Source organism: Coloeus monedula (assembly GCF_965178545.1).
Source record: "Coloeus monedula genome assembly, chromosome: 13".
NCBI classification, from domain to species: Eukaryota; Metazoa; Chordata; class Aves; order Passeriformes; family Corvidae; genus Coloeus; species Coloeus monedula.
In genome coordinates this window covers 4,875,429-5,000,414 of record NC_138793.1, presented here as the reverse complement: position 1 = coordinate 5,000,414, position 124,986 = coordinate 4,875,429, and the positions used below count along the sequence as shown (strand labels likewise).

The 124,986-nt window shown below is 41.4% G+C and overlaps 6 protein-coding genes across 12 annotated transcripts; 4 read left to right on the top strand and 2 right to left on the bottom strand.

The window, feature by feature from the left end:
• Window positions 1–9,010: 9,010 nt before the first annotated feature.
• On the top strand, window positions 9,011–14,290 carry PDCD5 (programmed cell death 5). Its single transcript, XM_082289919.1, has 6 exons — window positions 9,011–9,103; window positions 10,830–10,870; window positions 12,018–12,079; window positions 12,515–12,606; window positions 12,837–12,908; window positions 13,284–14,290. Exons 1-6 carry the CDS (start codon window positions 9,038–9,040, stop codon window positions 13,329–13,331), a joined length of 381 nt encoding a protein of 126 aa, XP_082146045.1. The 5' UTR covers window positions 9,011–9,037; the 3' UTR covers window positions 13,332–14,290.
• Window positions 14,291–14,735: 445 nt separating this feature from the next.
• ANKRD27 (ankyrin repeat domain 27) lies at window positions 14,736–70,049 on the bottom strand. 7 transcript variants are annotated; one of them, XM_082289911.1, is made up of 29 exons: window positions 69,923–70,049; window positions 47,524–47,654; window positions 46,455–46,565; window positions 45,674–45,830; window positions 43,988–44,142; window positions 43,628–43,687; window positions 43,481–43,534; window positions 43,329–43,394; window positions 43,173–43,249; window positions 42,687–42,808; window positions 41,715–41,793; window positions 40,776–40,908; window positions 36,113–36,205; window positions 35,183–35,310; window positions 34,665–34,747; window positions 33,794–33,909; window positions 32,956–33,048; window positions 32,388–32,585; window positions 31,985–32,044; window positions 31,754–31,873; window positions 28,175–28,219; window positions 25,149–25,271; window positions 23,236–23,433; window positions 22,144–22,263; window positions 21,480–21,641; window positions 20,506–20,614; window positions 18,980–19,061; window positions 18,381–18,453; window positions 14,736–16,599 (listed from the first exon to the last, which is right to left on the bottom strand). In XM_082289911.1, the coding sequence occupies exons 2-29, from the start codon at window positions 47,623–47,625 to the stop codon at window positions 16,330–16,332; spliced, it is 3,189 nt and encodes a 1,062-aa protein (XP_082146037.1). In that variant the 5' UTR covers window positions 47,626–47,654; window positions 69,923–70,049; the 3' UTR covers window positions 14,736–16,329. The 7 variants fall into 7 exon arrangements, with proteins under 7 accessions (XP_082146037.1, XP_082146041.1, XP_082146038.1 ...); XM_082289915.1 differs by having other exon boundaries at window positions 25,149–25,253; XM_082289912.1 differs by lacking the exon at window positions 69,923–70,049 and adding an exon at window positions 57,801–57,827.
• Window positions 57,999–62,349, top strand: RGS9BP (regulator of G protein signaling 9 binding protein). Its single transcript, XM_082289997.1, has one exon. It carries the CDS (start codon window positions 58,390–58,392, stop codon window positions 59,101–59,103), a length of 714 nt encoding a protein of 237 aa, XP_082146123.1. The 5' UTR covers window positions 57,999–58,389; the 3' UTR covers window positions 59,104–62,349.
• NUDT19 (nudix hydrolase 19) lies at window positions 69,957–75,573 on the top strand. Its single transcript, XM_082289918.1, has 3 exons — window positions 69,957–70,761; window positions 72,554–72,761; window positions 74,384–75,573. Exons 1-3 carry the CDS (start codon window positions 70,078–70,080, stop codon window positions 74,608–74,610), a joined length of 1,119 nt encoding a protein of 372 aa, XP_082146044.1. The 5' UTR covers window positions 69,957–70,077; the 3' UTR covers window positions 74,611–75,573.
• A 3,709-nt stretch (window positions 75,574–79,282) lies between these two features.
• On the top strand, window positions 79,283–102,862 carry TDRD12 (tudor domain containing 12; the record flags this gene model as incomplete). The annotated part of the gene is made up of 31 exons (XM_082290105.1): window positions 79,283–79,303; window positions 81,546–81,704; window positions 82,005–82,141; window positions 83,208–83,327; window positions 83,937–83,992; window positions 84,774–84,859; window positions 85,792–85,981; window positions 86,169–86,245; window positions 86,539–86,597; window positions 87,323–87,383; window positions 88,079–88,183; window positions 88,578–88,763; window positions 89,208–89,361; window positions 90,177–90,304; window positions 90,852–91,040; window positions 91,787–91,915; window positions 93,408–93,525; window positions 94,253–94,386; window positions 94,477–94,697; window positions 94,907–95,006; window positions 96,221–96,408; window positions 96,726–96,933; window positions 97,464–97,556; window positions 98,478–98,647; window positions 99,685–99,747; window positions 99,837–99,946; window positions 100,973–101,027; window positions 101,503–101,616; window positions 101,697–101,850; window positions 101,942–102,008; window positions 102,777–102,862. 31 exons carry the CDS (start codon window positions 79,283–79,285, stop codon window positions 102,860–102,862), a joined length of 3,738 nt encoding a protein of 1,245 aa, XP_082146231.1.
• A 7,610-nt stretch (window positions 102,863–110,472) lies between these two features.
• CLEC3A (C-type lectin domain family 3 member A) lies at window positions 110,473–116,108 on the bottom strand (the record flags this gene model as incomplete). The annotated part of the gene is made up of 3 exons (XM_082290248.1): window positions 110,473–110,864; window positions 113,539–113,619; window positions 115,994–116,108. The coding sequence occupies 3 exons, from the start codon at window positions 116,106–116,108 to the stop codon at window positions 110,473–110,475; spliced, it is 588 nt and encodes a 195-aa protein (XP_082146374.1).
• Window positions 116,109–124,986: the final 8,878 nt, after the last annotated feature.

Below are 124,986 nucleotides of genomic sequence, written 5' to 3'. Positions count from 1 at the left end.
CTCAGCTTGTACTTGAATGCTGTCACTGACCTAAAGTCGCATCTTTGATCACAATTAATCGGTTCCCTAATACCTCCCGATTTGTGAAGGTAAAAAAATTCTTGTTGAAATGTAGCTTAACTAAAGAATGTTTCTGGTGAAAACCAGAAAGAAATATAATCCAACATTTACTTGCCTGTTTGGATTTTTGGAGTAAAACTAAAAACCCAGTAAAACTAAATTTCACCATGACTACAAAAATCAAGGATGTTGTAGCACAAGTTACTAGATTATGGAATTCCTCTTCAAAACAGATCAGTGCTTTCAAGAATAAAGTCAAACAATACGAAATCGGAATTGGCTATGTTTACGTAGTACATGAATCATTTAAGATTAGGAATCATTCTGAGATTAAAGAAGAGCAAAATAATAAAATATACTCCATATTAGTGACATTACTCAAATTTCATGAGACTGAATAATGTTTACATTTCTTATAAAACTGTGTGTTTCCCTTATATGTCCCACCCAAGACTGTGAAAAAGTTCATAAACATTAAATTGTACCTTCCTGTAAGCCTTTTAGAGAAACTGGTTGCTTTTGGGGGGAATTAGCAGTCCAGGATCAAGTAGGAAGCCTATGGAAGGCTGAGTAGAAAGACTCAGAATGAAAAATCCAAGTGCTCTACTATTACCAACATGGAGTGACCTTCTCTATTTCATCCTGCAAGCAATTAAGGAGATACAAATCATCAGCTTCACAAATTAATATATTCTCTCCATTTATGCCTCCCATTGAAATGTCTGTACAAAAGCATGCTCCTATACGGGATGTTATCTTCAGTGCTTTTGTGGGGGTTCTTTTTTGGTCTTAAAATAGAAAATTTGTGAGTTCTGTGGATGTGTACAGAGCAAATGGCAATGAAGAATGGAATGGGATGGGAAGAACCCATGATTTTGTCACAAATATTTACATGGCTTCAAGATAAAAGGATTTTTTTCCAAGAGTTTCCTAACTACAAGGAATCTACAATTAGTATTTGGTCAGATTTTGATCAAACCATTTTGTGAGATCATTTTAGTGAGTTCTGTTTTCTACATCAAATAGGATTTCCCTCTAAAAACATACCAGGAACAGTATTATATTTCTCAAGGTCTTTCACTTCTGCATCAGAAGTTCAACAGATAAGTAATTTAAACACACATGTGGTTCTAACAGACTAAAGATGAACCTCATTTATGATTTCAAATGCAGAATTCAACCTACATTATTCTAATCAGCACGTAGAGAGGAAACTGGGAGACGGCACAAGGTTTTTTTAGAAAAAAATAGAGACTTTATACCATTTTTTGTTAAAAAAATAAAAGCATGTTGATTTTTATAGTTCACTGCCCTATAGTAATTGTAGACAAATACTTGAGACTCTCTAATCCTATTACCCACTCTGCAAATAAGTGGGAATCTAAATTGGTGCCCTGGATATTTGTATAGTCAGAATCCTTCTGACTGCAGCCCATCTGCAGAAATCCTGACCATGGTGGCTTTACAGTACAAGATCCCCAGGTCTTCTACTTCACAAGTTTGCTGAGATCTAGAATGTAATAAACTTCACACATCATTTGCTTCCTTTTCCTGACTGTTGAACAGCACTCTCTGAAGTTCCATCAGGGTTCTCTGAATGTTCCAGACCATTCTCCCATTTACAAAAACTCCCTTTATTTCTGTTCCCTCTAACTTTGAATTTGTCAAGATGCACCAATTCTTCCATTAAAGCAAGAAATTTTTTGTTGGTCCTGCCTTGAATTACTTGTGTGCATCTTTTATTACAGTAACTTGAAGTTTCCCTCTTTTCTCTCTGTAAAATCCAGGACTTACAACTCTCAGAATACACCTACATACCTGAGAATAAATCTCCTGCCCAGGCTCACAGGCTGCACAGATCCTTGCAAGCTTGGAGCGCAGGTGAGCATCGTTTCCAGAGATCTCACATGACAACAGATATCTCCTGGTCACACACAGCATCAAGTACAACCAACCTGCTGTTGGTTCACCTGTGTGACCAGGTGATGGCAAGGCCAAGACAAAAACATAATCTCTGCCAGGGTTATGAATTCATGTTTGGTAATTACTGAATTGTAAGTCTGTAACTTACTGATTTATATACAAACATGATTACTTACAGAAATATCATGACAAGCATTTGATGCAGAATTTGCAGATTACAAATTAGAGTTCCTCTGAAATATGAGCAGGAAATATTCTGAGGAGAATCTTGCCTTAACTTTATGGGACTGCAGTGTCAATATTGAGGCAGAAGAGAAGAACAAGGCATTCTTCTTGGTTTACATATACCTTGTAGATGAAGAGCAGGATGGCTTAGGGAAAAGTGGGACAGTCAACTTTGCTTTTGATCAAAAGGCAAATATGCCTGAAGCAGTGAGTGCTCTTGACTGCCACATACTCAATAGCTAGGTTTCCAGGAGAAGAAAGGGGCTGGAAATCCCCTAGGATCTTTTACTATAAATAACTTCAAATATATAACCATAACAGAATTAATTGACCCCTCTGGAGCAAGACATTGTATATGTCACCAGGTGCACCCAAGAGACATTCCTCTCAAGCACAAGTCTAAACCTTCAGGAAGGGCTCTGCTCTGCTGCATATCCAGACAAAGGAAGCTCTTCCTACACTGTTTACTCCTCACTCAGGATTCTACAAGTGTCTTGGCAAGCAGCTCTGCAGCATCCAGCCCAAAGTGACACAACAGCCCCCATGTGATTTTAGTTGGTTTGTACATTGTCACTTTTTATAACAGCACTTGTAGCTCCATTTTCTCAAATGCAAGTACAAGTGATAATCCTTTCCTGTACAATTTTGCAAATTAAACCTAAATTATTCAGAAGTACAGCTGCTGTTTTCTAATCCTTGCTAGTTCTTTGTGCAGCTTTCTCTCTATAAGTCACAATTTTTTCTTGGAATCTAGTGCTGAAATGAGTGCAAGAAACACCTTCTGTCATGCTAAATGCAGAATTCTTCCTCCAAAAGGGAAAAGCTAGTGACATTTTCAGTATCTTTCAGTATTTTATAACAATTACTTTCCAGTTTATTTCAACCAGCTGGAAGACCCTTTCTGCTGTTAAGCATAGTGTGCTATATACAAGTCCAAGAAGGTTAGAACAAATGTTTTTATTACAATAATGTACCTAAATGGACATACCTATGCAGTCAGAAACACCTCCTACATGACTTATAATCAAATTAAATCAGCTATACAGCCATATCAAGAAGTGACACCCGAGGTGTGTTGAAATCAGACAACACAGTCACGATCGGTTGTCACTGAATCCCACTCTAAAGGTATACTCTGTTTTCCTTGGCTGGTGCCTTACTGCTTACCAATAGAAATGCATTAATGATAATGTCAGTAAACAGTTTGAAAACCTTTACAGAAAAGCTGTTCTTAAACTCCTGAGTTTTCATGTGATAAAGTTTTTTTGACACAGGACTGACACAGAAAAGGTAATTTAACTTATTTTTTAAAAAATAATGATTTTTGCATGACTTTATCCTACTCGCTAAATACTCATTTTTCTCAGAACTATGTTCCACCCCCATAACTGCCTTAATAAAATGTCTATGTGAGAAGCAGACTGCTGTTTTCACATTCAACACATAAAACACAACAAATACATATGCCCAACACTAAATCTTAATAAACATTGTTCCATTTTTTTTCAATTATTTGTATATATGCAGTAAACATAAAGAATCCATTCATTCTTCCTTATCTTTCCTATTTACAAGCGTAATTCTCTATAACTTCAATATCTTTTGGTTTGGTCATCCCATTTCTCTGTGTGAAACCCAAACTATTTTTACCTCAGCAGAACTAATCAGAAGAACAATTTACATTGTCAGAATGTGCAGATTTGGCAAAGAAAACGTATCTGATTCCATTCTGCCTAGCTTCCAGCAGAAGCCACGCAGGCTTCTGGTGAGCTGCTCAGCATCTGGCCAAAAGGACTGCTGAGAAACCTGGTCTTCCAGCTTCCCCAGTTCTGGGAAACACATCATTGGACTGCAGCCCTATGGCTTGGGATGTGAAGGCTTCCAGGGTCTGGAGCAGACAACTGCTACAAAATCAGGGAGCCCACATCTGCCAAGGTCAGAAGCTCTGAAAAACACAGATGGACTGACCTAGATCCAGTGTCCAGTGTAACATTCCTCCATAGAGACTTTCTGGGTTTGAGAGGGGTTTGGTCCTAGGTAGAAGGAAGCAAACTTTGAAGTATCACACATGAGCACATTTAAGAGACAGGTGACAAGACGCTTCTATAGACAATCCTTTGAAAAGCACGTTTGTTTAAATAACTACAAGCACTGTGACAGTGCTGTGCACTGGTGTAGGGTTCATTTGAGGTGTCTTACACTGTACATCACAATTAGCAAGGGTGTCAGTCAGAACAGTTATTATAAGAAATATTCTGGTTTAGTCAGTAATAAGGAATCATATACTGCCAACAAGGGCAGAAACCACCTTTAAAGTAATTATCTTCATCTTTGAAAATTAAAGAAGCTCAACAGTGATATAAACCTAAACTAATATTCTGATTTATCTAACTTACACTTCGTCCTCTTACATGTTAAAAATACTCAAGTATATTAATGCTGGAGATCTGGAACCCAAAACTTATGGCTGCTGTAGAGGGGATACAGAGAAAATATTATTGTCTCTACAGCCCAAAGAATCAGTGAGGAATGATGCCTCTGTGAAGAATTAATCTTTCACATGATATGAATGTGTGGTGAGACAAGCTGAAGGCAGTCAGTGTACCTCTTGTTTAATTCTGTTGGAAATAACTGCAGATAAAGGACTGTTCAGGCAGCAGATTCCCTGCTTTCCTCATAATAGAGTTACAATATTCACTTTTGTCCTGCTCCCCTCCCCTGTCCTAGAACAGCTCATGGGGGTGTGGAACAGCCAAAGCTCTGCAGGGTCACCTCAGGCCTTCTCACCATGCCTTGACCTAAGCAAAGGCAAAAGACTAAAGTAAAACATGAACAAGAGCTACTTTTTAGCCCAGCCTCACCTTCCTCTCCCAGCTCTAGTCTTTTGATCACCTCCTTCTCTAGCTTTCTGTGAAATCTGCCCTCCATTTATTCCTGTCTTTCTTTCCATTTCAGTGAAACAGCACCCTAAAGGGGAGACAGACAGTGAGGTAAAGTGGGTAACTTCAATATTTTTAATGTGCATCTTTTATTCCATGGGCTCTTAAATAAATACTTAGAACCAATAGTGTTCCATACTATCTAAAGCAGGCATTTTTCCACAGGCTACAGCAAAATTTAATAGTTGGAATGCAATACTTAACAATAATAATAATAATAATAATAATTTAAAAAATCTAGTGCTTCTCATACTTGTGTCATTTCCAAAAATAAGTAAAAACCCAGCACTAGTTAATGTCTGTTACTAAAGCAAGAACATACTCACTACCAGGAGAGAACTGCTGGCTTAATGCATCTCTTTTCTGCACAGTAGTATCTTTAAACAGAGCCCTGCTTCAAATTTACGAAGTTCAAAGAATATGGAAGGGCTTATTTCAGGTTTTTTTTTTTTTCATTTTTTAAAAAGCAAAAAGTAATTCCAGTGGGTAACAAGGGTAAACTTCCACATCCAGATGTAGCAACAGTTATAAAACTCCTAAATGAACACTTCAATAAATGTGAGAATATCTGATTTTACTAAATAATACTACTGTCAACTGCAACAGCTTTCCTTTTAACTTAGAGAGATATTTCTAAATTTTTTACTCTCTATAATTCATAGTTCAGATATTTTTTTGGGAGCTGGGGAGCATGTATTTCAGAACAAGCAATGTTCAGCTGCAAGGAGAGCTAAGGAAGAAGGACAAACCTGATCTTCTCTTACAGGCAGTACTTAAACTGCTCAGCTGAATGCAATGGTCCTAAACTATCAATACAGTTGTCCCATTCAAGTTAATTCCTACTTTGAACCTGAAATATGGGCAAAAAGTCTTTAAGGGACAGTAAAACAATGCAGTCAACATTCCTCATTAACCAAACCAACAAATAAGTGACTAAGTGCTTAATCTTGTAGAAATTTAACAGTACAGTAAATATTATCAGAGGAAAGTATCACAATTCCAAAAGAAAAACAGGAAGCTGGTTTAAGCCACAGTCCACCCTCACTTCATATATGTGCTGATAATGCAGAGTTCCTGTTTTATTGGCTTTGCTGTGCTCCAGCTCATTACACACAGCTGCTTCCCATGGGCACAAGTACAATACACAGAAGGAGAAAGAACAACCCGAAGTATAAGATTTTAGCTGAAAAACTCAAAGGCTTTCATGCTCTACTTGATAAAGCTAAAGAAAAAACATTTAACACAGATGTTTTTAGAAAATTAAGGCATAAAAACATACATATAGCAATAAAAATCCCATTAATGGCTTCAGTCAGGTTAAAGTAACTATTGACACCATTTATAGTGATTAAAACCTTGGGGAAAAAAATCAGAAGCTTTTCTTGAGCCCTCTACTGTTTGAAATTGAGTCTCAAAGGGCTAGTGAAAGATCCTGCTTGTTGAAAGTGATCTCCTGGAGATTTTTACATATCTCAAGTAGTCCTGATAACTCTGCTGAATTCCTAATGTACACATAGTGCATTATTATTTGCAAACCAACTCATACTGAGCATCTTTGAAAGCTGATATTCCTAAAGAATTCAGAGTACAAGTGTAAAAAATTGAAAAATCAGTCTTTTTAAAACATCTCTTTTCTGTTTACCATCCTTCATCAATATAAATGGCACACAGAATTCTGTGGATATGTCAAATGCGTCTAGAACTTTCGGGAATCCACTATTTCTGCATCACAACTGAAGGTTCTGAACACTATAAACAACTCAACTGATTCTGAAAAAACCTTGGTCTATCCTTTCATACTTTCACATTATGAGCTGCCCTGTTTTCAGAGGAAATTATCTATACCCCTGAACAGCTGAGAAAGAAACCAGAGAGCTGACGAGCCACAAATGATATACAACCTAAAGCATTGTTGTCTCCAGATTTCTTTGATGAACCAAACTCTCCCTTTTTGCTCCCTGAGCCTCATATTGTAATTGACAATAACTACAACGACACCTTCTCGAAACACAAAAACTCATCAACTGCCAGCTCCCTGCTAATAAACTCATCCAAAACAACTTATTAAGACATAACCTTAAAGTGTGTGAGCAAACAATATGCAGTGAAACCCGCAACACAAATATCTGTAAAGCGAGATGAAGTATTAGGATTACTGCAGCTTTCTCTGAGCGAAGCCAAGCATATGGTAGTATAATGGAGCATGAATTTACAGCAGCAGAGATGTACGATAGAGATTAAACCTTCATCTGGGAGAACATACTGCACGGCAAAAAAAAAAAAACCAACAAAACAAAAAACCAACAAACCAACAGATTTTTTGTTTTGTTTTCTGGTTTAATGATGAGCACCGAATACTCTTGTGTAGAACGAGGGCTCCCTCTGCTGCCCCTGGGGAAGGACAAACCAAATCCTGCCTGCAGAGCCGCTAAAAAAGTGCTCCCGAAATAGCCCTGATTTTCAATTGGTCTGAACATGCTTCTCAGAATACGAGGATGGATGCAAGGTTTTCAGGCAGGACCGATAGGCTCCTATGATCCATCTGGAGGCTGCGACATGGAAAGATCCAAAGAAAATTAACTCCACTCCACTATTTTTGCCTGCATTCACTGCAAGAGTTGTTAAAGGAACTAGCACTTGACACATTTTGTTAGTTTTTAAAACTAGACCAGAAATATTTGATAATATATCTTTATTAGCCCTGCTTTAAGGGAGTTGTAGCTTATTCATCCTGATAGGACACCTTTTGGTGTTGTTTCTTCGGTAAAATTAAATCTTAAAATACGACTGGAAAACCTCCAGACTTTAATAAGAAAGTGTAACCGACCAACACTGAAGGCTGAAATTTGAGCTGTCGAAGTTACTTTTTTAACGTGATTGAAGCTATTAAATGAGCGTGACAGTAATACTCGCACTGCTATTATGACGCTATTAGAGTGACTTTGTATCCAGTCTGATGAAACCCAGTACCTTTGCCAGCTTTTGGGGGAAGTTTGGGGTTTTTTTTCTATTCGATTCCAGAGACAGGGCCATGGGTGAGGGGCAGGATGTCTTTTAATCCCAATTCCCGACTGTGGAAGAACTGGGGAGTAGGTGGGCTCAGCACAGGGAGGCACTTTTGGGGAGCCCCAGCCGAGCAGTGCTTGGGGCAGCGCCACTCCCTGCTGTACCCCTGGGAGATCGACCAAATCATGTCCCCAGGGCTGCTTTTTAGAGGAAATCGGAGGGCGCAGGCCACCAGTCCATGGTGATATTTGTACCAGTCACTGGCACAAAGGGACACGGCAAAGCCTCGGGGTTCCATGAGCTCAGCGGGACCGTGCCCGTCCCGCCGTACCCTCACACACAGAGCGCTCCTGGGCTGACCCCGCCCCACTCCGGCTCCTCACGCCAGCAGCTCCCAAAGGACGGGCAGCTCAGGAAAGACGAGGAGCTGCTGGAGAGGGTCCAGCAGAGATCACAAAGATGACGAGGGGTCTGGAGCATCTCTTTGATGAGGAGGGACTGTGAGACCTAGGCCTGGAGAAGAGTGAGAGGGGATCTCATCAATCCCTACCAGTACCTTCACGAGGATGGCGCAAGGCTTTGTTCAGTGGTGCCCAGCGGCAGGGCGACAAGCAACAGCGGTAAACCAAAACACAAATTCAACCCCAGTATGAGGAAGAACTTCTTTACACTGAGGGTGGCAGAGCTGCCCAGGGAGGAAGTCTCCCTGTGGAGTCTCCCTCTCTGGAGACATCCCAAGCCCACCCAGACGTGCCCCTGTGTCCCCTGCTCCGGTGAGGGGGTTCGGGGATCGGCGGTAGATTGGCCTCGCCTGGCGCGGGCGCGGCGGGACGGGGCAGCGCTCGGCGGTGGATTGGCAGCGCCTGGCGCGGGAGGCCTCAGCCATGGCGGACGAGGAGCTGGAGGCGCTGCGGCAGCGGCGGCTGGGCGAGATCAGGGCCGAGCACGGGGTGAGGGAAACGGGGGGATCAGGGCCGAGCACGGGGTGAGGGGAACGGCGAGATCAGGGCCGAGCACGGGGTGAGGGAAACGGGGGGATCAGGGCCGAGCACGGGGTGAGGGGAACGGGGGGATCAGGGCCGAGCACGGGGTGAGGGAAACGGGGGGATCAGGGCCGAGCACGGGGTGAGGGGAGCGGGGGGATCAGGGCCGGGCACGGGGTGAGGGGAGCGGGGGGATCAGGGCCGAGCACGGGGTGAGGGGAGCGGGGGGATCAGGGCCGGGCACGGGGTGAGGGGAGCGGGGGGATCAGGGCCGGGCACGGGGTGAGGGAAACGGGGGGATCAGGGCCGAGCGCGGGGTGAGGCAGCGCCCGACCCTCCGCCCGACCCGCTCTCGGCGCCCCTCGGGAACCGGAGGGGAAGAGGAGAGGCCTCTGCGTGACCGAGCCCGGGGGGAAGCGGGCAGAGGTCCGGCCGTGCCCGGAGCTTTGGCTGGAAACGGCACTGAGCAGCCCCGTCCCTTGCCGCCACCTGCCTCCGCTCCTCCTGCTGCTGCCCTGGGAGGCTCGGCACACGAGCGTTCCCTCGCCGACCCCTCACTATTCCATCGATTACCTTCCTAGCTTTTCCAGCCATCTCAGTTTTTAGAGCTGAATCACAAAATCACAGAGTTGTTAGGGCTGGAAGGAACCTCTGGAAATCATCCAGTCCAACCCCTCACCAGGGCAGGGTCACCTGAAGCAGGTGACGCAGGAACGCGTCCAGGTGGGTTTGGAATATCTCTAGAGATGGGGACTCCACGCTCTCCCTGGGCAGCTGCTCCAGTGCTCTGCCACTCTCCATGGAAAGTTCTTCCTCATGTTGAGGTGAAACTTGTGCTTTAATGGTCGTTGCTCCTTGTCCTGTTGCTGGGCACCACTGAAAAGAGATGGACACCATCCTCTGACACCCCTTGGAGATGTTTATATGGATTTATATGAAGTGTCAATTTCACGTTCTTGTGAAGGATCTTCTCTACCTCCGACTAGCCCCATTTCCTGTATGGTTTTTCTGTCCTGCTTTCACAGTTTTAAATGTTACCTGTAAAATCTGAGGTGTTGATTCCATATAAAGTTCAGGTTTTTTCCTTTTTTTGTTACTTGCTTCTGAATAGCCATCACTAATAGTGACTTTGAAGTTTGCCCCCTTTTATTTTTCATATGTACTAGTGTTTAATGCAGGAACCAACTCTTGTAGAACCCCTCTCATTAACTTTTCATTGGCTTCAGGAGTTAGACTTGATGATCCTCGTGGGTTCCTTCCAACTCAGAATATTCCATGATTCTATGATTCTGTGATTTCAGCTGCCATGCTGACAATGTGTTAAGTTTCATTTTACTTATCCTTAACTTACTCTAATGGGTTTATAATGCTTTTGTCAGTTTTCTGGGCTTTGGAGAAGTTCATTATCCCAGACATAAGGGGAAGGCCTCTTCCTGTCCAAAGCCACAGGAGTCTGTGGATAGACCCAGGAGCAGCACTCACCCCACTGTTGGCATTACTGTGTTGTGTGGAAAGCAGAGTGTGGCATATTTATTTGCTAGGGCAGCAGATTCCCATTTCCAGGATCTCATCCGTGGTCAGGCGGGTTTAGCAGGCAGGTTTAGCTTCCATTGACGCTGCTGGAATATTTTAACTTACTGTCCTGTGTGGAATGATTCTGGATTGTGATATGTACTCTGATCTCCTCCTTCAGGATCCTTCTGCTGATCCGTCGCAACAGGAAGCGAAACAGAGGTATAAATGAGACTACTGAATTTTGGTCTTGCATCCAATGATTTTTAATCATTTACTCTTTGGGTTTTTTTTAGTATTTAATTTCTTTGGAATGATGCCCCACATTTTTTTTGTTGCTGGGAAAACCACCAACAAAGGAATTGAAATGTCAAAGATTTCACAGAATCACAGAATTTGCTGCTGGTGTGGCTCCCATCTATACTGCCTGGAGCCTGCTGGGGTGGGAGGGCATGATGAGGAAGCAGCAGCAGCTCATTTTCACTTGGGACTTGCCTGAGTTCAGTAACCTTGTGACCTGTAGTGATACAATAGGGTGGTCTGGGGAAGCACCATCCCTCCCACTGTCACCTGCTTCTGGAAGGCAGAATCCTTGCCTCTTCAGATTGGTAGGAGTTTATGATCCAAATCTTGAAGGCTGGCAGAACTCCCAAACTGGTGCTTTTTGTTAGTGGTGAGTTTGGGGTTGGGTTGGGCTATTATTGCAGTGGGAAGAGCCTTTCCTAGTTGATTTGATTTTTCTGGGATATCTATTGCGGTTAAAAATCTGAAACAAAATGATTTGTGTTGGAGCTTAGTGTGGGAACACTGCTCAGTATTTGTGCTAAGGGAAAGACTGAAAACAAATGTTTGAAGAGCTGACTTTGCACAATCCAAGTTTGTATTGACTAAAGTTTCATAAACTAAAGCTCCAGTTTTGCAGATACTTATTGTCAAATATTGTAAATATATGGAGACTTGGTGAAAAATTCTAAACACATAATAAATGAGGTTTGGTTTGGTTTTGGAATTGCATGGCCAAGTCCTGGTGCCTGCTCTACCATGCACTGCCTTAGGGTGAATTCCACTTGGATAAATGCAGGATCTAAAGGGTAGCACAGCTGTTGTCTCTTCAAATATAATCATGAGCAGTGAGAAGGTGTAAGTATCAAACTGCACCTTCATTTCTTGGAAGATGTGTAATTTCAGCCTACACAGAGCTGCCCAGGACAGGACATGCTGTAAAAGATAGCATGTAAATGTAAGGTTTGCAGTGATTTCAAGAAGCCACTTTGATGAATCAAAAGTCTTCTGTAGTTTGCTGTTTTGTGCATGTTATTTTAGGTGTTTGAAATCCCACTTTCAATGTGTGGTTCACTTTTCCTTGCAGGGAAGCAGAGATAAGAAATACTATTTTAGCTCAAGTTCTTGATCAAGCAGCTCGTGCAAGATGTGAGTATCCAAGTAACTTTCTAATAAAAAGTACTGATCTAAGGGACTCCTCAAAAGGGTGTGTTGTACAGAGGCCAGACTAGAAAAATACTATTGTTGCTGAGAAAATAAAACTTGCAGCTTTTCAGATGGCGATATCAGAGCTTGAAAGGGAGAGGCTAATGGGTATCTGAATTATGTTAATGTTTTGGGGTTTTTTTAAATTAGTAGAAGGAATTATACTGAGAGTCAAAATGGTTTAATCAGGAGCAAATATTTAAAAGTAAAATAGAACTGTCTTGTACCTGGCATCAATGAAAATGCCTTTTTCAATTTATTTCACGACCCTGGCACAAAGAAGATGGTTTCATAGGGACATTTCTCACTTTTTAGTTACTAATGAAGGTATTTGAGAATGTTTTAAACCCAAATGAACAGAGCCTGTTTTTGTTGCAGTAAGCAATTTAGCACTTGTGAAACCAGACAAAGCAAAAGCAGTAGAGAATTATCTTATACAGATGGCAAGATTTGGACAGCTAGCTGGAAAGGTGAGTGTATTTCCTAATTCTTTCTCACATATATTTGTTTTTAAACCAAATTCACTCTAAAAAAAAAAAGATGTCTGTAATAGATGTAAATTAAATTAACTGTAAATAGCTTCTAAAGACTGATATAATTCCATCAAAGACCTTTTGTAAGAAGGGAAATTGTGATTCAGTTGTTTGATACTAAGCATCTCTCAGAGGGTGTTTATCCATGTTTTGTCTCACTTTCCTAGGTATCGGAACAAGGTTTGATAGAAATACTTGAAAAAGTGAGTCAGCAAACAGAAAAGAAAACAACAGTGAAGGTAAGTTTTCGTTCCTAAATGTAATGTTGTTCTAAAGTAGAGCAGCAGAATTGCACATATGGGACTAGTTCAGGGTGGAGCTTTGTATTTGCACCTCTTCCCCTGCCCTGGTGAGTGCTGGGATTCCGTCAGAGCAGTCCTACGGACAGGAACATGTGCAGCAGTTCCCTGGGGCCAGTGTGGTGTGTGACAGAGCCTGGCCCAGCTCTGTCCTGTCCCACTGGGCCAGGCAGGGCCTGGGGTGGGAGCTGAGGAATGGGGGTGGATGTTCTCCCCAGGCAGTGCCTTCATCACCACTGCATGGAGTGGGAAAGGTTTGTGCCAGCCCGGATTTACCATGACCCTTCAATTTTCACTTTATGTATTTCATTTTAGTTCAACAGAAGGAAAGTACTGGATTCTGATGAAGAGGATGATTATTAATACTACTGTAAGGCTGCCAAACACAAGCCTGGGAAAATGCTGTTAGCAGGCAGAATGCAAGATCTGAAAATGTTTACGCTTCTTGACTTTTTTTTTTATTATTATAAAAGGCCAACAAACTTGTAAAATAAATCTGAGAAGGGGGATTTTATAACTTAAATTTTTGTAGTATAAGAGGCCTGAGCAGTGTGGGGTTCCCCATGGCTTCATTAGCATGAATGTTTTGTTGCCCCTTAGTCACTGTAAGCTCTGCTTTCAGCCACTGCACACACTTAACTTGCTGCTATTGGAGATAAAACACAGGAGGAGCCAAGTGAGAAGCAGGGAACAGCCACTGAGAGTTTAAAGTCTTGCCTCCAGGCTCTGTCACAGAAGTGTTAGAAAGGAGATTCCCTGAGCCCCTGAAGGATGCCTGTCCAGTCATTCACTGTCTCTCAAGTCCTTACTGGAAATTTAAAAATGAAAGTATCAAAATAGTGTTTGGACCAGGGGGTTCCTATCCTGCAGTCTGTGTAAAGAAATGTTACCCTGTGAGTTCCTGAGCTCTCTCAAACAAAGCAAGTTAACTACTGTGTAATACACAGCACTGTTCAGACACTTGGTATTGTGTATTCTTACAACTACCTCCACTTTTATCAAATGGCTGGAGTGTTTCTTACCTGGAAAAAAAAAAAAAGACCATTTTCCTAAACTCTGCAACTCCTGCATGCATAAAGTAAAACTGAACATTTATTCAAGAATATGGTTATGGAAATCAGTAGGAAGCATACTGTAATGTGCTGATAAACACTCTCCCACCACAACCCCCTTATCTGACATAATTTAACAGGATCATGTACGATTCCAACTGCAGTGTTTTTGCAACAGAATAAACGTGTTTCAAGTGAGCACCAGTGGGTGTGTTTTTCATCTTGTCTGAATGGAGTTAAAAATATTAAACAGTTGTTATTTTTGTTTCATTTGGTCTAGACTGGGCATTTTGCTTCTCTGTGTATGTAGTTAGGATGTCTTAACTTTAGTAATACCCTGAGTGTGCCAAATTTCTTCAGACTAATCGTCCTTGTTGAGTTTGAAGCCAGTGCAGTGAACTGATTTTTCTCATCCATATAGTTGAGAAATCTGAAGAATAATTTAGTTAAATGCATGCTACAATTAAAACACAAGCAAAATTCTCACTTTGGAAATCAGATCTGTGGAAGTCTACTTTATCTTAAACTTTAATATCTGGGTTATTCTTGCTACAGGTGAGGACCAGTGACTTACTCTGGATCACCTTTATAGTGCCACAAGAAGGAAAAACCTGTTCTATCTCTTTCCTTTTGTGTCTTTTGACTTGTAATAGCTCAACATCCTTTTTTCTAAAATGTGAATATAGAGCTAGAAAAGGAGGTTATGTGAAAATGCTCAGTTTCACTAACAATTCTATTTTGTACACCTCTGTGGATAAATCTAAAACCACACAACTTAATAAAGTTATCTGTAAATATAGGAAGAAGGAAAGTTCGAGAGTAAACACAAGGTAAAGTCTTCAAATGCCTACAAAACCAAGCAAGGAAATCTGTGTAATGGACTCAATGCTTGGACAAAAGCACTCAAAGGAAACAGTATTTTCAAGAGTTCTTTTACTAGTTTTTTTCTTTCCATCATTTGGCACAAATCCAAGGCACATCAGAAAATCAGATGAACTCATAAATTATTAGAAAAATAAACACATTACCCTCAAATCCAAATGTCATTTGACATTTTACCTCTTAGATTAAAAAGCTATCTGAAAAACCCACCACTTTGTCTTCCAGCTTTGTATTCTGCCAGGCAGTTTACTAATACCACAGTTAAAGAATTATCTATACAAATAGTTCATGAAATAAAATGCAAGCTGGATGTGATGAGCCAAGAATAAAAAAATACTGCACTGCAAAACCTGGTTTGTGCTATTTACACCTTCTCCTCCCATAACCAAACAGTAGAAAATGAACTTCAAACCGAAGCAGCCACTTTGTAGTTCCCTGTGAGCTTTCAGTTCTTCAGTGAGCAGCCCTGGGAATGGGGTAGGATTTGGCCTATTCCAGCCAGTGCTCACTGATGTGAGAAGTACCTTTCATAATGGGAATTTCACCCTTTTAAGAGCAGTCCAGAGCAGGCTCCTAAGCAGTTTTGTCTGTGGATGTTGCCCAGGTTCAGAATCATGAGTACTTGTGCATTGTTGCATTACTTGCTTTAGAGAAGGGGAAAAACAATTTTGTGTGCCCTTGCACATGATTGCTTCTGCTTTTTTATTAGGCTGTGAACAGCAAGTCCAAAGTATAGCACTGTCAAAGGCTCTACTTTTTCCCCAGTATCTTGGCTCCCCTGTAAGAACTTGATCTTGCAGCTCCAGTACAGGGGAGCATTGCTAAGAGATTAGCTAGGATTACACCCCTTGACATTAATAATGCAGAGGTTATGGACTATTGTTTGCCCAGCTACTGAAATATACAGAAATATATATTATAATGGTTTGTAACATTACAATAAAAATAGAAAGATTTCAGTTACCTCTGGCAATAAATACCTTTTTATCCAATATATCTTTTTATATATATAAATATATTTAATTTTCTGAATGTAGTGATAAAAACTGAAAATGCAAAAATTATTCAAAGACTTTTAAAACAAAGTGGGCAGCTGAAAAATACAATACAGGGTTTCATTTGGTTTACTGTTACATAGAACTTTTTAGTAAGTGCTAAATAGAATAGGAAAGTAATTTTGCTGTCTTCATCTCATTACATCCCTGTTTGTGAGATCAAGAATGATCTGGCTGCGTGGTCACCTCCAACATGAACAGAGGAGTCAGTCTCCAAGGTGCCAGAACATTCCAGCTGTGCTGCAGAGCTGGCCTGTGTCTGCTCTGAACCCAGGTGCATCAATGTCACTGACATCTCTGACACAGTGAAGGGCTATTGAAATTCACACCATCAACTTCCTCAGCTTTGGGCTTCAAATCTGTGCTCCCCTGTCAGTGATCTGAAACGGAGTCATCACAGTCCTGTGGTTGTAGAATACCTGGGTCTGCAGGGCTGGATGAGCCACTGTCACTGCCCTCCTCTGCTGGCAGTGCCACATTGACCGTGTGTCTGCGCTGCATTAATTTACTCCTGTGAGGAGCTGTCGTCTCCTCATCTTCCACAAACTCACCACTGCACCCCGTGTCAGTCACTTGAACTGTGCTCTGGTCCAGCATTCCAACAGATTTTAATTTGCTTTTATCAAAGCTTTTAATAGCCATCTGTGAGGAGAGAGAAATGGTACGTTAAAAGCATTATCTACTTCCTTCATTAAAAGGAAAATTAATATGGTGTTTCTTGAACATTATTATCACATTAATTTCATGGTATTCTTTACACTGAGAACACAGCCAAGATTAAAAATAGCATACTCTGTAAGAGAGTAGTTATATTTAGGCTACATATGAGAAAACAAGAGGCCAACCTGCCCCAGGCTACACACACATCAGTACCAGACCTGAAAACAACAGACATTCCAAAACTTATTTTCACCTCACTGTGCTATCACCCCAACTCTTATAAATACCTTTTGTAATGCAAGTCTCAATGCACTTGAAATTAACAGCCATTTCTTTTACTATTAAGAAAAGTGGAAGTAGTAACAGACAGGGTCACCCAGGCACTGTTGAAGGCAAAGGCAGTACTCCCTGCTTCCAGAGGTTACCTGTCAGGGAAGAGACACCCACCCTCCTCACCCTGCTTAGTGCCTCCTTTTGGTCACTCCAACGATTCATATCTTCCATTTGCACACCTGCTCCTACTTTTCCTGTACAGAGTGGGTGGCTGTCCTTGATTACTGGCCACTCTGCAAATGTTAAAATGACCAGGAGAAATAAAGAGAATCCAAGCATGCTAATGACAGATCTTCTAAGACAAGGACTAAACGAGAAAGTAGCTTTTTTACTGAAATAATGGCAACAATCTTGAAAAAGCTGCAGACAGAGATTATGCACATTTAAATTCACTGACAATTCAGAGCTGTATGGACTCATTAATTTGCTCAGCCACAGCTGTATGAACTCACAACCACAGCACACAGTTGGAGTGCTCTGTTATCTGGGTCACATATTAGATTTCTGACACCTGTGTACTGAAGTGACATACTGCTTTCAGTGAGCCACAGTTATGAAATCTAAATCCTGAGTTTAAGTAGTGAAATATCATCATTTAGAAAAAATTAATAAAATCTTACAGCTTTATAGCATCAATTTAGTGTTCTCAAGGCTTCTGGCAAATACTCAGTCTCCTAAGGGCTCTAGGAAGAGTATCCCATTTTCTAGATGGACATAAGCAGCAGAGTCAGCATTACCAAGGCTGTCAGTCTAATGATGGGCAGCTGCTGGACTAACCTGGTAAAAACTCTTTTGTTTTGGACAGGTCAGTTTTTCTCTTGATTTAGTGTTTTGAAGTGACTCAGCAGAAGGTGCAATGAGAGTCAAAGCCACTGTAAAGGAGGCAGAAGGAGCACAAGTTCTGGGGGAAGGCAGCATCCAGCAGTTGGTGTGGGATGTCACTGTACCCCAAGCAGAGGTGAATCTATCAGTTATGTTTGTGTCACAGCTGACAATGCAACATGCAGTTTGCTGGCACCCTTGCCAACAGTCTCCTTTTACAAGCAGACTTAAAGCAAACCCTAAGTTCAAACTACTGAAAAAGGTCTCTCTTACCAAAGCAGCCCTGTTTGGCTACAGCCCCAAGAAGCTGCACAGTTTTTCAGTTCTAGGTTTTGCTGGACAGGACACAGAAAACAAGACAGAGATGAAGCCTGCAGTAAGAAGCTTAAGATGTTTAAAAGTAAGAATGAAGTGTTTAAGAGGTGTCATAGAAGCACCACTGAAGTTTGAACAACGATGAAATGAACAACTTGGCAAACAGGTCCCAACTTTTGTGATTCAACGACCACCACTAGTAAGCTTTCCTCTTACATGTACCCAGAGCAACAGCAGAGCAAACAAACATTTGCTGTAATGTAAGAATAATCCGAGCAAGTATTTCCACTTACCTGGTGCAGTAAGTGATAGTCAAAATTAGGGACACTTTTATCTCTTGTTATTGCTCTCCTTAAGTGTTTTTCTCTGAAGAAGATTTTAAAGAGATCAAAGAAATTAAATGTCTTGACATAAGCCTTTTATAAAAGCCTCTCTCAGAAGCTCCACAAGGTGGAACTATCTCACCAGAGACAGGCAGCTCCCTGACCACACCTTCCCAGAATTACAGTTTACTCGTATTCCCTGTATTTCACCATGGAATATCCATTAAGGTTTAAAAAGACAATAAGCAAAACCCAACCAGTGAGTGAACACCACTGCAGTATTTTTAAGCAGTCTGGCTGTGAAACACTTAAATGATGGTACACCAAGTATTAGTGCAATCCCAGTTTTAGATACACTTTCAAGCGCTCCCTCCCAACTCCAGTGAGCTTGTCGTGCCCAGAACATCTGCCTGGGGATGTGACTGTGCCAGCCCTGCAGGATTAACATCCCCTGTCACACCACCACATCATGTGTAACCACCACTGACCCACTTTGGGGCTTTATTAGCAGCTGGACTTCTCCTTTGCTTATGGGAAACAACATACTCTGAGCAAGCTTCCCTGCTTACTTGTTAAATCTGTTAATTGATTGGACCAGTTGAAGTTGTCTGCTTATGGGATCATCGGCTTCCTCACAGAGCTTGGAATGCACTGGGGGTTTAAAAGAACAGGCAGCTAAAATTACAACTGAGTCACACTTAGGAATTAAAAAAAAACCAGTTCAGATTTTAAATTTTACAGTAAAACTGTAACCGTGCTAACTTGAATTAGAGTGGTGATTTGTCTTTGGAAATTTTACAAATTTTTAAGTTGCAGGAGTAAACATTCATCCTCAGATGAGCACTGGCCAAGCTTCTGAAGAGACTGTAATTCTGGACTTTGAGACCCTGAATTCCAATTTTTACCAACCTGAATTAACACACCGATGCTAAACCACCTCTTCATTAGTGTTACTTACTCATATCTTCTATTGCTCTTTTAGAACTATTCATAATATTTGAAAGAACTATTCTCAATTTTAGGCATAAGCATGCTGTGATTAATTGCAGGTTTCTATTAACCATTCACAATCTTTCCAAGGGAAGGAGGCAAGAGTTACTTTGAAAACTCATGGATGCTGAAATGGGCACTTCTGCTCCTCATCTTCCCTAATTCCTGCTTTGCAGCCTCCCTGTTTTCTTTCTACAGTCCTGGTGGCAGCAGGTCCTTTGCTGAGCTGTGCAGCTCTGGGGGCACAGCTTTTGTTACATCCCTCACCCCAGGGTAGTGAACTTGAAAACTCACCTGAAAAACTTCTGAGCCAGCACAATGGGAGTAGTGGATAAGGCAGATCAGAAGCTGAGGAGGTCATTAAGCTACATCTCAGAGGCTACTTAAGCACATTAAGATAGGGACCATGTGTCAAATCCTTTAAGGAGTTAAATCATTCTGCATCATTTAATATAACATATAATGTTACTGCTATTAATAAAGGGGAAGGTCAGAGTTAATATTGCAAGATAAAAGGTATCAAAATGATGGTTACTCATCCTTCCCAAGGCACTGGGGCCCTGCTGCAGCCCAGCTGTGCTGTCACTGCACCTCCCAGCTGGCACTGTGCCACCTCCTGCCACTTGCTCAAAGTCTTCTGCAAAATGTGCTGGAAGGTTCAGTCACCTCTGTAGCTCTCACTTCCACCCCAAAATACGAGAGACAGTAACTAATGAAGAGTCGCTCTCTGACCAGTTTTAGGGCAATGTAAACGATGCCCAACAGTCATTTAAATCTGTTTTGCTTTGCTCTGAAATGCACAGCTATTATATGGTTAACTATATCATCTCAAATGTGGCATGTTTTTAAACTTTAAGTGGTTTTGTATGTAAAATTTATACATATACCCCAAAATAAGTGAAAACTAAGTCTGAAGCAATGCCACGAGTATAATACAAAGTCTGTTGCATTTACTTACAGTGTTTCAGGTGTTTAGGTGTTATCTATCATAAATACGAAAAATAATTGACTGTCTATGATAAATGTAAATCAATTACATAAAATACAGTAGCACATGAATTCCTAAATCCCTTTTTATTCATACCAGTGGAAACATGACAGGTACCTTTTCTCCTTATCTTGACAGTAACATGCTGCTCACTCTCCTTCTCTCCCTCTGCTGTTGTGGGGACACAGCTTGGTGCTGCTTCCAGCAACTTCATGATGCTTGAATTCTTGATTTTAAGAGTTTCCATTTTCACCATTATTAAAGAAAAAGAAAAACCACAGTACAATTTAGTATTTTAGTCTGTGCAGAGTGTGTTAACTAATGCTTCCACAAATCAATACAAAAATATCTCATAAAAAATACCTTTTAAATCATATAATTCTGAGTAGGGACAATAATCAGTGTTCCACAAGTCACACTGTAATGCAGTGATGATGCTGGAGTCTTGACCTCTTATTTTAAGCTGTATTATTTATGGTTAAGCTAATTTCAGTTTAAATGGTAACATACTAAGATTGATTCAGTACAGAATTTTGTGGTCATTGAACTACATCTCAAAGGCTATTTAAGCACAGTAAGATAGGGGCCATGTGTCAAATCCTTTAAAGAGTGAAATAATTCTGTATAATTTAATATTACATATAATACTATTGCTATTAAAAAGGGGGAAGGTCAGAATTATCCATTGCAAGACAAAAGGAATCAAAAGGCTTGAAGGGCAGAAGATGGTGGCTGGAACAAGGCACGTTGCTGCCAGTGCAACAGATTAGTGCAAGGTGTTCATTTGCCTACATCCAACAGTGCTTCTGCTCTCTCTGCCATTACAGAGATTTTAATGTTAATTTTATTTAGGTCTGTGCTTTCACTCTTTCCAGACTCATCCCTTTTGTCTAGGATAACTTATTTTAGAAACACAACCATTTTCACAGGCCGTAGGCATCACCTGCACACTGTACAACGAACAGGCATCTTAGTCTTTATATCCCACATAACTGCTGAATGCAGCTCAGTGTGTCACAGCCCGTTGTGACAGCAGCTGTGTTTGTTTGCTGTCCTGCCCTGTGCCCTGGCCAGGCTCGTGCAGCACTCACGGGCTCGGCGCAGTCCGCGGCGGTGCAGCTCCGCTCGTTGCGCAGGTGCCGCAGGGCCCCGTTCTGCAGCAGCAACGCCACCAGCGCCTCGTTCCTGCCCACCACGGCCTCGTGCAGGGCTGTGTTGCCCTTGGCATTGGAGAGGTTCACAGAGGCTCCGTGCTGCACAGCAAAGTGAAATCAGAGTCAGAAGGGCAGTACGGACCAGAGCGGTGCAGCAGCCCTGGAGCTGCGCGCGGACAGAGGCATCTGCACCAAGAGAGCAACAAGAACGCACCTGGGCACCATTCCCCCGCCTCAAAGCTACAAATTCATGGATCAGCTCATTTCATTTCTGCATATATCTATTATACATTCCAAGCTTAAGAGATATTTAAAAAAACTCCAACCCTATGTGATAGAATCCTAAGCAATAAAACCTAACACCTGCCACATAAAAGTTCCATAAAAACAGCTACGTGTACAATAGTAAGGTAATATTTATCAAATTAAAATCTGTGAAGGGATGGGATTGAAAAGAGTAAGTCAACAAAAACTCTTATTTTTTTCCCCAAGTAGTTTTGACAGAGAAATACTTAACTAAAAATACTGATCCTGAGGACTGGGTAAGTACAGATATCACATGAGAAACACCAGTTGAACATTCTGTCTTCAGTAATCTTACCTGCAACAACAGGGCAGCAGTCTCATAGTGACCATTCGAGCATGCATAAATTAAGGGAGTATTTCCATATATATCCTTTTTATTTTGTTTAGCATTGTAATCCATCAGACACTTTACCACCTATTGAAAGAAGTAACAGCTTTACTTTTACTATGAGACTAATTTTCATACTTCAACATTAACTTTTAAAAAGAAAAGCAACTGCAAGAAAGGCCAGAAAATAAAACTCAAGGTATGTGAAAAACAAATATAACCAGTAACGTAACAAAACATCAAAACCAAACCACCACAGCAGCAGCACCCTCTTCTAAACTCATCACAACACTTGGAAGGAGTTCTTTATACTGTAATTATCCCATGAACTAATCTTTATTAACCTACAGCTGTGAGTTGTATTCTTGGCTTTTCTTGCTTACCTAGTGCTTTATCTTCCCATCATTTTCACAATTCTCTTTTTTTCCCTCCTGCAGTCCTCAGCTCCTTATTTTTAAAACCTTGATTTTTCACTTTTCTGCATCTTCCCATTTGCCTCTCTGCCCCTGCTTTTTCATAATTATTTTCCCCTCTCAATTACTCTCCCTCCTGTATTGACACCCTCCCCTCATGGACTCATGCTTCTCCTTCACTCCTTTTGCTTCCCTGACTTGCAGTGAGGGACGAGTTATCTGCTACCTCAAAGCTCCGCTTGGCACACGATCCAATTAAATGAGTTGAAAATACAGTAACTATTTAATACTGTGGCTACTGAAGATACAAGACAGAAACATAACCTGGAGAAAAAGGTACAGAGGAACATACACAGAAGATTCAGCTACACAAGGGATTTTTCAAGCATTTGAAGTACGACAGAAGGGTTTTGCAGCACTTGCATTAAACCAGTATTTTAAGTAATTTATAAAGAAAAGGTGCCTACTGAAACAATTTCAGCTGGAAGTTCCCCTTTCCATCTGGAGACTTTAGACAGTGAAAACAAAAACCAAAACCGCCAAACTCATTTTCTCTGTTACTGCTTTAGTCTGGCTGATAATTTCCCCAAACAGCTTTCCACTGGTGGGCATGAGATAGAGAGCTGTGTGCAGAAGGCAGGGTTACCTGGGAGTGCCCCTTCTGGCAGGCCAGGTGGAGAGGAGCCGCGAGTTTGGCGTTCTTGGCACTGGCGCTGCCGCCGTGCTTCAGCAGCAGCGACGCCAGCTCGCAGTGCCCGTGCAGAGCAGCCACGTGCAGCGGGGTGAAACCATCCTGGTTTGAAACGTTCACCTCCAGGCCACTGGCACAGATCCTGGAAAATTTCTGTTGAGGAAAACACGTAATAAAACTATAAAAATAATCGTGTTTTGTTTTAACCAAAGAAACAGCCAAATACCTCTGTGAAGTTTATACAAAACAGGCAGATGGGCATTACAGTAACTTCTGCTACAGAGCCTAATCTGAGGCCTTCAGAAAAAATCAGTAAAGCAGAGCAGCTTGGTAGTATTTTTCAACAGAAAAAAGACTTTTATTATTCTCTCTTTTCTTCCAACACAATAACTTCATAGAGAGAAATTCCAGGCAAACTATTCATGATATTAAAAAGAGGCTAAAGCAGCACAGGTTGAGACAAATGCAAAACAAAGTTTTTATACAGCTGTTAGGATGCTCACACTGGACATGAGTCAGTGTTAATGAGTTACTTTCTTTTATACAGACATGTACACTCTTTGAGATGGACATTAAACACCTTTTAATGCTACATGAAGCTTTAGGTAATAAGGATACAAACGAAAATTAATTTAATTCATCTGGAAGCAACAGTGGCCCAGAGAACAGACTCCCCCTGGGGGACAATTTACACAGCAGTACAGAACATCCTCTTTCACTCCTCTTGCAAACTGTGGGTGCCTGACATTTACAATGGTGGACAAGCTTTAATTCTGTGTTTTCAGTGTGTGCCTGCCTAATACAGGGGGTAGGATTAATTAATAAGTTCCCTTCTCTTCACATTCAGCAGGCAAGTAAATTCCACAGCAGATGCCATTCCCTCCCCTGTTAGCAGTAAAACGAGCTTTAGGGGCTCTGGCATCTTTAGCACATGATCTCTGTCCTGAAGGCACAGGGACACCCCTTACCAGAGAACAAAGCACGGTTTCAATGTGATGCATTTAAGGACAACAGCACACTCTAAGCCTGCACAAAATAAACACACGGTGGCAGTAGGGAATTTAGAAGTTAAGCCATCTCACAGTGGTCTTAACCCCAAAGTAGCCAATAAACTGAAAATCTGTGCTTCGGTTTATTCTGCAATGACTTATCCAGCCACGTACACCTTCAGACACCTCCTGGAAGGCAAGTAATGGAATTTCTACTTCCAAAAAGCTGGGATTGTTCCTGGTTTTTAAAAAAAAAATAAGAGAGAGATAAAAAAAAGATAAAAAGTGTATTGTAAAGCCCTGTTCTATTCTACAGAGTGTGGTAAATTATGGGGAAGGAAATCTTTGCAACTAAAAAGAAAGTCTTTGTAAGTACAATCTCAGAAGAGACTTTAGATATGGCTTGTAGAAATGATGCCATGCAATTAAAAAAAAGACTTTATCAGCATTACATGGATTATGGGATTAGCAGGTATTCCTTGCTAAACTGATTACTAACAGGTAAGTAGATGTGCTGTGCCAGGTAGCAGTGTAAACAACAAAAGAGTACCAGAGCCTTGGAAAAGGCTGTTTATTCAAAGTTGTCCAAACCTTCCTGACAGCACTCCACATATCCTAAAGGCAAACTATGAAGCTTTCTCACTCCATTAGACATTGAACAAGTCCATGAACACTGTTCCCATATCCAAAATTTTCAACCATTCAATTAAAATAAGAGCTATTTCATAACATCAGATGAAGTGTGAAAATCTGTATATGGTTAATTGCTTTTTAGACAGAGAGACAGAGGTGCTGAGAAACATGAATGCTACTTCCCTGGAGCTGAAACTTACAGTACAAGAATAAAAATTATTCTTTTTACAAAAAGAATATTCCAACCTTTTGTGCTGGCCCACATTTTGAGCACTGGCACAATGGATGGCAGAATTCTGGTTTTGATGTACTGGCTGTGTCATCCTCATCTTCCAAGTCTTCTTCCATCCACTCCAAGAGGTAACGGACCTAGCATAAAAAGCAAGTCCTTTACAGAGTCCAAAGGTTCCATGTCCTAACAGATCTGTGTATGTAGACAAGTCAGATTTGACATACACTTGTGAGTCTCTCAGGGAGAGTACACAGCTACCTCCTGGCATCAGCTGCCCACAGGCTAAATTAAAAAATCAAGTGTTATTGTTGACAAAGCAGCTAGGAAGTTCTCCAAGTACAGTGAAATGAATTTTAAATGACTTCCTGCTGCCTAATCACAACGTCAGTGTTCACTCACTCTCAAACATTCCAAATCCTTTTAGCTCAGATTTGTGCCAGCTCATGAACTTTGTTTCATCTTTTGCTTTAAAGAACATAAGAAATGACAAGGATGACAACATTTAACTGATACCCAGAACTTTGCAGGGGCACTGACTTTCCTTAGGTCTGTCACTTCCCAGGAGTTGGACAGTTTCACTTTTCCCAAAATGTACAATGCCTCTTTTTTGAGAGAGAGGCCCTCCAGTGAAGTCTTAGGGCTCAGGGCATTCATGGGCAACCTGCAAACAGCGATGCTTAGGGCACGTAAATTTTACATTACATTTTGTGTAACTAAAAAAAAAAGGGTTTTAAGAAATACATTTTTATCTTGAAATTCATTAATCTACAGTTCACTAAAGACATCTTAGAATTAGCAGTGACTGTATTAACTCTCCATTACTACTGGACCAAGCCAAGAGCTCTACAGCTGCTAGTCCAAGGGAATGGGGACAGTGGGATGTCTGAGAGGTTCCTCCCACTCTGTTTACTCTCACACTTGTCACAGGTTCTGCTGCTCATCACTGAGCTCTGGGAAAACACCACATTCACGTTCCATCCGCTTAAACACATGCAGCTACAACAAATCCTAGGACAGCCAGTAAGGGCCCCCTGACTCTGAATGAGAACATAATTGAGACTGAAAAGGGATGTTTTTCACAGACAGTAATGCTTTCCCTGCAAATTCCACGTTGTTCTCAGGAGTAAAGGAAATTTTCTCTCAAGCCTGCCTGTTTATGGAAGGCCAGCTCAGCAAAGCTTTACTACTTGCTACATTTGTACATGTCTAAAATCAGCAGAACTGTCACTGCACTTCCCCCTTTCCCTGCAGACTCACCAAGACTCTCACAATCGACTTCCTCCTCCTCCTCCTGTGACAGCCCAGTACTGCTGCTCTCATTATTCAATGCACAGCTCCCAACATACTGATACCAGTGTCTCCCAAAAACCTGAACACACTACTCCTGTGCGTACCTCTTTTTAATAACAGTGCAGTAGACATTTTTCTTGGTTTAAAGGTTTTTTTTTTTTGTCAAAATATTCACTGTGCTTTCAAATAGACACATATTGAACCACCTCAGGAGATTATCCACAGTCTCATTTGCCAGGTAATTTATCACCTGAAAGGTTCTTTACACTGCTGAGTTACTTTGGAACACTCAGCCGAGCATTCTGTGTCTGTGTACCCTCATGCCAACCTTTCAGCTGCTCCACAACACTTATTTCAGACAAGAGATTTGCTTTGTTTTGTGGTGGATTTGCACATGTCCTTTCCACTGGACATGCTGAGCACAAGGAGAGCAGCAAATCCAGTAGCTACACTGAGACAATGCCAATCACATCATAATGTTTATTTATTTTTTTTTTAAATCTTCCAGTTTCACGGCACTTTTTTAAAGCCTCCTCTTGCAAAGCTCAGTTGGCTGTCACAGCAAAAATCTACAGCAGCCCTAATGACCTGGTTGCTGTGGCTGTTCCTATGGAGACAGACCTCAGGCTGTCAGAAAAAGGTCAGAATTATTAAATGGCTTTTTAATAGGCATGCAATCTGTAACCTCTGTCATCCAGTTGGACAATTCTCTTTTTATGAACAGCTTTACATGAACTTCAGTAATCAGGAAAGTAAAGCCACAAAAGATAAGGTGATTCTGTCATCTGAATGCACAGGCTGGATTTGTATAGGCTTTTCATTGCTGGTATCTATTGAGCAGTGCTAGATGCTAATTTTCCAGCAAGTTATATCACAATATTTAATTTTCTTGATGAAGTTTAGATTTTCACAAAGTGGGTGAAAAGTTAACTGTAATGCATGCACATTTACCACTGGCCAAGAAGATGGCAAATATCACTACTGTACATGTCAATGGTTCTTGAAATGACTTAAGGGCTGGCATAGAAATAATCACTTCTATTAAGTCACACTGTAAACTAAGATAATGATATGTACTCAATGACTGAACAGTTCTTTGCTCTATCAGCTGATAAATTATTTCTACCATCTCAGTGGAATAGAACATGAGAGAAACAGTATTAACCCAGCACGTATTTTGTGACATGGGGTTTCTATTTTTGACGACTGTGTGATGCTTCATTGGCATTTTAATTCCTGGTACAAACCAAACCCAAACAAGTTTTTCAGAACATGCACCCAGCAGAGGAAACCTGCATTCTCACACAGCTTTATGATTTTGTTCTGTGAACTACAAGACAATCAAGAAATCTACAGCCTTATACGCATTTCCAAAAGTAAAAACTTCTAAAGATTCCTGTGTCATCTTCAATTTTTCAGTGAAATGACATTGGAAGCATCTTATTTCTTAAGGACTAAAGGCAATAATAAATAAAAGTAGTCAAGACAGGTGGTATCACAAATTACAGAACCTCACCTCTGAAACTGTTATTATTATAGCCACCATCTATTTGAAGTGAAATCCAAACTACATATTGCTGTGTGCCCCACAAATAACATCTCTGTGCTGACTAGTGTCACCTAAATTTCCTCTTTATGTGAGATTATTACCCAAAGCATTTTCTACTTGGTATTATTTACAAATAATTTCCTCAACTTGAATGAGATAAAATGGAATTCAATAATATTCAACAGCCACGTTAACACTCACCATTTCCAAATCTCCATCAGCAACTGCTCTCAGGAGTTTTTCCACCTATGTATGAAGAAAATAATTTATTTGCTTTGTTAGTATCAGTATTAAGCAGAACACAGAATATCCTGTGTCCTTTGCTAACCTCCTAAGCTCATGCAGTAGGATTACTGCTGGCCCATTTCATATTCATTGACACAGTTTTAAAGGAAAAACCTTCCTCCTTTATGAAATAGAAAAGCTGTACAAGGCCTGTGGCCATTTGATGATCTCTGACTTGCTTGGTTAAACAGTACTTATCTAAATTGAGGATATGTGGCCCACCCATAAACAAAGCCATGTAAGCTGATATATATTATTATACTGCTCCAGCAGCAGCTGCCCTGTGCATGTCTGTGTGAACCTAACATTAAAAATCCCTACTCAAGGCAAATTTCTACCCTAATAAACACTAATACTGTTTGGACTTTTGCTGAGCTACTCTATGCTACCAGGAGCACAAAGGATGGCAGGTTTTATTGAGCTATTTGAGAAACATCAGTTTAAGATGGAAAAGATGCTTTCCAATTGTTCCCTTTACATCTGCGGATTGCTGATTTATTCCTATGCTAAAACCCAAACATTTACAAATCTAATTTGATTGTAAGTATGAAATTTGTTTTCTTACTGAAAATCTGGAAAGATAAACATATCAAAGGTATGCATTAGGAAAAGCACCAGCATTAGCCCAGTTAAGTGTAAGGTCAAGCCAGGTAATGCCTGGGCTCCCCTGCTGGGTGAAGGTGCTCTCCTGTTCACAAGCTCTGCAGGGGGAAAAGAGACACGTGAGGCAAGAAAAGGTGGAAGGTGCTCTGCAGAACACTGGTGCCATTCCCCTGAGCCCTCAGATTGCTTGTGAAAACAGGAGGAGGAGAGTAACTTGTCTCCTCACCTCTCCTCTAATTCTCTACTCTCACATGAAGGAGTCAAGATCCAACCTGATAGGAATGGGAAAGGTGCCAGCAAAAGGGCAGGGGGAGCCCATCAGTCCTCTAACGACTCACCTGGCCTCTACAGAGTGCTGAAGAGTCATTTAATAAGCTTTAGGAAAGTCTGTTTCAGCATTATAGCAAATTATTCCAGCACTGTGCCAGAATCACTGAAGATGCTGCTGTGTAAACACCCTTGTTTCAATAGTAAGGAACATCTTGCAAGTTGGAGATGTCATGGAGTGACAGCTACAGTCACGTTTCAGTCTTTTTCTAGAAATGACCACCTTGCTGAGTGTGACAGTGGTGTTCGGCAAGGCAAACAAGGAAGAATGAGACTGAAGTTTGTGTTTTATTGCTCTGATCTCTTCCTTCATGACTTTAGATGAAGAACAGGACACAAACAGCTGAAAGATCAGAGGGCAGATTAAACCTCTCCATTTTTATCTTCTCTTAGAAAAGCTGCTAAGTTTTGTTTTATTACTACCTTTCTAACACAGGATGAAAGTCTTTGAAGTCATGCACTGGTCACTCTGGGCAGAATCCAGGATTCTTTGATTTTTTTTTTCTTCCCCAACCTTGAATGTCTAAAAGTCAGCTGTCTAAATCTAAGCCAGGCATTTAAACTCCCTCCCTGGTAACTACAGGACAGAATGCAGTCAACAAGTAACACCTGAGTGCAACACAGGTCAAACTAAGCATGTCTGAGTTGAACTCCTCTCTGGAGTTAATTTCCCTTCACTGACTAAGGAGGGGAAATAGATGTTTAAAGTGAAGAAAACTGCCTTCCAGAAGCTGGGGGAGCTGAATCCCAATCTCTCTGCATATACAACTAAAATGGACTATATACACTAGGGAGGTCTATGGCTCCCCTGAACTTCCCCTAATCATAAAGGATAATGTCACTGGAGAATGTAAATGTCTTAATAATTTTTCAGGAGTCAGTCTTATGCCATACAAGATGCCCAACAGTAATAGCAAGCTCTGATAATTTCTTTCCAAAAATAACAAGTTCCTTACAGTACTAAAAACTGCCTCAGGCCCCAGCAGTGGTACAACATCTGTTATGCAGCTTATAGATAATTTATTAAGAGTACTTAGGGCAAAATGCCTGCTACATGCATTTCCCCATCTTTCCAGTTTGTTTTCTCACTCTTTCATGGAACAGAACCTTCCTTTAAAATAAATAGGAGAAACAAATCTACTACAATTCACCCACATGGCCAGTTTTTCAGCAGCTGAACAGAAATTGTGCATGGAGATTTTAGTTCCAACAGAGGAAGTCCCAAATTTACAGTACTGGTTCTTTCACTCTCTCCTTTCTAAGTCATAATAAACAAGCCAATATGAGTGGCTCATTTAAGAGTTTAATTCAGTATTGATTACAAATGTCTGACTGGATCCCCTTAATCCAAGGTGCAAACCTTGAAATCAGGAGAACTGACCATATCAGTTTTCCATTCCTTCCAGTGGCATTCCCTTCACGGAGTTCTCTCAGGATCAGGCTCTTGCCTCTTTGAGCAGGGAGCCCAGGTGAAACTTGGCAAACAGAAATGAACGAAAGCTGGATTACAGAGGTGGTCATTAACCCCAGGGACCTAAGGTGTAAGCAGTTTGAAATCTTTTTCCCTGGCTTGAACTAGTGTCTTAGCACTTGGGTGTGATAAATCTGTTTCTTGAAGGAAAAATAAATCCTCAGTCTACGAGGAGAACTTATTTAGAATGCTTGACTCTGTACAAACAGGGAGGTACAGCCCTAGACTGAGCCTCTCATAGAACAACTCAAGTGTGAACTCATATTGTCCAGTCGAAATGTACATCTTTGTGTTTCTTCAGTACTTTTAGGAAATTGAAACTTTTGGCAAGAGAAAAACCTTTTAATAGCAGGAAAAGAAAGAATTTTAATGTAGTGGTGATATTGAGAGAAACAAACATACTTAGGAGGTCAATTTGGGAAAAAAAATGAACAGACAGACTAGGAAAAATAAAGAGAAGCATCAGAATGAATGGTGATACAGCAATCTTAGGAAGGGTAACAAAGTATGGATCTGAGGTTCCACATGAAAAAATTCAGAGGATGTCATCTGGTGTGGACACAGCAAAATCAGCAAACACATACATGCAAGATATTTAATATATGCTCTGTACCTCTTCATTTGTTAGAAATTTGATTCCTATTGATTTGCCTATTTTGAAAGCTTGTCTTAACATTCCAGTTTGTTGTTTGCCAGCATGCCTGCACTAGTGTCTTTTTCCTGATAGATTTTGTAAGCTAACAATGGCATTTAATTCCTGGACAGGACAGCCAGGTCCTTGGGGCACTGACTGCCATTATAGTTTTTTAAACTTCAACAAATTCTCAAATTACATAGTTAACTTCAATAAATATGAACAACTACTTCAGAGATGGTATCAATTTTTCCCCAGAAATAACCAACAGAGCAGTGGATACCATACAAAAATAAGTGCTCAGGTACTGAGATGACAAGCCCCTGAGGACAGCAGCTATCATTTTCCAAGTAAGACAGAAGGCTATTCCTGAAGAAGCAGTTTAAAACACTGTGGCAAAATATCACTCTTCTAGCTTCCTTCACTTTGCTTACTGTCAAAACTTATACCTCAGTCTTACCTCTTTGTAACTGTTTTTTACTTCTTCCTGCCTTATATCAGTTGATGCTGATGACAGGCTTGAGACAGATGATCCTCTGCTGAAAGTTTCTGTTGAGTGCTGAGGAGACCTAAGAGGTGACTTACAATTGGAAAAAAAACATATGAAAATCAGTCAAGCAAAAAACCAGAAAAGGTTAAATATCAAATTAAGGAGGTTAAGCATAGGCACGAAACTCGCATGGGCTGTTACCTCAGAAGCACTCTGTCCTCTTTCAAACGTTAGGTAGTTTAATTCCATCAACGACAAAATCTGCATAAAAATATTAAAGAGAAGCAATGTAACTCACTTAAAGAGAATCAATGAACGTAAAGAGAATCAACTTACTTAAAGAGAATCAATATAACTCCACACAAATTAGCTGCCAACCTAATAATTAGTAACAGATTATGAGTGAGCAGATTAAAGTACCCATTTACAAGTTCATGTTCTATCCCACAGAGTGTATTCCCGTTGCTGGAGTTAAAATGTGACCCTTCTTCCTCAGAGTGAAACATATGTTCTCTTTAGTAGTGAAACCCTATTAGCAGTGAACATCTACATCTCTGTGGTGTTGCATCACAAAGAAAACAGGCTGGAAGATAAAGAGGAATACCTTGGAATTTAATGCACACTGTAGGGAAGTTTCTTTCATCCGGTTTTGAATTTCTGGGTTTGCGCCATTTTGCAAGAGCACTTCAATGATCCCTTGATAACCCCAGCGAGCAGCGATGTGCAGAGGGGTGTCCCCCTTCTCATTGCCTATATCCAGTCTGCAGGAATGCACATCATAGTACACTAAAGCCTTGACACACTGGAAAGAAAAGGAAAGCTATCAATAAATTATAGTGGTGTGTCTCAGTTCAGACAACAGGCACAATCCTAAAAGGTTTGTTTTTATTGCTGCTCATGTAACCCATTACCTAAAGAGCATGCTTTAGTGATTCAGTGTCATTAAATAAAGAGTTAAATAACTACATTTGCAAAGCACTATCTTTAATGTGAACTCACATTAAAAATTGCTATGAATTACCAAATAAATTCCTAATTTAGAGCATTAAACAATTTAGCCTTCAAATATTTTTATTTACTTTTTAAAATATGTAAGTTTAGTGCAAATTTGCATCAGTTTAATTCCATTCCATTAGAATGCCCATTTGGTTTGTTACAAAACAATTACTTACATCCTCATGACCATAAGTGCAGGCTAAATGAAGTGGAGTATTTCCATTATTGTCCTGAACATCAGTACTTGCCTTGTAGTGCAATAAGAGCAGCTTAAAAGAAAAACAAAAGTAGACATTTAAGTAACTAAAAAATTAATGTACAAACAATTATTGCTCTGCAGATTCCTTTAGGGTTCTGGCATGATGAAGCACTTCATGAGGCACTAGCTCTGCTTCCTGTTTTAGACACCACCCTCTCGGCACTGCAGAACTGTTTATGCCCTACCCTGCGAACCAAAAAGTCTCTTCTTAAATATTCAGAATTTTAATTGAAAAAAATGAATCCTCTACTGCAGCAAACACTGCAATATACTCACTACATCATCTGCCTTGCATTTCAAGAGCCTATGCAAGTGAAGACGCAGATTAATTTCAACAATGCTAATTGAAGAACTTCACATATACTAATTTCAAGTAGACAATAATTACTATAGTTACACAGTCTATCCTAAACACAGGGTGAAGCATTTAACTCAGTCCAATGACTGCAATGGTTTTTCTGTCTCAAGCAAGAGCAGAGATGCTCTCCATTTGTATTATGTATTGGACATTTGTGTTAATAAAGTGGATGAACTATTAGGCATGCATAGCTGCCAGCTGGTTATTACCAATGGCTGGAAACCTTGCAGTATAAGAAAAAATAAAATGTCTTGAAAACTACAGTGATGAAAGATCATCCATTCTGACAGCTTACACAGTTCTAGTAAAAGCTTCTCAGAAGATCTAAATGACAGTAACAGTAGAAGAGCTTAGTAAGAGCCATGTATTTATTATTTAGGTTAGATGTTGTGCTTACTGTAACATTTTGGTATCCCTTCTGACAGGCGAGGTGAAGGGGAGTTGAACCGTGGTAATCTGTAGCATTGACAATGGCTCCTTTGGCTACGAGTAAATCCACTAATGAAGTCTGACCTTGGAAAACAAGCATTCAGAGAAAGGAATAAACTTTGCACAGGAACATTGCTACTTTTCAAATTCAAACAGTGACTATAAATCAAGATACCCTACATCTCTGCATACTTTGTTTCCATGTACTGCATATTCACTGCCTTGATATTTGGGATTTTTGCTGCAGATTATTCAAGGTCAAGCCCCATAAATGAACCTCCAGCTAAAAGCAAGCTGTACTTGTATCCTATGAGTAACAAAAGAAAATATTTCGACTCAATATAATAACAAAAAAGGAAATTATAAATAAGAAACCACCCACTAAGAAAATAATACATCTTCTAATAAAAGGAAGATAAATTACATAATGAACATTACAATACAGATGTTACAAACCTACAATGCATAGCGAGCTGCAGGAGAAGGAAAAGAGTCATTTCTCACTCTGCCAGTCCTTTAAAACAAGACTGGTTTCTGATGACACATTTTTACTTTTTTCAGAGCTGAAGAAAGCACTGCTGTGGTGGCCACTATGGTAAAAGAAAACAGCCAGCAAACAAAGAAAAACTCAGCCATAAGAAACTGAGCTTTAAAGAATATACAACTTCAGTCTGTGCCCAGATAGAAACAAAGTTTCAATAGCAAAGAAGCAAAAAAAAAAAAAAAAAAACCTTAATGCAAAATTCCGACTTTAATACAAAGGTGGAAAACAGGCTGACATAAAGACATAAAAGCAAAAGGAGTAGGAAACACTAGTGAAGGAAAGCTAGCCCACTCACCACAAATAGCAGCTATATGAAGAGGGGTGTATCCCCGGTCATCTCGGGAAAAGGGGGTGATAATGGAAGGGTCATTCAGTTTCCTTTAAAACACAATGGGTTGAAAGCAGCTCAGTTACCCAGGTGGAGGTGGGAAGGAGAAGGGAAAGGGATAAGTTGCCAAGGATGACAAAAAACTGATTTTGGAACTTCTTATCTTTTTACGTTCATGAATTATTCCATACAGAACTCTACATTTTGTTAAGAGAAGTGGGTTCTGTAAATTTGATTCAAGAGAAGAAACACCACTTTTACCAAAGGACACAGCCTCCATCACAGAACTGGTGGGTTCCAAGGGATTCTGTAGTCTCCCAATATTTCTCCTGTTTTTTCAAACCACGCACATATATGCTCTCTACTACATCCTGAAGTGCTACCAAATCCCTCTATAACCAAAAGCAGCACACTTTCTTTAGCAAATCTTAGATAAAGGCTTTTAGACAGCTTCCTGTGTAGTTATGGGGATGAAGAGTGCTCACCCAGAAACCAGCTTCTCGCATTTGTCACAGTAACAGAGTGGGTGACACATTTTCTGTACAGTGTCCTTATCACTGTCACCTTGACTTAGCAGCCGCTCCACTTCCTCCTGATCACCTGAAGCAATATGCTACAAAAAAACAAGAGAAGAGAGAATGAGGAACCAATATAAAAGGGCTCCTTTTAAGAAAAAAAAACCTAAGAGTAATTTACTGAAGCACAAAATGAAAGGAACCCATTATGAAAGACGTATTCAAGCATTAGAAAGCAGAAATGAACAATGTCACAGCACAAAACCCCTTAATGGGCATTCAGTATTAAAAAGAAACTGTTCTTGGCTTACTTCACTTTCTATAAAAAAATTAAAACAATTCCTATTGTTCTCTTTAGAATCAATCATGAAATTGAGCTCCCTCTGTGCAAAAACATGTCTATAAAATTACTAAGTCTCCAGCCATAAGCTGTGAACACATATAATTAGAAGCTCTGCTTTGTGTCCTTGTATAGGCAAAATTCTTTTAGAATGACAGTATGAGATTAACAGATAATATGAAGTAGCTGTCAGGTGACCACATTTAAATTATTTCAGAAAACTCTTTCAATTTCAAGCACTAAAAGCTGTGAGACACAACCAGATAGTAATATCACATCTGTGCATTAAATGGGCCACACAATACCAACAGCAGTAGCATTTCATCCTCCTTTGCTCCTATATTTCATATAACGTGTGCTGAAATCCATAAGATTATCTTATGTTAGTAAGGCTTTGGCACAGAAATGTACTCAATTCAAGATTTTTAGCATCTACTAAAACGCATTTCACAGTACTAATGTAATTAACCCTCCATTGCATTCCAGAAAATTGCAGAAAGAGAGGAATATAAGCATGAAATATGCAAATACATACATATTCTGCCATAAAAGTTATTAACCTTAAACAAGCAGTCTATTGGTGCAGCAGACATCTGGGACAACAAGTTCATCCTTTGTCTTAAGAGCAGCTTGTCACACAGACTCTCAGATTCCTGAAAATGAAATAGATAGATTGATTATCTATACAGTCATTTACAGGCAAAGGTGCAGTACCTTAACAGTGGAATTAACTTTTAAAAATATTAAATGCTGTACTTACCATATATGAATTATCAGACACCTGTGAAATCTGAATCAGTTTCACATTTCAGATTCTGAGACATTAAAGACTGGGCACCCACAGAAATAATAAGTAGATGTTCACCATAATATTCCTTTACTGAAATTTGCTGTGATTTAACTGAACAATAATGAAATGATGGCTATACCAATGCAGCAAGACTAAAAAATATGTATCAAAGACAGCATGAACTGCAAGAGGTACAACACAGCTTTTTCAAGAGGAGAAATTATGACAAATTCACATAAAACATGTCCACTGGTGGCTACTAAAAAAGATGACCCAGATACAACTCTGACTCAAAGAATGCTGAACTCTCTGCTGCTTGCTGAAAAATAAAAGGTTGCACCAGGCAAAGCATTGCTCTCCAGCAGATCCATTTGTGAAGTATTTCCTACTTGGTTTGAGCTAAGCAGACGCAGTGCAACCCTTGCATCAGTACTTATTCTCTGAGACAGCTGAAGATAACACTTCAGGATGCACTAAAGAATATAAATGCCTCCAAAGCCAGGTGAAAATTATTAAGTGAAGTTAGATTTTGAACTGGCAGCATGACCCTCCCATGAAATAAAGCAACAACCTAAGGAAAACATTTTCTAGGAATGCAGATGGAAACTTTTGTACATGCCTGGCTGTGATCAACAGCTGCTTATGGTTGGCAGTGATGCTGTTGTTGGATAATGGCTCTCTAGGAATGGGAAGATTTCAGCCTCCATAAAACAGAAAACCACTGCATTTAAGACACCCACCCATGTATCAGGCAAACTTCAATGGTTTAGGATCTAGGCTAGGGCTTTTGCAATTAAAGTCTGTCAAGACCAGATGTAAATGAGCAAAACCAGTCTGATTCCACTCCTAACATTAGTAAATTAGAATGAAGTTTAAAGGTCTCATGAACTGCAAATAAACAAGATCAGTTTCTAGAAATTAAACTATTCATGTTTCAAAATCAACACAGATACCTTTCATAAAGCTGTCTAAAAACACCCTTAAGAGTATAGAAAATAATGTCATTAAAAACATTTGTGAAGAGATGGAAGGGCTTTTTTTTGTACTTCACAGGAAGTTGTTTGTATTTAGATACATGAAGGTAACATATATTCACCAATCTTTTCAGATCTAAGTACTTCAGCTAAGGATACCCAAGCATATCTTTTCAGATTACAAGGCATAACACTGGTGTCCTTGGATAAATTCTTCACTATGAACAGGAATACCTTCCCTAAGAAATATTTGATCAAAAACTTAACTTCTGGTACAAGTTTCTGATGTCTAATCAGAATTTCTGGTGTGGGTGCTCACAGAACACATTATACTTTCACTGTGGAGAATTTAAGTAACCATGAGCAAGAACTACTGTAATTTTAGTACTGCTCCTTCCACAGTGTGTCTTCAGGAAAAGCGTGCCCCAAGTGGAATCATTATTTTAAGAGAGTCACATGATACAGCAACCCTAATGTAGCAGCATTATATATTTATTATATAAATCAGAATATAAAGAGCCCAGGTGAAACCATATATCTCCAATAATGAAATATGGAATGACAAAAGAATCAGATAATGGCTGAAGAATTAAGCAAGTTTGGGCCTTCAAAGTCAAAACTCACTTGGTACCAGCTTTACTTGCAGCCCAAGAATTTATATTTCTTTTAAAGAGAGACTAATTTGAGTGGGACTTTCAGGTATTTTAAGCATATGTTGCCTAAAAAATACACACCCAAACATGAATGACCTTTTTATCTAATACTACTCTATGTAGATAAAGGAAGTATTTGTACCCATGAGAGTGTACCTGTGTAATGATCTATCCCAAGTCATTCTCACAGAGTACAACTGATGACTTGGAGAAAATACAGGTGGCAGAAGCCACGAGAGGAAGTCCTGAACACAAACTAAAACTAATAAAGTGTTTGGTGGGGAGGGGGAGTAGGGATCATTTCCCCACCTACAGCTCTTTCCATACATGAAACAAAATGCTGCCTATTCCCTCATGGCTGGCTCTGACTCCCTACTGTTTTATACCTCACTTGAACCCCCTGAACTACACAGTCTTACTACACATTAGCTGTGCATAGGAATTAGCAAGCATCCAATACTCATTAACAGGAACTCTAATTAAATGTTGACAACTCCCAGAAAACAGAACTGACTCTCTGGTCCTTTACAGCCTGCTCTCCTCCCCACAACCAAAGTGTCTCACAAAGACTTGCATGACCCTGGGAGAAGGGATTTGGCAAGAACATCCTAAGTGCAATTCACTTACTGACATAAGGGTGAGAACATGCCCATTATCCCACAGGGTACATTAGCCCCCTGCTGAGTTTCTTTCTGGAGTTAGTTTCATTATGGATTGGACAGCAGCATTACTCAGCTGCCAGAAGATCCATCTGAAGCCAGCTATAAAATCAAGCATAACCACATAAGGGGCTGTAATGAAGCCCCAGGGCACAGCCATGCTCCTGCTCACTTCAATCCCACACCCCCTTCCAGCACAATCTGGAGAAGGAAATCATAGGGCAGCAAGATGACAGCTGCTGCTGCTTCAAAGCTAATCTCCTTTACCGGAGATTAAAGGAAATATCTCAGCTGGTAACTGTATGAAGTGAGAGCAACGCTCCTCCACCTCCTCACTATTCTTTTTCCATTCCTGTCTTAGAGTCTCTCTCTTCGTGCACGCCACCTTCTCCTATACTGGAGAAAAGCGTGGTTTGGCTCTTTCCTTTTAAGCTGTGTTGAGGGCAAGTTGTCACTCACTTCATCCTCAGGGTTGTGCTGCCTTCCAGCCAGGCTGACTCCAAGGAAAGGCAATGCAAGAGGATTTTGTGTTGCACATTCACCCTGAAGTTAGAAAGTTTTCTATGCCTGGAGATGATCCAGCTGAAGTACAGGCAGAAACACAGCTTGCTCTTCTTGTGGTGCAAACACTAAAGACCTCATTTAGACTTCTCAAATACATAGTTACCTTTCCAGACAGGTGTCTCCCAAAGAAATAAATGTAAGTACCTTAATGGCAGTGGCACTTCAGTTACGATCACTTGAATGCAATCCCAGTATAAAAACTGCTATCCTTAGCTAGAGGGAGGGATAGGATCAGGCATTTAATAGGAAACAGCCTTTATTCTAGAAATTTAAGAGCAGTACATTGTTTATAGCTTGCTGGCATTGTTGTGGAAGACAATTCTACTTTGGTGTCGTTTCTCCATTCAGAGCACCAGCTTTGCTCTTAGTATATTGATTGTGAATGACAGCCAAGTGACTGCAGAAAGCAAAATCATATAGCAGGTTGATTCTTTTAAACTAACACTTTTATTTTTTTGAACATAATTCAATATAGCATTACAGAAATACCACTCTCACAAAATATGAAAGAGTGTTGGGTTGATTTTTTTTTTGAGTGTACAAGACAGACCTGCACAACAGGTTCATGGAAAAAACCCAGAAAAGAACAAAACCAAAAATAGCAAGAGGTCAAAATGTTACTTAAAGTGCTTCTTCTTTAAGACTGTGCCCCAGGTTGTCCCATCCCAAGCCCTGCACACTGAGCCATTATTCTGGCCCCTGCAGTTAGATTCCAGTGCTTTGCAGCTGGGCAGACTGTGACACACTGAATTCACTCTGGTTCCAAGTTCACTCCTTTTGATTTCCACATTGGCTCAGGAATACCTAGTTTTACAACAGTAGAAAATTTTACAGGAGTGGTAAGACTGGATTCCTTGACTAAATAACCTACAAAGTTCTAAAATCATAGAAGTTTCTAAAGTCACATCAGCATCACCCTTGACTAGCCTGCAGGGATGTGAACAGATTGACAGCAGGTCTAGCTGCCTAGTAGCAAATCTCTCATGCATCCACAAATTTCCTACCCCTGCCAGATTAGAGATCCCAAGAGCTAAATTTGACCTTCAAACACCATCTTATCATTACCCTGCACTCCCCCTAAGCCATCAACTCAGTGCAGCATTGTAACCTGCACTGCAAACACGTGGAATTCTTTGAGTATGAAGATCTGCTGAATAATTCTAAATTACACTGCTATCTCCTTTCTGCTAGCACAGCTCAGTGTTTTAGAATTACACAAAAATTTAAGCTATGCCTGCTCTCAAGTACTGCACTGCTTTCACAACCATGGTAGGGTACAAACAGGAGATACCAAACATTCTAGAGACTCATCTGTAGAAAACAGTGCTGTCATTTTTCCTCTAATCATATGAAGAGGCAAACTTGACATTTAAGTACTTCTCAAGAAGTACAGAAGAACAAATATTGGTACACAGCTAGAACTTCATTACAATCATTTGGGTAAATTCAACATATTCATGTTTTTAAGCAAAAAAAGGGAATTCTTACGTTAGTGATTTGTACCCTCTGGCTGGACTTACACCCACAATGGTACCCAGAACTACAAGTTATCAGACATTTGACAGAGTTTAAGAGTAGCTTACTGTTGATCTGTCAGAGAGGTTGCCTTGTCGGATGTATTCTATTGCAGCCTCAATTGAGGTTAAGCAGTATCCCAACTCATCCTTCACTGAGCTGCAAAGCCTGAAGTTCTTTATGTAACTCAAGTTGGCCATCCTGAAAAAGAGAGAGTTAAAGCCATGAACCACTAAACATAAGACACTAGGCATGGCATATTGCAGCTCATCTTAGGCAATCCAGGCAGGCAACAGGTGTGAGTTGGGAAAAAGCTTCTAGAAAGCTTGTTAGGCCAGCAATATGGCTGTTCTGAGCTTGTAGACTGATTTGAACTCTACTTATCTCTTAAATAGTCTTAAATATTATTCTTAATAAAAAGTTATTAACTGGATAGAAGGAATATGAAGGATAAGGACAATAGTTGGAGATTAACATCTTTGAACAGAGTGAAGCAACATTCAAGCACCACAGTGATAGTTACAAGCTAAAGGCCAAATGCTGATCTCAGAGATACAGATCATACCAACACTGAGAATCAGTTCAGGTACAGCTGGAAGGTTTAGACAGAATTTTACTGAAAATGAGGAGACAAAGGCATAGGCTAGCAGGAAGTAATTAAACAGTCACAGCTAGTTTCTCTGTAAGACACGCACCAAATCTTGAAATGCATAAAGGTTGCACAGAGAATCACTCTACAAAGGCTTTGCAGATGTGGTAGAGAGATGGGCTCCCACTACAAATGTTTCCTAGGCTGAGAATCAAAGACACATTCCTGATAGGTCCTTAATTTAGTTACACGTATAACACATCTTTGCTATTTGTCCTAGAAAATGTTTTCTGCATTTCAACAGGACCTCTTACACTTTCAGTAAGTTATTACTGTATGTTCAGAAACATTTGTCCCTACAGCACCACTACACAAGATGGTAAGAAGGAGTTCTGTAGAGCCAAAATAGTTAACGTACCAGTTTGGGATTTCTGTTTTTACAAGCAAATACAGCAAAACAGAGAGAAGATCATCTGCACACATGGTTTCCATGTTAACTGAAAAAAGAATTCACATTTGGTATTAGTCATGTTATGGTTCAAATCAAGAGCAATAACTCTAAAAGGAGTTCTGCCTCCTAAGACTAAGGGCCAGCTCTACTAGTAGAGAATGCATGGAGAGCCCAGGGCAGGCTTCCAAACATTCTCAATCTCTCACTGAAATAGGCTGTCAGGAGCCAACACAGATGCAGTTTGTGCAGTACAGCCTGCAATATTTGACTAGCATCCCTCTCTTCCCACAGCAAGAGCCAGAGCACTAGCTCGAGATTTCTAAACTTCTTGAGGGCAAAGACTATGCTCAAAGTTGATATACTTTTCCATAACCCAGCAGTCTTCTCAGAGACAGGAAGAGATGAAGTAGGGAAAGCATAAGTTCACTGTGCTACTCTATTTGCATTTTAGAAGCATCTTCTCTTTTCAAGCTCCATAAAGTAAATGTCAGGTTAAGAGGATTGTGTTTTCATACCACAAAATCACTGCTGTAATCCACTGCAGCACATTTGTTTGGCCCCACCCAACACCGCATTTTGCAAAAGATGCATCTCAAGAGTATCGATTTCAAGATATCAAAGAGAGCATGGACTAATACACAAGAATGATCTAGCAGCAATCTTCAGTGTTTAAAATTGATCATCATCAGTGTCCTGGCAAATGAGAGCCTCCCACATGTTCAAGCTAAAACCTACACAAGCTAACCCAGCACCCCACCTCACCTCACAAGAACCAGCATTGACACATATACCTTGCTTCCCTTTTGCTCTCTTTAGAGACCTTAGAGACTCCAGATCAATTGTGTTTGATCCCTAAGTGCTATCAAACACTTGTTCATATACTGAAGTGCTTTGTGTGTGCTGGTTAAGTTTAAAACTATTAATTCATTAATTACTGACCTCTTTGGCTCGGAGACTGCATAATAATTTGTACAACTTTACGCAGACAAAGTAGCTTCTGTTGAGGGGAAGTACATTTGTTCAACTGACCCAGTTCTCGCTTTGCACGTGGTATATTAAAACTACAAAATAATTAGAAATGAATTATTAGCATACAGAGTTCCTCTGCAGGAAGTCCAAAGCCCAGGTTTTAACTTCGGCAGAGCTGAATTGAAGAATGGTTCCAAAATATTCCCACTTCTACTCCAAGTGAACCTGCATTTCTGTATGCTGAAGATGGAAAGGGAAGCTTAAAAACATAAAAGTAAAGGAGACAACCATCAATGCAGATTGTCCCAATATGACACTTGCCAAGCTTTAATTTTCCATCTCAGATGAACAAAGTATAAAAAAATCTTGCTCGTGCCTGAGGGAAGACACTTTTTTGCTGGCACTTAAGACAGGATCTCAATGACTCTTCAAAGAGCCCACAGTCATCTCTCTCACCTGAACTCGGGTTTCACTCCAATGTCCTTTTGCTGCAGGTCTTGAAGGCTCCTCGTGATTTTATTAAAATCAGCATCCTAATCAATAGAAAGGCAACAGGTTTTTTTAAATGATTTAGATGAACATAACTAGTATGTAGCAATTAAAGAAACTTACCTCACTTGCCTCAATTGTCCCCACATATTTGAAGACTAGATCATAAATAGCATGGTGGATATACATCTGTAGAAAAAAAAAAAGTATTTTAGGCATGAAAGGGAGAGTTAAAAACAGCTTGCTAATTATTTTCCTTCATTTCAGATGCTTACTTCAACTGCTTGTTTGATCAGATTCATCTGCTCTTCTTGCTTTGCAAGCATCTTCTAGAAAAGCAAAGCCATAAACAGCAAGAGAAAGTCAGATAATTTATTGCTTAAGTAACACTGTACTATGTATCTAGGGGGGTAAGTCTTTACCAAGTGTGAATCTCTCAAAAGATGCTGCAGACATTTGGTATAAAGTGCACTGACAGAATCCTAGGAGAGAAAAGACAAAAGCTGTCAGATTCAGGTTAATGGGACTTGGAGGAACAAAGCTTAAATAAAGTCCTCCCTGTCTCAAAAGTGCTCAGTATGGTAAGAGTTTTAGCAATAATTATTGCATTTACTAAACAGTTCAGATAGTGAAATTCTTAAATGCAAATTACCACTTCCCCCTCCTCCCCTTTCACAACTCTAGGCTACTGTGACACAGAAAAGTTCACTAAGACAAAGATAATAGCAGCAGTGAAGTGAATTATATTTAGCAAATTAGACATCAGGAAGGAAGATACTGACTATGTAGTGGCGGAGGCTTTTCCTTTCATGTTCTTTAATTGTTCTATAGAAAGATCCTATGTATTTATCAAATCTCTCACAGTGCCTTCCCAAGAACTCTCTAACATCTTCAATGTTTTTAAGCAAATAGGAGTTTGATGAAGCTGCAGATTCACCTAAAATAAAAGCCAAGAATTAACACAGAGTTAATATATATGCATGGTAAAATGCATTTTCTCCCTGCATATACAGCCAGCTTGTGTGCACTGAAACATTAATTCAGCTTATTGTACCTTTAACAAGAGCATTACCTTTAATTAAGAGAATTTAATGCATCACATTAGAGCAGGCTCCCCTGCTTTTTATGTCAAGTATTTATTTGGAATAGCTAAAACAGATTTCACATGGTTTTTTACACTGGGATAATTTACTACCACACGCACTCAGCTTATGAGTTGTGTAAGTCAAGCTTGAAAGTAGAAGAAAAGCACATTACAGTGTTGACTGAATGCCCATGCAGGAAGTCAGGCTGCTTTAAGTGAGCTGCAAAAATCCCATCTTGGATTTTTACATAACCTATTCTTTATTTAGACATGCTTTCTCTGAACTGGAGAGCAAAGTTGCTTCATGTAACATTAAACCAAAGCCACTTTTCTTCTGAATAAGACAACTGAATCCCTCCTTCACTTAGAGCTCATGTTGCTTTTCCAAAATTTTTTTCTAGGCAAATCTTTCATTTGCAGTCAAAGGCAACCAACTAGTAAGAGGCTTATATCATTCTTTTTAAATTACTTTTGAAATTAGAAACTCCTTCACTTCTGAAAGACTGCAATACAACTATATTAAGTAATGCCTATAAATAATATCACAAGAATAATTTTTGAGATATAGATTAATACTTAGAAAATTTAAGGCTATATGAATGGCAGCTAGGTTGGTTTTTTTTCTCCCAGACAAACTTCCATACTTCCCTCACAGTACTACTTTCACTCCACCCTAGTACTACTTCTCTTTGCATTCACTTGTTTCAAATATTCTTATTTATTTAGGAAGACTAACGTTTTTATTTCAGAAAAAGCTGAAGCTTCTAAGCTTCTTAAGGAGCTTCTGTTCTTCTTAATTAGTAAACACAGATTGTTATACAAGTTCACAAGGACATGCTGTTAACATTCACAGTATTGACAATAGTCTTGAAAATAGTGTTACAGCCTTAAGGAGCACTTCCAGTACAGGACAAAAATTAAGACATTCATCTTAATAAGTTGGGCAACCACCAGGAGGTTGCTACCTAACTCTGCCATACAGCTTCTGTCCCCCAACAGTGATCATGAAAGAATTTACCTCTCCAGTTTTTTGTGCATCTACCCTGCATTTCAAGACACACATAGTCACATTTAAGACTAAATCCCTTTTTTAAGCAGTCAGCACTAAATTGAGCACTGCTAAGAAAAATCATGCTGGAGTAAGTATTCTACAGATGATTCTTAATTCTGCAGGATTTATGCCCCAGTCTCAGCACCAGTTTTGCCTGGCAGCAACTCGATATTTCTCTTCAGTAGCACACCAACATCTGGCCCAGCAAGCTGATAAATGCCAGGGGCTTTTAACCAAGCCAACACTTTCCAGAATGAACACATTTATTAAGCACATCAAACACTAATTTGCTCACTGTGCAAAGGCAGCCACCAAATTGGCACCAATACATACTTGAGCCTTCTGTTTTTTCCAATGGATGAGCTATGCACAATATACTAAAGCTTTCTTCTTTTTCATTGTAAAAGGTTTCCTCAAAGAGAACAGGTACCGAGAGATGATAATTAAAACCAGCTCCTAAAATGATGAGGTTTCCTTGTATGAAGATCTCCTGAAACAAAACGAAGAGCAGATCAAGTGTGAAACTCTGCCCAAAAAAAAAAGTTACTCTTTGGCTTCTACATTGTGTAGTTATATTTCCCAGGGGGAGAAGAGAAACTTGCAAGGCAAGAAAGCCCCAGACCATAAAATATCTCCATTCTCATGCTGTGGAGACACTGAAACGCAGGCTCCTTCAGTCTTCAGTGGCTGGCTGAACCTTGCTTACAGCCACTTCCTTTACAAACCTACTAGAGGAGGTTTCAGACAATCACCAAGATCTGTTTGCACATTTTAGAGCACTTTTAGTAAAAAGGAAATTAAAAACACCCAACAACTTCAGATCAGGACTTAACCCAGCTTTAGAAAAAACACCACACACCTTGTCTGTATTTCTCATGCTTGGCTTTATTTTCCCAGCAACTCCAGTGAGGACAACTGGAATAGGAAGATCTAGATGGCAGCCTGCAAACTATCTAGAGTGCAAGCTGTATGTCCAAATTCTCAGACTGTACTGCAAAATTACAAATGAAAACACTGCCTCTTCTGTAACCATTAGTTCACACGATCAGTCAGCAGCAGCAAATCACTCACTGGAGTGTCCCCAAGTTACATTCAGATATCAAAACAGAAATACCTTTCCATTTAAGGTTTGAAAATTTTCTTCCAGCGGCTTCAGAACATAAGATTCAAACTGGCAGGTAGAAAGACTGTTGCTTGAAAGGCTTCCTTTGCATGGAACTAGCACCTAAAAAAAGTTAAATCAGGCTTTAGAGAGAAATGCCATGTATTGCCAGCTATACATCAGTAGCTTTTGTCCTTTAGAGGCAAGCAATTAAATCAAGCTTATAAATATTTACTAGCAAACATATAGGAATTATAGGTGCTTTTATTTAAATAAAAAGGAAAGGCTATCACTAGAAACACAATTCAATAATTAACCCAGAAATTTCATTTAGTAACTTATCTGAAAAAGGCTGACAGATGCTACTGAAGCAAACAACACTAAGGGAAGTAAATTAAATCTTTAGCTACTTAGCACCAGTCACACAAATGACTTAAAATTAAGCAGCTAATAAAAAAGCAAAGTATATTTTCATACTAAAATGAAAATCCATCAGAAAGAAAAAAAATCTAAGATAAACTCCTTGGGTTTACACCAACAGATAAGCAATTTTGGACAAATTCTTAATTAGAAAGAAACAAATTTTATCATCAGGTAACAATAACCTCCATGTTTTATGGAGTCTCTACACACTTAATTGTGAATGAAGATTAATTAGAAAATACCCAGATCAGTATATGTAAAGGACTGGAGTTTTTATTCCAGGCCAGTTTATTAGCTTTATTTTGCCATGTAAAATGCTGTCAAATGAGTAACTGCTTGTCCACCAGGCATTTCAAAAGGTCAATCACATTTAAGTTATAAACTTGTGAGAGAATACGTAACTTCAGTTCAGAGAAAGGAAAATAAGCTTCCTGCAGAGCTTAGAAACAATACCAACTATAACTTTTTACTACCTTGCAATATATCAAGAGGGCCATATTAGTAAATAATGTGCAACTTAAACTAAAGATTGTTCTGCTTCATTGCCAGGTTTTGTAGGCTTGAACTAATCTTTACATGTTTCCTAGCATACATATGATTTAAATTCAAATAGCTACCATTTACTAAGCAGCTTTTAAATACACTATTTTATACTTACAATACCATGGAGTTCTGCAACTTTGCTGCATAGATCAGGACGTCGCTTCTGAATGGCCAAATAAAAAGGATTTTTCAAGATATCTTCATCATACATAGCCATATGGACTTCAGATGTTCCAAGGAGATGTTCTAAAACACATACAGAGAATGGTTGATGTATTATATGTGGTACCTGCTAAAACATAGTATTTGGGAATAGCTAGGGGCAGTTTGATTCTCCTTGTCCACAAGGAAAAAGCCGTTTCAGGTCTTGATGTAAGCAGCCGATGGCATTGCTTAACTATTAACTACAGTTACTTAGAAGTTATTCAGACAGAATAATTTTCATGATTATACACTTCCAATCACACAGTTATCCCCAACGTCTCCTTAGGCCTTCCAGGGGTTGGAGTCTAACTGTGACTACTGGAGAGGAGAAGTTAAAATCAGATTACCACTTTGATATACAAATGAACTTCTGCTGCCGAGATCTACAACAAGCCAAGAGACAACAGCTTTTTTGCAGCAGATTCCACTGCACCACAGGACATTGATGCTGTTGCACTGTGCCCACGTAAGTCTTAAAACTCCCCTGTATAAGGATTACTAACACACATCAATGAGACATCCAGACAGTGTAACAGAAACCCTCGTGTAAGGCAATCCTCAGCTTTCCAGGGAAAGTTAGAGAGGTACACTAAGGATAGATGAACAACCATGTCATAATTAAAAAGCCACCATGAAATTTATCATCATTTGTGGTCATCTCTACTCCCATGAAAACAGTCTCAGTGATTTGAGGTCAGGCTGGTAAGTAACATTTGGCCAAACAGAGAGCAAAAGAAAGACTGGAAAGTGAAACTCCAACCTGTAAACATTGGAAATGCTGTCATTAGGTGTCACAGTGCCCTGGAAAAGATAATCCCTAAGATACCAGACTCTCGACTGCTTGCTTCCTCAATTCCAATTCTCTATGACATATCCTAGCCACAAGGGCAGGAAAAACCCTATCAGGTCCTTCCTGGAAAAACTTCAGAATTTCTTTTTTTTAACAAGAATTGAGATTAACAGGCATACAAATGCTTAAATAACAAGCTTGCTGTATCTTTCCCCTCATGCAGCTTCCCTTAGTAATCAACAGAAGCTGTACAATTTCCTTATACAATCTCAGCTCTATATACTAAGAATGGGTAAGCACAGCTAGAGACTTTAATTTGAGCACACCACCTTTACATAATCAGTATCCCCCTGTTTCCTCCAATGCAGAATTATTCCTACCACATTATTTGTTCAGTGTGAGCTCACTGTATGGCAGTTCAAAGGAGTGGAAAAACATACACCCAATTCCCATTGATTCCAGAGAGCCTTTGAGTTTCAGCCATGCTGTCAACTGATCTACAACCTGGTAACTGAGCTGGGCTCTGGCCCCTCCTCCTAATCAGGCACAAGCAGAGTTCCCTTAGAGAGCTAAACACAAACACAACCAGTTAAAGCTACAAGTCATTTCCACTATAAAGTTATCACCAGTTACAGCTTGGACAACCCCAGCCTGAACCACTGAAGTCTGGCAGTGGCAGGCAACTGCCTCGAGCAGTTTTCCTGCATAGTTCCAGACAAAATGGTCCATACATTTTCAAAGCATACAATAAGACCAAGAGCTTCTATGAAAGATTACTTACTCAGTGCTCCCATATCAGCACAGCTATGCAGTTTACTAGCACAATGGGGAAGAAAATGTTTGCTCATTGACAACTTCAGAAGACAAACCAAGTTGAGTAATTAAAGACTGCAAACCTAGAAAAAGTCCACCTTAATCCAAGCTCAACACGAGCCAGCAACCTGCATCTGAAGCTTTGAAAGTTAGCCATGCCTTGGGCTCATCCCCCTGCATGAGCAGCAGGTCAAGGGAGTGGAATCTGTCCCTCTGCCCCACTCAGGTGAGATCCCTCCTGCAGAGCTCCCTCCAGGCCTGGGGTCCCAGCACAAGGACATGGAGCTGTTGCAGCAAGTCCAGAGGAGAAGGAAAAAAATGCTCCAGGGGCTGGAGCCCCTCTGCTCTGGAGACAGGCAGAGAGAGCTAAGGGGGGAAGGGAAGGCTCCAGGGTGACCTTCTTGCACCTTCCAGTACCTAAACAGGCTGGAGAGAGACTTTGGACAAGGGCCTGGAATAACAAACAAGGGGAAATGGCTTCCCACTAGAAGAGGGTGGATTTGGATTAAATGTAAGGACAAAATTGTTCCATGTGACAGTGGTGAGGCCCTGGCACAGGTTGCCCACAGAAGCTGTGGCTGCCCCATCCCTGGAAGCATCCAAGGCCAGGCTGGACAGGGCCTGGAACAATGGGGGATAGTGGAAGGTGTCCCTGCCCATGGGAGGGGGGTGGAATGAGATGAGCTTTAAGGTCCCTTCCAACTCAGATCAACGAATTCTATAATCCATGATCTGTCCTACCACAGTGTCTGGGTAAACAGGATGTTCACCAGTAATTCCACCACATGATTACTATAAAGATTTTTTGGCAGGCAGCTGCTATCCAAGTTCAAACTGTGGGCTTCTTCTTCAGCCAGTGCTGGGGGAGGGAGAAGAGGCAGCACAAGCCCTGTGGCAGGTCTGCTGCAGGAACACAGATGTCTCATTGTTCATCTGCACAACAGCAGGGCTGAGACACACCTTTATGAACAGGACTAGTTAGCTACAAAAAATCCTGCCTGCTGAACATCTGGCTAGGCCACAATTCCAAGTAAGTCTTAATTACTGCAGCTTGCAGTCCAAACATGACTCAGTGACAAATTAGTATATATAACTAAATACAATTTAGCATAAGTCAAGCAGGGCTGTATGTACACACATGTGCAACCTGCAAAATAGTTTGCCGCAGCAAGACTAGCATCCCACGTGCTTTTTTTTTTGGATGGTTTTGGATGTTCCCATCCTCATCACAGGAGATGAACTGACTGGAGAAGAGCCTGAGGTAAGGAAGGCAAAGGAGCCCTGTAAGCAGAATCCAGTCCATGGAAGGTGGTGATGTTTATAATTAAGGAACTGCATGAAGCAGGTAAGGATTTTTTTCCCCACAGGTGGATCAAGCTTTCAGTGAAGGGCATTTTTCCCACATCTAAGTAGGCCTTAACTGAAGAAAACAGGCTTAGGTTACAGATCAGAAATACCTTTCAAAAGGGAAAATAAACACATGGCTTGGCAAAGCTGTCAAGTCTCTCACATTGTAAATCTCCAAGAATGCGTCAGACAAACATTTACTAGAGGTGATAGTGGACATAACGAAGCTGTGAGGGTGGATTACATGGTCTCTTCAGACACTTTCCATATCAAGCTTTCATTAATGTAGTTGTCCCATTGAGGCGTCTTCATCTGCCTTTAGTTTGGTGAATTCATGTATCTGGCCAAGCAGCAGAAGATGAGACTGCTGTGATCCTCCCCAAGACAGTGATGGAGAAGCTGTTAGCACATCACATACTGTGTCAGAGAAAAAAAGCACAGTGACACAAGAAGGCAACCAAGCATGAGACTGCAGTGCTAAAACTGCAGTGCACAAATGTCTCCCACAGCTTTATTGCCAGCCTTTCAGCCTAACAAATCTTCAAGTCCAAAAACTTCTTCCCATAACAGGAGGGGAAGGGAACACATACCATAAATCCTCCTCATCAAAAAACCTGTATCTCACCACCAACTGATAAGCTTTGTCTAGAAAGAAATTAAAAGTAACACTTCATTCCCTGGCAAAACAAGTGGAAGAGATTTATGTGAGGAGAAGTTCCCACAGAAAGCTTGACTACACGAAGCTTGCTGTCTGACTGACCTCTTAAATCACTGTCTGCACGTGAAAAAAACATGAACAGCTGGAGTACTGTAAGAATCATTGCTGATGGACCATCATAGGAAGAGTTTGAAATTATCATCTTCAGTTCCTGGTTCATGAGTTACACACCACAAATAACTATTTTTAAACATTTAGTTGCAGCCACAGATTCTTTTACTACAGAACTACTGACAGGGTTGAATCACACTTGGAGCTCCAGCAAGGAGTGAAAAGAAACTGCATTCAAACATTGAATTCTGGCATTTCACTTACTGTAATGCCCCTAAGGTGCCATTGGCATGCTCTACCCCAAGAAGGAAGGTAAAACTTCTAGTTCACATGGTATTTGTCACCCTCCTTGAGCAGAGCAGATGGGAGCTCTGAACTGCTCCCCTCATGCATGTTCCTACACAGCAGGAAACAACCCCCACTGGCCACATTAGTACTGTTTTGAAAATCACAACTCTCAATTTCCTTCCCTTTTCTCTCTTACCCCTGCAGCTGTTCAGTGTCTCATTAGGGGATAGCTATCATATCTGATTAAAATGCAGGTATGAAAAACAACAGGTAGAATACTTATTACCTAAGACAGTCTAGTTACTATATTCACTTGGCCCTCCAACCTCTCACAGCATTCTCCAGCGAGACAGAAGTGTGGATGTAGAAACAATTTAAGTCATCAAAATCAAACAAACAAACAACACCAAGAAATCCGAAACAAAAAACCAAACCAAAACCAACAACGACAAAAAAGCAAACCGAAGGAATTTAGTCTACATATTCAAGAGAGTACATTAAAGCCTCCCCAAAGCTCAGGCATTTTTGAGATTAAGTCAATTTCTTTCCACCCCAAAAGTTAAATGCATCTGAAAAACACTGGCTAATGCACTGTTGTAATTCCAGGAACACATCAGAATTCTCCATTAAGAGTTTGTTGGCAGAACACAACATCCAGCTTCAACCTAATTTAACTTGGGGGTGACACAGACTTACTTTTCTAGTTGCACCTTGGACAGCTTTAGATTTACTGAGAAAACAGAAAATACACAAAGCCTTATATACATTACCAGAACTGACTAATGCTTAACAGAATGCTCATTAAAACTATCAAAAGCTATATTTGCTATGAAGTTCACTAAATTCTATCATGCTGAGCAGTAAAGCAATACTCGAGTACTAATGTTATGTAAAAGGTTTAAATTGAATCACTTCAGTGTATGGCTTCATGCCTGTAAATACAGAAATAGCTCAAATTGCTGGAAAAACAGAAGCTAGCTGGATCAGACAGACAATCTAATAAGCATTATGTTACAGTTTAAAAAAAACCCATAATCATAATCTTACAACAGACAAATCCTCTCTAGATCAAAAGCAGAGTGATAATTCTAATGATATAACTATGGTACAAAGGACAGCTCAAATGAAAAACATGGAATCTGAGCATGTCACTGTTTTCTCTAAAATACTAGAAATGAAGCCTAATTACATTCAGTACTGAAAACAGTGAATAGGAATAAATTCTGACAGTTCATTTTGTCATTGATGGTGTTTTCTTTTAGAGACGAACAAGTGAGGGACCTTTTCCAAAGCTTGCAGGTTTCAGTTCCTTTTAAGAAGTACTTTGAAATTTAGACAAACAGCCATGAAAGCAGATGATGTCATTGTACTTGCATTGTTACTTGACAGTTACCTCATGTCCACATTCAACTTGTACAACTATTTACTCGAACCTTAGGCACATCATCTTCTCAACATCCTGCTACATCCCTACTAAAGACTTAGCAAAACACACTGCAAAGAAAATGCCTTTCATAGAATGAGAGATTGTGTATACAAACACTACATAGTCAATGCCAAGCAGCATAATATTCTGTGTTTTCACCATGGCATTTTAATGATAATTCAGCAGAACAAAGTAAAAACAGCTACCAAAGTTAGTAAAAATTATTAGCTTAGTTCAGTAACCTGAAATGTCTCCAGGACAGCAAGTTAGGATGTTACACTGGGGTACTAACATCAAGTACCTCTGTGTCCTCTCCAGACGCATCCAGGTTCAAGGAAGCAGAACGCCCATGTTCTCCAAAACCTTCAACATCAGATCTATTAGCATGGCAAGAAGCATAAGTTCACTCAATTACACTTTACCAATACTGTCAAGTTTCACGTGACAACATCAACTTAGCTCACAGTACCTACAACAGGAACAAGTAAGGCTTAGTAAAGTAGTAACTTGATATTTGCTGAAGTGCTCAAAATAATGAGTAAATGATAAGCGACTCATTACTCAACTAAAAGTTTCTCATAGCAGCAGAGAAATACATGTGCAAACTTTATCAGAAATGCATAATTCTAGCAAACCACACAGCTCCACAAGGAAAAAAAAAGTAAAAGGAAGCAACTGTCCCCAGTTCCTTTTTTTTTTTTTTTAACATAAGTGCTTCCCCCACACACCTTAAGAGCACCACTTGTTAGAAGGAACAGCCAAAGGTGAGCATATGTTAGTGCACTTTACAAGCAAACAGGAATCTAACATTGGAATTTAAGTAGTCTCAGTCCAAAAACTCAAGTTACCACTACAGTCCCTGTTTTACCAGGGCTATTACTCCTCAGGTTACTCTGCTTCTGGGCAGAAGTTACGATATGAACCAGAGTTCTACATCAGCATTCATCTCAAAATAAAAACAAATTGTTTCTGAGCATTTAAAAAACCTAAAGGACGAGTGTTGAGCATCCTATGAAAAACACCTGACACATTCCAGTGCACCTTGTTCACCACGAGGTAGTAAATAAGTAATTCCATTCCTATCCTTTTAAATTCAGGTTCAGCTTGTACTGATTTCTATGAAACTGAAGTATGCCGGAGTAGCACCTCTGAATTATCAGATTACAAAGTGGTGAATTCACATCAGTCAGCTCAAGGCTAACTAGCAATCAGTGAAAAACTAAGTTTTATCATCCCAGAACACCAGTCTGGAAAAGAGGGGTCATGAGCATTCCAGGAAAATGCTAATTTCTCTCACCATCTTCCTTCCAGGCACGCATTTCTTCCACTGAAGGGTTAAGAGCTGGCACAGGATCTCATGGCTTGGGTCTTGCCTCTACCCAACACCCCTCAAGCCTTTTCTAAGCCTGGCAACTCTGGCCCTGCTACCACTGCTCCCACCCTCCTTGGACAGGCCTCCCCCAGACCATGCAGCCCTGGCCAGTACCGAGCACATGGGCTTGTACCAGATCTTGCACAGCTTCTGATGAGCCCCTCCTCAAACTCCAGAACTGAGTTCACTCATGAAAAGTTGTAAGAAGGTTCACCCTTCACATTTTAACAGAGCATTTGCACCACCATTTGATGTGGACACATTTTTACTTGGCCCAGACATGAGGGCTTGACTCTTCCCAGTCAATCTCTCCTTTTCTCCAGAGGAAGAACATTTCAATATGTGGGGATCATCCTTCAACAGCCAAGCTTCCCACTTCTATCCAGTTACTCCCACCTATTCAAGATCATCTTGCTTGTCATTAGCCTAGTATCAGGTACAAGCTGCATTCTCTTTTCACAACAGGGTAGACACTAGATTCCCATTTCTCACAGGTTTAGAAATCCACCAGAGTGGCTGCAATGAAGTTTCATTCTTTGTCTTACCACTACTGAAGCTGCATTACATTCTCTGATGCAGCTCTGAGCTACTCAAAGCAAGCCCTAGAACAAAGTGCAAGTGCTGTTCAGTGAACCCCCAACTGTTACAAGGAACATTTAGAGGGAGAACATTAACAACAAACACAAAGTTCCCAAAACAGCTTCTCAAACAAGGATGATTCCCTCAAATACTAGTGAGTGGTATTTAAGGTCACCTCCTCCTCAGGCTCTCAGAGGTTTCAGCACTTTGGTACTTCACTCCACTCCACTCTCTGGAGGGGAGGGATAAATTCTTAGGGAGTTGAAATAGACAGAGGTCTACTTAAGCCAAATATTTTCATTCATTTAGGTATTGGTGCAAGGGTAAGGAAGGCTGGAAAACGATTCAGCAGGTAAGCTCTAACTAGTAAAATAAATTATTTTAACCACCACTGGTGTATAAATGCTACACAATGCAACATGTAACAGCCTAATTAAGAGCTTCCTGAAAGTAAACATCATGATACAGAAGTATCACTCAAACATTCCCCCACAATATAAAGCAAGATTTTTGCTGTGGATCAAATCCCCTCACACTATTTTGCAAGCAAAAAGCTTAGAAGACAGCAAATCACATAATTCAAAGAAGTGCTTAGTTTATCAGTGATCAGGGGAGGGAAGGGGTTAATGTCACTTTTTGTTTTCGCTGTATTTCATCCTTATTTCCCTTCTTCTTTTCATAGTGGCTTCAAGCTTTCCCAGGCCACAGCAGTCTACAGACCAAACTTAGTATATGAGCTTACTCCAAAAGCCCCTCAGATAAGGCTTACCAATCGTTTAAGCAAAACAAACGTGCATTTACCTAAAATTCTACTTGAAAGTATTAAAATGAGGCTATAACATTTAATTAGTGACATTCAAGATGCCACACAGAATACTTTGCAAACAGTTTTAAGAATACTGCACAGTAAGAATATGGTCATTAACATCTATTGCAAGAAAGCTTTGCCACAGAACCAGGAAATACATTTCTTCTACTACTCATTATGCTGCTTCTTAAGTCAGTTCTAAGGATTTTTACCTCCATCCTAATAGCTTTCCCAGGATAGTATTTGGCTAGTCAGCATCTTGTTTGAAAGCAGTATCAAGATGTGGATTTTCAGAACATCGTGCCTGACTGACAAACAACTGAATTTTAAGAGTTGCCACAATCTAAGCAAATTGTATAACTGCATGCAGCTGAACTTAAATTAGAACAAATCTAAATAACAGGCTCTTCCCACATGACACACCTAAACATGTACTTAGGCATGACCTGATACAGATTATGACTGCTACTACCTTCAGGTTTAAATAGTCACATGTTTCTGAACCAATACTCCCAGGGACTTTCAAAGAAGTGGCTTCCAGGTTCTCACACAACTTCAGTGCTCTGTGGCAGATTTTAAACATCGCTAAAACAGACACACAAATATGCATAATTTAGTCAGCAATAAGCTTAACAATTATGTCACATAGGACTCCAGATTCAAGCCCAGAGCTAATCCTTTTTCCACCTGACAATGATTAAGCAATTACAAGACTTCACTCACAATCAGGTCAAAATCATCCCTGTTTCCTTATTCCTACAAGGAAACTGACATGACTGGTTTGCTTCTTTTAGGCTACCAACATGTATTTTGATAGAAAGCTATTCAGTTTAGTTGGTAGTAATTTGATAATCTACACAAATTTAAGAAGCAATTTCTTCCACAGGTAGCAACCTGCTGCAGAAGTTACGCAGGTTTTGGAACTAGGGCCAAAATTAAAGCAAGACAAAACATAAACAAACAAAAAACCCCAGTCAGTAGAGTCCAAGCTACCAAAATCCAAAAGGAGGAACATAGTCTAGACAAGACTCCTCAGGCTAGGCTCAGCAGCAGAAAGCCAGTCTGCCTGGACTCTGTTCCTCATAGCAATTTATCTTGCTCATAACACACATCACCCTGCAAGGGTAGTGATAAAAGATAAGGAAATGGGTCATGCTCCCCTTCTTGTGGGACTCTTGAGGCTTCACAGCTTTTTCAAGCTCCTGTAGCATCGCAAAACCACTCAGCTACCCACAAACGCTGGGGCATATGCGGTAGCATACGTTGTGACAAGCAAGCTCTCCAGGAGCCCACTTGAGCAGTCACATCAGGTGCTAGACACAACACAGCTCAGTTCACCAAGTGGCACTCCACATTACCTCCGTCCCTCTGGATGCACACACGAGCACGGCCTAGTACCCATCAGTGCCCACCGTGCTGTACCCAGCACGCTGCCAAGGGCAGCTGGGGAAGCATCGCTTCTGACAGTGACAACTGGCGTGTTTCCTGCACTTCCTGATGTGCAGTTGCTTGACTTGAGCTAACTGCAGGTGCCCTGAACGGATCGCACGCCGGCCCTTCCTACGGGTGACAACAGCAAGCTCCTTCCCCAGCCGGGTCCCGGAGCGTCTGCGACACATAGGACAGCCGAGGGGCCGGGCAGGACCAACCTGCCGTGCACACCGGGGCTCAACACCGCGAGGACCGACCCTGCCGCAGTGATCATTGACCAGGGCCATGTGTCCGCACGGCCCGACCCCGCTGCGGTCCGGCCCGGGCAAAGGCCGAGCTGGCACAGCCCCGCCGCCGCCCAGGCCGCGGCCGAGCGGCTCCCGGGGCACGGCACGGCGGGCCGGGAGCGCTCCTCGGTTCCACCCCGGCGGGACGGTCCCAGCGGGAGCCACAGGCAGCCCGGAGCAGGAGCGCTACTCACACAACACCATCGCCTCCCCGCTCCCGGCCGCGGAGCCGCTGCCGCCCGCCTCCCCCGCCGCTCCGCGCCCCGGCCGAGCCCTACCGGAGTCCAGGGCGGGCCCAGCACGGCCACGCGAAGCCAATGGCCGGCAGCGGCGGGAGGGAAGCACGCAAGAAGCTGAGAGCACCACGGAATTGCTGCCTGAGGAGGCGGAGCCTGCGAGGGCTTATAGGGCCGGGCCGGGCGCTCCCCGCCATGTGACCGCGCGGGCGCCCAGCTGGGGCGAGTTAAGTGGCGGCGGCGGGGACCGCCGGCTGCCCGGCTACCGCTCCCCAGAGCTTTAGCCTTGGCTTTTTTAATTTCATATTTTTTTCTCCTCCACCCTCGGCGCTTGGCACTTTTCAAACAGCAGCGCCCCGTTGAGCGCGGCGCAGACCCAGCCGCCCCGGTGGCGCTGCAGGCGGCCGTAGCGCGGGGAGCGATGCTGCCCGCCCGCCGCGGCTCCCCGCTGCCCGCCCGGGCTCCTGGAGGCGCCGGCACCGCCTGACCAGCCGGGTAACGGGGTGCTGGATGCAGGCGCGACCCGAAGGCAGCACTTGCCATGTGTGCTGGTAGCGCCCAGCTGTGGCAGCGCCCGGGGCCCAGCACCGGGTAAGTCAGGGCGGCACCGGGCACGGCCCCCACCGCCACCATGGTGAAGGAGGAGTGCAAGGCGCTGCTGGACGCGCTCAACAAGGTGACCGCCTGCTACCGGCACATGGTGCTGACCATCGGCGGCACCTCGGACTCCCAGAACCTGCGAGAGGAGCTCAAGAAAACCCGGCAGAAAGCTCAGGAGCTGGCGGTGGCCAACAGGAACAAGCTCACCACGGTCCTGAAGGACAAAAGCGTGAGTAAGGAAGATAAAGCCGAGTTCGAGAGGCTATGGGTGATTTTCTCCACGTGCCTAGAGATCCTGGAGATCGACATGAGGAGAGCCCTGGAGCTGGGCCACGAGTTCCCGCTAAACGTCCCCAAAAAGCACCTGATCCAGACGGGCATGAGCGGGGGAACCTCCGGCGTGGCCGCCCGCGCCATGAGCGTCCAGAACATGAAATACGAGGCTGAGCACAACATAGACGTGGTGGATTTGAAAGACCTCGAGAACGAGATCAACCAGGTAGGAGAGATGATGTACGAGATGGAGATGAAGGTCAATGTCCCCCAGTGGACAGTAGAGGCTAAGCAAGACCCCGGGGCTGAACTGAAATCCACCATCAGCGTGGGTGCTTCTTCTATTGGCATGATCTCTGTGGAGGAAAATAAATCGTTCTGCGATATCAGCAAGGTTCTAGCTGGGATTATTTTCACTGCTGTGCTCATTATCGCCATTGTCCTGGCAGTGTGTGTGGTAAAACTGTCTTAGGGTGGTGCAAGCTCTGACACGAGCAACCCTCTCCAGCCTGTCTCTGGAGTGTTTCATGCCTCACCTTTACTTTCAAAACGTGTCACTTGGATGAGCTGAGAATTTAAAACGAGCACTTGAAAGAACAAAGCAGAACTCCTGCCTCTCGATGTCCTAAAACGTACTATTTGCTTCTTCATGCTTTTTGAAGAAAAGGGATGCAAATCAGCCTGCAGAATAGAATGTCTTCGTTTGCTGGACTTGTAACAGTTAAGCGAAGTATCAGGGTATTATCACTACTGACTGTAACAGGGATTTGCCTGCTATTAATAGATCACTATTCTCAGAAGCCTGTGGTTTTTGTTCTTCACTAGGCTCTGCTGTTTGCTGCTTGTCACTGTTTACAGTATTGGAGAGTAACATAAATTTGAAGGCTATCATGGGTGTTTTGTCTGACCAAGTGAAGAGAATACTTCTTTTTTCCCATCAAATACAAAAATATTTATTGAGTAGAGGAAAAGGGTAAGGATGAAAACCCCAATAAAGGAATGTAAGCAACCTCTATTTTAGACAAGTTAATGGTCGGGGAGGGGGGGAGAAAAGAGACCCCTGATTGATACCGAGTACTGTTTGTTGATTTAGACTGGCTTGTACGGATCCCAGTTGCATGAATTGGCACAGCATATGTGAATGACTAATCGCTTTCCAAATCCAAATAGAAAAAAGGCAGAGTTGCATATTCAGAAAAATACTAGCAAGCCTCATGGTTTTCATTCACATTTACCACAATTTTATCTTCCCCTGCAGAAAGGCTGATTCTTGCTACTGGTTCTAATTTTTCTTTCTGTAGCAGCAGCTTGCACTTCACGATTAATTATGAAAACAGGAGCAATGAATCTACCCACAGCAGTTGCAGTAACATTGGAAAATAGATTTTAGCAAAAAAAAATTAAGTTAAAGCAGACCTTCCCAACGGGATCCCCTCTCCTGTTGACAGGCAGGGACTGATGCTTGAAATGTGTACAGTCACATTTCTGCAAGTTCCCAAATTGCAGAAATCCAGACAAAGCTAAAAATGTGTCTCAGTTTCATACCTCAGTCATGTCTGATTAATCATCTGGGAAGCAGGAAGCCTGTAGGATTGGTCCCATTTGATAACACTACAATTCTGGGAGGGAAATGCAACAGCATAAAGCTTTCCAGTGCTTCCCTGTGGAATTTACATTTAAATGTAAAACTGTGGGAACTGACAGTTACTTAGCAGAGAAGCTTTACAATATTTTGTAAAAGGATTTATGTGTTATGGTATTTATTATTTACTTCTGGAAATACCTTCTAGTGCTGTGAATGCACATTGTCCATTCAGGAATGCTTGGTACATGTGCTACGGTGCCATAGGTGTATGGGGCACTCCACAGCCAAATATAAAGACCCCATAATATTGGGGTCTTAAGAAGTTATTTTTCTTCATTGATTATTATGGGCACGTTATCAAAAAGTAATAATCGGACATGTTTTGTGAACAGTCTTCATGCTTGTTAAATAAAATTGACAACATGCATGAACACCTAATATTTTTAGTTAAGAACTAAACATACTTCAAAAAACTGCAGCAAACAGTTTATTCTTTAAAAGAACTGAATTTATGGGGGGAAAAAAAGTGTATTTGAATCTGGTCACTTGTAGGTGAGAAAAAAATAGTGGAGACCTGAATTCAAAGCTATAGATTATCCTTATGTTGAAGGATAACATGAGTTCTGCATCCAGTCTTAACTCCATTCTCTTGGGAATTCAGAGTGCTACAAGACAACTCTACATTCCTTTCTGTTGTGTTTCACTCATTCCATGGGATATGTTTTATGTGTAGTTAATCTATGTCCCTAGAGATCCCCGACAGCTTTATAACTAAGCCAGGTCTGTATTTATCAGTGCTACAGGTCCAGCCTGCCTAGACACGGTGTAGTTGCTGAGTGTTCATTTAAATTGGATGATCTCCTTCAAAATCACAATGAGTAAACATATTTAAGGAAAATACAGCAAAATCTGCAGGAGATCATACCTATTTGGATTGCCACCACTTGTCATTAAGGATCTGTGGATATTTCCACTCTGCACTCTCCTTTCACTTAGCTCACGGGAAGGTGGAGAAGCAGTTGGGCTCTATTCTGTGCTTCCTGAAAACTCCATTTACCTTGTGAAATCAGACCATTTAACCACATGTCAAACCCCAAGTAATGAATTCAAGTCTGTTTTCTGGTGGATAAGTAAATGGTAACACTGACAGCATTCATTACCTTTATCTTGATATCTTCCACACACCTAACCACAGATAAACAGTTTATCCATGCTTATTTATGTAGAAGAATTTTTAAGAATAGGTCATCTTCAAAAGCAAGCCTCAGTGAGTGGGTAAACAGTAAGTTTTCACTCCACTGCTTTTTTTTTAATTTGGATTTTTTGCTATAGGATTCAAAGAATTCATATTAATAGCCTCTAAGTATATAAGTCTTGCTTTATTATGAATATGCACACAAGTACTATTTAAAGGATTGACCTTGGAAAAAGAATTTTCAAATTGTAAGACAAAGCTGGCTACAACTTAATTCATCAGTAGTTTGTTCCTAAAAAATCTGTATCACCTTATATTTAGGCTATCTGAAATTAATAGATTAAGTAGAATTTTAAGAGAGGATTGGCACTGTCTACAAGGATAAAGTGCCTGCCATTCATCTCTGTTGGGGCCCCTCTCCCAGGGCTAAGCTGAAAAGATACCTCCCTCACATCTCCTACACGTGTTTGTTCCACCTGACAGACTTTGGCACAACACTGCACAAAACCAAAACAAAATGAAACCACCATTGCCCAAAAGTACTGAGGCTTCCTTTAAATTAAGAAATACAGATTTGCAGTCTTCATTTTTTTCCCCTACTGAAATGCAACTGGAAGGAGACTGGAAATGTTATTTTGTAAGTGAAAAATGGGAATACATACTTCAAAATACTCTATATTGAAGCAGCATGATGAAAAAGCACATACTCTCATGTTGATTGCTGAGAATGTAAAAGAAGATGGTCATTGCTTAATTAATATCAGTGTTGATCTACTTCAGTTCTTTTGTTTTTATTCACATAATACACACATTAAATTTGCTGTATACTAAAATCTTACTCCTGACTTGAATTACACTGCTTTTGCCTGTGCATGGGTGGTATTTTCTACACTTTGAATAATGCAAACCTGTTACTGTCACTATTTATTTAACTTAAAATAAAGTACCTCCTTATAACTTACTGGTTTGCTTGCAGCAGTAATTCAAACCAAACAAAACCTGTTGGAGCAAGTCCAGAGGAGGCCATAAAGTTGATTAGAGGGATAAAGCACCTCTGCTGTGAGGAAAGGCTGGGAGAATTGGGATTGTTCAGCCTGGAGAAGACAAACTTTGGGGTGACCCAATAGTGGCCTTCCAGTGCCTGAAGGAAGCCTGCAAGAAAGATGAAGAGAGACTATTTACAAGGGATGGAGTGACAAGGGGGAATGGCTTCACACTGCCAGAGAGCTGGCTCAGATGAGATACTGGGAAGAAATTGTTCCATGTGAGGCTGGGAGGCCCTGGCACAGGTTGTCCAGAGAAGCTGTGGCTGCCTCATCCCTGGAAGTGTTCAAGGTCAGGCTGGACAGGGCCTGGCACAACCTGGTCTCGCAAAGGTGTCCCTGCCCATGGCAGGGGTTGAAACCAGATGATCTTTAAGGTCTCTTCCAACTCAAACCATTCTATGATTCTTTGAAAAGCTGGAATATTAATAAAGCTCGTCTATAGTAGGCTCTTCTAAAATAAAGTTCCTGCTTCAACCATAGTAATAAAAGTAATGTGCTAAACCCTCTCATTAGTTTTGTTTGCAGCCTTCTCAAGCTCCCAAAGTTGAATAGTGATGTAGCTTAACTTATACTGCCAGGGAATCAGCAGTCTGAAAAGTCAAGAAATCCCTGCCTTAGGAAACAGCTACAATGACATCTAGGCTAACAGATGATGCTCCCTTCAGCACTGCTTGTCCAGTGTTCAGTACAGAACCCTTGGCTTGGACAATCTGAAAACCAGAGGACACACTAGACTGGACTAACAATTGGATTCTCCTTGAGTTATGATCCAAACTGTCGCTTTCAGACAGCAAAGCTGGCATTTACTTTAGCAAAAGTGAAACTTGGTCCTGTGCTATTGGTGACACCAATGATCAACAAACCATCAGAACTGAGTCTGTAAAATGCAGCAATTTGTAATTTCATTCCAGGATTTCCAGTCTATCACCATAAAAACCCATTATACTGTTATCTAGTTTAGTAACAAAAGGAACACAGGACCACAATTAAAGTGATTCTCCTTATCTTGCAAACAAAGTAACATTAAACTTCAGCACTATGAATATAAAACAAAATTATTTTCAAAATTCTTCATGTAAATATGAAAATAGTTTTTACAGTAATGCAATTACTTAAAACTGGACTAAATGACTGATGTAATTAGCCTTCAGATTAAAAATTAAACATGTGCTTATTGTTTGTAGAGAGGATTGGTGACGGGCTTGCTTTTCCTTCTCTGGAAGGTTTGTGTTGTTTATGTATGCTTTCCAGAAGTACCTTCTATTTAAATGCTAATGGAACTCCTAGTCAACATATTTACCCTTCACAAATTTTCATTATGTAAAAAGTCATTCAGTAAAACCAGTGGATTACAGATCTCTAAGTGCTTTCTCTCAATACGATTATGTAAGTCTTTTAATGCAGGAAGAGATCTGGACAAAATAGTTCACACGTGAGCAGCATTTGCTGTGGTAAGTGTACAATAAAAGTGGGATTAGAAAATAATATCTTTCATATAAAATTATCCATGTGTGTTTAGGGAAGAACAAAAGAAGAAAGGAGATGGATGTACGTAGTAAATAGCAAAGTTTACTTTTTGTTATATACAACAGCCTCCCAATCTTAAACTACAGCCTCTCTATAAAAAAAAAAAGAAAGTGTCATATGCCCAGTGGGACAAAGTACATAAAATATCCCTGAGTGGAACTGACTATCCATTCTCTGATTAACTTGTACAGAGTAAGAGTAAAAATATTTTAATCTGCTACATGTTTTTATCCATTTTACAAAAGACAATCTTTTTCTCCCTTGGTTTCACACTACAAGGGACTTTCTTCTGGAAGAAGGCAGTCCCACATGGCTGGATTCCATCATCCATCCTTACAGCTTTCTGCTGTGGTACTGGGTGCAGCTGGGCTGCACCTTCAGCAGCGGCCACTGCTGAACCTGTGGAAAGGTCGCATGGCATTTAACCAGCATCGGGGCCCTGGTGGATCCTCTCAGCCAGCCAAGCACGAGTGTTTCATGCTGGAAGCAATGTGACTGGAAGCCAGGTAGGCAAACACAAATCCAATCGCAGCATCTCTGAAACTGCTGCCCACAGAGGCCATTTCCCAAATGCAATTATGTTTATTGCTCAGTTCCAGCCATTTGTCAGAATATCTACTGTGATTTACCAGAGTGACAGAAATTGGCTTCTCAACCCTCCACAGGGTCTGGTGGGTTTTTGCTTTGTTCTCTTCCACTGAATTGTATGTTTTCTTTTATTTACACTGCACTACATGACATTATTTATCATACACTTAATAATAACATCTCCACCAAATTAAACAAACTCACAAATCCTCTCAAAGCTAGTTATAATTCAGCTGCACAGAAATGGAAGTCACAGTTATGGTATAAATGTGGTCTGTTATTTTGATCATTTCCACTGTGCATGAAATTATTGCTGGAGTCTCTGATCAGTCAAGTCTGTCTCTCGCACACAAATGTTCAAATAGCACACACAGCTGAATTCACTGATGTGCCACAGCACTAAGAAACCACACAGCCAAAAAGCTGACTTTAAAAATCATGGGGTTTTTGAAAGAATAGTAAACCTCATTTCTTACAGTCATCTATAATTGTCTCAGGGAAAAAAAATTCAAATGCAATTCCTTTGTGTGATCCAGAAGAATCTATACATAAACTATACATAAATAGCATAAAACTTGGGGAAAAGAAGGAAGAAAGGAGGAAATAAGAAAAAAAGGACAAAAAAAATACTTAACTATTTATACTGTATAATATGACTGAGGCCTACCAGAGACAGCAAACATGATACTCCCTTAGCAACTTAATCTAATATGCTAATTGCAGGTGTAACTTAAGCTATACACATTTGAATTCTGGGTCCTGGAGGGAGTGCTCCAAATGATTCCTCAAACATGCCATCAGTACTCAGTCTGGCAAGAAATTACATGTATGAAAACTATTCATGTAATTAAAAGATGCAGAATTAGAACCATAATTTCTGTTTCCATAAAACATGTAATCCATTATGCATCTGTTGGAAGTAGAACAGTTCCAGTTGTTAATACTATCTGTAACCTAGTTTTCTCACCTGCCTAGTTGTTGGAATATCATTTTGTATGAAGTTAGCTGTTTGTTTTATTTTTCCTTTTAGTCAGTTGATATAATGGTGTTATAATCATAAACCTGCATTTCCTAGGTTTGACACTTACAATTTGGAAACAATACTTGAAAACCTATACAGTGAATAATCTATTTACTTTTTATATTAATTATTAAGTCTGCCTATTTGTTGATATTATATGAGCTGAAAGCTTTAGCATGTCATTTTGAAATGACCTGGAGGTATTTGAAATACCATTTGAAATAGCTGGAGGCAATTAAAAGATGTGATGTGGCACTTGGGGACACAGTTTAGTGGTGGACTTGGCAGTGCTGGGTTTGTGGTTGGACTCAATGATCTTGGGGGCTTTTTTCCCAACCTAAATGATTCTGTGATTCTACAACACTGAAGATAAGCCAGTTTAGGAAGCAGTAGAAAAGCCTAGTGAAATCTCTGCATTTTTTGGTACTCAAAATTGTCAAAATTCAATATTGTAGATATTACATCTGCATGGGGACAAAGATGCATCTAAATTAATCCAAGAACTGACTTAGTATAATCATTTCCAACTCACAGGATTGCATGTAAACTAAATTAAATGATGAAATGTTGGTGGACCTTGTTTTTAATCTGAAATTAATTATTACAGTGGTGAGATCTGCACTGACCTGTCTGGGCAAAATAATTTATGCAGTGATGTAACAAAAGGAATGAAGTCATTCTATTGCTAACAATGTACAAAAAAACCCCAGAAAGTTAATTTGACAATCATTTCCATATATCTAGTGACCTGAACCCTTTGTTTTTAAACAAACTTATACTTTCTTTTTCTTGTAAGGCAGTAAGTGAAGTGTAGAGAAAAATGTTGAAGTAACCTCTGCATTGCTGAAATATGATGCCACAAAGAATTATTATCACTGCAATAATCTTATGGTATTTCATTTGATGCAACCTTTGCATCACTATTTTTTCAATACAACATAATCTGGTTTTGAAACCAACCTAAAATACAGAAGTATTTGGGGTCCATTAGGTAAACAATCGTATGTTCTGGCATACAAGAAGAATGAAAGAGAGCTGAATTCTTAACTTTTTAGCAAAAATACCTTTTTTCTTTTTTTTATCATTTAATTTGAAGGGGACCTCTGACTCTTCAGCCTTCTGTTACATTTGACTGAGTGTCACACGTGTATCTAGCTAATTCCTGCTATGGGGAGACTTCTCTCCACACTAAAGTGGCCTGTATTCCCAGCCTACAACTGGCCCTTGAAGCATAATGTCCTTGTGCTGGAATCCTTACACACGGTAATGCAATAAACTGGTATGCTTGCTTGAGGATTAGTAATAGATTTCCTCAGATTTTCTCCTTTTTTCTGAAATCACTCATAAGGCTATAGAAATTTTAAGTACAAGTGAGATGAGCTCTGCATGCTAGCAGAACAGATTGAAGAAAAAAATCATCTAAGTTGGAGATGCTCTATAGATAACCTTACACCTAATATGCCTGTAAGACTTGTTCTATATTCATGTGAGCTACCTCCAGCAGGTCAGCTATAACTTTGAGGGGGCAGATATACACTCAAAGACCTTATCTTTTGCCTTTCTTAGCAGGAAACTGGAAGGGGGCAAAACATCCCTTTGCATCCTTTATCTTTGCTCAGAGAGTTTCTGAGTGTTCATTCTCAGAATCTCCTGCCACCTCCGGTCCTGATAACTGGGTCAGTTAAAGACTCACATGCTCCTGGAATTTCACATGAGATGACTTCAGCTTTGCCGTGGATGGGTATTGAACTACTCTTCCTAAGACAATACTGAAAGGAAGTAAAAAAAATTGCCAGCAATAGGGTGAACCTGCTGACCCTCAGATAAGAAATGGCACCTTCTCAAGCAGAACAGGTGCCTTATATACCCCCAAAATGTGTGGAAAAATGCAGCAAGTGGAGTAGGGAAGAAAGTTTACCTTAGCTTGCACTTGGCTGTCTTTGGGTCCAAAGGACTGCTCTGAATGCTGAGCTCTAGTCCTGGAGAGAGCTGTAACCCCAGCACTGCAGCTCTAGGCCAGCCCTGGCATTCTCTGTGTGTCTGAGGCTGCAGACAGCAGTGTTGTGCCAGCCACACGTCCCATTTCCACTCCCCTGCAAGAATGCCTACAGAACCAGACCCGCAAGATTTAATACCAGTGGATGCCAATGAAACCAGAGGAGGCCACCAAGTTGATCAGAGGGATAAAGCACCTCTGCTATGAGGAAAGGCTGAGAGAATTGGGATTGTTCAGCCTGGAGAAGAGAAGTTTCAGGGTGACCTAATTGTGGCCTTCCAGTGCCTGAAGGGAGCCTGCAAGAAAGATGAAGAGACTATTTACAAGGGCCTGGAGGTACAAGGGGGAATGGCATGAACCTGAGAGAGAGCAGTGTTCTGCTCATGTTTAGATGGGATATTAGGAAAAAATTGTTCCCTGTGAGGGAGAAGCTGTGGCTGCCCCATCCCTGGAAGTGTTCAAGGCCAGGTTGGACAGGGCTTGGAGCAACGTGGGATACTGAAAGGTGTCCCTGCCATGGCAGAGGGGGGAATCAGGTAATCTTTACGGTCCCTTACAACCCAGACCTTTCTATGATCCTATGCCTTGCTTGCCAGGGTGTCCCTGCTTTACATACTAGCACTTGTGAGACTTTAGACTGTCCTAGATAAAAACAAACAAACAAACTTTCCATTTAGAAACTTGAGGTAACACTATAATCATTGCTATTCTCTAGTATCAGATTTTCCTAGATATGTTCTGAAACAATGTACCAGAGCTATCAGACGTTACATTTTTGCCATAGTAAGACACTTTTGTATATGTGCTGGTATTATATCTGATTTGAAAGAGACTCCATTCATTATTGGTACATGAGTACTTTCAACTTAAAATGCCTTTATGCTAAAATGATCTGACATAATGGACCCTAAATCTTTTTGATTAGCCATCAAGCTCATTGGATGTTAAATCTTGAAAAACCTCAGTAGTTTATTAATATTTCACCAGTAAAGCAGCTTTTAGGCAAAGCACATTCCTAACAAGATGTATACTTAACACAGTAAAACAGTTAACTACACAAAGAGTGCGAAAGTCAAACAAATACCAAGGTGAATGTCATGATTTTAGGTTCAAAGTGCCTTCTAGTAGAAAACAGGCACATTAATGGGCCTTGTGCTTCCAGTCTAAGGTGGTAATTACTAATGAGAAAAAATTATTAAATTAGTGAGAAAAAGGGTGGCTCAAGTTACAAGGTGTCATTGGTTTTGCTTGTATATTCAGTGATAAGCAAGGGAAGGAGAGGGAGGCATGCTTGTCTATTGTGTGGTCATTCATTTTAGCAGCATCAGCTGGGTTGGCTGACCTGCCCTGCTCACTGCAGTCTGGCACCAGGGTGAGCTTATGGCCCAGCTATGTCTGGGCACACCTCAAGGTCATTTTTGGGTTTTTCAATTGATGTGATCCAGCATCCCACTGGTTCAGTTGCTTCTAAACTTCATTTCAGCTCCAGTGACACACATCTCACATGTATCAAGTACAAGCTCAAATATAAAATCAAATTGAGAAGTTGTCAGAAGCATGTACAGGCACATGGGTATTTGCTAAATGCAATCTGGCAAGAGAAGGATTATGGATAGGAAGAGGATTTTCCATGTTACATGCAAACACTATTCTAACAAAACTTCTCAACCTGTGTCATCAGCTTTTTTCTGCTTAAATTTCTTACAAATTAAAGAAAATTGAGGAATCAAAATCAATCAACAAAATAAAATGTTTCCTAAAGGTTCAAAAAATCTTTTTAAGATCTTGCTACCTTGCTGAATATTTTTTTCTCAGGTAACAAGGTACTTAAAAACCTCAAAACGTAAGAGTTCTGTAATAATTAACTAAAACTCTTCATACTCTTCCCCTTTGAAGTGTACTAGAACAAATTCAAACAACTTGTCAAACGTCACGTTTAACTACAGACCTAAAATGACTTTTGCTGTCAGCATGGCTCGCTATGGAATTGAGATAAGCAGATTTCTGTGAGGCCAGCTGGCGGGTCAGCAGCAGTATTACCATCATAAATCCGAGTCTTTGGCTCCTGACCCCGTGCTGACTCCCGGGAATGTAACCACAGACACTTCACCTGTGCTCCGGAAGATTCTGGGCTCCGAGGAAGCTCCTCGGCATTTACACCTTGTGGCGCTGTAAATACACTCCGTGCTGTGACCCCCAGGAAGCGCGAGCTACCCCAGGCCACAGCTTCCCAAGCCACTTAAAGCCCATCGCCTCGTTTCTCCCGGCCATCGCTGTCTTAAACCCTCTGTATTTCCTTAAGCACTCGCCCGCTGAGGGCACCCGCTACTTACCGGCTTAGGGCTGAGGAGGGCTGAGGCATCACGGCTCCCGGCCCGCCTCCTGCGGCCCTCCCCCGGCGCTGTCCCGCCCCGCGGCTGCAGTGGCTCCTCCGGGGGCGCAGGCGGCGGTGCCGCCCGGCTGCACCAGCGCCCTCCGCCTCGCCAAGATGAACCCGCGGCTGCGGCACTGGCGGGAGGCGGCCACGCTGCTGCTGGCGGCGGGCACGCCGGGCCGGCCGCCGCGCTCCCCGCTCGGCCCCTTCGACTACGAGCTGCTGCTGCTGCGCCGGAGCTCCCGCAGCGGCTTCATGCCCGGCGCCCACGTGTTCCCGGGCGGGCTGGCGGAGCCGGCGGATTTCTCCGCCGAGTGGCTGGGGCTGCTGCCCGCCTCGCCGCACTGCGGGCTACGTGCCGTGAAGCCGCCGCCACCCGGCGGCAGCCGCGCCCCGCTCTTCGCCACCGACCGAGAAAGCCTGGGCTCGCCGCTGCCGGGGGAAGTCGCCTTCCGCATCTGCGCTCTCAGGGAGACCTTCGAGGAGGCGGGGATCCTGCTGCTGGTGCCGGGGCGCGGGCCGGCCCCGCCGCTGCCCGCCGAGCGACTGCCGCCCGCCGCCGAGCTCGAGGAGTGGCGGCGCCGGGTGCGGGAGGACGCGTCCTGCTTCCTGCGGCTGTGCCAGCACCTGGGCTGCGCGCCCAACATCTGGGCGCTGCACGAGTGGAGCAACTGGCTGACGCCCGTGGGCAGGGCCGGCCGCGGCGGCCGCCGGTATGACACGGCTTTCTTCCTGTGCTGCCTGGAGCAGCGGCCGCCCCACGCCTCGCAGGACGACCAGGAGGTGACAGCCGTCCTGGTAAGAGGGGCTGGCGGTGCCCAGGATGCAGCACAGCCCGGCCGGGCGGGTGTCGCGATGCGAGCGGGTGCTCCTGCCCGAGCCTTTCTCCCACGGCCCCTGCCTCCGGCACACCGCCGGGAATGTGCCCTTACACATCGAACAGGCATAGAATCATAGAATGGTAAGGGTTGGAATGGACCTTAAAGATTATCTTGTTCCACCCCGCCATGGGCAGGGACACGTTCCACCATCCCAGGTTGTTCCAAGCCCTGTCCAGCCTGGCCTTGGACACTTCCAGGGATGGGGCAGCCACAGCTTCTGTGAGCAACCTGTGCCAGGGTCCCACCACCCTTACAGTAAAAAAAACTGCCTTCTAATATCTAACCTTAAAATCCCCTGTTTCGATTTGTACCCATTATTCCTTGTCCTGTCACTACAGTTCCTGACAAAGAGTCCCTTTCCAGCTTCCCTGCAGTCCCTTCAGATCCTGGAAGGTGCTGTGAGGTCTCCACACAACTGTCTCTTCTCCAGATCAATCAAAGCCACCCTGATAAGGCTCCTTAAGACGTGAGGAAAGGGAAGGGAGTTTTCACCTGCACGGTTCTCCTCTCCCCTGCACACCTGGAGCTGCCGCCCTTATCAGAGGTGCAGATGCAGCAGCTGCCGGGAGAGAGTTTTTTGTGAGGTCGTTTTACATGATCCGTGTTACATCAGATGCCTTTCACCTTGAATTACTGTCTCTTTCAAAGGCAGATGACAAATACCATTTTTTATACGTTCATTCCTGCAGTATAGTGGTTGTTAAATGCCCTTAGCACTCAGTATACAGGGAGAGATCCATGTGGTAGGTACAGGTATATTCCAGGGCTGCAAGAGATGCTAGTAATTTTTGTCTTTTGGAGTTAGTTGGGATATTTGAAGTAATAAACTTGTTAAAATAGTCCATGAAAATTTTCTTTGATTTTTTTTTTGTCTTTTTTTTTTTAATTGAATGTTTAAAAATAGCAAACTTCATGAAGCTCTCAGAGAGCTTAAGGTCTGGTGCATTCGGGTCCTTAAGTTTTTCTAGGATTCTGAAAAGTTTGATTACAAGTTACAGGTAGATGAGAAATCAAACAGTTCTGTAAAAGCCTAACAGTTTTGGTATTAACTGATGTTGGCTTATTTATTTGTTTAACAAATTTTACTACAGAAATTTTAAAGTACCTGAAACCTTATTTTCAAAAGAGTTCATGTTGTAATTTTGTTAATAACAGCATAAATCTACTGCCAATGATTATGCACATATTTCTATTACAAAATTTGCCATGTGAGATGAAATAAAGATTACCAATAGTTTTAACATGCAGAATAAGCATGAATAGCTGGGTGTTCATACTCCGAAAACAATGCTTCTAAGAAGCAGATGTTAAGAGGTACTTTTAATTCTCAAAGCATCAGTAGCATCAACCAAAGCATCAGCCTCTGGTAACACAGAGTTTAATGTTTTCCATTGGTTTCAGTAAACTTTTAGTTGGGCCCCTAAAACAAATGTCAGTTTCTAATCCTGACATGTCTGTGTGTAAAATAAAAACTTATTGGGGAAAAAAGGAGTAACTTTTATGGATTGTTTATGTTTTTCAATTTTAAAAATATCTTTGTTGTTGTTATTTTGGTATACTTTATACATGGGTTTTATTGTGTTCAGAAGATATGGCCTCTTGCAAGCTCTTTTGCTGTATAACTTGCCTTGCTAAATGACTTTTCAGGTTACTCAGACTTTCTATCTGCTGATGAAACTATTATTTCAAGGCTTGTTTTCATCTTCCAGTGGTCATCACCTCCAGAAGCCATCAAACGCTTTCAGTCTCAAGAGATCTGGTTTCCTCCACCGCAGTTTTATGAATTCTGTAGGCTGTGCAACTTCTCTTCCCTCGGGATGTTGCAGAGGTTCAGCTCCGCGCGCGCTCTCGAGGGCTGTGAGCGCTGGATGCCGGTGATGCTGAGTGCTCCAGATGGGTTCATCCAGCTGCTGCCGGGTAAGGACACACTGGAGAGTTCTCCTAAATACACAGCATCTCCTGAATGCTATGTGCTGAAGCCACATGACATAAACCATCCATAACTGTAAGGAAAATACTCTTAAGCCAAGCTACTGCATGCTGTTTCTACATTGTTTGCTACAGTTGTGACAGTGGCTGCAGTCAGAGACAAGCCAGGGGATCAGACAGCACAGTAATATTTTAGTTGCTCATAATCTCATTGTCTCATCATTGTCATAATATGTGTATTTATGAAGAAATTCCAGGATTTCAGCTTCATATAACCTGAAGGGTGTATTAGAACTCCCCCTATTTAGCCAGTGTCTTGGGGTGACTTTATGATGTGTATCCCATGTCGCTGCCCTATGCCCAGAAATTAACTTTGTGCCTTTCTATGCCTCTAAACTGAGCCTGAGAGGGGGAAGGAAAAAAAACTGAGCAAAACTTTTTCAAAGCAGTTTGCAGCTTGTTCAAGGACACACTGAGATAGCGGTTTTTTTTCCAGCTGTGGCAGGGGAGGGAGGAAGCACCCGGCTTGCTGCTTTCCAGTCAGCTTTTGGCCAGTGGTTCAGCTTCTTTTTCTCCGGAGAGAGACTGAGAGTTGAATTTTTTTCCCCTTCCCTGGAATTTCGGATTTTCTCCCTTTTCCACTGGACTGCTTCAATATTAGAACACATCAGGAGGACTTTCCACCAGGCACAGAGGGCCTGGCCCTGGGCCAAGCCCCAGCTCCGAGGAGACCAAAGGGAGGACTCTGACACTTTCCCAGGTTTTTTCTCCACAGCGAGAGATTTTTATTATTTAGCCTTATTTTCCTTTTCCCGTGTGTTTGTTAAATAAATAGTTTTATCTCCTTGGCCAAACGGGAACAGCCCTTTTCAGTGGGAATTCTCCTTTACTTCAGTTATCAGTTTGTCTTTGTAAGGACAAGGGATTCAAGCACAGCTGCAATATCACACCTCACAGCTGCAGTGATAAGGCACCAGACTAAAACCATACACTTAAGTCATCTTCCTCCTGCCCTTTCTCCTACTTAAGTCTCTCTCATTTCATAATTATGTACATGCAATATTAAGAAAAGCTGCATGTACTATTTACTATTCTCTGCTTTTTTTAGTTTGCTTTTCATTATGCTTTCCCTTTTTTCTTTTTTTTTTTGTTCCAATTGACCTCTAGGATTTCTGTATTTGAGGTATATTAGCTGTCTTGCACAAGAGTATAATGCCTTGATATGGCAAAACAGTTGTTTTCTTCAACAGAATAGAACACAATAAGTTTCTGTTCTTAGTCCTCTTTATACACATGCAAAAGCATTTGTCCTGTTCTCCACCTATTATATACACTCCTATCTGCCCAGGCTGTGATGATAGTATATTAATAGCACATTATAAGGAGCTCTGAAACATTCAGTGTGCACTGCAGTGTCACTGACATACTTCAGAAATTTATGGCTGTATCTTTAAATCTGAAGCTGTTTAGAGGCAGTTTACTTTTTCATTGCGAAATACATTTCCACTGATTTGCATGTCTGATAAATCCTAAAAAATTGCCAGTGTCACTCAATGAAAAGGCTGAAAAAAGTTTGGCAATCTATAACTAAATCATTTTTTCCACCCCAGGAGATGAGTTATATCCAGAAGATCCAGATTATACAGGAGAAAAGAAAATCAGTATGTCAACAGATAAGAAGGTTGAAGATCTCATGAAAGAGGGTGGTATATTTCACAGGATAGTAATAAAAAACATCAACAATCTTGCTGTCTATGTTAATATTCAAGCAAAATATAAGCATATAAATCCATTGATGATGAAGTGTGATAATTCAGATTACAATAGCAGATTATAATATTTCTTTGGTTTAAATCTAGAATAATTTTAATTACATTTATGCTCACTGTGGTTTTGGCGCTTTCTAACTGTTGCCAAATAGTCATGAAACTATTCCTCTGTCCTGCCAAAGCATTAGGTCTCTGTGTGTGTGTGTGATGTCACATCTATGTGTATCTAATTCTTCGAGTCTTTAAAAACAGAACAGTTGTGCCACTGTTGGGCCGCAATTGTCCTAAGTATATATTGTCTTCAGAGCAAGTATGTTTTGAATTGAAGAATTCTTTCATTATGCTTCCCAAAATCACCCATTAGATAACTGCAATGTGTGTCTAGAAATGAATGAAATCTCCCATTCTATATTTGTTGACATCTGCAGTCTAGTCTCTCTTTTAGTTTGGAGAAAAGCAATGTATGTATATAGATATATATATATAAATTAACTATAATGCAATTTTTAAAATAATATTATAAAGTTAATTTTTATATTTGATATATTTTAATTCTTTCTACTAATAGTGATCATTCAAAACTTTACAATTTTCAAAGGTAGACTTAATTTAAACAAAGTCATCTATGGAATTGAGTGCATTCTTTTTATTGTTATTTTTTTATCTTCAAGCTGTAAGCAATTTAAAAAATAAAAGAGTATAATTTTTTAGCTCAAAAAAGATGTCAACAACTTAAGGGAATGATACATCTCCTTGAAACACCCACTTCCATATTCTAACATCCCACTTTTTGCTTCTTAACTACTTTACTAATATATCTGAGATTTAAGAACTTCATAGGAAAGATTGCTGCTTAATTTTTGGCTTGGATTTTTTGTTTGATTGGATTTGTCTTTTCTTTTGTGCAATAAATGCAGTCAATGGAGCAGTTTTATAAATTGTTTATCTGTAAGGAGAATGAATGATGATTTGAAATTAGTCAGTAAAGTTGTGCAGAAAGCTTTGTTCCAGCTTTTGTTCTGTGTTTCAATTAAAACCTTCTGCATCAATTCCATTCAATTGGTTTGTAGCTCATTTGGATTAAAAAAAAACACTGAAAAAAAGGTGTGTGTTTCTCTTCTGTCTCAGAACATGCCCAGACTGTTGGTGGTTTTGCAGACATTGTTGAGGTTTGTAAACCTGTGCTGAACACCGACCCTGTGAAGCAGAACACTGTATATTGTGCAGTAGAACACCTCCTTCTGAATATTCTGGCTGGGTGTGACATTTCCTTTTCTCCAGTCACTGGAGACTTTGCCTATGTGCCATGACTTCTCAAATGCAGTGGAGAGTGGCTTAGGACCCATGCTTGCTGGTTCCCTCAGAACCCTTGGATGCATCTCATCATGTCCCAAGGACTTGTCTATGTTCAGGTTTCTCAGATGGTTTTGAACTTGGTTTTCTCCTACAAGGGGGAAGGTACTTTATTTCCCCACCTTGAAGTTCAGTGACTTGAAAGTTGTTGGAAGCATGACTGCCAGCAAAAACTGAGGCAAAAAAAAAGTCCAATGTCAAAGAAACCCAGTCACCCCTGTCCGTGTGGGTTATCACTGATGTAGTGGGGGGTGGGGGTATACATTTGTTTAAGTCCTCCTTTTCCAATCAACATATGTCTAGGAGCCCTTTTTTTTTTTTTCTGATCCCTTGCCACATTCAGCTCCAACTGTGCCTTAGCTCTCCTGATCCCATTTCTATACCCCCAAGTGCCATCCCTATATTCTCCCTTATGGATACATATTCCTGCTTCTAGGGCCCATGCATTTCTTTCTTGCACTTCAGTCAGACCAGAAGGGCCTCACTCAGCTTCACTGGTCTCCTGCCCTTCCTGCTGATTTCTTACACATGAAGAAGAGAAGTACAGAGAAGAAGTACAAAGAGCTTTTGTACTTCAAGGAAAAGATGCTTAAAGAGCTGCCAGCTCTCTTCTCTCCTGCTCCTTTATCACTGAGGGCAGTTTCCAGGGATTCCCATATACCAGTTCCTTAAACAAGTGACAGTGTGCTCTCCAAGAACCTTCACTTTATTTGTCTGGACCGTATCCCTCGAGATAATGAATTCTAATACACACAAGATTTTTTATTCTGTCTCTTATGGTTATTCTACCAGTTCACTTTTGTGGTAGAAAGTGGGTATTATGCGAAAATATTTTTGATAAAGAAATTATTTAGCTCACTCCCGGGGTACAGCAGGACTGTGGATATGGGAATGTGGGCAGGGGAGGAGTGCAGGGGTGATGCCAAGCGTGGGGGAAAACGCAGAGTTCTGGCACTTGTGTTAGGTGATGATTCTTCTGTCTAGTTGGGGTTAAGTCTTCAAGCAGAGCTAAGAACTACACTAAGTACTTACATTAAGTTATTCATTGCTTCCACAGGAGCAGATCCCTATGAACTCTTTCCAGTTGACCATTTACTTCTTGGTACTACAGCTGGTTTGTTTGGTTTTTTTTTTTCTTTTTTCCTGTGGTTGTTGTTCCTACATTGGTTAAGAACTACTATTTCTAAAGAACTACTTCACCATTGCCTTTGCTACAGAGACTTTAAGCCTGAAATAAATTCCAAATCCCAAACATTTATTGTAATAATTTCCCTTAAGTCCCAGTAGAATTTTCTCGATGCAAGTTGTTTGCAGTAACAAAGGCTTTTATTTTTTCACACTGAGTTTAGTTTCCATTTTATGCAGAGAGCAAGCCGATGGACTTCTCTGTGCTCTGTGAGATTTCCTGCAGCGTTTCAGGTGTTTTGTACGCCGGGGAATAGTTGGCTGTGTAATCTCCCACAATACGCCTGTGAGGCGCCAGGAAGGGGCCATTTTGGGCCACTTTGGGCCCTCAGCCCGCCCCGGAAGGTGTTGGAGGCGGGAGCGGAGCGCTGGAGATTTCTGGAAGGGGCCATTTAGGGCTCTCAGCCCGCCCCGGGAGGTGTTGGAGGCGAGAGCGGAGCGCTGGAGGTTTCTGGAAGGGGCCATTTAGGGCTCTCAGCCCGCCCCGGAAGGTGTTGGAGGCGGGAGCGGAGCGCTGGAGATTTCTGGAAGGGGCCATTTAGGGCTCTCAGCCCGCCCCGGAAGGTGTTGGAGGCGGGGGCAGAGCGCTGGAGATTTCTGGAAGGGGCCATTTAGGGCTCTCAGCCCGCCCCGGGAGGTGTTGGAGGCGGGAGCGGAGCGCTGGAGATTTCTGGAAGGAGCCTCTGGAATCCCCTTGTGGAGGTTTTCGCGGGAGCGCGGGCAGGGAGGCGTATGGAGCCTGGAAGCGCCAGAGACCGAGGTCTAGTGGGCCCCTTCCTGCGGGGAAGGGCGTGGATCTATGGAAGGATAGGGGGGAATGGGGAATGGGCCGGGGGAAGAGGGAAGAAAGCGAAAAAAGAGGTTTTTAAAGTTGCTGTTCCCGCGCTGCGCTGCCCTCACTCTGCGCCTCCTGTGTGAGCAGGGTTTGGATGGAGCACGGCTGGGCAGAGGGAGAGGGGGTTGTGGTTTCTAGGAGTGTTTTCACACTTTCTACCTTTTTCAGGTTTGTGTTAAGGCAGCAGGCTGGGGCAAGGGTTTTAGTGACTGACAGCATTTTTACAGGTTAAATACTATCTAGTGGTACGTGTGGGATTTGAGCAAGCGTTTGTTTTCCTACTCAGTTCTTACCAAAGCGGGAATTTTACTTGGAATGCATTGGGAGAGCTGGCCTTTGCTGTGGGCGTGCTTCATCCCTGCTACGTTGATGGGCCACTTCGTGGGTTTGCACTAATTAACCTGATACATTAGCTGAAGTTATTTAAGCCCTTCACGTGTTACTTCTGAAAGAAAAGTCTACTTTAAGTGTGTAAGGCAGCACTGCGTGCCTCTTGCTGCAGTATATTACGAGTGCAGTGTTAGAAACGAGTGTGTAACGCAGGTGCTTTGCCTGTGTTAAATGATCTTGGGTAAAGCTGCTGCAATCGTTTCAGCTGTTCTATTGTCATGTTAAACTGGGAATGTTCAGTACTGTCGCTTAGAGCTTGTCGCTCTGTCACCAGGGTGTAGCTGTGTTGCTGCTTAGTGTTGGCTTGTTTAGCAATAGCTTTGGAAGTGGAAGGGCAATGTCTCTATTTTACTTTTCTGAAACGTTTTACTAGGCACTTACTTTGAGTGTTAATTCTTCTAAGTTGTGAGCTAGACACTGCGACGATGATACTACGATGTGCTGATTTGTGCCAAAGTGAAATGCAAATTACTTGCTGGAAGTTTCATTATTCCGTTGTAGCCCCTAGGTCTGGTATGTAGCATTGCAGACAGATTGTGAAATACTAGTAAAAATCCGTGACGTTAAAATTGTTCGCTAAGTTTGGGATTCCTCTTTTGTATATGGCCGTGGGTTTTTTTTTTTTTTTAAAGATGTAAGTATTCTCTGGTGTTTCTGGTGATGTAGGTAGGTTATAGCAGCCTTTATCTGCAGTCAGCCTATTTCTGCTGGACTTTGAATGGAGAAGATGCAGCATGGATTGCAAGTCCTAATTAGGCTTTAACAGAGTGCCTCATTAAGAAAGCTGGTTTGAACGCATTGAAACGTGTAAATCAGTTGCTTACACTAGTACTCCTGACATGAGTAGTAAAAATCTACAGGTTACTTGAGGTGTATGCTCTTCAAATAGCCTTCAAAAAAAAGGTGAAATTAAAAATGGTTCATAAAGTGTTTGTTGTTCTTTTACAGTAGTGATCAGGGAGACAGAGGAGATAAACATGGACGTCGTGGTATTAAAGGTATGCTGCTGGCTTTTTTAAATCTGAAGGATTGATGTTTATTTCTATGTGACTTTCTGCAGATCAGATTTACGAACAAGATGTCTGTGTATTTCCATTCACCAGCACTTCTTCGCACTTGTGGAGTCATACTGCTTATACATGTTTTGTAATTTGCTTTAGGTTTTGTTTTCTTGTTTTTGTTGTAAAATCAGTGAGTAGGTGTGTGAGTTAACGCAGGCAGGCAGCCAGAACAACCACAAAACTACGGCTGAAATGTAGGGAGTTGTTCCGGTTTGACCAAATTAAGAAATACATCCTCTGAGAGAAGGCACTACCACCCCTTCCCCCACCAGGTTCGGGAAAAAATAAATTTTCCTCGAAGGAAAGTGAAGGAGATAAAACTATTTATTTACCAAACACATGGGAAAAGGAAAATAAGGCTAAATAACAAAATGTCTCGCTGTGGAGGAAAAACCTGGGAAAGTGTCAGAGTCTTCCCCTTGGTCTCCTCGGAGCTGGGGCTTGGCCCAGGGCCAGGCCCTCTGTGCCCGGTGGAAAGTCCTCCCGATGTGCTCTGAGGTTGAAAGCAGTCCAGTAGAAAAGGGAGAAAATCCGGAATTCCAGAGAAGGAAAAGCAAAATCCAGCTCTCAGTCTCTCTCTGGAGAACAAGAAACTGAAACAACTGGCCAAAAGCTGACTGGAAAGCAGCAAGCCGGGTGCTTCCTTGCTCCCCTGCCGCAGCTGGGGGAAAAAAACCTGCTATCTCTGTGTGACCTTGAACAAACTGCTTTGAAAAAGTTTTGCTCAGTTTTTTTCCTTCCCCCTCTCAGGCTCAGTTTAGAGGCATAGAAGGACACAGAAATTAATTTCTGGGCATAGGCAGCGATATGGGATACACATCATAAGGTTACCCCAAGACAGGAGTAAATTGATTTAATTGGCCTGGCTAACTGAAGGATACTGGGGCACACCCTGGTGGACACCAGCAGGATCAGCCCATCCCAGTGGATTCATCAAGAACCCTGTGAGCTCTCCTGTGCTTTTTATGATCTCTGAGCTTTGATCTTTCTCCCAACAGGGAGCTCAGCATGTCCGTGAGAGTGCCTCCAAGTCTCTCCAAACACTTACGTTACCCCTACATAGAAATTCTACTTCTCAAAAGAGGAGATAAACAGCAGTAGGCATAATACATGGGGTTTCCCTGCTATAATACTCTCCAGGCCTCGGCATTTCCACCTGCAAGGTCACTTGAGCAAATGTACCATCCTCCTCAGCATTTTTCCACTTCTGACCCCTTCCTCCCAGCAGTAGGGATGCAGCTAAAATCTAAAATGGAGAATGTTCAACACAAATAAATGTGTAGTATGGCACTAGATTATACTGAGTTTCACAGGAGATTGTGGAAGATGCAGCATGCAGCCTGGACAACTGACTGAGGGGATATTCCCTAATACGTGATGTCATGCTGAGCAATAAAAGCTGCAGGTATGTCTGTGGTCATCAGGTTTGCCTTCCAAGTCAGCATTGTGCGTGGTGAAGCTCTGTGTTCCTGGAAGTGGCCAAGCAGTTGGCTGCCAGTGGAGAACAGTGAATACACTCTTCATGTTGCTTGGCTTTCACGTGTAGCTCTTGCTTTGCCTAGTCAGCTGTTTTGATATCGGCCTGTGAGTCTTCTCACTTTTATCCTAATTGTCTGGTCCTCCTGCTGCAGGGATGTGTGTGAGGGAGCAGCTGTGGGGGGTTTAGTTGCCTACTGGGGTTAAGCCACAACAGCTGAAGACCCAGATCAGCTGGAACACTGGAATGTGACAGTTTACAAAGGCTCAGCAGAAAGCTGTCACCCTGTTTTAAAGAAGTTGGCTGTGATGCAGACACTCTGAGCACAAAGAAAAGCCCCTTGGTGAGTTTTATCATGTTTTTAGGTTTTTAGATGTACTTCTGAGGACTTCACAGGGAAGTAAAAAGCTTTGTCTTCACACTTTGCCCACCGTTTGGTTACACCAACTTTTTAGATAATGCTGCTCCCTTGTAGACTCCGCATGGTGTTTGTTGCAGTGCTGAAGACACTTGGAACGTGGGAAGCCATTTCATGAACTAATGCTGTGAAGGTGAAAGATGTTTAACTTGTGAACATTGTGTATCTCAGTATCACTCACTATAATTTTGAAGGTGCCCAATAAAAATGAAGTTTTATTATTACATCCACTGTTCAGATACTCTTAAAAGTTGGTAGTATTTGTTCTCTTCTCTTTGCCCCAGGTTGAAGATCCGGGTTGCTTTTGGCTTGCTCTGGAAGAATGCGTGCCAGGGGTAGTCAATGAAATAGAATATGAAATCCTGAATGATGAAATGCAACAGTTCTATGATAATTATAAAGATGCAGGTGAAATAAAAGGAGAGGAGATAGAAAAGGGCCAGGTAAGATTATTGCTCTACATAGAAATAATCTATTCTTTGCATTGGTTTAGGGGTGAAGTATCAAATACATGTTTTGTTTGGGTTTTTTCATTTCTACACAGAGAAGTAGTTAATAGCATCTCTATGTGTTGTGTTTTCTCATCTGTAAGCCTCCTAATTGTGTAAGGGGCAAGGCTTGCATTTTGCAAAGAAAATGGAAGGCTGTTTAATAAATATTCTGTCCTTGCCTCTGAAAAACCCTTGAGTGTACTTGGGGCCGTTTGAAAGAATGTGCTGTGGTGTTCTTTGCTTCTTCCTCAGGTTTATGTGGTTTTCAGTGAGGAACTCCAGTACTGGTGTAGGGCACTTGTGGAGTCAGTCCAGCGCCAGGCAGATGGTTGCCAGCTCAGATGTTTTCTTGTGGATTATGCCAGATACTGTTCTGTTGCATCAGAGAAGTATGTGTTAAGAGTTTTTTGTCACTGTTATGTATTTGTTCATAGATACGGATGCTTTTAACATTTATTTAGTCAATGCTTTGGTTTAATTGAGGTGTAGATTGTGTCCACAAGGAGCTGCTAACTAGATGATACACTTGAAAGAGCCTAAGTGCAAACCAGTCCTTATTTTGTGATATTTTAAAGATGCTTTCCATTTTAGGTTTTGCTTTTTTAAAGATTTGGAGTAGAAGTAATGTCAGGGTTTTTTATGATTACGTGTTTGCCAGTTAAAACTTATTTTTATGTTCTTTTCTTCCTTAATAAGTTGCTATATACTAAAAAACTTAAAAATTATGGCCAGTGAAGGTTAGGCACAAAAAGCCATCTACAGAAGCAGGGTTTCACTTGCTGCAACAGCTTTTGAGGTCTAAACACAAATACGTAGGGGTTTTCCCACTGCCATTCACCAACATGTTTACTAAGAGCTGATAGTTTGTCTTGTCATGGTGCCAAAGAAGGCGAGTGTTCACAGGTTCTGAGTTTTTGATAAAATCGGTATAAAACCTTCTGGTTCTAAAATCTTGAAAAATATGTTTTACATTCTGGAGCAACCTAGTTCAGCTCTTAAAGTTTCTCTATTTAAGTATGTGACTTGGAGCACAAGAAACTTCACTGAATTGAATTTTGTGGAATACTACCAAAACCAAACTTACTTTAACATGTTTTAAAATAATGTTTTTAAGTTGCTTTGTGGGAAAACAACTTTACAATGGGTTAAATATGAAGATATTTAGAAGATAAATATCAAGAAGACTTGAAGCTGCAGTGACAAAGGATCAGAAAGATTCCAAATAAATAGGATGTGTGTTCATATCCAAAGCAGCTCTGTTCACCAGTTGGTCCTGATGGCACCTCTCTATTAGAGTAAGACAGTGGTTCCAGGGTAGGAGGCAGTGGGATCCAAACTCCTGGGAAAATTGTGTTGTCACGTTCAGGGTAGCAGGAGGTGGTTTGTGAGACCAGTGACTTCTGGAGAAGAAATTCTGCCCTGTAAAATGAGGTGATTCCCATTCTGTTTTTTCAGCATGCGAGTTTTAGTGCGAGCATTTGCCAAGATCCCATATAGAGCAACGAAGTGTCGCCTGTACTGCACAAAGCCACTGACGTTGTGTATTGACTACTGTGAAGACACTGCCAAAATAGGGTAAGAAGAGCTTTATAAATGTATTCTGTTGATACATCTCTAAAGAGTGAGGGTTTAGTGCAGAATTTTTAGAAGGGATTCTATTTCAAGAAGAAACCTGCAGTATTCTCATCATAAACTCAGAACACAGAACTGTCCCGGCTACTAAGAGGAAAATGAACTCTCCTAGCTGAGAGGACAAAGCTCCCCAGGGAAGTGGTGGAGTCACCATCCGTGGAGGGATTTAAAAGACATGTAGATGTGGCACTAAAGGACATGGTTTAGTGGTGGCCTTGGCAGTGCTGAGTTAGGGGTTGGTCTCAATGATCTTGGGGTTTTTTCCAACTAAATGATTCTATGTTTTTTTTCATATTTTATGTTGGACACAAGCCATGATACCTTGATAAAACATCTCTTAATTTCGATCATGATATTGATGAGCTTCAACAATACTACCAAGACTGAAGTAATGTGCTAAGTAGTCAGATTCTGCTGATTTGTCTAGTTCTTTTGCACTTTGCAAGAATTTGCGTGATCTAGAGCTTTGTGCTTGTATAGAAACTATTATTTTTTAAATTACCGTTTTCATGCAAGTTGATGTGGGAAAACTGGTTGTGTTTATTTTCCTAGACCAGCGAAAAGATGGGATGCTGCTGCTATCCAGCATTTTCAAAAACTTCTTGAAGGTAAACAGCTCTTCTGTTTTTGGGGAAAAATCAATTATTAGAGAAATGTAGTACTTGTGTACAGATTTATTTTCTTGTTTATACTTGATTATATTACGAATGCTGTTTGTTATAAACAAAGAGAAGGGAGCTGTAAGTATGGAGTGACTTAGGTGCAAGTGTTTGTGGAGCTACATTTTGAGTACTCTGGGCTTCCATGCTGCATTAATTTTGGTAGTTAACTAGACTGTGTCTGGCTTTCAAGCAGGCTGACTAAGGGAGCAATCATGTCATGTTTGTTTTGAACATTGGAACCTTTCTGTATATTTAACACCGGTCTCTGAGTCAGCGTCGCAGCTGTCCTGCATTAGCGCGTGCAGAGGTGCTTCAGGATTTGGGAACAGACTTTCATCGGCTGTGTTTGCCCGAATGAAAAGTGTAACAAAGCTGTACGGACGTGCAAATACAACTTCTCTCAAGAAGAGTATATGTCACACTTGGAAAGTACACACTGGTGCTCCCGACTGTCAGAGTCTTAAGCGATACTGTAGTACTAAGAGTGGTTAGTCTCAAGAGGTCATTCATCTGTTTCAACTCTCAATCCTCCTTCAAAGACTAAGGACAAGTTCCTTTTTGGAGCTTTTAAGTTTTTATTAACTTCCTTTTTGCACTTAAGTGAAATAACAAGCGCTACACGTTTTTAATTGTTACTTCTGTTCTTGTCTGTCTCAGTAAAAGTGAAGAATACTAATAGTGCGATAAGGATTTAATATTTCTTTCTTGTTTTTATTACTGCATTTAGAGGCTACTGAGGTTAAAGCCACAGTACAGGCAATAGAAGAGAAAGTGTTAGAGGTGTTTCTTTTTGTGACTGTAGGAGATGACAAGGTAAGGTATTTTTATATTTCCAATTCTATTGATGCACTTTGCTATTAGTTTAAGACTGGAAAGCATGACTTGTGAGTTTTGTAATTTCAGTCAGATACAGTGGAAGCTAAATCATTAACTTATTAGAGGGTTTTTATTACAGTACTGTTCACTGTAAACCTCTGGAAAATTCCAGTAGGCAGAACCTGTATTTTTGAGCTTTGCTGCCTTTTTTTTTTTTTTTTTTTTTTTTCAATTATTGACTAGCAAGTGAAGTCCAGTCAATACTTAAGTGGACAGCTATATGAATTATTTGGTGTACTTCTTGTGGTATCATATTTGAAGATGTTTCAGTACGGCAGCTGCATAATACTGTAAAAATAACTAAAAGTTCACGTTCTTGCATACAGCTGAGTCCTCAAGGAGCTGGAAAAAAAAATCCAGTCTAGTTCCACTTGCCAAAGTGTGTAACTTGTGTCAGATCTCTGCTGTAGGTACTGCCAGACTTGAGCAGCTGTATGGTAGATACAAGAAGTTTCAGGCCTAACACTACTTTTTTTCCCTGCGAGATTTTGATGCATGCTGTATCTGAAAGAAAGAAACAGGCTTGTTTGAATTAGAGGGTTCTTTTAGATATGTAGGGCTCATAGAAACAGTTAATTCAGTACAGAATTTTGGCCAGGAACATAAAACTCACTCATGAACACCTGTTGAAGGAACATACAGGAAGATAGGACTCCCTTTTTTTTAGAATTAATATTCCATGGAAAGCATTCACTGGTGCTACTTCTGTCTGGGGTTTTGTTTGTTGGGGTTTTGCTTGGGATTTTTTTATCACTGGTAAAAGCACTGCTTTTGTTAAAAGCTTCACATAAATTCTGAAGAAGTATGTGCTGGTGTAGCTTATTGCTTGTTGACACTGATGAATAGAGCTTGTTTGGGTTTTTTTATAGATCTGTGTTAATGATGATCTGATTGCAAAGCACTTTGCTTATTATAAGGAAGCTGGAGGGAGTTCTTCAGATGATTCTGACAATGAAGTGTCTCTCAATGCTGAGTATGTTCCACTGGAGTTTGTTGGTCCTACATTTGTTGCCAGGCCAAAACTGCCCTTTGGGGAGGTGTCACCACCTGTTGAGCCAGGTAGGACCCATGTGTGTGGGAGACTATCCTACATGCAGCACTTTGTGTGTTTAGTTGGATGTGTGGAATGTGAACATCCTGTCTTGATTTGGATCCCAGTGACTGGGACACGTGGTGTCCATCTGTGGCTTTTTTTATGTATTCAGATAATCAGAAATGGCTATCTCCATTTTGTTTACCTTTTTAGGTCTTGCTGGTTGGAATTCTGCTCTTGAAAAGATATGCCAAAGGTCAAGCACAGTTATAAATGACAACACTGTGCCTGTAAGTATTATATTTTGTATTAAATTGTGAAATACAAAGTAAAGTAAACATATGTAGGCCAGATTAGGAATGCTGTAGCCATCTAGCTTGTTATTCTTAGACAGTCTGCTGAAGTTTGTGTCATCAAAATTGTTGCCTTAGTCAAAAAAACTTCAAATTTGTAAAAAATGCTGGAAAATATTTGGAGAATCACACAGTTGGTTAAGAAAACCACTTTCGACTTTGTATTTTGTTTATATTTAAATACTTGTTTTGAACAGTATTTTAGTGCTTAAAATGTGTTTTCTTTCTAGGTAGTCAACATGGTGCCAGGTTTGCCTTCCAAGGAAGATAAAGCAGTTCAAACAGACAGGTATTGTGCAGCATGTTAAATATTTGGAATGATTCTGTAATCGAATAATTGGGAGCTGTAGTATGTTTCAAATTACTCTTCTTAGGCCTCTAAAGGGCAGAGGGTAAGGGAAGGTGCATACACATGCTTTTGGGGAAGGAGGGACTTTGAAGCTGCTGATAGTTACCCAAACTAGAAAAATACCACTTTGTTCTAAACAGTAGCTTGACAATAGGAGTGTGGTGGGGAGATATTTTTCTGCATACTAAATACGTTAACTTGCTTTATTTTATTCTTAGTGTGATTTATAAAGTTTTCAGACTTAATGGAATATGACTGGGTCGGTTTGTGCAATGCTTTAGCTGTGCTGCAGGTCAGTTGCTGCATATGTAGTAAACCCCAGGAGTATTTCTTATTTCAGTTTCTAACTGATGCAAAGACGAGTTGTTTTATGTTTTGAAACTTCACGAAACCTTTTTTTCTACAGTCCAGTCTACTTTGATTCTAAAGTCAGGGAACTTAACAATTATCTTTGAAAAAGATTCTGAAGGATTGTTTTCACGAAACTTGGCTTTCCAGGTGGTGATTTTTGATTTCTCCTTTTGTATTGAGGGTTTTTCTCGTTGACATAGATATGTCAGAAATACTTGGAGTGAATGGCTTCATGACATTTGGAAAATACTGGTGGTATTTATAAATGATGTTTTTCTTATGCATTTATGTTGGATTTAATCTCTGTTTCTCAGGCTTCCACAGTTCTTAAATTCCAACTCCCTCCAGACACACACAGTTGAGGATGACCAACAGGTATGTCAAACACTAACTTTCATTTAATTCCTCTTGTGCAAATACTCTGGCTTTGGTAGCATTGAGTCTTTGTGGAAGGAGGTCAGGGGTTGACTGCTCCTACACTGGCAACAAAAACTTTAGCCTACACTGGCTAATGCTGAGCCAGCCAGCCACGTCAGGGATGTCTCTTGGAATTTAAGAAAAGGCAAAAACACAGGGAAGGTAACAAAAAAGAAAGTGAGAATCAGGCCAATACCAAGGTCAGAGGAGTAGGAGGAGCTCTGTGCAGGTGTTCCTGAAGGGGCTGCAGTCTGTAGAGGACTTGCACTGGAGCAGGGAAAAGGAGAGAGAGCAGGAGCGATGGAGAGAAATTGCCATCTGTGTTGTGACTGCAGTCCCTGCCTCATGCTGCTCATTGTGGGACTGAGTGCCAGCTGTACACAGAGCATCCAGTGAGTCTCTTGAGGGTTTAAGTTGTGTTAGAACCATCTTTGAAAATCTTTCTTTGAGAAATAGCAAGAATGAGTTGTTGACTCACCATTGGTCTGTGTAAGCTATCAGTATGTATGAATCATATTCAAAGTGAATTTAGAATTTGATTCATTTACATCAAAATGCCATTATTTAAATACAGTGAGTGCTTCTGAGCTGTGTAAGCTAAACCACTTTTGTTAGGTATATAGCCTTTGTCATCTATTTGTCCATGGTTTCAGAGTCTTCAAAATGTTGGGGAGGAAAAAAACTTTGTGTTCCTGAGCAAGAAAATTGAGCCATCATCAGTTTTGGAAACAGCACCACTTTTTGATGGTCTGAAAAAGGTAAAGCTGATGTCATGGTACTACATGGATTGTCTTCTTAAGACAAGTTTAATACCTCAAATTTACATACTAAATGTTACAGTAATACCTCAGTTTTGTTGAGAAAGGTGTACAAGGTTGTTCATGTGGTTGAATAAATGAACCTCTGGAGAAATGCTGTAAGAATTCAACACAATTTTTTTCTGGTGTATTAACCACTGCTACAAGTGGATTTGAATTTTAATAAACTAATTTAACAACTCAGCCCAGAAGATGATTTTTTCATATTACCTGTTAAGAACATGTATTATATAGGGGGTCAAAAGCTTTTAAATCACTCATTGTGTTTTGTCTTTCGTTGTTGGTGTTTAAGTACGTAGATTTAGTGGGAAACTCTTAATTTCTCTTTCTGTAGGAACTTTCTTGGAACAAGTTTTCAGGGCCTACCTTCACAGAGTCCTACTGTTGGCCGCCAGCAGCTCAGGGATATGATGTCATTGTCATCTCCCATCAGGGAAAGGATCCCTTATTGTATATTCCACCAGTTCTCACACTTCTGCAGTTGGAAAGTGACTACCAAGCCTTGCCAAACATGGGTGGAGTATGTATATATTAAACAAGAAAACCTGGTACTACTCTGGATGTTTGGAATGCGTGCATTAATGTCATCTCAGTGTATTTTCATGATGCCTGCCAGTTTCTGTAAGGCCTCTTCTTAAAAGAATTGGATGAACTGTGTGAATGGGGGGGTCCCAACTTAATTTTAAAGCAATCCCTAACAGGTGGTTCATGCCCTGGCACTTAGATACACAATGGAGCTTTGTTTCTGCATGAGTAGTATGTACTCATTAAACTAAAATGGGTATTAGCAGTTTTAAATACTATGATGCATTTTCTATCTTGAATTAGATCACAGAAACAGAATTACTGAGGTTGTAAGGGACCTCTGAAAACAGTCCAGTACAACCCCAAGTAAGACAAAAGTACGGAACCTTAAGAATCTTGTCTAATATTGTGCTATCAATTTTTGTACCTGTGTATGTAGCCCCTAGCACTCATTTTGTGTCCTGGATGGAAGAAGGCACAACTTGTTTTTGACCTACTGAAAACATACAGGAAAAGTTGCAGATACCTTCATCCAATGTTGATAATCCTTGGGCAGAACAAGGAAGCAGCCAGCCAAGTGGAAATCCGAGACTGTAAGAATGCTTTGTCATCTTAGTTATGCTTGAAGGCAGTGTGAGCTGCCTTAATTGCAGGAGCATGTGAAAGAACAATTTCTGCTTCTTAAGTTTTTGGTTTATAAAGTGAAGTTGGGGGTTTTGCTTGTTTAAATGGTGGTTTACAACTTGCTGTGGCAATAAATGCTCAGTACTTTGTGCATCTAACTCGGTAGTATGCAGAGGGTGCTCCACAGAGAAACAGCATAGAAGTTAAATGAAAAAGCTGTTGGGGGACTTTCCCTGCCTAGATGTATGTACTTTAAACATTCAGTTGTGTTCTGGTTTGATCCCTTTGTTAAGCTTTGGTTGATAGCTGCATTTTCAAAAGTGGCTCTTGTGCCAAGGGAATAAGAACTATGGATAAAATTAGGAAGGATTGTGTAAAACTGGATTTCAGCAGTTGATATTCTGTTGTCCATCCATCATTTGAGTCTGGTGGATGAATTCAGACCTTTTAGTAGCAGAACTGTTGGTGTATACTTCTCTTCTGGCTGCTTGGTCCTCAAGTTCTTATCTCTACTTCCAGGACCTTAATGGAAAATGAAATGACATCCTGCTTTGTAAACTTGTTAACCTTCAGACATTCCACTGAGATTGAGACTATCAGAGCCTCACTCACTCATATCTTGGGAAACATGCAGTACAAAAATACAGGCAAACTCTCCAGCTTCAAGACAGTGCATCTGAAATACAAATGTGACCCTTTTTATTAAAGCTACCCTGACATTTGGTATCATATTAATAGTCTTTCAAGTTGTAAATTAATGGTAACAAGTTCTTCCAACTTGCAGGCAAAGTAGTAGTGACTACACCGCACAACCTCCTGAGACTGCTGGAACATAACACTTGGTTATTGCTTAGGCTTTGCCATCTTGTTCTTGATGAGATCGAGGTGCTGCTGTCTGACACTACCGAAAAGGTGAATGGCAGAATGCTGTTCCAGTTGTGCATGTGTCTGAAACAGTGGCACACACTGAGGAAAAAAAACCACTGGAAATGGGTTTATGGTAAAACCCCTCTTTTTTTTAATTTCTTTTTGGTTTTGTATTTGCAAATTACTGTGTTGGCAGGTTGTGCTTGTCTTCTGGTTACCAACTAGTTTTTGCTGAATGCCTCTGCCCTTTCAGATCTGCTTTGTCCAGGCTTACTATATTGCAGATTTGAACAGATCCTTTTCCTGAGATTTCCATCTTCTCTGTACAGAATTCTGCATTAGTTATGTGCCACATGCGTATGCTGTCACTGCATGCTGTCCTGTTGCTTTGTCTTGCTTCAGAAGTCATTCAAAGAATAGGATGCAAGTTTACACCCCAAATTCTTCCTTTTGGGTTGTGAAACTTGTAGTTTGCTGTGGTAGAGGTTTGTGCCTGGAAAAACCTGTGTGCTCAAACATTGTATTTTTCTGGCCTGTCATGAGCTCACTGGAATATGATGAGATGAGAGGAAAAAACCCCTTTTCTTCCTAGGTGTTTACTATACTGGATTGTTACAAGAAAGCTGCTGCTCAGGCACGGGGGAATCCATCACGTCAGATCATTGCTGTGGGAACTCAGTGGAATAAACACATCATACCCTTGATAAAGGAGTTCATGAATGATCCTTACATTGTGATAACAGTTATTGAAGAAGCTGCCATCTTTGGAAATGTGCAACAGGTAGAGCTTTGGGAACGGTGTCACTGCTTGGATATGTGGCTGCTGATGGTTTATTGGAAGCAGGTGGTGCTGCAGTGCTGCCTCCCATTGTGACCTGAAGTTGCTGTTAGAAATATGTGCAAGCGAGTCACTGGATGAGCTGGAGGTCTCTTACCTTCCTTTATAGGAGTGAGATGAAGGTAGTCCCTTGAATATTTCATGGTTAGTGCAGATGAGTCTAAATTTGATGAGATGTATTTGCAAACAGTACAGTTTTTGACCAGAATGTTACCAGAATGTTTTTGCAGTTGTTAACTGTAATGGGCAGAACTACAAGGTAAGCAGTTGCAAGGCAGATCTAGGAGAGCACTTGATTTGCTGCTGTGTGTAACACAATACCAAACTTGGGACCTCAGATTTCTACAAGGCCTATTACTACGTGTTCTTAGGTATCTTCTCACTTAGTTTCCAGTTGGTGTGGTGTAGCCCTTAGGAATAATACAAAATGGTCTAAGTGTGATTTGAGTTACTTTGTGTCTCAAAATGAAATAGTTTGTGGATTTTAAATGTTGGGAAGTGTCCTAAAGTAGACACTCTTGAGCATGTCAGGAAACTGAAAACCCACTTTTGTGAGAAGTCGTAATGGTTGAGCAGAACTGCAAGTGCCAGTGTGTGGATGCATTAGGGTTAGGATTAGGAACAGTTAGGTAGTAAAATATATCTGGGTGGCATGAATTACCAGCCCTCTGTTTTGTGTTTGCTTTTAGGTGGTGCAGCCTTGCATGAGCAGCAGTAAAACTGCTGAGTTACTGAAAATACTGGATTTTACCCAGAAGAATCTTCAGAAGGTGCTGGTATGCACTGACTCAGTAACTGAAGTAGAGATAATTCATAAGGTAAGAAAGTATTTAAATGTAGAGAGGTAAGTGGGGCTTTCTTTTTAATTTTAAAGCCATAACAAACTAAAATACCTTGGCTTCTGAGAATAAAGGAGGAATGTGAATTTGGAAGTTGATTATTCCTGCTAAAAATAACCCCAAGCTGACTGCTGGTGAATAAGAAGCCTGATTAATTCCCAAATTCTTACAGCATTCTCTCTGTCAGGTTGGAACTTTGCGTTGAATCAAACTGGCTTTTTTTTCCCCAGTGAATGTCCTGACAGTTTTTCTAATTTTTACTGTTTTCAGTAGTGGGATGGGGGAGAAAAATTAAGGCACTGTGTTAGGAAGTTCTGTGTTGTTGCTTTCTGCTCTGGGGCAATGGAACTTTCAGACAGCCATTTCCCTGATCAGAAAGATAGGTTTTCTGCCCTCCTGTGAAAGTCTACCAGAATTGAGTTAAGCTTCCAGTTGTCAGGAATGAGGGGGCAAGAAGGCTCAGTTTTGTTAAAACTGGCATAAAGGTGCTTCCAAGTTACCTGCAGTGGAACACACCCCAGTTTCACACCTTTTTCCAGAGATTATGTACTCAGCATTTCAGAGGTGGAGACTAAGACTTCTCACACAAGAGTTATTTCTTTAGCTATTATAGTAATGAATACATACAGTGACTTAGCAATAGGAACATCTCTTGTTGTGGGAGTTATTTGCTAAAGGAGGCAAGCTGTGAGGATGGCACAATTAAAAGCTTCAGCGTAGGATAGCAAGGGATTTGTGGCTGGATTGTTCCAGTATCCTAGGAAGAGATACGTAAGTCCTAAAACATGGGAATGGATTCCCTTGCAGAAGCTGGCATAGATCCTGTGATACTTAAAGGTTTCTTTCCCAATGGAAATATTAGTGTAATGCTTATTCTTTGATGATTGTTAATGGAAGCAAATCTGGTTTGGGATTGTGACTTTCTAATACATTTTCCTTGAATACTTGAGGGTTCAAGCATATCAAAATCAACGCTGCCACCACTTTAAAAAGTGCTTGTTGATGTTAAAGTAGGATTGAATCAGTTCATAGTAATCCTTGTGTACACAGTGTTCAAATATCTTACCTGGCCTGTGAAAATATTTCAAGGGTTGACTTAATGGAGAGCGCTTGTTCTGAGAGACTGAAGCATGAATCTGTGTGGTTTTAGATCATGGAATCTACTCAGAGAGGACACATTAATGGGGTGAAAAGCTTGAAATGAAGTTCTTACTTTTCTTAAATGCCTGTCTAATGTATTAATCCATGGGAACTTGAGCTTTTAATTTTCTTTTTATACAGGAAATTAATGAACCTTATCTCCATTAAAACTTTTTTCCATCTAAACAACCTAAATTTCATTAACTCTTTTTCTTAGATCTCTTTAAGGTAAAGTATGCTAGATTCTAATAAGACATGCTGCTTATTAGAGTTGATTAGAGCAAGTACTGCAGCATTGCAGGAATGTATAACTTCTCACTTTGTGATGCAGGCACTGAAGAGCAACTCAATAGTTTCCTTGAAAAAACATAAGGAGAGCAAGTGTAATGCCAAGTGTGTCTTGGAGAGGTGGAGAAAAATGCACAGTTCTGGCACTCCTGCTGTGTTAGGTGAGGATTTTCTCTCTGGTTGGGATTGTATCTGAGTTAAGAGCTAAGATGTATACCAACCACTTGCACTGGGTTGTCTCACTGTTTCCACAGGGGCAGATCCCTATGAACTCTTTCCAGTTCTCTGTTTGCTTCTTAATGCTACAGCTGAGGTTTTTTTTTGGTTTTTTTTTCTTTTGTTGTCATTTTCTGTGCTTACTTAAAAGAACTACCAATATTTTGAGAAATCTGCCATTATTTAACAAGTCTGAAATAATTTCCAAACTCCAAAGATGTATTGTAGTAATTTTTTGTAAGTTCCATTAGATTTTTTTTTTCAGTAACAAAGGCCTATGTTTTCAAACCAACTTTGTTTTCTATTTTATACAAAACCAAGAAGATTGACTTCCCTCTTCTTCGTAGGCTCATACAGAGCCATGAGAATTCCTACAGCATTTCAAGTGTCTGCTGTCTTACTCCTGTGAATTACATGGCTGTGCTCAATTCTCTCTATTCTGTGGTGCTGACAGGAAATAGAGTTATGTGAGATTAACCTGAAATGCCGTGTCTGCCGTATGCTGATGGGATTTCTTTTCTGGAGAAATATAAAGCCTAATAGGAATGTACTGGGGGAAAAAAAAAAATCTTCATCTTCCAGGCAGTGGGAAATCAGTCATGGTTCATGTGATGTGATGCTTTCCATGTTTGAAGTATTACACTTACATGTCTGTGTGAAACATGTGCTCAGTTTTAGCAGATGACTGCCTGCAGCCTTTGGGAATCACTGATGCAACCTGTGTGATCCATTTCAGTTTCCCATCTCCAGGAGTCTTCAGGCAGCGCCTACAATGCATGACTGACAACTTGTGCACTGTGATAAAGGTGTGGGTGAGCCTTGACTGGGTAATGCCACAGTAGATTATTACTGGTGGATACATAAAAGTTTTCCAAACTACTTTTTACTACTTCTAGGATTCTGCTGTAGATCAAGAACATACAAAGGCCAAGTCAGTCATCCTGCTGACAGAGAACAGTTCCTGTCATGCACCTGGAATCCTCCACTGTTTAAAGCGTGCAGAAGCTGAAATTCCAGAAGAACTTAATGATTCAGCTGCCAGGGTGCGAGAATCTGAGGAAAATGAGAAATTTTCAAGGCCCCTGTGTGCTTCTCTTAAAACTTTTGGGATTTGCAGGTAAGGAAATGTCAGGCTTTTGTGCCCTGAATGACAATTGCTGCTGATGCCTTGATGAATTTTCCTGTTGGCTGCTTTTATCTAAATCAGATTTTGCTCATGATTTTTTTCTTTTTTTTTTCTGTTGCCTATTGTGAGAACCACAAAAATAGTTTACAACTGAAAGCAAAGAGCTTTTTTCTAAACCTGTTACGGTTTTTTTAATGTAGAAACAGAACAGCGTGTCCAGATCGTCACCAAATTAATTTATCAACGGACATGGCCCAGAATACTGCAGATGAAATGATAGAAACACCTGACCGTGTGACAGTAAGTTACAGTTTTCCTTGGCCTTGGGTACCAAGAGGACAGGTCTTAAACAGCTACTTAGCATGTTACTTCATTTTTCGAATTCCATTAATCCTACTGCAGTACAGGTTATTATTTGTTGTGGCTGTTTGTTATTCTCTAGCTTTTTTCCCCTCTCCCCTGCATTAATTAGTGTGCCAGACTTTCCTTGTGTCTTTAGCTTGAATTGAAACTGTTGTGCAGGTAGTTCTGAGTTTACCTCAGATTTTTTTCTGCTTTGAAGATTGACATTCTATTTCTCTTCTGTTTATTGCTTCCCTATATAATTTGAGGCCGTATACCAAAATTAACAAAGATGAAAGTTTATGGAACTTTCAGTTAACATTTCTTGTAGAGGAAACACAAAGTAATGTTTGGGAGTGAAGAGAAGCTGAAGTGGAAGGATTTTTTTTTAGCTGACCTGTTCATGCAAACTTGATGAAAATTGAGCATTTTGTGGCCTTGAGATTAGAAAATGTATTGTCATTTCTAGTATCCCCAAGAAATGGGGAATAGCTTCTCTCTTGTAGGTAGAACAGTTATTTCCTACAAAAATGTCAGTGTTTTGGAAGACTCTTGCTGCAGAGTGCTGTTTTAGATGGACTCTTTTTTTTGATAGTTCCCCATTCATGAAACCTTCGTGGCTATTGGGGTGACTTTGTTGTGGTGGTTCTTCACATGCCGGTAAGAGTTTGTCTCCCCAGCTTCCTTTGAAGCTTGGGCTTTACCTGAGGTGCACTCACAGCAGCATCTTATGCATTGGTGTGCTTAGCTGTGTGTTTGTAATCTTTCATTTAAGTCCCTTTAGTGCAAAAAGAGCAGTTGGTTCTTGTAAAATCCCCTGTAAGGCTGGAGAGTGCTTAGAGTAGAGCTGGAGTGGTGCAGAATGTGGGAGTGGCGAGTAGCCCTGGCAGATAACTGGCAGAACTCGGTGGTGCTCACGGAGGTGGAACACCATCACCTGACACCCAGCAGTTCTTGCTCCATACATTGCTGTCCACTGCTGACTGAACCACGGGCAGCTGGGATTGAGAATACTAACCAACTTGTTGTTTTCTGAAATGTGTGTGTACAGCAACATCTGTCACCTTTTTGAGCTGGAAAAGAGGTATGTGGTCTGTACATGAAGACCTAAATTTCATTGGTTTAAGAAATCATCCATCCCTCGTTGCTGCTGATGGATTTGATCCTTTCAGATCCTGCCTCTCCACATTGTACATGCAACAAACTACTTTGGTAGAATAGTCAAGAAACAAGAGGACCAATACACTGTTCTTGCTAAAGAAATGAGTGATTACTTCAAGGTACCAGGACATAGGATTTCTGTTAACATCGTGGAGAAGTCAGTGTTCTATGGGTTACGTGAGGGAGCCATTTGCCACAGGTAAAATCTTGTTGGCTTTTTACTTCTTTCATGTGCATGTTTTTATACAAAGCTTTTTAAAAATTTGACTGTTGGGTAAAGAAAAAAGCCCATCCTCAAAAGCAGCAAAAAATCACTGCTATGCCAATAGTGCTTATAAAAAGCTCTTGCCTGCTCTTAGTTCCTGAATGGCAAATAGGATGATTCCCCACACACACCTCAGGCATACAGAGCAGGCTGTGAAAATACCTGTTCTAAAGTGAGAGCAGGTTTAAAAAAAACTCTGCACAACTGGCTACATGAATAGTAATTCTGTGTTTCTTTCCTACTATGTGAAGGGTTCAGGTGGTAGAGACTCCAGCAAAAGACGAAGAAAATGTCTGTGAGGTCACAATTAAATACATAGATGAAGGCAGGACAAGTCAAGTGAAGAGTGATCAGCTGCTTCACTTACCTGCAAAGTTTCAGAGTCTGCCAGCTCAGGCTGTGGAAATTATAGTTTGTAGAGTAAAACCCATAGATAATGAAGTTGAATGGAATCCAAAGGTAATAAGCAGGTTTTTCCTGCTATTTCCTTTATGTGCTTTACCTTCTCTCTCTGTCATTCTCTACAAGAAAACACAAACTGTAAACTTAGGTACCAGATTTCATGGCTTACTAGTATTGACACTAAGTATCTGCTATTGGGTCAGATTCTAAGCTGGTCACTTCTTTTTTTTGTTCTCTTACGAAATAATATAGTGAAATGCACGAGATTTTTTTCTCTGATTTAAATGTCTTTCTTTTAGGATAGGTTATCACTGCTGTGGATTCTGGGGGAGGAACAGGAAAAGTGCAGCCTCTGTAAATCAACCTGTGTTTGAGTGATCTTTCATTAAGGAAGCGCTTTCCTTGAAAGCTAATTCTGTTCTAACTTAACTCTTAAGTTAGAGTATTCCACTGGTTTACTCAAAGCTGTATATATTTGTTGAATACCCTTTCCATGGTTAAGCTCAGAAGCTGCTGTTTCATTTTTAGTTAAAGTGACTGTAAAGCTGCCATACATCTCAAGTGCAGTGACAACGTGTTTTTCCTAGGTGACGGATCACATTAACCGCAAAATTAAAGGAAAGCTTCATCACGCGAAAGTGGTCCATACCTTGGGAAAGACAGTTTGGGTTGACCCAATGGTAGGTATAGAATGGCAACACTATGCAGTCTTCATCCATCTGGACTTGGTCCAAGAGTTTTCCACAAAGTTAGTAACAGAAGTGTATTTTGGAGGTACTAGGTTTCAGTAGTTTGTCTTGGGAAATCAGTTCTGCACTTTGACACATTCCTCTGGAAGAATGAAACTTGGATCCTCCAAGAGGGTTTGCTGATATCCAACAGCTCTTGAAGTAGATTTATTTAATTATGTTTATAATTCAAAGTCTGCCGTTTCTTGAAGGTCTTAAACTAGTTTGCAGTTGGTTTTAATGTAAGTTTTTCTGCAAATTAAAAAGTATTGAAACTTTCTCCTTCATCTTTTTGATCGAAATAGGAAAAATGGGTGCACTTTTTCTTGGGTTTTTCTTGTTCTACAGTTTCACGTCCATTAACATCAGCAGACTTTTTGGTTTTGTGGAGTGAGTCAAGTGAAAATTTGATTGGAAAGAGAAAATGATCTGGAGGTCATTCTTTTCAGTAGCTTCTGTTCCCATATGTGTATCTCAACCCTTCACCAGTTTCTAGGCTTTGGGGTTTTTTATTGTGCCTCCTGCCCCCTTGGCAGTTCTCAGGTGATTTGGGACTTGCAGTTCTTAACTGTGTGAGGTGTATTTTGGCTGTCACTTACATGATCGGGGCTAGCATTGTTTACTTATTGCCATCCTGCTTCTGTTAGGGCAAACAGCCAGTTACTTGAGCCGTTATCACAATGGGAATGATGGTGATACTTGGAAAACAATTAAACATGGGGAAAATTCCTGTGTGAAAATCAGAAAAACTGAACTGCCTACAGGTGTAAGTCAGTAGGTCTGTGTTTAAAGTTTGACTTCAGGAGCAGCTTTGAGTTGGAGGGAGACCATTGAAGAGCAGTGCTTTCCCTTTATTTTGTTGTGTAATTCAAGGTCAGGGTTACCAACCTTCCCGTGTTGAAGATACGGATCAACGAGTACAGTATTCGATCTGAGATTTTGTCGACGGGTTTGGGAACTGATAATCCCGAACATATAGCAGAAATTCAGAAGCTGTGCAGACAGATGCCAGTTTTGGATCGTGCAAAGAACTTGGAGCATTTGTAAGTGTTTGCAGATTTTTTTTTTCTAGCATATGCTTTGCTAAGAGAAAAATCGTATTTAATTTTAACTGAATATGATTAATATTGCTGACAATGATTTTCATTTAAATACAGAAACAGTTGTGTTTGTAATATGTCTGCTTCTTGTTAACTATTCTTTAGCCCCATAACCACTAGAAAAAGGAATTTGTAATGCTAGAAAATGTTAAACTAGAATTTTATGCAGATGTGCAATTTAATAATAAAAATACGGAGTCGGAATTCAGATTCCCTTAACAATTTAGGGTGCTCAGTGGCTGGTTCGAATGCTTACCAGTCAGTACTTAGTACCAGTCAGAGCACTACAGTATATTGTGTCTTCAGCTGCAGAGTTCAAGCTGGAAAACATAACCACTTTTCCTTTAAAGTGATTAGGGAAATTACCCTTCATTTAATGAGTATATATGCCTGGTGGATTTTGAAGAAACAGCACTGAACTTTGTTTTCCTTGCCCTGTAAATTTTTAGAACTGAGAAAACACTGTGTGTGGTGGCAGATCCTAAGACCTGTGATAGAAAATGCTGATCAGCAAGACACCTGTAGCTTTTTTGTTATGGCCCCCCAGTGCAGGAGTTTCTTTAGCCAGTTAATCTTGTGGTTGTTTCTGTGACTTTGCCAGTCAACAAGAGAAGGAAGTCTGATCCTCTCCATACTGTATTTATGTCTTAGATTGAGGCTCCTGCATTCCTATCTGTAACTACGTTACATGCCAGAGTTTAATCTTAACCAAAGGATTTTACTTTTCCTGTACCTGCTCAGATTTGGTGTGAGAAGTTTTTGCTTGGAAGGCTACTTTTCAGGTTTTATCCTCTACAGAGGACTCAGGCTAAGAGGTTTCAGGTACTACCTGTTTGCCTTTATTCCTTTCTCCTGGGAAAGGAAGGTTGGGAACCTCCATATCATCACCAAAGCATGTAATGCAAGGGACCAGACAACTTTATCGTGGTGCTGTGTGCTGAAATGAGTGTAATGCAACTGCTTGGATCATTTTTTTACAGACTCTCTAAGCCTGAGACTACTGTTGAAAAATTTGGAACTTCAGTACAGGCTTTGTTAGTAAGGTACAAGCTAAAGAAGGGGGAGGCAAAGTAAGGTGAATCTGACTGTCGTTTGTGGGTTTTCTTTTAAAACTGCCTTGTCCTGTGTTTAGAAGCACAAAAGAGGACACAGCTGGTCTAGAGGAGGTGTCCAGTCCACAGGATGCATTGGTAGAGGAAGATTCTGCGGAAAGCTGTAACACTTCTGCAACTCCTCCAAGCGGTAAACCTTCCCATCATTTCCAGAAGGTCTCAAACTTGAATTCAGGTGCTTGATACCAACCTAACAGTCATCCTGCCAGCTGCAAACTGCTCTGGGTGTACAGAGCAGCACCATGTGGCTGATGTTTGCAGTAAGCCACAGCTGCCTTCCAGTGAGCAGTCAGGAGATGCTGTGAGAGTGACTCTTGCCACTCTAACTGCGTGGCTGTTTTGGTAATGCTCTGTCTTTGAGACACTTGGAATTCTTTGGCGCTCTGAACGGAACATATGAGCAGGAAGTCTCTGTTGTACAGAGAGGGCAAGAGCTGTGCTGCCGAAGGCCACAGGGTTTAAAGGAGTTAAAATCTGTTGAAATACAAGCATGAATAACAGTGTTGTTCCCTGAGAGGCTGATTTTTTTCCCAATATTCAGGATGCCTGAAAATGGCTCTTCCCCCCCCACACCACACCCTCCCCTTTGCTTTTTAATCTGAAGGATGTGCTTCCTGTTCTGTCAGTAGAGGCTTAGAAATGCTTAGGCATAGCAGGGGGGCAGGATTTCCTGCTAGCAGCTGACACGAGTGTGGAGCAGTGAAAGGTGAAGAAGTTGCAGCGGATAAGAAGGCTGGAGTGCTTATTGTAGAAGGCTTTTTTCCCTGGTAATAGTCATACTAATGCCATGTTTCAAGTTGTATTAGTCATTTCATCCCTGAAACTCCCCACTAATGGCCAAAATGGTGTGTTTCAGGTGTTAAATAAACCCTGTTTTGAAACTGGAAAAAACCTTTACCTGACCGGAAAACTGCATGTTTAGTTAGGTTTTTTAAAATCTTCTTACACTAACTACAGTACTCTTGATAATGAAAAATTGTAGTTCAATTATTAAGGTCATGAAATCTTTCTGGACAGGAAGTACACAATACAAAGGACAAAGACAGTAGTTTGATTGCTAGGAAGTTACTTTTATGATGGTATAGGAGAATTCTGGAAATACCTGGGTTCTATAGTATAGGGAAGTAAAAAATGTGTCTGGGTATCTTCTTTTTAGATGATGCAGTTCAAGCAAAAGAAGCAGAAGACACTACTGTGCATCAGCAGAACGGGTAAGAGAACCATGATTTGTTCCCATCTTGCTTTTATGTGAACTGCCAACAGGATTGTTTTGTCTGTGTCTGTGGTCAGCTGAAAAGTTCCTTTTGTCTGTCAGAGGTTGGTTTTGCTACTCTTAGCTTTTCCTTTGGCATTTCAAGGTCAGGCTGTGGTGGCATCCTGAAACTGGGCAGTGTGATTCCTGTGGATACCAAAGTCAGTGGAGGCTGTGTCTCCATGGAACTTGTAGGTGTCCTTGTCCAAAGACTTGGAATGCAGTGCTTTTGTAGGAGGCTTGAGTGGTGTGTCCCCTCACCCCTTGAGTGGTGCTTCCCTGGCACTGCTGCTGGTGTCTGGTCTGCATGGCTCAGGCTCCTCGGCTGAGCGTGTGACTTCATGGGCAAATTCTGGCTGTGTGAGAGACAGCTTGGCTCAATCTCAGTGGTTTTCTGCTTTGGAAAATACCTCATTAAATGAACTTTCTTTCAGTTGTCATCCACAAATCAAGTGGTTTCAAGATAATGTGACTGTGACACTGAGGTTACAAATGCTGAAGGCAGCTGACAGTAAATGCGAATTTTCTCAAGAGAAGGTGGTTTTCAGGTAGGTTTAAGAAACTTCAGTATAATCAGCAAAGTGTCTTTGTTAGTCTTTAATTTTCCTAAACTTTTTGTATATTGCAGTGCTTATTCAGAAGGCAGACTTTATGCGGCTGACCTGGAGCTGTATCAGTCAATAATTGCTGAGAAGTCCACATGTGTGATTAAGGATAGAGAGGCTGTGATTTTACTGGTAAAAGAGAAAAAAGGAGAATGGTGCAAATTACTGAAGAACAAGGTGAAGTGAAAATTAATTTGAGAGTTACTGAATGTTCTGAACATGTTTGCTGTGCATCAGAGCAGGTATTTCAAACTGTTTTTGTCAACAGAATGTTCACGTGTCCTTAGATTTTGAACACTGGGAAGAGTCTGAAGATGAAAGGCCTTTTACAGTTGGTAAGGACTGAAGGAGTCTGTGTTTATAATACATAAAATTATCAGCATTCCTCTTTTTGCATTGGCTTTATCTGAAGTACTCATTTATTTCAGCAGGTTGCTCAAATTCTCTGAAAAGAGGTGTGAGGACCTCTAGAGCAAACTAGAGGCAGCAGGGCACTTACTTATCTGATGCCTTAGGTTTTAATTTTTGTATTTTTCAAATTCTGTACTGCTTGGTGTGTGACTCTGAAGTTTCTTGTAGCCTGTTCACTTCTGCTCTCTCATGCTAGGTAGACATAACAAAGCCTCTCAGGCCTTGCTTTCCAAGGACACCAAGACTGTCCTAGGCCAAAAGTACAAACCAAAGAGCTGTTAAGAAGGGGGCAAGGTGAGGGGAAAACTGAAGCTTTAATTGGAGAATTAACCCTGTTATGCAAATGAACCAAACCTATAAAAGAGTGAAGAACTTGTGACCTGGGGCCCATCTTGGGGTCCATTTTGAGAATAGCTTCAGGCTCCCCAGGGTGTACCTTTGAAGGCCTTTCAAAATAAATCTCTTTTAATTCTTTACTCCTGTTTAGTCTCTATTTCTAGGAGGCCTCTTAAGGCATCATATCAGTATAGCACAGACTAAGAGCAGATAGAAGTAGTTGGAGTGTTCTGGTCTCGTTTGTAGTCAAAAGTATTGGGGCTTGCTGGGTTGGGTCATTTCATAGTACTGTTTATTTGTTCTGAAACTTGTTTTTTCCCGGTTTATAAATATTACACTTCGTTAATTACTACCAGGTTCTGCAAAACTGAGTTATCCTCCTGCAGGATATGAGGACTGGTTTGAGTCCTCAGAAGACAGCGATACAGAAAGTGATGACTAATTGGGAGGAGAAATTCCTTTCTCCTCTGATAAGAGAACTGTGTTAGTGTTAATTGTTAATGAAACAGTTGATGGTAATTGTTGATTGTTGAGTTGATAGTTGATGTAGTTGTGGCTTGTTCATGTAATTGGTAATTAAAAACATTGGTGCCCTTAAAACCTGACTGCAACTGTGCTTAATTATAACCTTCATCTGAGAACAGGTACTGGCAAAGCTGTACCTGTTGTAGGAACACTTAAAGAGCTGACATTACCTGTATTTTGGTCTTGCTCTGCATCCTGATGCCGACAGAAATCACCTACTTGAAAAAAAGAGCCCTGGGGCAGATGTTTGCCTTTGCTTATTTTGTTCTTCTTTGACTTAATACCTAAATCTAAGGTGATTTTATTTTTGCTGGTAGATGAGTCTAGTGGGTTATTTAAGAGGTGTAAGTTACTTCTAGTTTAAAAGATAGGGCCTGTTCTGTGAGGTAGAAGCAAAAAGTGGGTTTAGCCATACATTGTTAGCAACTGCAAGTGCCAGTCTATAAAGAACAGTGTGAAAAATACAGCAGTATGCTCTAAGACTATTCAAGCAATTTTTGATCAGGGTTTTCATGATGAAGAGGTTTCCTGTGACTTGAATTCCTGCAGTTGGGCTTTTGGAATGTGTGTCAGTTTCTAACCTTCTCCACTAAGGAATTCAGCTGTTAAATGCCACAGCTGGTGAAGAAATATTTTTCCCGTGTTCTGAAGCTTTCCTTAATTGAATGACAGTATTAAGGGGCACTCCCTGAGACAGAGCACTGCTAAGGTGGAGGAACAGGTGCGAGGAGCTAAGAGATGTCTTGTGGGGTCCCCTAAAAAATGTTTCAGCTAAACTCCACGGGTGAGAGAAGTGTAAAACAAACAGCAAAAACTTAGTTTCTCATTTTTATATATATAAATATTAATATCAATATAAAATGATGTAAAAATAACTGCCCCTATATATTGTTCTATACATGGCTTTAGAACATTCAGAATTTCTTATAGAGTCATAGGGTTTAAAAACACAAATACAACTTTTGTACGTGTACATTAACCGAAAAAGTGCTTGAAACTAAGCAGAAAAAAAGCCTTCTGTAGGAATTAGTTACCTTTATCCCTTCTGCCTTTTTATTTCCTCCCTCAGTCTCCCACGGCCCCAAGGCCAGATGTTGTAGCTAAGGCGGTGCTGCCGCCCTGTGGTGCTGTCCCGTACTGCAGCTGCGCCCTCCGCCGGGCTGCCGCCGTGGGGCCCCGTTCGGCGCTGCCGCTGCCGGGCTGCCGGCGTGGGGGCCCCGTTCGGCGCTGCCGCTGCCGGGCTGCCGGCGTGGGGGCCCCGTTCGGCGCTACCGCTGCCGGGCTGCCGCCGTGGGGGCCCCGTTCGGCGCTACCGCTGCCGGGCTGCCGGCGTGGGGGCCCCGTTCGGCGCTACCGCTGCCGGGCTGCCGGCGCGGGGCCCCGTTCGGCGCTGCCGCTGCCGGGCTGCCGCCGTGGGGCCCCGTTCGGCGCTACCGCTGCCCGCCTTTCGCGGGTCCGGGCGCCGCGCAGGCCTCGGGCGGGGCGGGAGCCTCAGTCACCCGCCGGGACTGGCGGCGGCCGCGTCCACATCTCGCCAGAGCTCCTAGAGCCGCCCCTGCTCGAGCCCCGTGTCCCTGGCTGCCGCAGCCCTGTCGTCACAGCGGCGTGTCGCCGCTCGCGTTGCCCAGTACAGCGTGTCCAACAGCCCACGGCAGGAGGGCACGGGTGTCCCTTTCCCCTGGGGTTGCCCAGACGGCCCCGCATCACACTTGCGTGGGGCATCTCTGCCCAGCACACGCTGCGAAGTGCCTCCCCCTGTCCCTCCGGCTTTGACTCTGCATCCTCCAGGACTGGTTATATTGCCTGACACATCTGGTCTAGAGAGCAGCCACCAGCACTCCACACACAGCTGCTGACACCTGAGCTTATCAAGCACGGGCAGTATTTGCCATCGTGGGCCCTTGCTTGCTGCATGGTCTCATGCCACACTTGTATGTTGCCAAGCCCCAAACTTTTCAAAGTCCTCAGTTCTTTGCTTGGTACATCCTGGTCTCCACTCTCACTGGTCTCCACATCCCCCGCAGCTGGTCCTGTCCCTGTGCTCCCCACTAAGCCATGCCAGATATCGCCGAGGTCCCTGCCAGCACACACAAGGCCTCCTGTCCCAAACTGGGGCCATGCAGTGGACACAGATGGGCAGTGGTGATGTCACACCAGCTACTGTGACATCACTACCAAAGCCAGTATTAAAGCTTTAAGAGATGCTGGGTGTCAGTGTGACCTGCAAAGGTAACGAGAGGGCTGCTGAGGAAGGAGCTTGTCCAGGGCTGCTGAGGGAGGAGGGTGTTGCAGAGACTCCGAGGCCTCGCCCGTGTCCCGCTGTTCCCTCTCCGTTGTAGAGGCTCCTCAACTGCTCGCCACTACCCTGTCCCATTTGGCAATGGCAAAGCAGGACCCTGCCAGGGTGGAGTCCCCTTGCACCACGGCCATGAAGAGGGAGAGCCACTCCCAGTTTGGCCCCATACGGACCCGGCACCTCCTGCGGCAGCAACGGCGGGAGAAAAAGCCCTACAGCCGTCCAGAAAGCCACCTTAGGACCAGCTATCTGCTAGCTCCAAGTGCTGGGCCATCTCACCCAGCACAGTAAAGTCTTTTCATGTGCACTGGGTGACCCCACGCTCATTTGTCAGTCATCCTCTGCCTTTCTCGAGGGCAGTGTTAGGGCATGGGACTGGTGGATTCCCTTCTTCCCCAGGGCTGACAGTCCCTTCCCTGTCCTGGCTGGATGGGGGAGCCGGGGTGGAGGACATGGCACAGCCTCAGCCTGCTGGGCAGTGCTGCCAGCTTTGGGGTGCTTCCTGGCCTGGGGGAAGGTGCCTGGTTCAGTGATGTCTCTGGTAGATCTTTCTGGACTTGCAGGACTGTTGGCAGGTTTAAGAAGTGTCTCTGGGCTTGGGGGTGTTTATGTGTTTGGAGCTTGCCAACAGTTTTTGGGGATGTGACTGGATGTGGTGGTTGCTGCCAGTTAGGGGGGAAACTCCCTAACTTTTGGGGGTGTTTCTATGTCTGCCAGATGTGTGGTGCTGCCAGGTGTGAAGTGCATCTGGATTTGGGTTTTGTTCTTGGGCTTGGGCAATTCAGACAAGGTCTAAGGGTGATTTCTGGTTTAGGGGTGCTGCTGTGTTGGAAGCTGTTAAAAGCAGGATCTGCCCCAGTGGAAGCAAACCCTGTCCCTGCAGGAGCACCAGCTGGTGCATCCCATCAGATGCTGGGCATGCTATGCCCTCTGGATGGTTGTTCCAGCAGCTCAGCTCCCCAGCCACCTCTGAGGAGAGCTGGGCTGCCGCCCCTGGGGGTTCTGAACTCGTCTCCTCTGAGGTGAAATCATGTTTTTCACTCCTGGAGTACCTCGGGGTCGTGCCCATCTCACTGCCTGCTCTGCCTCGGCAGATAATGGGGTGTTTCTGACCAGAGTTAAATGCCCTTAGACACTCTTTGGAGTCTCTGTTGATAATCTGTCAGGGCCACTGCCCTGACTTTCCATCCTGCTGCTGGTTTGCTTGGCAGCAGTGCCAGAGAGGGAAGAGCCTTTAGCAAATCCTTTCCAAGTGCAGCTGAAGCTCAAGAGGTTTTCTGCAGTGGAGTTCTTGCAGCACCAGGCAAGGTCTCAGACATTTCCTGGTTCACGTTAGTTCACCTTTCACTGTCAGCAAGCACTGCATTTGCACAGCCTGGGTTCTTGGATCCTTTTGTTGCTTGTTTGTAATTTTTTTTTAACACTTGAGACACTTTGGAAACCCTCCCGGAAGAGGTGTCTCATACGTGGCAAAATTGGCTTGAAAATGTGGATCCTGAGGACTAGAAGCAGTCTTGACAGCTCTCTGTCTTTGCATTTTGTATTTCAATTCTTTAACAAACCATTTTCATCCATTTTGATTTTCAAAACCCCTTCATCAGGTGCCCAGCCTACAGTGTAGAATGCTTTGCTTTATGACATATTTCTCTTTGAAGATAGTAGTTTACAGTGCATATGAAAATACTCTGGAAAAAGAGCATATAACTTCATTTACAAAACCACCAAGCTCTAAAGAAACTACAATAGGGAAATGTTATCAAACTTGTTTCATATTATCAGAATTTCTCCTCTCATCTCAAAACCCCTAATGCACTTAGGGTTACCAGTTAACACAACCAGACTTAACACTACTAGGAGTTTTATGTAACCATTTAGAGAAGCTGTCAGGGTTTATCTGAGACCATTTTCTGCTTGCCATCTGCTTTCAAGACTGCAGCTTGCAGGTGGGCAGTAGTGTCACAACAACCTCAGCTGTGTGTTCAGAGTTTGGCTTTACTACCCACTGACAACTCCAAAACCTCTCAAATCTCAGGCTGGAGCAGTCTTGAGACAAAATCAGGTAACGCAGCATGGGATGTGCTTGTCAGCTCCGTATCCCGGTGAATTGGTAGCATCCTCGTGAATTTTCTTTACTGCTACAAAGAAAAGCAATATTTCTGTTAAATTCTACAAAAATACTTGAGTGGAGTTTTTATTTTTCCACAGGCTGGCTGCTGAATTATGTCAAGGAAAACAAGACTCATTAAAGTCAGAGAAGTTAGTGTAGTAGGGACTGCGGTAAACTTATTTTTTAAATACTCTGAAAAAATCTTAACCTGATTCTGATTTTGCTTAAGCTATCAACAGTTGACATGGTGACATTTCACCTGTGAGGGATTTGAATCCACCTTGTATTTTCAAATAGCTTAACTAATGCATTTGCATAAAGAAGTATCATAAGTCATTCTCTGACCCCTCTCATTTCCCTTTGGCTCCCTGTACACTGTTTATCTGTTGATCTTGCTTTCCCTTCCATCTCTCGCTCAATCTCTGTCGTGGCAGTGAAGCACATCACATCACATCTGGTTTGCAGTCATAACTTTATTTCCTTGGTAAGACTGTGGGAATTCTTCCCCCATGCATATTACAGACAAGTCAGTATTTCACAGACCTCCAGCTACTTCTTGTTCTGCCTGAAAATCAGTTTGAATTCAGTAAGAGGCTACCATTGCATTCATTTACATTCCTGATACTTACTGATCCTGTAATTCAGCAACAAAAAAAGCAGTCACAGTTGTCTAATCTACTAACTTAATTTTAAGACTATCTAATAAGGAAAAAAAAGCATTTATGGAAGTGCAAATTAATGGCTACATTGGATTTCATTTCAATTGGTACATAACGACCTGGAAAGCACAGAGAAAAAGATTTCCAATGGCTAGAATATCATGTTGGCACCAAGTAGCTGGATTTTCAAAAGGGCTCAATTACTGAGTGTTGAACGCTGTTGGACCTTGGGTCTTGGGACTGAATGTACTCCTTAAAACCTGGTCATGAGTTCCCTTGAAAGTCTTGCTTTGACTGCACGAGATGTTTGATTTAAGGTGTTGACCTTTCCTTACTGAATGAGAATATATATATTCTGTGGGTTTGAAGAGGGACCGAAGGGAGAGTTACTTCCAAAAATAGTCTGTACTTGTGCAGTCTTTAAAAATGAAAAATAGAGCTTTTAAGAGTAATGGTTAACAATGTGCCCTCATTACTCACTTTTAAATTGCCTTTCTTGGCACAAACATTTTGATGCTGGAATCCCTATTCCATGAAAAAGAAAGCTGAAGATGTTTTCTTTGTTATTTAACAGTCTCTGATCTCAGGAGTTCCATGTACATTCCAGGATTCCGCAGTGTAATCTGGGCTGATCCCGAGAACTCAGCTGGATTCTCCACAAGAACCATCCACTATCAGGGTTGTTTTTATTGCCAGTCTCAAGATGATAAATGCTTTCTTACAGGATCACCCAGAAAGTGTTTTTTAAAAAATGAGATTTTATGTGATAAGTTTACACGTGGTGGGGAAACTGCATGAAGTGGCTCATGTTCTTTATAATAGGTACCCCAGCAAAACAGCCTATGAATACATAGTCCTGTGCCAGTTAAACAAGTTCTGGAATTTGTGGTGGATTTTCAGTTTGACTGTAGCTGTAGGGATATGCTGAGATACTGACTTATTTCAGACAAGTCAGAGGTTAAGAAGCCATACAGACTTTTAATCATGTACAAATAAAGTAACAAAAATTTTTACCCCAACCTTAGCAAATGCTGGTAGATTTTGAAAGAAAGTTGGATATATTTGGGGCCTTTTTGCTGCTCTATTTCAACTCAGGAGTAAATGAGAGAATTCAGAATTTTACAAGTACATTAAGTGTTGGAAAATGAATTTAAATACAACACATTACAGATGCCTTGAGTAGTTAGATGTTATGCAGCTTTTGGGCTGTATTACACAGCAGAGATCCAAATTTTATCCTGTGGCCTCTAAGTACAATAGTAGAAAAAAGGTGCCCTTTTTGAATCCTCAAGGAAAGTCCTAGGAAAAAATGGCCTTCACAGGGATGCATAAGCTGGGAAAAATACTACAACAATTAAATACCGGTAATTGCGAATTTATTGCATAATTTAAGAAAATCTCGCACATTTAATAGATAAGGAATAGGAATTATCCTCCAAGCAGCAATATATTTAAATATTTAAATGAAATGAGAGAAACAGCTATTTATGACGTGAAGGGAAATCTCTGTTGGGAGATTCAGAACAGCCAAAAGCAGCCAGTGTGTTTTACTTCATTTTCAAATGTCAGGTGTTAAATTGGGAACATTTGCACATGGTAGTCTGGCCCCACTTTTCTGTTCCACTGGGGTGTGCTGCCCTTCCCATGGGAGAGGTGAGTGAGTGGGAATGCTGTGCCAGAAAGGGGCTCCTGTCTCCCTCCCAGGGCTTTCAGGCAGTGGCTGTAAATGGCAGTGTGTCTGAGCCTGCAGGAGACAAGGCTTAGCAAGGCTTCACACAGCAGAGTGTGATCTAGTCCCAGGTTGCTTTATTCTATGGGAATGTTCCAAATGGCATCTAATATTTAATCATAACTGAGACACTTAGAGGGAAACATGTCTAGACTAACTGATGTTTTAAACCAGCTACCCCCCTTTTTTCCAGCAGTGTATCACTGTGGACTGCATGTATTTAAATAATTAACATCAGATTTTTGTTTCATTCAGCACTCTTAACCCATAGGTAAAACCCTTGGCCACAGATCCATCCAATTAAACTCTATAAAGGATGATTGCTGTTTTCACAGGAGCTCACATAGTCCCAAAGTTCCTCTTAAACTTTAGAACTGAGAGGATCCCTACACCTCATATTGGAAAGGGTTACCATGCAGCAGTATTTTGTAATTAAAGTACAGAAATAAAAGGTGAAATCCAGTCACCCAGACATCAGGCTGAAATAATATGCCAAAATATGATATAATGTAGGCCAAAACATAATATATATCCCTGTACATGATGAGAGTACTCACTAAACATTTTTAGCATCTGAATAGAAAATAAATTAACAGAGAAAACTTGTGTTTTAGTAAAGAGTGAGTTCGATGCAGGAGAGGGATACTGTTAACTCGCCACTCCGTGTGGGAGGGGTTACTAAGCAAAACTCTGTGTTGATAACCCGAAACATGGCCGTGGTCTTTTGTGTATGTAATTATGGGATCAGGAATTCACAAATGTATCTCTTGGCAGTGCGGCAAACTTCATCCACCCACTTGCCTTGGGATGACTGAGACAAAAAGACACAGTTTTCACGCTTGCCCCCGTTGGGCTGGGCACGGTCCCAGTTGAAGTACTGCAGAGCCATGCCATTGACATCAACAAACCTCCCTTCATTGACCATGTCAGTGACACCCAGCCAGAACTCGGACACTTGGGGCGCGCTTTGCTTGCTGTAATCTCGAAGAACGTTTGTTTCGTCATTATTCCTCGGGATAGCCAGTGTCCCACCCTTGCCTATGCAGTCTTCATTGGCTTCATGGAAATGTTTGGTGCCTTCTGACATGAGGTAGCACTTCTTATGGGCCTTGGTCCCACGAAGACACACTGTGAACAGATACAATTTTGCACGTTCAGTACAAGTGGGGGGTGGAGCTTTCAGTAATGGTTCCTCAAGTGATAATTTTCCAAAAGCGTGTTGCAACTTGAGCAAACAAGTCCCTCAGCAAGCAAAAGGCTCTTGACTCCACAGAGTGGGTCTGAAAGTAGGAGTAAGATCAGACTTACCTGCTGATGCTCCAGTTCATGTAGGAGCCTGTGTGCAGCCAGCACGTCAGCGTGCCTTTGCGAAGGGACTGCTAAAATATAGCCCACGCCTGTTGTTGTCAGTGCCCCTTTTACCAAATAGTCCTGCTTTCAAGCATGTTTTACCTTATTTCACCAGTCTCGAAACTGATGGAATGGATGAGGTATGGATATTTGTATTGTTGCCAGATAGAAGCTGGTCATCAGGAAATCTGTATTTGGGTTTATAGTTGAGACAGATGTAAATGTCTTTTAATATTTGTGATATTTAAGTAAAGCAAATTTTTACACCTTATCTAAGCTCAGTTTCCAGCAAGCAAAGGCAGGACAGAAAACTGTTGTATTAAATGTGTCTTGCTGACCAGGAAAATATTGATTTGAAATTCATAATACAAATCTCTGTGTGACTAATAAAAGTGTAATTCTACCTGCAGAAGATTGCATATTCACATCCATAGGCATTAATTTATTTTCCAGCAAAGTCTCTTCCTTCAAACTCTGAATTCAAATGAGGTAAAGTGACTTAAATCTGTAAGTGCTTTTAAAAAGTGCACACTTATTACTGACCTTACAGGACAATCTGGACCCAATCTTCTAAACATTTGAATTTATAAATCTGTTTCCTTCTGGGGAAGTCTTGATGTAAAGTCCAAATAGACCAGAGGGTTAATTTGGCAGCTACTCTGTCACTGGAATTGCCTTGCAGAGCTGTTGCTGGGGTTGTTCCAGCCTGAGGTCTGTGGGGACAGGAGCACTGGAAGGAATCCTTAAACTTTGCCTTCCAGATCTCCTAATGCAGATTTGTGAAAAACTGATTCTCCCAAGAAAAACAGTGATAACAAGAGAACCCTCCTTGGTGGGATGTTCCTTGTGAGCTGAGGAAGGTATCAAAGGCCTTGAATAGACTCCTGTGACAATTATTTTTAGAATCCTGCATGTTATTAATTGCAGATGATTTCATTTTTTGCTTAAGCTCATCTTGTACTTATGTACATCTTCTGTCCTGATGTTTTCTATAATCTAATTCCTGTCATCTGTTCTTGTAAAAAAATAATTATATCTCTGATCAACAGGATATGGAAGTCACTTTGGACCACATCCTATGTCTCAAGTTTTTAATATTTCCAGTTGTAGTATTCACTGCATTCCTTAGCTGCATTTTCAGTCATAATTTTCTATTAAGGTTTAACCTTCAAATTTTAACCCTTCCAAAGGTCAAAGAGAAATAATGAACATATTTATTAAATGTGGAAGGCTTTAACACATTTATATTTATGAGAAAGATCAGAGAGACTTTACTTCAGCAATGATAAGGTCTGGATGTCTTTAGGGAGAAAGTATGTGCTGCAAAATGGTGTGTGGCAGCATTTCACATTTCACTCTATGTAGAAAGGAGACCCAGAAAGTTCAAGCAAAAGAAGAAATCAGATTTTTAAGGTGTGTCCTGGAAATGTCCATAAGCTGAAAATGGAGCTCCTTTTTTCAATTATCACATTAACAAAGACAGTCAGAGCTAGGGGGTGATAGGTGTCTTTTTGCCAGATTTGGATTCCAGTTGAACGGTGTGGGTTATAAATTTAGAATAAAGCTCAAAATAAATTTTGAGGAGAGAAAGTCTCCCAGTTCTGGTTTCATTTCTAAGCCACTGCATGCTTCCTCTCAAGCTCCTTCTGGAAGCAACACAAAAATTACTTTTAAATAAGAGTTACTTGTCTAGCACAGGCTCCCTCTTTTAAGAAACTTCTAAAGCCTTCTTATAAGACATTTGAAATAAAAATATTTTGTAAAGCCCCAAAAGCTAAATGTAACCCAAGACATGAAACTGGACAACCCAGATATTTCCATCCCTAAGGAAAATATGTTCTGTTTCATGAGAATGATGTAATTTCCTCTTGTACATGTTTAAATGCCAGATTTTGTGTCAACAGCTGTGAAAAAGCACAACTGTCTAGTAGGTGCATGTGTATTTACCCTTCTTATTTTGTTAGGAAATTTCCATCTGGTTATTTAAATACTTAAAGGACTCTGCACATTGGTCCAGGATATTTCTGAACTCACAGTGGATGTAACTTTGAAGTTTTATGGCAACATTTGCATTTGAATATGTGCTCGTATCAAAGCTGGGCACTTAACTCACTGACCACATAAACTCTTAGACCCAGGAACCCTCAATGTGCTGCCTTTGATGATACAAAACTCAGAGCTTGAAGTTGTGCATATCAAAGACAAAAGTAGTTCTTGCACCAGGTTAGCTCTTGCTCTCAGTGAAGAATCACTACTCGTTCCCCATTAGCTGAGATCTGATTTTACTTGAATGCTTCCTTCAACACTTGTCTGTCTGGTACAGCTCTGGCACACCATGGTTTTATGGAGCTGTACTCCTCAGTCATAAAATCCCATTAAAGAGAGGGATGGGAGTGAAGAAGAGAGGCAGTGAGAACTTTTGGAAGCCACTGACTGGTATAAACTGCTTTACCTGTCTGGAGTGCTTGTATTTCCTTCAGAGCATTTACTTCTCGCCACAGTTTGTCAATCTGGGTCTTCAGGTCATCTTTTTCTTACACAAAAGGAATATACAGAAATTAACAGATATGCACACACACACAAAATTAAAATTACATGTTAAAAGCTGTTTCAAAATATCATGGGTTGCTGCATTGCTGAGATGCGTTTTGATTATTTTTAAATACTTGCCCTTAATGAAAACATGCCTCTAGGATTCCTATAAAAAACAGGAAGAACCCACCTTTACCTTTCATTCTCGTATTTTATCATGGATTTTGCCCTAAAAACTGTTTGAAAATCATGGATTGTTGCAGCTAATAATTGTTTAGTGAGCTGGTATCTAATTTACAGAAAATGTCCCTTTTTCTTTTGAACCTGTACACTCTGGTGTATGGACGTGACAGACAAAAAACAACAGGACATAAGTTGTGTTCTTCAAAGAAATGTTATTTCTGTGAGCATGAAAGTTTCACACAACTCTTGTTTTAGCACAGGGAGGAACAACAAATAAAACACAACTTGACAGTCTGAATGTTGCAGATGTGCTTTTTGAGCTGCAATCTCCACTTCCCAGGATTAGCCTTCCTCTCTGCCTCAGTATAGAGAGGGCCTGGGGACTTGAGTCATGCAAATTCATTCTGAATCAGCATTTTGTAGCATTTACAAAAGCACCAAGAATATGGTGGGACAGGAAAAGAAGCTAATTTGTACATAACTCCATTTTTGTGTCCTCTTCTTGTTTTGGTTTGGTTTTTTTGGGTTTTTTTAATCAACATAATGTCTTTCAGGGTTTCCTGCTTCCCCAAGGCAGAATTCCCAGTTCTCCAATCTGTTCTTCTCTGTGCTGGCACAAAAGATGTGTAGCAGCCTGTCCTTAGGACCCCACGCTTGAAACCCTAGAGATTCCAGGGGAGAAGGGAGTGCTCCATGTTGGAGTGAAAGCTTCTCTGGACTCAAGCCCAGATGGAAGCCAAAGCACAGGCATTGAATTAAAACCTTTGGACAAGCTGCGATACATGAAGCTACACCAAAGTGAAATAGAAATACAGATTTTTAACTTCACTAGGAATATATGCTAAGTGCCTTAAACATTAAAAAGCTGTAGCAGAGATCTTAAACACAGTTCTTGCTGCAGCAGTGTTACCTTTTCACAGAATTTTTTACTTTAGACAAAATATAGATAGAATTATACTGTTCCCATTTTTTAGATGGAGTGTTCACATGAACAGTAGGAGCTGATAGAAACTGTACACACAAATCTGTGTAATACCTGTGTAACACCTGTGTAAGGCTTATGACTGTTAGAATTAGACCAGGATGGGTTAAGGAAAGGAAAACTAGAATAGTGTGTTAATTTCATTGGTCAATTAGTAAATATAATCCACACTTCTGTAAGAAAAAATATATAGTGTATAGTGTATAGAGCATATAGAGTATAGAGCATATAGAGTATAGCGTATATGGAGCGTATAGAACATATAGAAGCAGCTGTTTTCTGCCTGCTGTTGCTGCTGCTGCTTGGCTTTATCATGTAACCCCCTTGAACTCTGCCTTCAAGAAAGCTGTGAGACTATGAAATAAAGAACTCAGCAGAACAGCAGCCTCCTCTGCTCTCCTACCCTGCTCTGAGAAGGAAAGATACCCCGTCAAAAGCTCAACAGCTCCAGAGCAGCAAAATCTTCTTGCACAATGGCTTTATCAAAGCCACAGTTTTTTAATTGACTAGGAGTTCAAGTATTTGCCATTAGTGTAGCCTCCATCATACCCACTTTTATTAGAAATAAGTCTTTAAATTCAATACAGAGACATTTCTAAACAATATTCTGTGGTTTTGTATTTGCAAGCTTTGCTATTGGAACTGATGCTTTATCTTTTCCTGCTAATTCTTTGATGTTGACCTGCTAGTTGGTTTGACTTGCTATTTCACAGTACTTTTCACACAGGTGGCATAATATTCCACAAATAGTAGACATTCATTGTGTTAAAATTAGGAAATGGTACAAAAATCTGAACAATAACTCTTGGAGACCGAATACTTCTGCTTGTTTCCCCCTTATATATTAATTTCCATTTTTCTGATCTTAGTCAATATAGCTACATAACTAAGAATGATCAGCCAGAGTCCTCTCTCAGCTGTAACCTGTGAGTTCTAAATAATGTTGATGGAGGTGAACAGCCATAACAGAGCAATGCATTTGCTGCTGTTATACAGCTCTATTTCCATAACTCATTCTGGCACCTTATTTGTGGCTTTGCTAACTCACATAAAAATATTTTAAACACACAGATAATATAGACTCAAGTGTGCTTTATAAATAAGCATTTGTGTAGTGTTAGTTTCTGGTTCATGCAATGCTATTTAAAGTACACAGTAAATTTGCATAGTTTGTATGTTTCTATCCCTCCTCCCAGTTCAGACCCAGTACCTTTCACTCTACGTTTGCTGTGCTTCCTGGCTTTGAGTTTGGAAGCCTGGCTGATGGTCTGATCCAGCAGTAGTAAGCTGATGAGTAGAAAAATCGTAAGTCCAGTTTGTGCCATGTCTCTTTGAAGGACCCTTAGAAGGATCTTGAAGAGATTCCCTTCAGCAGCTCTGAGAGCAGGTCCCACAGACCCATCTCAGCGGGGACTGCCTGAGGTCAGGTTTATAAAGTGTGGTGACAGGCTTGGCTGGACTCCTTGCTTACGAAATGTGTGTAATCCTTTAGCTGGCTGTAGCATAAGACGCTCCCTTGTTCTCACATCCCGTCTGAAACTCCTGTTTCCATTCTGAGTTCAGCTGTACCAGTCCTGAACACTGCACTGATTGCCTCACCTGTAAGTGCCACATCTCCTGTTTTAACACTGATGCCAAAATAGATGGAAAGCCAGATGCTTGTGCACTGCCAGCTTTGGGGAGAGGTAGCCAGAAGATTTCCACAAGTGTCAGAGGCTCACCCAGCATGGCTCTGCCCCAAGCTGGTTAAGTCATGACAGTGGCCATCACCTTCCACTGAAGCAAAACCAGGATGCCACTCCCTCGGTAAATGCAAACACTGCAACTACAGACCCACACAGATATTTATCTGTGTTTTATTTATCTATGTATTTACATTAAAATCACACTATGTGAGGAGTGCATTTATTGTTTAATGAAGAGTCAATAAATGCCTGATAGATATGACTGCATTTCTGGTTGAGAACAGCATCAGCAGGGTCTAGTCAGGGGAACAAAAGGTAGCTATGCTCTCCCAAAGGTTCCCAGGTCCTGACTGTAGGGTCAGTGGAAGAGTAAAACACAAGGTGCTTGAAGCAGGACAGTGTCTCCCTGGACTCTGGAGAACTCTCTGAGTTTGAATCTCTTTCATTTGCCCTTGGGCTCTGTGGACTTCTGTGGGGCTGCCATTAACTAGGATTGCTGTATGAAATAGAACCTCTCTCTGATTCTGGTGAACAAATGAAATTGTCACAAAAAGATTCCCATACATCACACTTTTTCTTTTTTCCTTTTCTTTTTCCCCCATTAAGAGAGGGTTTGTTTAAAATATTGACACCAAAGCCATTGCTGGGTGCTGGCTGGGGCAGTTCATGCCCTTCAGAGCTGTTCTTCCTGACATCCCTTTGCCATCTCTGCCTTGATTACATTCTGCTCACATTGCTGACACTTTTTTTATCAGGACTTTAAGATCAGGAGTCTTACTACTTTATTAAAAGAAAGCTGGGATTTAGGAACATGCTGGTGTACTGCATGAATACTGACTGTTTTTTTCCTACCCCCACTAAGACACTTCAGTACTTACAGCACAAACCACACCTGCCCTGTCTGTTCTGGACACCTTTAAACAGCTCCCTGTATTCTCACAGTCTGTAACTAGCAACTATCTCTTAATCATTAGCTAAGAAACTTTCCATAAATGCATCCTGATAGGATAAAACTTAGTTCCAGTGGTCCTGCTCCAAAATATTGAAGTATTAACATCCATTGTGTCAGGAAACCTCTGGATCAACATTGCTCAGTCCTCAGAGCTATTTTGGAGCACAGCACACCAGACATGGCTGTTGTGGGTCCCACCCACCCAGAACTGCCTGAAAAATCTCTCACACAGCTGCAAATTTCAGTCCATGGTAAATGTGGAAAGGGCTGACATTCCAACTGACACACCAGGAACTGAAATCTGAGCTGGCAGAGAGGAAAGCAAGGAGCTTTGCAAGGGTCTAGTTCAGGATTTAATCTGTCCTTTAGAACAAGCCCTAAGCTCACTCTTGATCCATATTTTATTCCAGTGGTATTGGGGCATCAATGTAAGTTAAGTAAGGGCAGATGGCTGAATCAGTAACTGCTTCCACTTAGTTTTTCAGTTGGTGCCTTCTCAGATCTTGTGGATTTGCACATGAAGCTGATCCTAAACCACTGCAGCTTTCAACCTGACAAATTAAACTGTGCTAATTTCAGGTTGCCTTGATAAGGGAGCTGCAAACCCCTGGAGCTGTTTCATGTGGAGCTTAACTGTCTCACAGGCTTTGGGAGAGGCTGGGCCAGTAGCTGGGTCAACAAGCCTTTTAGTGTGTGTTCAAGGTCCCAGTACCAGAATGGATTTGTTCCTGCCCCAAGGAACTTGAGCTTGCTAACACAGGCTTCTTTTCTTCCTGTGAAATGAGTCTGACAGAGAAAGACTTGTACTCTACTGAGGCAGCATACAAGTCACTAGAAATGGGGGGATAAAGAAAACACAGATTTGGTATTCTGGCAGTTCTTGGCCAAGAGCGTGAGTGAAAAAACTGCTTTTTTGGAGTATGCCATGTAATGTTCTTTCAAGAACAGAGTTGAAATTCTGTTTTGAAAGCTTAATCCCCCTCATTCAGTAGTCTCTCTGACCATTTTGCCAGTCTGCAAGCAGCTCAGCTGGATTTCACTCCTTAAAAGTGCATCACGAAGCTGCCCTTGCAGCTGCTGGGATAGACCACAAGGAGATAGGGGCTAGAATTCCTCTGGAGTACCCAAATAACAGTTTCCACACTTATGACTGACCTATAGCAACTGGGGAAGCAGGTTTAACTTTTTGTATACGGTGTGTGGGAAGGAGAGCCAGAGAACAGTCAAAATATGCTGCTGAGAAGGCATAACCTCGCAGTGCTACTGAGGAAATGGTGCCACACAGGAGGCTCCCTGAAGTGAGTACCTGGGCTGTGTATGGGCTTGAAACAAGCATTATAATGTCATTTAGAGGTGGAATTTTTCTTTTACTGGCACAGTTACAACAAGGTAATACAGCTCAGGGAGTGACTACTATTATATACTGATAGGAGTAATTTTTCCTGAAACAAGTTACTCCACTTTCTGTATCAGAATATACGATACAAGAATAAATATTCTCATATCTTTAGAGCTGCATCCAGACTCGGATGGAAGTGTGGTTTTTATGTTTACAGCACTATAGTAGAACTTGTGCATACAGACAGAATTGTGTCTTGAAGAGCTTAGTTCACTTTGAGGCACTCCTGAAATGCTCTGTCTGATAAGAAACATCTTGCAAAAGCCAGAGCTGCTATGCTGCAGTGGCACCTGGGGTTTTGGCTCCCATCTCCCCACCTCATTCCATTTGCTTTCAGACAACCAGACCATTCAGAACACAAACATCCTTTGGTAAAAGGCTTTTTTCTGTTTCTCCACAGAGACTCTTCAAGGTAAAAACTGTTTTCTTCAGAGACAGTTCTACCTTTATATGCTCCTGTAAACTGGCTCAGGAAAAGTCTTCATACAGCTGTTTTTTCCTCTCCTTTCTCATCCATCCCTGGGTTTGTGGAAAGAACATGCAATGGGGCACAGAGTATGAGAAGCCAGTGTGAGATGAAGACTGGATGCTGAGCTCCTGAAATAGGTCTGGTTGCAGAAGTACAACAGCATTTGTAAAAAATAGCTTTAAAAAGATTTAGTGTTTCAGTCTGTTGGGAAGTGAACTGCTCCCAGCTGCCAGTAGATTGCCCGTGTTTTACTGAGCCCTACAGTCCCCTTGTGCTTCAGAGCTAGTTGTGCTGGGGGATGTTTGACCAAATGGGAAATGGATGGGCTGTATTTGCTCCGGGGATCAGGGCAAACTCCATTTTTCTTGTAGAATTTCAGTTCTAGAAAGTTCAGCTCAGCTTTAGGAAAATAATGCCATGAAGGTGAGTAATTATTTGCCCCTTCTACTGAGAGTAAAAAGAGAAAATGAAAACTGATCAGAGCGTTACCAGGCCAAGGAATTGCAATTGGGGCAACCTGAAGAGCCAGAATGGTCAATTAAAGTAGATAACACAAAGGTTAATAAAAGGTTTATCACCTCTGATATGTCCATTTTTATTACTGTCTTGGGTAAATGGGATCCACTGGTTGATTTTTATTTGTTTTAATTTAATGTAGTAAATTTTGCAAACTTTCCTAGTCAAGGGTTATGTTGTGCTTGGAAAATTACTGTATGCTTGGTTTCTTTGGCCTTGAAAAGTCTTGCAAAGTCTTGCTTAAGGATTTGATCTCAGTCCAAAGAGGTATGAGGCAGAATCATGGCTGACATCCCAACACCAAAGTTATTTTGGGGAAATTTGTACAAGCAAACTGTGTTTAGAAAAGAGAAGGGCTAGCCTTATGGTATGTGAGGTTTTGTGAAACTTACTAATGATATTTTGGGGTTTTGCCAGCGGTTCAAGTTTTTTCCTGTCATGCTAATTTGGTGTTTTGAAAGGAAATTTGCTGGGTACAAGAGATCTGCTCTAGCAGAATTAAAGGTGGTTCCAGGTTTATTGCAGAACCAGGCTGCCCACCAGTGACCTGCACTGAGTGTCAGTGAGTTTTGAAATGAGGGCATTCACATCTTCCTTAGAGATGTGATTCTGCTCTCCCAAGAACACGCCTCACCTTGGCACTGTGGGTTGATAATGATTGATCAATAAATCTGCTTCTCAGCATGGTGTTTTCCAGGTCTAAATGGAGCTGTTATTACCTACAGGTCCAGTGCTTTTCAATTCCCATGCTGTAAATACAAGCTTCAAAAAAAAGAAGAAATTTGAGATATAATAATGTATGTGAACTGAAAAGATGAATCAGGACAGTGTTTTAAGCTTCTGGAATAAGTGCTTTTATCTCTTATTTTGGAGTTTTTGTCACAAAGCATCTCACAGCTGGGTCTCAGCAAGCAAAGAGGACGGGAAATTATTTGCAAAATGCAGCAGAAAGACTTGTCTAACATATATCACACATATTTAAGACAAATAGCATCATCTTGTCTGTGTGACCAAATCATCTCACCTGTATTCCTTTCATTCTCTTGTAATGGCACTGGATATGGATTATAGGTTGTAAAGCAGAGAAAACACTGTCAAAGCCAGAGAGACTCAGAATTCAGAAGAGATTCACCAAATCTGTACAAAGCAATGTGAGAAAAGCCACTGAGCTCTTTTGGTTTCCTGTCCAATGCACTGACACTCTGGACTGACACAGGTCCTTTCTTATGGTGTTCAGGTATATCGAAGAAATTACAGAGTTGCCAAACTGTTTTTACTTCAAGCCTTTAGCTGCAAAGATAAGAAGGTGCACAGGGTTTTTCTGCCTGTCATTGCTTGGTTTTTTAGTCAGGAAGGACCCCAAAGAAATAGATGCTTATTTAGAGATAAATGTTTTGCTGGATATGTGAAATGTGCATAGAGAGCAAACCACAATCCCTCTCAAAAAAGAGACCTTTTAAAGATCAGCTGACTCTGGCATCTCTAAAGATAAGGGGGTCTAGGAGAAAATTTAAATCAGTTTCTTTGCAGTCCAGGTGTAAATAGAAGAGTTGAATGGGGTCTTTTAAAATGCTACTCCTGTGGACTTGGCAAAGTTTCCATATTGGAAATTCCTGGCAGCAGGTCAGCTCTTTTAGCCCTTGGGATATGTGTGAGAATGTATCTCTTTCTCTTTTGTAAACACAAATTACCTGTTGTGCTATTTTTTCTCCTGTAATGTGTGCTGACTTTTTACCTTCCTGGAAAAGACCTGAAGACATCCGAGCATTTAATTTCTCCTTTTAAATATTTCGGTTTTGATCATCATAGCCTCCCTAATACGAGGTTTCACAGCCTCACATTAACATGATCTCACCAGGTTCTGCTCATCCTTATGTGTGCCAGACCAACTGATTTGGACAAAGCCTTGCTTTAGGCACTGTGAAACTCTCCAGGCAGCCTGAGTTGCACATCCACAGGTTCACAGCAGGTTTCCAACAGTGCAGCTATGCACGCAGCCAGGAGGGCCAGGCAGAGCAGGGATTGTGTTTTGAGATGTGTTTGTTGGATTTTACTAATCAGGATGGAAATTCAGACTTCGCAGGAGTGTGATCATGTCTGCCTTTGGTGGCTGCACTTCACCAAGGACTTGAAGGTTCTGGTCAAGGACTGCCTTGCCAAACCAAAACTTGAGTCACGGGAACTGCAAGCAGCTGACCCTGCTTCACTGTGTTTTAGGAGCAGCACTGTCCCCATGCACAGGCATAATCAGCTCCTGTGCCAGGCCCCAGGCTTGGAAAACTTGGGATGTAGCCCAAATAAACCACCATTCTTTAAAATGTAAACAGAGTTTTTTCAGCTGCTTAGTCAAGAAGGAAAAAAAAAACCTAAATGTAACTGCCTGGGAGATGTCTGCTTGTCTCTGCAGGCAAACTCAAGCAGTGGGAATTAGCCCTGGCTTGCTGGGGGCTGGGGAAGGGGGAGGACAAATCCTGCATCATGCCCTACTTCCATGCTCTGTGCATATCCCTGCCCACGTGCTGGGATGGAAATGCAAACCACACATCAGCTACTGGACGATGCTCACACAAGGATGCTGAGAGTGGAAATGAAAAACTAACCTGTATAGGTGTAATTTTCACCAATGGCCCAGTATGTCCAGTCAGAAATAGCATTTGTCTCTGCGAGGGATGCCCACTGGGAAAGGTCCCTGGTGTAACATCCCCTCCCATCCAGCTCTCCTACCTTCCAGGCTATGTTTGGGCACACACAGATACGCTGTTACTGTTGGATGTCTTTTCAATAGCTGCTCCTAAAATTTTACTGAACACAACACAGAAATCTGTGAGGACTTTTTAAAGTCTCAGTTGCCTTTTCCTGCAGAATTCTAGTGTGGGCAGAAAGAACCACGACAAGGCAGCACAGCATCCTCCTGCCCTGAGAGCTGCTGTCCTTAAGGACCTGGAACCCAGCAGGGGTGGGTGCTGAAGCCAGAAGAGCAAGGCCACCAGTGCAGATGAGCAAAATAGATCCTTAACGTGTCTTTTGTGCTGTGTTCTGTAGCTTCTTTGCTGATAGCACTCAAGCTATCCAGCACAAAGCCAGCTTGTTAATGTCTGTATAAAATGCAGTCACTGCACATTCTAAGGTGCAGCCAGACCCTGGCTGAGGTACTGGCAGCGTTTGATGAGTAGGATTAGTCCATTCCAGAAATTGCAGGACATTCCAACCCCTGCCCTACATGTTTGGGAGAACCCTGGAGTGTTTAAAGGAAAGCTGAAGGAATCAGCAAGAAGGTGGCTGCAGTTATACCTGAAAGGGTGCACACACCTGCTGTTAGGGAGATTTCATAAGGAGGGACTATGGGTCTGGACATAGCACCCTTCAGAACTGAATTCATGCTGTAACATTACCTGAAAGTGCCTGTTGGTCATGAAGAGTGGGACACAGATCCCCACTTCTCCTCGCCTTCTTTTCTGCCTGAAAAAGGAGATTCCTCTGGTAGAGTTGGGGGATGCCAAAGACACGTCCTCTGTGTGTGTGCTTGGGCTACATGTGACCCTCGTGTCACACTCCTGGATCCCTGCCCATCTCCAAGGTGTTTCCAGCCCCGTACAGCATCCCCTCTCTGTGCCACACTCCTGTGAGCCAGGTGCAGTCAGAGGCCCTGAGCTGGGGGATGGACCAGCTGGGGATGTGCAAGAGGCAGGGCCACACTCCCTCACAGACTGTACAGTTTTCTGGGAAGCTCTTTCAAGAGGACCTGGAGTCACAACAGGATTTGTACAAAATTGGTTTGTAATCAAGATGGAAAGACATTTGTGTGGTCTTCTGTATCCAACTACAAACAACTTAGATCCATTTAAAGCTGGAAACCTGGCCTGGACCTCAGTGCCAGCACATGGTGCCATGTATTTTCTGTGTATGTCTGTGGCATGACCTCACACATCAGGGATGAAGGGAATTCAGAGACTGCATTCAGACTTGCAGGTTTTAGAAACTGAAATTTTGATCCTCAGTGGCAACAAGAACAGCAGGAAAAAACAGGCTATTTATTCAAATATGTTCAAATAATACTTTCACATGGAAAATATTGTAGCATTTGCTGAGCAATTTAGGCACTGTGTAAATATAAACTTCTCAGAAATGTTCCTTATTCATTCTGTCATGCACATTCTTACTGCAGTTTATTCCCATTTCCAGCAGATGTCTTCAGTGCCCTAGGAATGATCAGGAGAGCTCTGATTTTATATTGCTTATCCAACAAGTTGAAAGAGAAAAGAGCAGGTTTTCCTCTGCCTGTTTAATGCACAGGGTAAATCCCCTTTGTTGTACAGCCTCATACCAGTGTTACCCAGTAAAGGATCAGGCTCAGGCTCAGGCCGATTATACATTTTCTAGATGTATAAGAGCAGCTGCAGACAGACACCCATCAGGTCAAACATGCCTGTACAGCTGGGTTTCAATGCTATAAATATGTTGTACTAAGGAATTGGGGATTGTTTGTCCTGCTTTTGTTAATATTGTTTCCTAAAATAATACAATGGGCTCTGCATGGAATAAATCAGCCTCATATAACAAGGTGACAAGTTACATCCCCATCTGGTCCATCCCACAGCACAAACCCACAGCTCAGGTCCTCTGACTGCAAGGATTTTCCATTTTATATCATTTACTTGCACCAGTGGCTCAAAAAACCCAGTATAAATCAAATCTGCATCCTCAAGAAAGATAATTTGGTTTAGCAATGTGTATTTTAACATGGAGAGTTGAGCAAGGATTTAAAAAAGAATCCTGTGGGGTTTTTCCCCACCAAATAAGCTACAACAGGGACATAAATATTACTTGCTGAATTTTTAATGCTGTAGCTATGACTGAATTCATTTAGAGAACTAATCAGCTCGATGCTGTCCCTATCAAAGCCAGTGGGATGAGACCTGTGAGATTCCAGTTTGAGTTGAGCTTGCCATCTTAATGAAAATAAGGGCAGAAGCTTGCAACAATTACCCTTTTATTTTCCTGTTTTGCAGGTTGATTAGTGAACAGAACACTGTAATGACTTTATCCACTGCTGACATGTTGAACAAAACACAGATCAAAGATCTCATATGAATCATATTATGTATGCTTTATTAAGTTAAACCACAACCTCAGGGAATGTGCTGCAAGAAATACAGTATTGAAATGAGCCATGTAATATGTG

Excerpts from the sequence above, each read along its gene's own strand:
- ANKRD27 (XM_082289911.1), bottom strand. The coding sequence starts at position 47,625 with ATGGCTATGTATGATGAAGATATCTTGAAAAATCCTTTTTATTTGGCC. Across the intron at positions 28,220-31,753 it reads TAAAAAACAGTTACAAAGAG|GTGGAAAAACTCCTGAGAGC; the intron begins GTAAGACTGAGG and ends CTTCATACATAG. Across the intron at positions 19,062-20,505 it reads TGTCAAGATAAGGAGAAAAG|TGCATTCCAAGCTCTGTGAG; the intron begins GTACCTGTCATG and ends TTAAACCCCCAG.
- NUDT19 (XM_082289918.1), top strand. The coding sequence starts at position 70,078 with ATGAACCCGCGGCTGCGGCACTGGCGGGAGGCGGCCACGCTGCTGCTG. Across the intron at positions 70,762-72,553 it reads AGGAGGTGACAGCCGTCCTG|TGGTCATCACCTCCAGAAGC; the intron begins GTAAGAGGGGCT and ends TTCATCTTCCAG. Across the intron at positions 72,762-74,383 it reads GTTCATCCAGCTGCTGCCGG|GAGATGAGTTATATCCAGAA; the intron begins GTAAGGACACAC and ends TTTCCACCCCAG.
- PDCD5 (XM_082289919.1), top strand. The coding sequence starts at position 9,038 with ATGGCGGACGAGGAGCTGGAGGCGCTGCGGCAGCGGCGGCTGGGCGAG. Across the intron at positions 10,871-12,017 it reads CAACAGGAAGCGAAACAGAG|GGAAGCAGAGATAAGAAATA; the intron begins GTATAAATGAGA and ends TTTTCCTTGCAG. Across the intron at positions 12,607-12,836 it reads TTGGACAGCTAGCTGGAAAG|GTATCGGAACAAGGTTTGAT; the intron begins GTGAGTGTATTT and ends TCACTTTCCTAG.
- RGS9BP (XM_082289997.1), top strand. The coding sequence starts at position 58,390 with ATGGTGAAGGAGGAGTGCAAGGCGCTGCTGGACGCGCTCAACAAGGTG.